The 110,745-nt window shown below is 43.2% G+C and overlaps 1 protein-coding gene and 1 long non-coding RNA gene across 4 annotated transcripts; one reads left to right on the top strand and one right to left on the bottom strand.

Moving 5' to 3' along the window:
- Positions 1-12,774: 12,774 nt before the first annotated feature.
- On the bottom strand, positions 12,775-89,009 carry LOC129711092 (zinc finger CCHC domain-containing protein 2-like). Of its 3 annotated transcripts, none has more exons than XM_055658483.1 (14): positions 88,042-89,008; positions 84,789-84,894; positions 73,530-73,606; positions 60,529-60,600; positions 58,513-58,625; positions 49,323-49,414; positions 47,004-47,087; positions 43,524-43,578; positions 42,944-43,076; positions 38,478-38,542; positions 38,050-38,138; positions 22,067-22,192; positions 16,743-18,152; positions 12,775-13,519 (listed from the first exon to the last, which is right to left on the bottom strand). In XM_055658483.1, exons 1-14 carry the CDS (start codon positions 88,729-88,731, stop codon positions 13,467-13,469), a joined length of 3,165 nt encoding a protein of 1,054 aa, XP_055514458.1. In that variant the 5' UTR covers positions 88,732-89,008; the 3' UTR covers positions 12,775-13,466. The 3 variants fall into 3 exon arrangements, with proteins under 3 accessions (XP_055514458.1, XP_055514467.1, XP_055514476.1); XM_055658492.1 differs by having other exon boundaries at positions 47,004-47,048; XM_055658501.1 differs by lacking the exon at positions 22,067-22,192 and having other exon boundaries at positions 88,042-89,009.
- Positions 88,684-101,798, top strand: LOC129711108 (uncharacterized). Its single transcript, XR_008725779.1, has 2 exons — positions 88,684-88,822; positions 100,980-101,798. It is a non-coding gene; the product is annotated as an uncharacterized LOC129711108 (long non-coding RNA).
- Positions 101,799-110,745: the final 8,947 nt, after the last annotated feature.

The raw sequence follows: 110,745 nt of genomic DNA, 5'->3' as shown, positions 1-110,745 counted from the left end.
TGGGTGCAATGGTGGGTCGGGGGGTTCGGTGGCGGCGGCCGCAATCAAAGATACTAGTGGAGCTCTGCTCTATAATCTTTGGTCGGAATGGGACGGCTGCGCGTTATAATGTGCTATCGTTCCACTCTCCCTCTCCCCCTTCTCCCTCTCCCCCTTGTCCCTGTCCCCCTTCTCCCTGTCCCCCTTCTCCCTGTCCCCCCCTTTCCCCTTCTCCCTCTCCCCCTTCTCCCTCTCCCCCCTTCTCCCTCTCTTTCGATCTCTCTCTCCCCTCCTCTCGATCTCTCGCTCCCCTCTCTCTCTCTCTCTCTCTCTCTCTCTCTCTCTCTCTCCCCCTCTCTTCGCGATCTCCTTCCCTTCCCTCTCTCCCACCCTTCCATCTCTCCCTCCCTTACCTCTTTGTGAGAGTTGGCAGCTCTGCTATGCCTTGGGTCCAAAAGAGGATAGATAGAAAATACTTAATTGTCTTTGTAAGAAGATTTTAATAAGCTCTTCTACATTTAAGGTAAATTGACATATTAGAGGCAAAATGCATTTTCAATATACAGGTCTCTCCACACAACTGAAAACAATTGCATTTAAGTGATATATCATCCATTGTTCAGGCAAGTAGCACTAGGTTACAATAAACTTCCTGCATATTCCAGGAATTCATCTCATAAAAATGGGAGAGGCTTAAATGCATTGTAAAATCATAAATCCATGTTGACTTGGACTAATGCTTTTACTGCTATCCAAATGCCCCATTATTACATCTTTAATAATTGACTCCAGCATCTTTCACACCACCAAAGTCAGGCTAACTGGTCTGTAATTCCCCATTTTCTCTCTCGCTCCTTTCTTGAAAAGTGGGATAGCATTAGCTATCCTCCAATCCACAGGAACTGATCGTAAATCTATTGATCGTTGGAAAATAATAGAAACATAGAAATTAGGTGCAGGAGTAGGCCATTCGTCCCTTCGAGCCTGCACCGCCATTCAATATGATCATGGCTGACCATCCAACTCAGTATCCCGTACCTGCCTTCTCTCCATACCCTCTGATCCCCTTAGCCACAAGGGCCACATCTAACTCCCTCTTAAATATAGCCAATGAACTGGCCTCGACTACCCTCTGCGGCAGAGAGTTCCAGAGATTCACCACTCTCTGTGTGAAAAAGGTTCTTCTCATCTCGGTTTTAAAGGATTTCCCCCTTATCCTTAAGCTGTGACCCCTTGTCCTGGACTTCCCCAACATCGGGAGCAATCTTCCTGCATCTAGTCTGTCCAACCCCTTAAGAATTTTGTAAGTTTCTATAAGATCCCCTCTCAATCTCCTAAATTCTAGAGAGTATAAACCAAGTGTATCCAGTCTTTCTTCATAAGACAGTCCTGACATCCCAGGAATCAGTCTGGTGAACCTTCTCTGCACTCCCTCTATGGCAATAATGTCCTTCCTCAGATTTGGAGACCAAAACTGTACGCAATACTCCAGGTGTGGTCTCACCAAGACCCTGTACAACTGCAGTAGAAACTCCCTGCTCCTATACTCAAATCCTTTCGCTATGAAAGCTAACATACCATTCGCTTTCTTCACTGCCTGCTGCACCTGCATGCCTACTTTCAATGACTGGTGTACCATGACACCCAGGTCTCGCTGCATCTCCCCTTTTCCTAGTCGGCCGCCATTTAGATAATAGTCTGCTTTCCTGTTTTTGCCACCAAAATGGATAACCTCACATTTATCCACATTATACTGCATCTGCCAAACATTTGCCCACTCACCCAGCCTATCCAAGTCACCTTGCAGTCTCCTAGCATCCTCCTCACAGCTAACACTGTCCCCCAGCTTAGTGTCATCCGCAAACTTGGAGATATTGCCTTCAATTCCCTCATCCAGATCATTAATATATATTGTAAATAGGTGGGGTCCCAGCACTGAGCCTTGCGGTACCCCACTAGTCACTGCCTGCCTAATGAAGAACTCAACCATATTATGGTCACTCTTGCCCAAGGGGGCAGTACAACAAGATTGCTAACTAACCCTTCCTCATTACTCAATACCCAGTCTAAAATAGCCTGCTCTCTCGTTGGTTCCTCTACATGTTAATCATATGTATAAATATATATGTATGTGTATATATATGCATGTATATGTATATGTGTGTATATATGTATGTATATATATGTTTATATGTGTGTATGTATGCATATAAATGTATCCATATGTATGTGTGTATTTGTATGTGTGGATATGTATGTGTATATGTATGTATGTATGTGTATATATGTGTGTGTATATATGTATGTGTATATATATGTGTGTGTAAATATATATATGCATATATATATTATTACTATATAATTATATATATAATTGCCTTTATGGTTTATGTATATCATCTTACAAGACAAATAAATTAATAGCGATTATTTAAATCAAAGTAGCTTCTGATACATGAGAATAAACTATTATCTCTAACTTGCCTCTCACACACAGACACACATTCATATAAATATATTAAATATATATACGTTAAATTTAATTTTTTGCAGTGTGTGTTAAAGCAATACAATGCAAGGGAAACTACACAAAGGAGGGGTCTGTTCCCGCTACAAGATACTTGAGGATCTTTGCTTTGGATCAAAGATTATAGCGGAGCTCTATAATCTTTGCTTTGGATCACAGCGGGTGGAATACCGGAAGTCGAGTGTCGCTGTAACAAATGGCGGCCGTGACGTTCCGTTGCGTACTACACGTCAGCCCATTGAATTTCGAAGGAGTGGTCTATCTTGTCCCTCTACGATCTTTGCTGCAAACGGCGTCGGCAGCTAAGGAAGAAAAGAACCGCAAATACCGCCGTGCGGCTTTGTCCTGATTCACGCCCTCGCTACTTCTCGTCAACGTAAATGTAACCCACTGCAAACAGTGAACAGTTAAAAGAACAAATGTTGCATCTCCACGATTTAAGTTTCACTCTCAGAACTGGAGTTGGAGCCATTTTGAAGGAATCCCGACTTCATTCCCATGTGGGGCACTCCCACCATCTCATCTGCAGCTCGGGCACAGGCTTCATGACTGTTATCTTTATCCCTCTATTCACCCTTTCTAATCGAACCATCCTAAAGAACGGGGGTAATTATCCTTGGGGTTAATATTAATACTTAACTAAGAAAGAATGGTTGGTCTTTTAAAGTTGCAGTTTGTGGAAGTTTGTTGTGCGAATTGGCTGTCGTGTTTCCTTCATTGTAACAGGGATGATCGCCTTAAAGTATTTTGTTCGTTGTAACGCACTTTTGGGGATTCCTACGGTCGTTCGGAACGGTTCCATAAATTGGGTAGTTCTGTCCCTTATTTTATCTCTTTACATAGACCTTGTCTCTCACGTTCAAACCTAACATTAACTGCTACCAATTTCATGGCGACTTCTCATCAATCCGTCTTAAGGCTGAATGACACCCGTCTGCTCGGACCTGACCACAGATGCCACACCCCAGTTTTTTTAACCCTAATATTGGGTGCTGGCTCTTATAAGTGCAGGTACGTGGTAAAATATAAAAGGGGAGCTGGTAGGAATGTGTGAAGGCTATAGGGAAGTAAGGATTTGCTGGATAAATTTAGCAGGTGAAGGAAACCCTGCACAATGTCAATAGGGTGATTTCACCAAAGGTCAAATGAGCGTAGATCCCCCCTCACGTGACCGAAAATTTTAACTGAAGGACATCTCTCAGTTTGGTACATGTAAGTGAATGGGGAAACACGCACTTTCCCACCCGTTAAAAACATGGAAAACGGCCGATGTTTGAGCTGAAATTTTCTGTGCTAGTCGGGGTGACCGTGAAGCACAGCGACCTAAATTTTCAGGCAAAAAAAAAGATAGAAAGTGAGGTAATTACAAGAGGGAACTGAAGGTAGAAAGCGGTGGAAGTGAATTGCCGTGGTGATTTTAAGATCCAAAATATCGGGAATTATCGCGTTTGCTCGCTGAATTTCATCAAAAGTAAGGCATTATTAACTTACTTTTGATGAAATTCAGCGAGCAAACGCGATAATTCCCGATATTTTGGATCTTAAAATCACCACGGCAATTGTCAGCTGTTCACTTCCGCCGCTTTCTACCTTCAGTTCCCTCTTGTAATTACCTCACTTTCTATCTTTTTTTTTGCCTGAAAATTTAGGTCGCTGTGCTTCACGGTCACCCCGACTAGCACAGAAAATTTCAGCTCAAAAATCGGCCGTTTTCCATGTTTTTAACGGGTGGGAAAGTGCGTGTTTCCCCATTCACTTACATGTACCAAACTGAGAGATGTCCTCCAGTTAAAATTTTCGGTCACGTGAGGGGGGATCTACGCTCATTTGACCTTTGGTGAAATCACCCTATATCCCTCTGCCCTTACAGTAGCAATGTTACAAAATTTTGAGATTTAAAAAATCAAGTGTGCAATTTATCCCATCAGATAAAGCATAAAAAGAAGTTTAATTTGACACCTAATTCACTTCCATAACTTCAGTATTAAAAAAGTTATGGCCATTTTCATACTCGGAAATTAGCATCTTGTTCCCTATTGCTTTTGCATTGACTTAACATAAAAACTGTGATCGAGGACAGTCAAAAGCCCATAACATCCTTATAAATTAGGAGAACTGAATGAAATTTTCAGTTATTATAGATTGAAGCATTCTGAAACGAATATAAAACATCTTACTTGGATGAAATTAAAGCATATAATTAGTTAATTATAATAGTAATAAACACCCAGACTGCCTTGAAATTTCAAAAATGTGATATTCTCAAGATCAGAACTTTAATATTATTGTGTTATGTGCTGTAAGTTCGTAACAGATAGGTAAACAAATTACAATTTCTAGCAATAGACCAAGTGTTTATGGAGAAGATCAGTTGCTAGTTGGTACATTGGCATACCATAACCAGTAGCATCATCATACTTTGTACACCTTGTTTTTCCTTAACTTTTCAATTTTGGTATTGTAAACTACAAGTTTTTGCTCTTCAAACCACGCATGACATGCCTTTCTGCCCACTACTTTCCCATTAAGAATGTCCTGTAGATTCAATTTCTTAAGAAAATTATTTTTTTTTAGCCTAAGTATCCAAATAACAAACTAATCACATGCACACAAGAATTCACAATATAACATGATTTTTAAATCTCACTGTCATCAATTCATATGCCAGATGGAAGGAATTTGATGTTTAATTCCCATAAATTAATCTAGAAACATCCACTCAATATAATCAACATTTTTATTTTTTTGCACAATACATGGGACTAAATATGATATTTAATATAAAAATATTGACTGGGTAGACAATAACACAAAATATAGACGATTCAGATGCTCTTATGACATGATTGCCTCAAAAAAAGAGCATTTAAATCATCTTCTCTGCCACAGAAGGTAGCTGAGGCCAGTTCATTGGCTATATTTAAGAGGGAGTTAGATGTGGCCCTTGTGGCTAAAGGGATCAGGGGGTATGGAGAGAAGGCAGGTACAGGATACTGAGTTGGATGATCAGCCATGATCATATTGAATGGCGGTGCAGGCTCGAAGGGCCGAATGGCCTACTGCACCTATTTTCTATGTTTCTATCTTGCTTCTGGAACGCGATCGATTGGAACGTTCCATTTGCGGTGAATTTGAACCCCATATCGGCACGAAAAACACTGCCGGTTCGTATGGGGCCCAGTCACGTTTTCGCAACGTAAAATTAGATTAAAGCCATCCCAAGAAGCACGTTTATATGTAAAATAAACAACTTACTCTTTGTTTTGTCCCGTTCTTGCGATCCGTCATCGTTGGCGATCCGTCATCGTTGGCGTTGGCGTTGTTAGTCGCTTTTTATTTTAATTAAATTATCTCGCGATTTAAAAAAAAAATGGGGAAAGGAAACAAAACATACCAAGAGACAAGAAAACAAACATTCAAGACATACTTAAAATAATATAAACAGAAAAGGGACAAGACAGATGCTGGCAAGACAACCATTACGGGCGCCACCCGGTGGTAATCATATACGTTGAAGTGGAAGGAAGTACTTTGATAGCCTTGGGAACTATGTGTCAGTTGCATGATATACCCTTTGGTGTAGCACAAGGTATCTGCCTTGGCCCGTTACTCTTTTCCTTGTTTATGCTGCCGCTAGGAGTTATCAGACAGCATAATGTAAATTTTCTAAGTTATGCCGATGTCACTCAGTTATACATCTGTCGAACCAAATGATGCAAATGCCTTAAGTTCTTTGACCTCCTGCCTATTATCCATTAAAAAATGGATGAATGTTAACTTTCTTAAACTCAACGATGACACGACTGAAATTTTATTACTTGAATCAGAACCCAAGAGACGTGACTCGATAAACTGGGAAATTTGACTGCCGAACAAGAAGCCATAAGCCTGGGGGTAATAAATGATAATGATCTTAATTTAAAAACACATAAATAATGTAACAAAGTGTGCTTCCTATCACCTCAGAAATATTGCTAAAGTATGGCCCTTCTTAACTCAACATGACTCAAAAAACTCATACATGCTTTCATATCAAGAAGACTTGATTACTGTAATGCCTTCAAAATCCACCAACAAGTTACAGCTCATGCAAAATGCTGCAGCCCGGCTTTTAACAAATACCAAGAAAAGGGAACATATCACCCCTTTCATTGGCTCCCTGTGAGATCCAGGATAGACTATAAAGCCCTCCTTCTTGTCCAAAAAGCCCTAAATGGCTTAGGAGCAGCATATTTTACAGTCCCTCCTCCCCTACTCGAGCGTTCAGGTTTCTGCCGCAGCAAAATGAAAATTGGCAAGCTAGCCTTTTTCAATTACGCCCCCAAGCTGTGGAGTACCCTACCTAGGGCTATGAGAGACACCCACAGTTGACATTTTTAAATGGCAGCTAAAAACTTATCTTTTTAATCAAGCTTTTAACTGACTACTTTGATGACATTGCAAAAATTACTTTTCTTCTCTTGTATTTATCTCAGCATACCCTTCAGCAGCTTGTGTGCTCACATAGTATATGGGACTCTATTTGACCTCAGTGTTTTTGTTTTTTGAGCTTTTACACACTCAATTTATTATTTTATATTTTTATATAAATCTGTGCTTTTTGTATTATTAACTCTATGTTCTTACTGTTTTAAATTGTATTTATTGTTCGACCGGTGTTTTTGTGAAAATTACTTTGGGTCTTTTTTTCAATTGTATGAAAAGTGCTATACAAATAAAGTTATTATTATTATTATTATAAATACAGGCAGGTGGGACTAGAGTAGATGAGACATGTTGGCTGGTGTGGGCAAGTTTGGCCAAAGGGCTTGTAAGACTTTGACTCTAATCACTTTGCCATACCTATTCTACATAGTGTACGAGACCAAGTGGGCCCCGTTGTGTCCCAGCATTAGACAGGAGGACTGGTCCCCCAACGCAATATTCCACCTCCACCAATTCCAATGTTGGTGGCCAGTGGGGGGCTTTCTGGAGCGCTAGTATGGGTGTTGTGCACTGAAGGGACTGGTTTCCAGAGGGCTAGTATGGACATTGTGGGCCGAATGGATTCTTGGGCTGGCGGCTCAGTCACTCAAGCCTATTGTGCTGGCATGGGCTTGAGTGGGCTGGTAGTTGACTCACGGATATTCCTTGAAATTCCATCTCAAGCAGGGTGCAAGGCCACTAAAGACAGCGAGTCGTGACCTCTCCCTCTCCCATCTTGCAGAGACTGAGCCACGCCCACACTTCTGGGTTTTATGGTCCCCCCCCCCCCACCAGAAGGGACGTGGCCCTTCATGGCGTGATTGACAGGAGAGAGAATCTCAACATTTTTTAAACACTAATAACTTTATTTTTCATCGATGGGAAAAATCCTCGGCACCTGATGAGCGGAAGGGGACTCTGAGTAAGATGGCCAAATATCACCGTCGTACGTGGTAGCGTTTTTATTAAATCAATATAAAGCGCAAACAGGAAGTGGTCAAGATTAGACTTTTAATTATATAGAAGGCAAGGCAGCTCTAATTAGGCAAGCCAGCTCGAATTAGGCAAGGCAGCTCTAATTAGGCAAGGCAACTTACTTTAGCACTTTCAAAACCAAAGGCAACACAGCTTGCTTTAGCACTTTCAAACCAAAACACACTTTTGCATTTTCAAACTACATTTTCAAACCACATTAAGGGCACTGACAGGTCAGTAAAACCACTCAGTTTAGTAGACATGTGTTCAGTGTTATCACAGCTCAGACTGAGATTGCGACCTCACGCTCCCCTATCTTGCAGAGGTACCTCCACACCTCCGGGTTTTATAGTCCCTCCGGAAGGGGCGTGGCCTTCAGGAGAGAGAATCTCAATAAGATGACCAAAAATCACAGCCATAAGTGGCAGTGTTTTTTCTAAAAATCAATATACAGAACAACAGGAAGTGGTCAAGATCAGACTTTTAGTAATATAGATAGATATAGTAAATAAATAATTTGCACAGATAAAAGCCAATTGGTTCAAGTTATTCCAGGAACCACAGAAAATTGCAAGTCTGGGAGAAGGAAAATTAATTTTATAAAATAAATAGAATTAACAACCAAGTACTTTTTAAGCCAGCAGTAAGACATTAGTTTAATATTTCGGGAAGGATATAATGTAAAATGGCTGCAGTGTTCGACATATTTTATTTATACATTTAATATGTTCTATCAACACTAAATTTCTTGCACATTTCCCAGTTCATTACAATGCCACAGTCCTACTTAAGGTATTGCTAATCTGAATTTGTAGGACGAATGTAGAGGTGCAGCCACAGTCACATCCCCATCTTTATAAATTGACAAAGCTGGAAATGGGTGTATTTTCTGGCTGTTGAAGCCTTCACAAATTTTGGGTACACAGCTTCCACGATGCATTGTATTTGGCTAGGATAACAGGCCTGTGACCAGTAGGCCTGATGCATTCGGCCCGAAACGTCGCCTATTTTCTTCACTCCATAGATGCTGCTGCACCCGCTGAGTTTCTCCAGCAATGTTGTGTACCTTCTGATGCATTCGTTATTTGGCTGCCTGAAATAATCGAAATTTGCAAATAATTTTAAAACATTTGATTCTGATGAGTTGATTATTCCGCTTTGTACATAAAGGCCAATAGAGCCTCATTCAATATCTTTATTTCAAGGAAGCATAGGTATGATATCTGATATTTCTCGTACTTCAGATATAATTGTGGGCTGCATCAGTGAAGGGAGGGTAGCTGAATACAGAGGTATAGTCAATGACTGTTGAGTGGTGTGGGCAGAATCACCTGCAGCTCCACACCGACAACAGGTTTGCAAGACCCGGGGTCCCGGCGCGGGAAGCTGAGATCCCCACGATGTGGGAGCTTGTTCGCCCCAATGCGGAGGGCCCGACCGCCGGCTACGTGAGCCCAGACCGTCCCGTCAACAGAAGGCTCGAGGCCCCCCCCCCCCCGAGGACAAAGAAGGGAAGAGATTTAACTTGACTCGCCTTCCATCAGTGAGGAATGTGGAGGAGTCACTGTGGTGGATGTTTATGTTAAAATGTATTTTGTGTGTTTTGTTGCTTTTCATTAGTAGGACTATGCCAAATCAAATTCCTCGTATGTTCCAAAAATACTTGGCTAATAAAGTATGATTATTATTATCATTATCACCCCCTCCATGACACACTGGTCAACCTGAGGAGTACGTTCAGCAACAGACTGGTTCCACCAAGACGCAGGACATCATATTTATTCAAAATCTACTGCTACCCATTGTTAAATGTTAACAATAAATGTTTATCCCCAGGTCACATCACTGAAGATGTGTCCCAGTGCATCTAGAAGATGTGTCCCAGTGCATCTAGAAGATGTATATTTTTCACATTGAAGTCTGGCTCAGCCAGTGGCACCATTCAGCCAGGAATAGACTGGGTGAAAACCACGAATAGTTTGGTGACTACTGTTGACGGCACGGAAAGACGGCACCCAGGACAGGCTGGGTTAGCACCCCAGTCTGTCTTTCGTGAAAGACACCCAATAAAGCTACAGAAAGGCCTAATGTACCACCGTGGCCTAAAAATCCATCAGGCGAGAATGAAATGCTCGGAGGAGAAAGAGGTGCAGTGCACAGGCCTTGAACCTGGTGAGACGCAGGAGGAGCCCCCCAGAGCCCAGGCCCTCCACGCACTAGTCTCCCAACCGCTGCAGAGTAGTTATTAAGATGGCTGATTCGTGGGCGGTTGCTGCTGGGACGCAAATTGGGGCCAGATCAACCCCGGCTGGGTCGCCTGGGCGAGGGTGTCTGATGTGCGACCCAAAACACCCGATGACCCCAGATCATATCACTGAGGATGCGCCCAGCGCATCTAGAAGATGTATATTTTTCACACTTCAAACAGGTAGATTTCCAGAATCATAGCAAGGGATTATTTTACTAATCACTGCACTTCATTATTCTTCATCTGTTCCCACACTGTAATTGGTAGAAATAAATTGAATATCTAGTTGACGTTACTGTGCATCAATGTCAGCTTTACGCCAATCTATTTACTGTTGAACTAGGTGTCAACGGTTGCAATGCTCGACATCTCAGACATGGTATTTAGAGAAGGTGTAAGTAAATGGTGGCATAGCGGTAGAGTTGCTGCCTTACAGCGCCAGAGACCCGGGTTCGTTCCTGACTACGGGTGCTGTCTGTACGGAGTTTGTACGTTCTCGTGACCTGCATGGGTTTTCTCCGAGATCCTCGGTTTCCTCTTACACTCCAAAGACATACAGGCTTGTAGGTTAATTGGCTTGGTGTAAATGTAAAATTGTCCCTAGTGTGTGTATAGGATAGTGCCAGTGTGCGGGGTTTGCTGGTCGGCGTGGACTCAGTGGGACGAAGGGCCTGTTTCTGCTCTGTATCTCAAACTAAAAAAACGAACTCCCCAGTCATGTGGCAAATAGCTTCCATAAATGGGAGCCATATTCCTGCTACCAATTTTGCATTGAGAAGACATAAAATAAGTTAACCAGAAGACATCCACCTAATTCATTGATCAAAAATTAATGGTAAACAAAATAGAACATATCAATAAAGAGGAATCAGTATTGTTTGTATGTGAAGTTTCTTTTAAATATTTTACCATTAAGGTTTGTAGATATGATAGAACTTGCCACCAGCAAAACTATTTTTGAGGACAAGAAAATAAAATTGGATCCAGCAACATCTAATTAGGTAAGTCTGGGATTTAAGCATTGCTATCTCAGGTACACTTTGCTGACTGAGCTGCCTATTCAATAGATAATAGCAAAGCAATTTTGGTTATTAGACTTGACTGCTGGACAGGCAAGGACAGCACTTTAAAATAAGAAACTAATAAAAGATTTGTGTATTTTTTTTATTGCTATTAATTCAGGAGAAAATCAGCATAAAATCCAAAAATTGTTCTAGAAATATAAGTGACCTTTCCAGTACATAACATTTTGAATATCAAAGAATACCAGTAAACAAATGAACAAACTGAAGGTAACAATATACCTCCTATATACAGTACAATTTTTAAACCATAAAATTAGTTCTAATACAACCAAGTTATTCAGAACGCATTGTCTTACAGGCTCGTGTGATTTCCCAGTCTCAGTCTAATTTTAAGAACGATCAGCACAGTCATATCAAGATAGTTATCTTGTATTCAATTGGTCATCCAAAAGTCCAGGTAAAAGAAATGTGCTTCAAGGAAATTAATTGCCACACTTTGAAAATGAGTTCTCAATTGATTCTCTTTTTTTTTTAACATGCAAGAAATAATTTGGGTCACTACCCTGTACACAAGATCTAGCTACTCAAAGCAGCTGAACTAGAATAACCAGACGCAGGTTAACTCATTAACACGGCTCCTTTTATATATGTGTAAGCATTTTTGTTGACACTGGGCTTTTAAGACAAGACAAAGGCTTTTAAGATCCTACAAAACACATTCATATCCTATGACACCGTTGTTTGTTTAAGTCAATAAAATACATCAATCCACTCGAGGACAATTCATTTACAGAGAAAGCAGACTGCTGCACGCCAATATCATAGCTCTGTATATTCCCATTAAAGTTAATGTTAAAGGAATGCCAAGATTAGGCAGCGTTCTTTGCAACAAAATGCAGCAACCCTCTAAAGCCACCATCCTGTGAATAACATCAGTGCACTTTTAAGAAATAAACCCAGAAACAGAAATAGTGCATATTGGCTTTTTTTCTTTCTTTAAAAAAGAGCAGCAGCATAAATTAGGGAGTTTGCTGACATGATTAATACCATCTACAAATATCGAGCGTCAGTCTTCACATTATAGTAGTGGCAAATGCATGTGCAATGGTAAATTAAGTACCGTGCCAAATTTGCAGAGCTTATGCTAACTACGATGAATATGCAACAGTGGTATTTCTAATCATGGAAATGTATGTTTTTTTGTATCGTACATGTAAAACAAAATTTGTTATACATTCTAATATCCAAGTAAACACTGCCACAGAAAGTTTATAGCTTAAAGCGTTATTTGTTTTGAAAAAAATAAATTACTTTCCAATGTCAATTAATGGAGCAGTATAAAGAAGGGATTTGTTTAAAAAAAGTATGGCTATTCAATATTCTACACAAAGACTAAGGGGGAGAAAAAACATTTGCACATTGTCCAATTCAAACACTCACAATAAATATCTAAAGTTAAAGCAACAGGAGTATTTAGCTGTAATAATAAAATGTTTAAAAATGTTTGTTTATCTGAGCTCAAATGAAAATAAACACTAACCAGACAACTTTGAAAACTTTCCTGTTAATTTTTATAAACATTATTACAGGCACTCAATTTTCCAAAACATTTTCTTCAAAGATCAATATAAAAGGTATTACCCATGTCAACACCAAAATTTATTATTTTTCCATTAGGCCAAACAAAGTACTTTTAAATTCATGTGTTTATTTTTGAAAGTGGAGTTGCTTCCACACAACTGAAAGAGGATACAATAATATTAAACAAGAACAAAAGAGACTCAAAATTTGAAGACAATTTGTTGCAGACAAAAGATGTAGCATGATGTAAGATGTGACCTAACATTTCAACTGGCAACACGTCTGCTCATTCCAGCTCAAGTGTCTCCTGGACAGGTAGATTCCAAAACACTGCCATAAATTATTAGACAATGAACATTGCACGTGCCACTTGGTATAATACATTCATCAGTGCAAAATCAGAGGTCATTATTGTAAGCATTTTTTTAGGACGTTACATAAACTGCTCTGCTTCATGAACACTGCAGCCAAAACAGGTGAAGACGCGTTCAGAGGAAATAAATGCCACAATAAGTTCAAGGCGATCCAGACTTCAGTGACCACTTATTAATCCCAAACACATTTAGAAAACCCATTCAGTTTTTTGCTGGACGAGAGAGCATCAACTGTGTGGTTAGGGTCAGACCCACAAAATAAGGCTCATTGCTAAAATGATGAATGTTCTAGCTTAATCAGCTGGATCCAAATCATGAGGTGGAGCAAACTTTAATTTGAAGGCACCTGTAAAACAAAAAATGGCATTGGTAAAAGTTCACCACAGAATTTATTACAAGCAAAGAACATATAAACATGTCAATAACCTGTTGGGGGGGGGGGGGGATTTTCAGTCTCAAATTATGTAATATACACTACAGCCCAGTATTGCAAAAATACTGCTTTGTTCAAATTATTTAAGGCAAGGGACTGTTATAGTTTTGTGGAGGTGGGGACATTTGAAAGCAATCATTTTAAATAGTTCTCACTTTCTATTCCACCAAGACATGGCAACAGTTTTGGCACAGAACTAGTGACCTGTGCCAATCTTTGTTCGATCCATTGTTTTTGGTATTTTCTTAATTGTGTACGTTGTGCGAAAGACTGTTGCATTATTCTTTAAAAATGTTCTTAACACCCAAGAGAGAAAGGCTCACAAGTTTCCTAATCCTAGACTTTTGCATATTTAAAATATCTGACAACAATTACACCTTCCAATTACTATCTCAAACATTAAAATCACTACATTTCCCAACACATTTACAAACCAATCACATCTAATTGAATTTTGGTCTTGCACCAGGCATGATGCACTACAACCAGTTAGAATGCTATCAATGGATGTTCAAAAGAATATTGGTCGACACATGGAATCTCCTCAGGAAGTAGCATTGATAGGCTTTCTTTGTGATTGCATCAATGTGCTGGACCCAGGACAGATCTTTGGAGATATTCATGAACTTGAAATTGATGAGTCTTTGGAGATATTCATGAACTTGAAATTGATGCAAAACCATCCATGAAGACAGGTTCGGGGATGTCCACGCCTGGAAAGTCACAGAAAATACAGCACCAGGAGGGATAAAATTAAGTTGTTGAATTCATGGAATATGATGTTTAAAACTTTCAATAGTTTTGGTAGAGTTTTTTTTTTAAAGACCGTGTTCTGGACTTATATGGTAATTGGTAGTTGATTGAAGTTCAGAAATAGCATGTTCCAGTAAGGAGGAGATAAGGAAGGCAAAGTAAGGGACCCATGGATGACCAAAGAGGTTGTACGTTTGATCAAACAGAAACAAGATTGCACATGCAAGATTTAGAAGAATGGAATCTGCTGGAGCCTTTGAGAAATACAAAGAAAAAATAACTCAAGTGGGCAATTAGAAGGGCCAAAAGAGGCCAAATAATGGCGTTGGTGAGAAATGGCTTTGATTAAAGAAAATCCCAAGGTTTTTTATATCTACATTAAAAACAATAGGGTAACCGAGGAGAAGGTAGGACTGCTCAAGACGAAAGGAGGCAATTTGTGCTTGGAGTCTGGGCATGCAGGCAAGGTACTAAATGAATCTGTTTTTAGGGAGATGGACATGGAAGACAGTGAGATCAGTGTGGGGAATATTAATATCCAAGGGCAGTTTGAGACTAAGGAGGAGGTGGTGTGATGCTCTTGAAATGGTGTCGAAATAATTTATCAGAATGATGCCTGGATTAGGGAGTATTAGCTACAAGGTTAGGTTTAACTTTTTTCTCTGGAACACCCGAGGTTGTGGAGAGACTTGATAGAAGTGTATAAAATTATGACAGGCATAGATAGGACAGTCAGAATTTCTTTCCTACGATGGAAAACAAATCAAAAACCAGAAAGTATAGCTTTAAAGTGTGGGGGTCAAAGTTTAAAGGAAATGTGCAGGGAAGTTTTATTCCTATATAGAGAGAGTGCTGGGTGCTCGGAATGGACGGTGGTGGTTTGGACAGATACAATGGAGGCATTTAAGAGGCTTTTGCATAGGCAGATAGGAGTTGGACTTGACATCATGTTCGGCACAGACAATGTGGGCCAAAGGGCCTGTCCTTGTGCTGTAAAGCTCCATGTTAGATGAACAAGAATAAAAACTTGAGCCATTTCATAGCCATTCAAATTTTCATTATTAAAAAAGATATGGACGGTCCTACAAATATGACAGTCTATCAAAAGATTAGAAATTACTTCAGAACTATTATCTAATTTTCATGAATCAGAATTAAAATTCCACGTATTACTTGTGGATGACGAGCTTCTCCCTCTGCCAATCCTGAACTGATCCATTAATTTCTTCATATTACAAATGCACGAGAAATGATTTATCAGTAGCTTTCCATATGTGCAACTTAAATAACCGTGCTGGGGGTTGAGGAGCACAAGGTGTGGGATGCATTCCACAATCACACATCCTTGAATTTCAACACACAAACAATGGTGGGACACAGCATGCAATTACCCAAAGCATAATGCCCAAAATGCCTTTTAAGAGCCATAGTTGGAGTTCTCTCCCTTCACCACTGCTAGTTTTCCTATGTCAGTAATTAAAACTGGATGCAGCATTTATGATGTTGCCTGATAAAACACACGATTAATATTTGCTGCCACTGTACATTTAGTACCAGAAATATTAGTCTCTAGCCAGAGGTAGATTGTTGATGCGAGTGAGAATAATGACAAATTTCACAGCCTCTGAACAATTAATAAAAACCATCTTTACAAAAGAACTAGACTGCAATCTGCAGCAATGAAAAGCAGTCAGAATAAAGGGAAGGACACTTGAGGCAGTAATTAATACAGAAAACATTTGTTCCACGTGGAGCTTTTCAATCAGCCCATGCATCTTATTTGTTTTTAAAGAGAAAAAAACCTGGAAAATGTTCTTGATCTAGTGTCTCAAATTTCATTAAAATTCTTAAGAAATAAATCAACAAATATGTTTGGATTTGGTAAATTTAATTGAACTTGAATTAACAAAGTCTTTTCAGCAAGCTTCAAAAGTTCACTTTCAACTCAATGTGCTGATCATCACTAGTTCAGGAATTATCTTAGAAAGACACAAAATACTGGAGTACTTAGCGGGTCAAGCAGCATCTCTGGAGAAAATGTAGGTGACGTTTTGGGTCGGGACCCTTTTCAGTCTGACCCAAAATGTCATCTCTCCATTTTCTGTTGGTATAAAACCACTGTCTGCAGTTCCGTTTTGTTTTACAATCAGGAATTATTTTGTTGTCCATTATTCTCTGATAACTTTAATAAACATTTATGCTTCAACCACAATGATTATAAATGGTTAACATTCCAGTATTTCTTTGTGCTTTACAAACTTAGATACAAGACCACACCACAGTTTAAATATGTAAACGTCCACTTTAAAGACCCCAGTGTCATGAAAAGCTGAGAATTTTGTAGAACGTTACCAATTTTGTTATCAAATATCACACTGCTTACCTGGTTGACTTGCCTCCATGGATGGTTGTTTACAATCTTGTGCATGGTGTCCGCCTACACCACAATTATAGCAAGATGCAGTTCCATTCTTTTTAGGTCCTAACCCATTGACATTAGTGACCATGTTAGCTACTTGGTACATTAATGGAAATCCACGGACAAATCCCGGCATTTGTTGTATCCCATAGTTTGTCTGATTTGCCATAGGATCATGCATTAGTCCATTAGTGTAAGGATTCTGATAAAAGGGCATCTGGGTTCCATTGTTTTGATGTGCTTGGTTGAGGTAGCTACCATTACAAAGAGAAGCCATTCCACTTAAAGGGATTAACGGAACTCTGATAAACTGGCTCGGGATCGTACTAGGATAGTAGTAATTAAACAGTGGATTACCATTGTTCCCACAGCTACCTCGGCATCCACAAGAACTACAAGCCCCACAGGCAACCTGCTGAACTGGTTGAATGGTCCCATTAGTACTAGTATTTCCTATTGTATTTATGTAAGAGGTGCTATCACTCTGAGCTGTGCTATGAGTTAATGCAGTATTCAGGCTTGGTACAGGGCCCGGAGTGTGGGTGGGGACAGAAGATCCAGTGGATTGGATTTGGCCTACAGGGGATGGTGTGCTTGCTGTTCCCTGTAAAGGCAAAACACTAGCTGGAGTCCCACTTAACTTGTATGAGCCAGGTTGTGGTGGCAGAGCAGCAGCAGGAAGCATTACTTTTAAAATGGCAGATTCAGGTGCTGCTGCTATATTTCCATCAGTCTGAGGCAACAAGGTGTTCAGTCCTGCTAGATTCTGTGTTGGTTTAGCAGTAGGATCTAAAACAGATGATGCTGGAAGTTTCCCAGGTGGAGAATGGCTTTGAACTGGGATGAAGGCAGTGTTGGCTGATCCAATGTTCACAATGCCTGCTGGTGGCTGGGGTCCAGGAACATGGCGGTTCTCCAAATTAATTTGTGGTGCTGTCATTTTATGTCTATGCACCATTGGATGTAGAGCCGGACCAGCAGCCTGCAGAAGGAAAGGAGTTGCCACTGACATGGGCGAGGACATTAGGTCAAGTCTCTTCCCCGTTTCTGCAGCACCAACTGACGTTATGTGCGAAGAATCTCGAAGAGAGGCAACAGCAGGAGGGATGGTTACAATCATCCCCATAGTTTTACTATCTACAGGAGGAACATAGTCTGGTTTTGTTCCACCGTTTTGCATCATGTAGTGTGCAGGAGGCATCAGTGGAATGCGAGGAAGCAAAGGGGCTGGCGGATTCCCTGGAAGGGTACCATTCTCACTCCGCACTGGTGCAACCTGAGCAGTTGGCCTGCTGGTAGATCCACGAGCAGGGTTACAGGGAGGCATCTCTTTCTGCCTCTCCTTCACAGAATCCTCCGATGTGCTGTCAGAATCTAGCCAAAAGAAAATAAATATAAAGGTGGTGAAGACATAAAGGCATTGCTCCGGTAACATGAAATATTACTTTTGGATATATGAAGCAAAAATTACTGGAACATCATTATTGTTCACAAAATCGTCCATTACAAAATAGGAAAGCAGTAGCCTTCCTTCAATAACCAGATGAAATAAAATGGAAAAAGTTATTTGCCATTATTAGGTCTAATCACAAAGGGTGGTTAAAAACAAAGAGGCAGCCACACAGCTCAAGCCTATTTTGTCATTCATTTATATTGACCATAATCTGCATCTCAAATCCCACTGGCCAAACTCACGCCCAATGTTTAATAAAAATGTTTATCTACCTTAAAAACTACAGCTGAATATATGCAATACATACAGCATGCATGTTGTTCATTCTGTCGTTGTAAAAAAAATGGAACAATGTTTATTCGGGTACATTTTGAAACTACCATGATATTTGTTTTGAAGAAAACATTTTAGATTTGGTGTTTTTTAGTGTTGGCATCAGTGGTAGCAGCTTCTTTTGCTGCTTAGCATGGTGCCACTTACATTATAGCTGTACCTGGCTCACACCACATTTTCTTTTAGGCAAGTCTGATGCTGAACCTAGAATGCTCTTCTATACTCTACATTGAACCAGAGTGGATCTCCGTCGTGACATCAATACTAGAGTGAGAAATGTGCTAACCAAGTCACATATTACAATGGAATTCAATCTTGCTGAAAGTAACAGCTCAGAGATATCCCATCACGAGTTCTGAATCTATCCCATTTAACATGTTGGTATTACCACACATGACAAGATATTCAATGTGGAAGTCGCTCTCACCAACGTCATGTGAAGATACATTTGATAACTAGTAGATTAGTGAACACAAGGTTAAGAGGTCTGCATATTGCTTCCCTCATTACTCTTTTAGACCCAGTTTAATAGCCATGCCCCTCAGTAGTAGGTCAGTCTTATTCAGACAGATGCGAAGAGACACTCCAGGCAATGAACAATAAAGTTCACGATTTAGAGTACTTTCTCTCTCCTTATTCACAACAATTTTTGCTAAAATGGTATTCAATGGGGAAGTACCAGTTAATCAACTGAAGACAGAATAGTGTTTTCCTTTCCATGTTTTGTTAGATGACATAAAAAGCCATGTGTGAGTGATTCATTCCCTTCCTATAATGCACCACTGTGATGACTTCTTACAGATCTATCCCAATTTCTTTTAGTGTCATACTTTTCAGACATATTGCATATAGACAGGACAGTAACATTGAAAAGGAAGAGTTTGGGAATGTTGATGCAACATGTGCAAGAAAAATGATCTGAGAAAAAGGTCATGTTCAAACAATGGACACAAACCCAATTGTTGAAGATATTTCACAATATTTACAGAAGTTGCATCATGAGTACCAGCTCACATTTATTGTTGTGTCAAGATTGTGGATTGAAGACCCACTCCATTACTTGCAGTTAAAAACAGTAGAGAGTGAAGTTTGAGGAGAATGCCCTTTTCTAAATGGATGGAAGGAACTAAGGCCCTATTTATTTGGCAGAAGCAAAATATCCATGGAAGTAATTGTAGAGTACCAGGAACCTCACTTCTTGTCCTGCAAAACATTCAACTCTCATTGAAAGTTTAACTGATGATGTGCCTCTTTGGCTATGTGCAAATTAATTACAGGTTGAACACCAATGAAACGACAATGCATGCTTGGCCCACTGATGACGCCCCTACCATGTCTCTAAAACACCACGGAGTGCCAGAAATCTAAATAAAGCAAATATAAAACGTAAACTTAATGTGAATGGAATGATGTGCCGACCTATCCCCAGCTCGCACCATCTCCATGGTCTTTTAAGCACTGACTTCCGCCGCTGCACCCGACTCACAGGGTGCACTTCTTCACTCACCAAACGACACAAAGTGCCGAAGTAATTCAGTGGGTCAGGATCTCTGGAGAACACTGACAGGAGACGTCAGGACACTTCCTCAGATTGATTCAGTTGGGTGAGTTACTCCAGCAGTCAATGTTTCAGTGTACCCCCTCGGTCATTGTGGGGCTATCCTCTCACCTGCTATCACATCCATGGTGGAGTATGCCGGCAACTCGGGGGGGGGGGTGAGAAGAAGGAGGAGGCAGCGGTGGTGGTGGAGGGAGGAGGCGGGAGCCCTGACATCCAACCTTTGGGTCGCCGCCAACTCCTCCCCACCACCATGCCTGCTTCCCCCCCCACCACCGCCACCTCCTCTGGTACCGACATACAGCACCCTGTAACCGACAGCAGGTGAGAGGGAAGTGGAGCCCCATGGTGACTGAAGGGGGCACGCTGAAACACAAAGTGCTGAAGCAACTCAGCCAACTGAATTAGTCTGAGGAAGGGTCGCGGTGTCAACGATCTGTGTTCTCCAGAGATCCTGACCCGCTGGTGAATTACTCCAACACTTTATGTCCTTTTGGTGGGCAAAGAAGGGCTCACTGGTGGACCTTGGGGGTCAGGAGTGGTGTAGTAAAACAGGGCTCTAAATGGCCAGGGAGACGATGCGAGCTGGGATAGGGTTGGCAGGTCCGTCCACTATATCCAACATCTGGTATAAGTGGGCCGTTAAAACGAGGGCTTACTGCATTGTCTTTGCAAAACAATTAGGAGAAAAGATTGAGAGCATAGTAGGGCGACAGAGGGATATGACTGAAAAGAGCGCTCGCCACTCACAATGCCATCTGCTCTGGGAATTTCAACTGAGCTCTCGTAATTTTGTCCACAGTGGAGGACAGACCATCAGTTGCCGGAAAATCGGTGTTCAACCTGTACCAGATTTGTGAATGCAGCACTGGCTAATATACCAGAGTAATTGATTTGCTGCAACACATCAGTATATATTTAAAGCTTTAAAAACAAATTATTAAAATAAAACAATTCTCTTTCTTCCAACTCAGGGTATCCAATTCAAAATTAATGTCAGAACATTCTAATCTCAAGGGGATTAAGTTAAGAGAATCGCTGCTTTCAAATGCATGAATGTTTTGACAACTATTTTGACTACATTTTTTGCAGAAATGGAAGTGTAGGATGAGGTTGGCAGAATGCAAGGAATGAAGTTTCTAAAGAAAGAGCATAATATCCAAAAGCAATATTGCCAATGGAACAAGGGTACCAAAGAGAAAGTTAGTATTGGAAGAGTGCTGGTTGAGGGGAGGATTCACAGCTGGATTCACACAGAATGAATCGAAACCTCTGTTCAATTATTACGTCAGCAATAAAATAAGATTGTAAAAATGTAGGTCTGTATGAAGGACACAATATACTACATACAGTTACCATTCTAAAGCACATTCAGCAGAGGAATTTGAGAATGCGGAAGATGTACCTGTGAGGGAATTTTGGATGGGTAGGTTAATGGCCAACCTTTGCATTCGGGGATTTTTTTGGCTAGATTGTTTGAATCATTTTTAGTTACTTCAAAGAGACTCAATAATTGATTTATATTCTTGTGCATACTGCATGAGACAGTAACAAACTGAAGGGAAAATGACTGAAGGTAATTATAAATTGTGATTTATTTGTAATTGTGAGCCATTTGTAATATTTTATAGTACTTCTCGTCCTTTGTTTAGTGAGAATATTTTGCTTTTTGTATCTTATCTTCTGGAGCATGAAAATTGCAAAAACTTCTGCAGAAATCTCCAAGAGACTGTTTGCAATTATTTTAGTTGCATCAAATACCCAATTGTGATCCAGATTTCTATTAGTTTCACCCAGCGATTTCAACCCTCTGCTTTTAGATTGAAATAGCACCCACAAGTCAGCCCATTTTAGCAGCCTCAGTGTCATATAAATAATTGGTGATTTGACTGCAGGAGATTTAAAATCGATCGAGAAAGATTTTAAAAGTACATAATAACTCACCTTTGTCTTTCTCATCTTCACTTTCACAGCTCTCTCTCCCATCGTGTCTTGGGCTGGAAGGAGAACTGTAACTTTCTGAAGAGCTGTCTCCACATGCCTCTAGACCACAGCCAACATCCCTTAATTCTAAAACAATCAGGTAGGTGCCATTGAGTAATAAAGCACAGCCAATTACTTTTTCTTCAAAAAAGTCTGTGGCATAATCTATTGCATTATTTTGCAAAATACTCTGATCTCTTCCCATCCTCATCAATCAGGCAAGTGTGCTGGATAGTTTAAGATAAGCCCCCATTGCTTCTAATTTCATTCCAGCTGAGATGCAGGAATTAATTCCTGTGAATAGGAAATTTGGCTGTGTAATCCCCATTACCACCTTCCGTTCCAAATCAAAACAATTAGTAGCTTGGAAATTAATATCTTCTGAACGATTAATCAGCACACAACTCTGATTAACATGCCAAACATATACTCACAAGCGAGCACTTATGAAATGTTGATAAGGCTTCATTTGATGAAAGCAAAAACACTGATTATTTCACAGATGAAAAGGTAAAAACCCTCAATAAGTATTTGCATTATATGTGATAAGTAGATAAAGTATTAGATAAAATTATTTTTGCCAAAGAACAGTAAAAAGTTAGAGACAGTGCTGGCGTAACCGAGCGGGTCACCCATTTTTTCCCTCCAGAGATGCTTTCGGACCCACAGAGTTACTCTAGCCCTTTGCGTCTATATTTGATATAAACCAACATCTGCAGTTCTTGGTTTCTACAGCAGTAAAAAGTTACCGGTTTACTTAACCTTAACCACTAGATGGTGCAACAACTTCAATTAATTTTTTTCATACTGGAAAACTGGCTACAAACTCCAACATACAAAAGATAATAGTTTATTGCTGTTTTCATGCATTGAATTGACCTCAAAGTGGTTATTAAGATTCTGAATAGAAATCAAATATTTCATTTTCACAAAATCTTAATGTTTCTTGGAGGACTCTATGATTACAAAAATCTAAAGGAGGTAAAAGTACAAAAGGTGTGGGACAGTGCAAGCCAAGAAATGTTAACGATGCTTTGCAATAGGCAGGGGGACGGTGGCCTGGAAAATTGCGCAAGTTGAAGATGGACAGGGTTTTCATTACTAACAAGTTTAATCAATCAAACAGAAATGAGACACAGCAGGGTAGTAAAGGCAAGAATAAAAATCAAAACAAAAGTGATGGGGAAGAAAATATGGGAAAAGTGTTTAACAGAAATTGAATCTTAAGTCAATAAATAAAACTATAAAATGTTAAAGCATAAGACCTTATAGTGCCCTCCATTATGTTTGGGATAAAGACCCATCATTTATTTATTTGCCTCTGTACTCCACAATTTGACATTTGTAATAGAAAAAAAATTGCATGTGATAAAGGGCACATTGTCAGGTTTGAATAAAGGCCATTTTTAGACATTTTGGTTTCACCATATAGTAATCACAACAGCGTTTATACATAGTCCCCATTTCAGGGCACCATAATGTTTGGGACACAGCAATGTCATGTAAATGAAAGTAGTTGTTCAAGAAGGAACTGCAGATGTTGGAAAATTGAAGGTAGACAAAAGTGCTGGAGAAACTCAGCGGGTGCGGCAGCATCTATGGAGCGAAGGAAATAAGCAACGTTTCAGGCTGAAACCCTTCTTCAGACTGATCTGAAAGTAGTCATGTTTAGTATTTTGTTCCATATCCTTTGCATTCAATGACTGTTTGAAGTCTGCGATTCATGGACATCACCAGTTGCTGGGTGTCTTCTCTGTTGATGCTATGCCAGGCCTGTATTGCAGCCATCTTTAGCTTATGCTTGTTTTGGGGATGAGTCCCCTTCAGTTTTCTCTTCAGCATATAAAAGGCATGCTCAATTGGGTTCAGATCGGGTGATTGACTTGGCCCCTCAAGATTTGACAATTTTTTAGCTTTGAAAAACTCCTTTGTTGCTTTAGCATTATGTTAGGGATCATTGTCTTGCTGTAGAATGAACCGTTGGCCAATGAGTTTTGAGGCATTTGTTTGCACTTGAGCAGATAGGATGTGTCTATACACTTCAGAATTCATTCTGCTACTATCATCAGCAGTTGTATCATCAATGAAGATAAGTGAGCCAGTACCTTCAGCAGCCACACATGCCCAGGCCATAACATCCCGAACACCGTTTCACAGATGAGGTGGTATGCTTTGGATCTTGGGCAGTTCCTTCTCTCCTCCATACTTTGCTCTTGCCATCATTCTGATATAAGTTAATCTTCGTATCATCTGCTTACAAGACCTTTTTCCAGAATTGTGGTTGCTCTTTTAAGTACTTCTTGGCAAACTGTAACCTGGCCATCAATTTTTGCGGCTAACTAGTGGTTTGCATTTTGCATTGTAGCCTCTGTATTTCTATTCATGAAGTCTTCTACGGATAGTGGTCATTGACAAATCCACACCTGACTCCTGAAGAGTGTTCCCGATCTGTTGGACAGGTGTTTGGGGATTTCTCTTTATTATAGAGAGAATTCTTCTGTCATTGGCTGTGTAGGTCTTCCTTCGCCTGCCAGTCCCTTTGCGATTAGTCAGCTCACCAGTGCTCTTTCTTCTTAATGATGTTCCAGTTGATTTTGGTAAGCCTAAGGTTTGGCTGATGTCTCCAACAGTTTTATTCTTGTTTCTCAGTCTCATAATAGCTTCTTTAACTTTCATTGGCACAAATTTGGTCCTCATGTTGATAAACAGCAATAAAAGTTTCCAAAGGTGATGGAAAGAATGGAGGGAAGACTAGGTGCTGAGAGTTCTCTTATACCTGCATTAAGGAGGCAATTAAACACACTTGAGCAATTATAAAAAACCTGTGAAACCATGTGTCCCAAACATTATGGTACCCTGAAATGGGTGGGGGACTATGTATAAACACAACTGTGATTTCTACATGGTGAAACCAAAATGTATAAAAATGGCCTTTAATAAAATCTGACAATATGCACTTTAACCACATGTGATTTCTTCTATTACAAATCTCAAATTGTGGAGTACAGAGGCAAATAAATAAATGATGGGTCTTTATCCCAAACATTATGGAGTGTCCACACAAGATACTTGACCCAAGTATCTTGTGTGGAACTAGAAAACAGGTTAAAGGAAAAGTCAGCAGCTGAGCAGTGGCAGTGGTTCAAGTAACTATTTGACTCAATGACAGAGAAGGATGAAGTGAGAAAGATAATCATCTATGGTTAACAAAAGAAATCAATAAAAATATTAATTAAAAAACTAGTCCATATCAAAGGGCAGAAGACCTTTTTTCAGGAACCAACAGCAATGATCTAAAAAGCCAATAAGAAGAAAACTGATGGGATAAAACTGGCATTAAAAAAGCAACAAGACATTTTTTACATACATGAAAAAGAGAAGAGTAGCTAAGATAAACGTACAACTCCTGGACGGTGAGACTATTTAATTAATAACAGGAAAAAAGGAAATAATTGATACCAGAACCTTACCAATAGTCTTCAAGATGGGGGACACTATCAACATTTCAACAATAACAGATGGGCTAGTTTTGAATAACAAGAACAAACATGTAACAGTCTCCATTATGAGGGGGGAATAATGAGACTAATGGCAAGCAAGTCACCAGGACGAGGTGGACTGCATGATGCCATTGGTTGATCTCTTTCAAAACTCAGTGAGGAGAGTACCAACTGCCAGAAAACTACATAAATGTTCAAGAGAGATAGACAAAAAACATAAGTCTAAATGCCAGTGAGTTTAACATGTGCTGTTGGCAAGTAGGAGATCAAGGAAGAATAAATAGCCAGTCATTTAAAGAAGCTTAAGGCAATCAAACAAGTTAACATGGTTTTATGAAAGAAAACTCAAGTTGGACAAATACGCCACAGTTCGTCAAAGATATAATAAACAAGGTCTATAGAGGTAGTGTAATTGTGTTGCAGAGGGCATTTGATAGGATACTATCCATAAATAACTATAAAACTCTGATCTTGGGGGAGGGCGGGGTGTCTGCGTGTGCGTGTGCATCTGCGTATTTGTTTGTGTGCGATTACATCTACTCAAAGAAACGACATGCTAACGGTAAAATCTTTACATATTCCGGTAGAGATTTATCCCGTGAAATCAAAATTCGCCTTATCTGAAAATTTCATGCATTATTTCTCCAGTTATTTTAGGAAAATGTTCACAAATCTCAAATAACTTAGAAAATAAAGAAGATGGTCTCGCTGATGACGTCACAATGGATCTGATTCCCTGCCTTTGCTCGCGCTGCGATTGACATCACCCCTGTACTTCTTGGCTTCTTAACTTTTACCTCTTTAAATTTGTCACTTAGTGTTTATAAACTGCTGCTCAGGTCGTGCAGCTCGCTCCGCTGGGCTACTTGAAGTCCTAGAACATGGCGGCGGCCGTTATTCCCTCTGGGAGAGGCCGTCTATGGAGACCTGCGATTCCTAAGTCGATTGCATGGACTCTGGGAATTGTGACGCCTTTTCCTCGCTGGTGATCCCGATCGCAACTGGCGATCTCTGGCCGTCACAGGGGATGACCTGCTCTCCGTCTCCCCCGCCCGATCGTCTGACACACGGGTGGGTGCGCTTCCCCTCGCGGAAGCACCGATCGGCTGGCCCTCCGCTACTTTTGACCGTCCTCAGATCGCTCCGGGCCTCGCTCGTGTCCACGAGGCCGCAGACTCGCTCGGATCCGGCGCCTGGAGGGGAGACTGCTGCTCTACGACCTGGGTAGGTGCTGCCTCTACCCCCGCCCCGAGGCAGAGAAGGAGAGAGAGGGGGGGGGGGGGGGGGGGGGGGGGGGGGGAAGAAAGAGGGTACACGCTCACCCGCAGCCTCGTTCGGGCCCCGGCGCCTGATGTGGAGGCTGCTGCTCTACAAACTGGGTAGGTGCTGCCTCTACCCCCTCCATCTGTGTCCCCTCCATTTCTGCCCCCCCCCTCCCCCGCTGCCTCTCTGCCCCCCCCTCCCTCTTTGCTCCACCCTCCCTCTCTAGGCAGTGGTGAATATTGGTACCAACGGGTGAGTGGTGGTGTATTTTGTTTGGGAACCAGCCCTCCCCTGTGATGCAGCAACCCCCCCCCCCCACCCCCCCCCCCCCCTCAATCTCAACCCCCCCCCCCCCCCCCCATTTAGCCGCTCCTGCGCAGTTGGGGGTTATGCGTGTGGATAGGGTGGGGGAAGGGGTAAAAGGAGCAAATGAAGAATGTTAATATAATATCAATGGGGGGGGGGGGGGGGGGGGGTGTGTGTGTGTGTGTGTGTGTGTGTGTGTGTGTGTGTGTGTGTGTGTGTGTGTGTGTGTGTGTGTGTGTGTGTGTGTGTGTGTGTGTGTGTGTGTGTGTGTGTGTGTGTGTGTGTGTGGTTAGTGTGGTGTTTAGTGTGTGAGAGTGCGAGTGTGGCCGAAGACCGCCTCCCCCCTCCCCCCCGCTCGCAAGGGGCCAGGATCCAACGGGCCCCACTTGGTCTGGTACTACATAAAAGGCTGCTGCATAACATATGAGCTCACAGTATTAGTGGGAGTGCACCAACATGGATTGAAGAATAGTTAACAAATGGAAGTCGGAATAAATAATTCTCTTTCAGGCTGGCAGGATAATCACCCATGATGTGTCCATATTTGGCATTCAACTATTTATGATTTATATTCACAAATACACAATGCGTAATGCACAACATGCGAGCGTTGTGACGTGTAAACGATGTAGCGTAACTGACACGCAAATACTGCATATAGGCTGTCCATAAATCAAGTGTCCATAAACTGGGATGGATTGTAAATGGCACCTGGTCCTGAACATTTCCAGCTGGCTTGCTGGAGATTACAGACAATGGGAGCTTTCAAACATAGAACAGCACAGGAACGAGCTCTTTGGACCACAATATTGTGCTGAACATGATGCCAAATTAAACTGATCGCATCTGACTATACATGATTCGTATCCCTTTATCCTTGTACCTCCATGTGCCAATCTAAATACAGAAATACCACTATAATACCTGCCTCCACCATCAACTCTGGCAATACGTTCCAGGCCCCCACCACTTTCTGTGTAAAAAACATGCCCCAAACATCTCCATTAAACATTCCCCCTCTCACCTTATAGCTATGCACTGTTCCACCCTGGGAAAAAGATTCTGACTCTCTACCCTATCTATGCTTCTCATAATTTTATATACTTTTATCAAGTCTTTATAATGGGGCGACTAGAACTGCATGCAATACTCCAAATGTGGCTTAATGTCAAAGCCTTTGATAAGGTGCCGCACGTGAGGCTGCTAAAGAAGATGAGAGCCCATGGTATTAAAGGGCAGATACTAGCACATCTTTCAGGCTCAAGATGCGAGATTGTTCATAACTCGCACAGAAAAATAGTTTTCCTACAATACCTGATGAACATCAAACGTGTTCTCTCGGTGTTTGCCATTAAGCTTCACCACAACCATCAATAGTCTAATGAAATTTCAATGACCTTACAGATCAAAACAGATTCTCCAGAGGTTGGTGGACAGCCTGGTTCACCACAGCATCAAAAGCATCTGCATAGCACATTGTATCAAGAAGGTGACATCCGTCATCAAGCAACCTCACCATTAGGGCCATGCCTTCTCCTTGCTATCATTGGGCAGGGTGCAAACAAACCCGAAGCCGCACACCACCCGGGTCCGGAATAGCGACTTTCCTATAAAGACCATGTATTTGAACCAACCCTCACAACCCTAATCCTACCTTGGCAACAGAACACTATAGATCACCACTTGCTTCACTGTGGACTTCTTTCTTTTCAAAATGCCTTTCACACAAATGTCTTTTTTTGTAGTCTTTTTTCTATTTACTATCTTGCAGGATTTATGTATTGTATGTTTTTGAGTGAGTGTGTCTGTGATGCTGTTGCAAGTTTTCATTGCACCTATGCCTCACTGTACTTGTGAGCACAATACACTTGACTTGTCAGGCAGTTAAGTCAGAGCATTGCACGGAAAGTAGATAGGGGCAGCATACAAAATGGGAATGTGTCTGAGGAATCAAAAGGATAGGAAGAAGGCAAGAGAATAATGTCATCTTGATTCATGCTCAGATTCATCGTAAGAAATGGGGCTAGACTATTCTTCCCTCTGCCTGCTCCATCTTTCTGTAACATTGCCAATCTTTTACCTCAGCTCCTTTTGTGCCCAACCACTTATTCACCATTTTCACTTATATCTGATAATCAGTCCATCTTGAATATATTCAGCAACTGAGCCTCTAATGTAATAAATGGCAAACCTTCATTTAGTGAGATATTAAACAATACTTTACATGACTGCAAATAGCTACTCAATAGGAAGTAATTATAAACTGCCAACATTTCAAAAAGGTTAAAACAAAAATAGAATGTAAAGAACTAATACAAAAACCCTATAATCTCAAACAGACCAAAATAAATCCTTAATTAAAACTTTAGACTAGAGACACAGCAAATAAACTAGCCCTTCGGCCCACCGAGTAGACCAGCAATCACCCCTGTACACTAACACTTTCATACACACCAGGGACAATTTGCAATTTTTTAACCAAAGCCAAATAACCTACAAACCTGTACGTCGTTAGAGTGTGGGAGGAAACCGGAGCACCCACAAGGTGACAGGAAAAAGGTACAAGCACCGTACAGACAGTACCCGTAGTCAGGATTGAAACCAGGTCTCTGGCGCTGTTAGGTAGGAGCACTACTGCTGTGCCACTGTGCTGCCCTTTTAAACATTTAAACACAGCCCAGTAGAATTTTTTTTTTTTTTTTAAGAAATTATTAAGTGGAAATTATATAAAATTCATGAACAAAGAAAATAACTGTAAATGGTTATCAAGTTATGCTCTGAGGTGCCTTGGGCCGCATTGTTAATGGTATTAGATAAACAAATTCCTGTGGCTTTGACAAGAAACATAGAATGAAAACAAGATTCCACTTCTGAAAGTTATTTTACCAAAAAAAATGTTTAGACTGCTTATAGATACCCTATGCTGGAGGAAAAAAAGGAATGCGATGGAAACAATTTATGGAGGCAAGATTGATCAGTGTCAGTACCCAGATTGAAAAATCAGTGGAACTGCAAATATTACAGACAAAAGACAATAAACAATAGGTACAGTAGGCCATTCGGTTCTTCGAGCCAGCACCGCCATTCACTGTGATCATGGCTGATCACCCACAATCAGTACCACGTTCCTGCCTTCTCTCCATATCCCTTGACTCCGCTATCTTTAGGAGCTCTATCTAACTCCCTCTTGAAAGTATCCAGAGAATTGGCCTCCACTGCCTTGGAGGCAGTGAATTCCAGAGATTCATAATTCTCTGGGTGAAAATGTTTTTCCTCATCTCTGTTCTAAATGGCTTCCCTCTTATTCTTAAACTGTAGCCCCTGGCTCTGGACTCATTGGGAACACGTTTCCTGCTCTGAGCATGTCCAATCCCTTAATAATCTTACCAAAACTGCACACAATAGTCCAGGTGTGATCTCACTAGGGCCCTGTACAACTGCAGAAGGACCTCTTTGCTCCTGTATTCAACTCCTCTTGTTATAAAGGCCAACATGCCATTAGCTATCTTCACTGCCTGTTGTAACTGCATACTTACTTTCAGTGACTGACGAACAAATACCCCCAGATCTCGTTGTCCTTCCCCTTTTTCCAACTTGACACCATTCAGAAAATCTTTCCTGTTTTTGCCACCAAAGTGGATAACCTCACATTTATCCACATTAGACTGCACCTGCCATGCATCTGCCCACTGACCCAACCTACCCAAGTCACTCTGCATCCTCCTCACATTGCCACCCAGCTTTGTGTCATCTGCAAATTTGCTAATGTTACTTTTAATCCCTTCATCTAAATCATTAATGTATATTGTAAATAGCTGTGGTCCCAGCACCGAGCCTTGCGGTACCCCAGTAGTCACTGCCTGCCATTCTGAAAGGACCCGTTAATCCCTACTCTTTGTTTCCTATCTGCCAATCAATTCTCAGGTACACAACATCCACTGGCTCTCCCTTGTCCACTTTCCTTGTTACATCGTTCAAAAATTCCCCATTGTAAATCCATGCTGACTTGGACCAATCCTGTTACTGCTATCCAAATGTGCTGCTATTTCATCTTTTATAATTGACTCCAGCATCTTCCCCACCACCAATGTCAGGCTAACTGGTCTATAATTCCCCGTTTTCTCTCTCTCCCGCCTTTCTTAAAAAGCTGGATAACATTAGCTACCCTCCAATGCACAGGAACTGATCCTGAATCTATAGAACATCGGAAAATTATCACCAATGCGTCCACGATTTCTAGAGCCACTTCCTTAAGTACCCTGGGATTCAGTCCTTCAGGCCCTGGGAATTTATCAGCCTTCAGTCTACCCAACACCATTTCCTGCCTAATGTGAATTTCATTCAGTTCCTCCATTACACTAGGTCCTCTGGCCACTAGTACATCCTGGAGATTGTGTCTTCCTTAGTGAAGACAGATCCAAAGTACTTGTTCAACTCGTCTGCCATTTCCTTGTTCTCCATAATAAATTCACCTGTTTCTGTCTTCAAGGGTCCAACTTTGGTCTTGACTATTTTTTTCCTCTTTTCATACCTAAAGAAGCTTTTACTATCCTCCTCTATATTCTTGGTTAGCTTACCTTCGTACCTCATCTTTTCTCCCCGTATTGCCTTTTTAGTTATCTTCTGGTGCTCTTTAAAAGTTTCCCAATCCTCTGGCTTCCCGCTCATCTCTGCTGTTATACTTCTCATTTATTGTTATACCGTCCTTGACTTCCCTTGTCAGCCACGGCCGCCCATTTGCTCCCCTTAGAATGTTTGGAATGAACTGATCCTTGATTAATACCCAATCAATTGGTTAATACACAAAAGGACACAAACTGCTGGAGTAACCCAGCAATCAGCCTGAAGGGTCCCAATTGGAAAGATATATTTACCACAGTCTGTTTTCCACAACAGTTTAATTTGAGAAAAGGTTCAGTAATAGAACAATGAAAAATAAATGCTGAAAACAATCAGCAGGATAGTTTCATTGTTAGTTAAACTCTCCAGACTTTATCAAGTATTGATTTGTCATATGCCCTGGATATGAACCAGAACAATGAAATCCTTACGTGCTGCAGCTTTGCAGACACATTTTGTTGACCTTATATTTGGAAGCTGCACAAAACCTTGGTACCATGCTCAACAGTTGTGCAAGCAAAATTCTACAGAAAAACCAATAATCACGCTACTAATCCTATACCCTCGCCTTTCTGCCATAAATGCAAAAAGTAAAGAATACACAGTTCTTCAGCACATTCATAAGGATGTCCAAACTTTCATGTTGTCTTACACTAAACTGACTTATCTTGGAATCCACCTTGGTAACAGCCATAGATTTGGATTTTGCAATCAGATAGCTACATCAATTTTCTTTCCATCATATTTATAATCAGAAAATATGAATGTCCCTCAGAATGGAAGTCTAAGACATTTTATTTTAATGCCATTTTATTGCACTAATCCTTTACTTCATTGTTTTCTTAATACAGACACTCCCTAACTTGCATAAGGGTTACGTTCTATAAACTCTTAAGCAAGTCAAATTTTACACAAGCCAGAATCACCTTAAAACTAGGTAGAAACAAAAACTGCAGGTGCTGGTTAATACACAAAAGGACACAAAGTGCTGGAGTAACCCAGCAATAAGTCTGAAGGGTCCCAATCTGAAACATCACCTATCCATGTTCTCCAGAGATGCTACCTGACCCACTGAGTTACTCCAACACTTTGTGTCATTTCACTTTAAAACTAGCCAGCAAGCCTTTCTTCATCAGCTGCTACCCCATCTGGTTGATGTGGGTGTGTCGTGTTTCACGTTGTAGACCCTGGCTGACGGTCACAGTGAGGCTCCCACCCCTTCATCAGCTGCCACTTCTTCCTGTCAGCTGTCGCTTTGTCTGCTCCTCCTTTCACCATCATTGCCTCCTCCTACTACCTCGCATTCCAAAGTGGGAGATTTTGACGACTGCGGGGGAGGAGGAGCGGAAAACAGACAAAGCGACAGCAGACAGGAAGAAGCGGCTATTGGCGAGAGAGTGGTGGGAGTCCCATCGTTTCACTGTGGAGATAGCTTCCTGTTGGTGAAGGCAGCCTAAAGGCCTGTCAGCCAGGGGCTACAATGTGAGCTGCATCAACATGCCTTGTCAACTGCAGCTGGTGAAGAAGGACTCATTGGAGGACACTTATTGATGCATTCCACCGCCTCCCTCGATTTCCCAGTGTCTTGGGGGGTGAGTTGCGTGTGCATATTTTATAAATGTCATGGGCATAAATGTAGATAGGTCAGTTAATAAGTTTGCAGACAACACCAAGATTGCTGGATTTCAAGACTGTCAAAGTATTCAGTGGGATATAGATTAACTACAGAAATGGGTGGAGAAATGGCAGGTGGATTTTAACGCGAGCAACTGTGAGGTGTTGCCCTTTGGCAGGTTAAATGTAATGGGAAGGTATGCAGTTGATGGCAAGACTGTTAACAGTATTGATGAACAGCGGGATCCTTGGGTGCAGGTCCATAGCTCATTGAAAGTGGCAACAGAAGTAGATAGTCATGAAGAAGGTGTACGATATGCTTGGCTTCATTGGTCGGGGTATTGAATACAAGAGTCAGGAAGCATGATGCAGCCTTATTGGACTTTGATTAGGCACTTTGGAATGTTTGGAGAGTAAAAAAAAAGTGTGGTTGTGCAATGATAGCAAAACAAGATGTTCTCTCCAAGCAAGAGTTCAAAAGGCTGGGCTATCTGCCATTTCAGAATTGGAGGAAAGGATTAGGAGTAGACACAAACTAGTAACTCAGCAGGTGAGGCAGCATCTCTGGAGAAGGGATGGGCAACGTTTTAAGTCGAGACCCTTCTTCAGGGCCAGAAATGTTGCCATTTGGTAAGACAGCCAATAAATGATATGAGTGTTGTTGAACTGTACACTGGGACAGCTGATTATAATCATGTATGGTATTTCCGCTAACACCCAACAAAAAAGCTTTTCACTGCACCTGCACCTCGGTACATGTGACAATAATAAACTAAATGTTTTTCATTTTTGAGATGAGAAGCCAATCCTGCACATTATATTCCAGATGGGATGTCAGAGAAGATGTCTATTATGATAAATTATCTTTACACATGTATTTAAATCCCATTGCAATAAAGGCCAACATATTTTTAGTTTTCCCAATTCTTTACTCTACCTGCACACTAACTTTGAGAATTGTGAACATCAATACCTTTCCATCTTTAGGATAGAAAGTTCCGTTGTCATTTCCTTAGGATGACATTCCAGCATTTTCCTTTCGACCAAGGAAGTTGACTAATTTGTAATTCCTTAGTTTCCCACTGTAATTTTTTAAATAATGGGGTCGTATTTGTAACCTTCCAATCTATGAACTCTGTTCTTGAATCAGGAATTTTGGAATGCGACTACCGGTGTATTCTCCATCTTTCTAGCCACCTTTATCAGAAGCCTGAGTCAGAGCAATACAACGTGGAAAGAAGCCCTTTAGCCCAATTCATCCAAGCCAACTAAGATACCTAACCCAGCTAGTCCCAATTGTCTGTATATCTGGTCCATGTCCTTCATAACCTTTCCTATACATGTACCTAGCCAAGGTGTCTCTTATGCCCGCTCCACTTAGGAAAACTGAACGGAAACTTCTGGTGACCTTGCCCGCGACCCAAGGTTTCCATGAGGTCACCGGAGGTTTTGGTCAATCTCCCTAATGGTCGAAAGTGGTTTCCGCGTGGTCGAGGCTTCTTCTAGGTTGCTTCGATTATTTCAACATAATCAAAACCGGCCTCGACTAAAAATAGGTTGCCAGTGTAGTGGGGTCACTATTTACTTACAGGCAGTCGAAGGCCATCTCCTACGCTGAGCAGCTATTTTGATTGGCTCATTGGAGTTTCACGACCTAGAAGACCCACCGGAAGGTAAAATGCCTGCTAAACTTTATTAAACTTCTTAAAACTGTCTCCATTCCTTCTTCCCCCCTCCTCCCCCCTTCTCTCTCCCCCCCCCCTCCGTGCTCTCTAAAGGACTCATCGTTTACCTTCCTCTTCATCACGCAGACAGCGCTCCTCCGCTCTCCATGGCCCCCACTTTCGCGATGTGTGTGTGTGTGTGCGCGCATGCGCGCGGTCGGTAGCAAAGATCCTATAGGATCTTTGGTCGGTAGATGCAGCTCACGCTCGAGGCTTTCCAGGCGAGTGAGCAAAACCTCCAGCGACCTCATGGAAACCTTGGGTCACGGGCAAGGTCACCAGAGGTTTCTGTTCAGATTTCCTAACGGGGACAGGGGCATTAAGTGTACCCATCTCTACCACTTCCTCTGGCAGCTCGTTCTATGTAAACACCATCCTCTGGGCGAAAATGTTACCCCCAGGTAATTTTCAAATCTTTCCCATCTCACGTTAAAACTATGCCCTCTAGTTTTAGACGCCAGTCCCCTGGGGAAAAATAGTGACTGTTCACCTTATCTCTGTCCCACATTATGTTATATACCTCACCCTCATATGCTACAATGAAGAAAGCCCAGCCTATTCAACCTCTCTGTAGAAATCAAATCCTCCATATCCAGTAACATGCTTGAATTTTCTTTTGCACCGTTCCAATTTAGTGCAGGTACAGCAGGCAGTGAAGAAAGCTAATGGAATGTTGGCTTTCATAACAAGAGGATTTCAGTATAGGAGCAGAGAGGTTCTTCTGCAGTTGTATAGGGCTCTGGTAAGACCACATCTGGAGTATTGCATACAGTTTTGGTCTCCTAATTTGAGGAAGGACATCCTTGTGATTGAGGCAGTGCAGCGTAGGTTCACGAGATTAATCCCTGGGATGGCGGAACTGTCATATGAGGAAAGATTGAAAAGACTAGGCTTGTATTCACTGGAGTTTAGAAGGATGAGGGGTTATCTTATAGAAACATATAAAATTATAAAAGGACTGGACAAGCTAGATGCAGGAAAAATGTTCCGCCAGGGGCCGCAGTCTTAGAATAAAGGGGAGGCCATTTAAGACTGAGTTGAGAAGAAACTTTTTCACCCAGAGAGTTGTGAATTTGTGGAATTCTCTGCCACAGAGGGCAGAGGAGGCTAAATCACTGGATGGAGTTAAGAGAGAGAGTTAGATAGAGCTCTAGGGGCTAGTGGAATCAATGGATATGGGGAGAAGGCAGGCACGGGTTATTGATTGGGGACGAACAGCCATGATCGCAATGACCGGCGGTGCTGGCTCGAAGGGCCGAATGGCTTCCTCCTGCACCTATTTTCTATGTTTCTAATGACATCCTTCCCATAGCAGGCCAACCAGGACTGTAGATGGTACTCCATACGTAACCTTACCAATGTGGTGTACCACTTTAACATGATGTCCCAACTCCTGTACTCAATTTCCTGAGAAGGCAAGCATGGCAAACTCCTTTGTCACCCTGTCGCCACCTGAATGGATCCATGCACCCACATTCCTAAGTCTGTTCAACAACACTCAAAGTCATATCATTTATTGGCTGTCTTACCAAATGGCAACATATAACCATATAACAATTACAGCACGGAAACAGGCCATCTCGACCCTTCTAGTCCGTACCGAACACATAATCTCCCCTAGTCCCATATACCTGCGCTCAGACCATAACCCTCCATTCCCTTCCCATCCATATAACTATCAGGGCTATAACTTTCTAGCCCTGAAGAAGGGTTGCCCATTCCTTCTCTCCTAACCCTTTCCTCCAATTCTGAAATTCCAATTCCCCCCCCCTCCTCCTCCTCCCCCCCCCCCCCCTCTCCTCTCCACTTCCCCCCCTCTCTCTCTCCCCTCTCCTCCCCCCCCCTCCCCCACCGTCCCTCCCCTAAAACCCCCCTCCCCTCCACACACCCCTACCCCCCTTCCCTCCCCCTCCCTGCTCGCCACCTCTCCCCCTCCCCTACCCTCACCTCTCCCCCTCCCTCTCACTCTCCTCCCCTCCCCCCCACCTTTCCCCTCTCACCCCCCCTCCCCCCTCTCCTCCCCCCCCCCTCTCACTCTTGCCCCTCTCTCCTTCTTCCTGCCCCTTCTCTCTCTGCCCTCACTCTCTACCCCCGCCCCCTCCCCCCCTCTCTAGGTGTGACTGCAAGTTGGGGGCTATGCGTCAGTAGATAGGTTGGTTATGGGGTAAAGGAGCAAATTAATAATATTAATATAATATCAAGGGGGGTAATTAGCGTGAGTGCGGGGGGGGGGGGGGGGGGTTAGTTAGTGTGTGTGACGCTGCATGCCGCCTCCCCCCCCACAACCGCACGTTGGGGGAACAGACCCAACGGGTCGGCACTTGGTCTAGTATACTATATAATTGTGGAACATTTGTTCATCCACTCAGTCTCTGCACTCATCCACACGAACCTTATAGAAGGAAGAAATACCTCCAACTTTGCATTCAGGATTTCCAAACTGCCTTAGTTGTAACCGTGCTCTCCTGTCCTTTATGATTAAGCATTTCTACAGTATTTAATCTAAAGGTTTAACCACCTCTTGAAACAATGTATCCAGATAACATCCCACACTCAGCTGGTACATACAGTACTGAATCTTGCCTACCAACTCCAAGTGAAAACAGTTACTATTCATCAATGGATACCGTCAATTCCCTCACAAAACAGTTGTAATACATTACCTGGCCCACCCATCTTGACTAATTGTTTCCCCACCCTCCCCAATATACAACTATTCTCATCTTTACCACATCCAAGTACCTTGCAATATTTCCCACTAGATACTGCACTTGGCAGGCACTGCACAGTGCCTGGGCAGGATCCAGACTTTGTTTTCCCAGGTTTAACAAATTCTGAGTCAGCTGACTTAAATGAACCAGTTATCACAAGCAAATATGACCATAAATTAAAGGAATGACTTTGATCACTTCTTTACCTTTTCCTGATCCAGTCCACATAGGGGGAATTCTGAGAATGCCATTACCAACAGGTGCCCTTTGATTGCCACGGTCTGCCTTGTTTTTACTATGGTGGAACAAATAAAATTGGATCAGAAAGACAACTCATTTCTTCCACTGCAATCCCCTCCACTCCACCCACTTCAAAATGTATTCTAAACTACTGCCCTTGTATTTGCAAGAAAGTCAAGGCGACAATGCATTTAATGTTTATCAACCCTTACATGCTCTGCTCAAGCTAATGATATGAAGTCTTCAGTTGTACTGGAAATTACCACCAGCCTTGTTTCTCCAAATTAGTCTTACAACCCTTTCCTTTCTAGGGACATACAACTGGAATTACTTAACTTGCCTCAATGTACATTTTAAATAAACAAGTTCATTACATAGGTAGTTCAATACATACACATCAATGCGAGTGTTCAACTTTTTATTCCCAGATGAAGCATTTCTTTTGTCTTCCGTCAAACACTACAACAATGTGGAAAAATAAATGTATGATTAGATTTCATTGAATATTCTATAATAAGACCCAGTGAAGATGACGTATCAAAATGATCGATTTTTGTACATTCTGCTTTCTCATATTCCAACATATATTGATTTACACCATCAAAATTGTTTCATTACTATAAAAATATCATAATTCTTTCCCAAAAAATAGTATTTACATTGAACCAAATGTTATAATTTAACAGTGTGCAGGAATAGATGAACATGGGAATGTACATACATAACTCCTTTAAACCTAGTTTAATTTAGTGAGTAACCCAATTCCCCTGCATTCACCATTGCCACTTGCCTTAACAACCATCCATTCAATACAGAATCAGAGCACAGAAACAGGCCTTTCAATTGATGTTTTCAAGTGAGAGTTAGAATTAGCTCTTAAGGCTAGAGGAATCAAGAAATATGGGGAAAAGGCAGGAATGGGGTATTGATTTTAGATGAATGATCATATTGAATGACGGTGCAGGCTCAAAGGGCCGAATGGCCAACTCCTGCACCTATTTTTCTATGTTTCTATGTAACTGGTCCATGCCGACCATGATGCTATCTACACTAATCCCATTTGTCCCCACTTGGCCTGTATTAATCGCTTAAAATCCTGGCACATGAATGAAAAGCATTCTGTCCCTAACCCACCAAACCGATTAACTCATGTTACAAACACAGAACTCTGGATTACCAACTAAATTGCCATTAAATTTAAGGATTCTCAACTCACTGCTGAAATGAACATTACTTTTATTAATTTCTCAAAAAAAATCCTATTTACTTACTGCTAAACAGTAAAGGGGCTGTCCCACTGCGGCGACCTAATCCGCGAGTTAAGAAGAGTGCCTTCGACCTTAAAGCTCGAGGGCACTCACCTGGAAAACCTCGAGCTGGATCGACTGACCGCACACACACACACACACACACACAAACAAACACATCGCAAAGACGGGCGCCAAGGAAAGCGGGGGAGCGCTGTCTGAAATTCACACCCACGATGAAGAGGAAGTTAAACGGCTGCCACAGTGTACTGTAAGTCCTTTAGAGAGCGTGGAGGGGTGGGGAAGAGAATGGGAAGAGAAGGGGAGAGAGGGAGTGGAGACACTTTAATAAATATAATAAAGTTTAACGGTCATTTTACCTACCCTGATCCTGAAAACTCCAATGAGCCAATCAAAATGCCCGGTCAATGAAGGAGATTGCCTACGGCTGCCCTCGACTGCCTGTAACTAAATAGCGACCCCACTACACTGCACTACGAGTCAAAAAGAACCATGCCTACCAAATTTTACTCGCGGAAAGGTTTTCAACATGCTGAAAATGTTTTTGCGACCTAGCTGAGGCCGCAAGCATTCAGGAACTTCCCTCGAACATGAAGGAGAGTTCCAGTGACCTCATAGGACATTGTGTCGACCATGCTGCGAGTTTGAGTCGAGGGCAAACTCATCTAAACTCGCAGATTAGGTCGCCGCAGTGGGACAGCCCCTTAAGGGGAGAGGGGAGGAAAATTCAACTGTGACAAACTTCATGCTGAAACACCTCCAAATAAGGCATTCCTGACATAAGGCATTAATTACAAGCATCAAGATAGAATTCTTTCCAAATAGCTTTAACGGCATTTCTTTCAGGGGCTCAATAGAAATATAACCAAGACAGAGACAATTACACACTAATTAAACCAGACCAAACCAAAATATGGTAAAGCATGTTGGAACAAGTTTTAATTTCATCTCAGAGAACAGAGACTGAAGATTGACAATATACTATACATTATATAGTACCAGCTACTGCAAGTAGCTGGTACTATATACCCGACTCCGGTAGGTACTATATACCCGACTCCGGTAGGAGGGGGCCGACTGTGTCCACGCCACTGAGGACGTCCCGCAGCCCCGACGTCGGACTTGTATCACCCCGGCGAGCGGTCCTGCACATCGGGCCGCCCGTAGCTGCAACTGTGGAGGGCTTGGGGAGGCCCTGACCACAGGGAACAGTGGAGGAAGAGACTGACTTTGGTGCCTTCCCACACAGTGGGAAACTTTGATTCTGCTGTGTGGGGATGTTTTATGTTAAATTCTATAGTGTGTTGTGTTCTTTATTTTTATTGTATGGCTGTATGGGAATTTCATTTCACTGTGCCATCTGGCACATGTGACAATTAAATGTATCTTGAATCTTGAAAAGAGCAAAAGTTTTTGGCCAGTGTTGGGCAAATATTGGCAGAAAATCCTTACCCAATTCTTTGCAGAGACTTCCTAATATAATTACCATGGGAGGTCAGAATTGTCTGCTCAGATATGGAAGAGGAATCAATAATTGATATTATGCGTCATAACAACTGTTATTTTTGGTGACACTGTAGGGCTCTCGCTTAACCTTTTTTCCCTGTTGTCAGCCGGGCAACCTCGGCAGCTTTTTAGGTTGCCAAATCAGTTTAGGTGGACAGGATGCCTTGCATTACGCGTGCGATAATGTGCTCGGACATAGTCCGTAGTTACCAGTCGGAATTATGGTCAATGAAGCTTTCACATATTATTTCTGCTTCAAATAAAGTCACAAACTAAACATATTCACCAATCAAGACATGATATATACCACAATGACATGCAGCAAAATTACAATACAGTATCTCATCTCTTTTTACACGTTGCAATGAATGCAATTTCTATGATCTCTTTCCACTTCCAAACAAAAATATGGTTATTGAGCGTATGATCAATCTCGGTGAGGCCAAGTGCAGGCTTGGCGATCGCTTCGCACAGCACCTCCACTTAGTTCGCAATAACCAACCTGATCTCCCGGTGGCTCAGCACTTCAACTCCCCCTCCCTTTCCGAATCCGACCTTTCTGTCCTGGGCCTCCTCCATGGCCAGAGTGAGGCCCACCGCAAATTGAAGGAACAGCACCTCATATTTTGCTTGGGTAGTTTACACTTCTCCAATTTCAGGTAGTCCTTGCTTTCTCCCTCCTTTCCTTCCCATTCCCAGCTCTCCCACAGCCTACTGTCTCCGCATCTTCCTTTCTTTTCCCCGCCCCCCCACCCCTCTCGACATCAGTCTAAAGAAGGGTCTCGACCCGAAACGTTGCCTATTTCCTTCGCTCCATAAATGCTGCCTCACCTGCTGAGTTTCTCCAGCATTTTTGTCTACCCATTCACACAAGTTCTGTTATCCCAATTTCCTCACCCACTCCCTGCACATTAGGGGCAATTTTACAGAGACGAGTTAACCTACAAAGCCAATGCGTCTTTGGGATGTGGGAGGAAACCTACATGCTTGCAGGGAGAATGTGCAAATTCAACACAGACAGTGCCCGAGAACAGGATCGAACACAGATCTCTGCAATAGGCTGTTATTTTTCAGAGTTTGGTGTTTGGTGGTGGTGGGTCCACCAATTTAAATTCCATTTCTAATATTTTTGGAGGACCAGGAAACCAAGAAGCAAGAGTTACTCCAGGGAGTAACTGCAGCTCCAGGGAGTGATTCTGCGTTGTTTTTCAGCGGTCGCGGTGAGGCAGCGATCGGACAGCAATGGCGGCCAGAGCTCCCACAACGCAAAGGGTGGGAGAAAGTGGCCGACGCCGACCAGTTGCCGTGGCAGTGCGCATGTGCGGGGCCGCACATGCGCACAACCATGGCCAGCCGTGTCAAGCGGAGGCCAGAGACCCGAGCCGCGAGCGAGCGCCAAGCGGAGACCCGAGAGCGAGCGCCAAGCGGAGACCCGAGAGCGAGCGCCGAGCGGAGACCCGAGAGCGAGCGCCGAGCGGAGACCCGAGAGTATCCATCTCCTCTCAAAAGCCAAAAAGTGCAGGGTGGAAATCAGAAGTTTTCTTAAACAACTTACCACTTGTTTGTTTATTTCAGGTTTAACACATTTATCAAACAGTTGAATTCTGATTAAGAAAAGAAAACACCAAATCCCTAACTCTACTGGATAAGGGAAAGTTCATGAATGTTGGCCAGACAGAGAAAAATAACATTTTCAAGATGAGAGATGTCAGTATCAAATAGATGATATGGGAGCAAATTAGTGCTGGGATTCAGTTATTTTCAAGTGATTAACTCTGGCATCTGTAGGTGCCTGAAGCAATAGGGCATTGTACGAGAAAGAAACACATACATTGTATACACAAGATTTGTGTACATTGTGTATGCAAGCAAATAATTTCACAGTGCCTAGTCACATGTGACAATAAAGTATTCCTTCCTTCCTACACAATAATTCTTGAAGAAAAATGGTGTGGCAGGAGGAAAACATAAGAGAGTGAATAGATTGGATAGCAATTTAAAAAACAAGAAAAGTTCTGTGGTATCAACAGTTCAAAGTGCTCCTTAAGAACAGCAAGATTAGGTCAAATAAAATGTTCATACTCACATGTTCCATCACAGCTGTACAGTGTTCGGTGCTGTGTTTTGTGCTGTAGCTCCTTTTCCTCCAGTCCAAGGCACCATTTTGCTCAGAGTGCTGTAAGCCTACACCAATCCCTGGCGATTTTACACTCGGGACACTGTAAAAACAGATGGTTCGGGAGAAATTAACTAAAATATATTTTTAAAGCATGACCTGAAGCAGTGTCATTATGCGGGACTAACACCACAACTAATCCATGCACTAGACAATGAGAGTACAGACCATTATAACTAAATTTAGTTTCCTTTTCAAAAATAAGCATGTTACTCTCCATTCATTTTCAATTTATGAATTCCAAACTGGTAAAGCAACCGCACCCACCGAAAAGGTGTTGCAGGTTTTACCTATGTAAATCAGATTCACACAAGGCTTGGAAGCAGTTCTTTAATACAAAGACAAAGATCAGAATGTTTGTATGTTTAAAATAGTAGTGACTTTAGATTTCTCAACCATTTCTTGTGAATTGCAAAGCCACCAGTTGTTTTGCATTTTTATATCCAACCATTCCTACGTCTTCATAACCCAGAAATGGTACTAGTCTTACCTGCAGACTCTAGCTTTCCCCATATTTTTGTAATGAAGCGTTTGCTGCTTTCCATCTAGAAAAATATTAAAAATCCTACTTAAAATTGATGTCCAAAACCTTTCCATCTTAAAAAGAGCTATTCTTGGATAGATTAATTTTGATTTGCCATCACCCATACTCAGTCTGCAACATCCTGCAGAAATACAATTTTCTACATTTTTTTAAATTTGAATTCCTGATCGAGAAGAGACAGAAATCTTAAGTCCCATTTTTTAACAAATGTTTTCATCCATAGAATATGCAAAGAATAAGAAATTCAGGACAGAAAAATAGCCAGTAAAAATAGCCAGTAAGTACTGGCTACATAGATGGGAATAGAGATGCAATAACGACTGGAATGTTGACAACATGACAGGACTAATAGGATGAGACTTCACAATGTCAAATACATTTAAATTATACAGAAATATTGAATATTTTCACAATGAATTGGTTCACAACATATCCATTTGAATGTCGTATGTCAATGGTCTAGAGTTGTTTAATCAGCTCATGGTTCTACTAGATATTATGTTTAACAAACAAATTGTAAAACTTCATCCTTTTAAAACAATGCGAATCTGCAAATGTCTTCATGCAGTAGCACTATAAAATGATCAAATTAAACATCAAACTACCTTTAAAATGCATTGGTATGGCATTTACTTCAATGTTTACCTGCCTAAAAAATTCAGACACTTATTTCAATGTCAGATTAGGCATTTTGTTAATGCCTAAATTTGAAATTTTGTCACCTTTGTTTTTAAATCTGAATTTGATCAGATCACACCATTTATTGTATCTTCTCTGGCCTACATCACTCCAAGTTTTCCACATCTCTCTAGTTGCAGCTTCTTGACCATCCCGAATGTACACATTTTGTCATCATCAGCCTCATCTTTAGCAAATACCTTCTCCGTTCTTTCCTGATCTATCCAGGCTTTGGCCATCTATGCTAATATATCATTGTTTGGATTGACATTAAACTTCATTTGACATACTTTGGGACATATTACAACATTAAAGGCGCTGTATAAATAACAAGTGCAGAAGGATTGATAAGTTGCTTCCAGGTTTGTACGGTTCAGATTCCCTCTCACTCAATTCTCGCGAATACAAACCTGGTCAAATATCCAGTTTAACACCCAGGAGTTAATGTGGCAAACATTTGCGACTTTATTTTTGTCTTAGGTAGAGATAGCAAAACTGTACATAATACCCCAAATCTGGTCTCACCAAGGTCCTTTACAATTTTGGCAAGACTGTCTTGCTCCTGTACTAAAACAATCTTGCCATGCAGGCCAATATACTATTTGCCTTCCTAACTGCTTGCTACATCTGCATATTTGAAGACCAGCAGAGTTCAAAGAAAAAAAGGTCAAGCATTGAGGAGTCTAATTCATTGTCTCAAAAGAATGAGTGGCATGGAACGGGATTACGTTTAACATAGAAACATAGAAAATAGGTGGAGGAGGCCATTCGGCCCTTCGAGCCAACGTGGCTGATCGTCCCCCATCAATAAACCGTGCCTGCCTTCTCCCCATATCCCTTGACTTCACTGGCACCTAGAGCTCTATCTAACTCTCTCTTAAATCCATCCAGTGATTTGGCCTCCACTGCCCTCTGTGGCAGGGAATTCCATAAATTCACAACTCTCTGGGTGAAACATTTTTTTCTCACATCAGTCTTAAATTACCTCCCCTTTATTCTCAGACTGTGGCCCTTGGTTCTGGACTCGCCCAAATTTGGTAACATTTTTCCTGCATCTAGCTTGTCCAGTCCTTTCATAATTTATTTATTTCTATAAGATCCCCCTCATCCTTCTAAACTCTAGTGAATACAAGCCTAGTCTTTTCAATCTTTCCTCATATGACAGTCCCGCCATCCCAGGGATCAATCTCGTGAACCTACGCTGCACTGCCTCAATCACAAGGATGTCCTTCTCCAAATTAGGAGACCAAAACTGTACACAATACTCCAGATGTGGTCTCACCAGAGCCCTATACTACTGCAGAAGAATCTCTTTACTCCTATACTGAAATCCTCTTGTTATGAAGGCCAACATTCTATTAGCTTTCTTCACTGCCTGCTGTACCTGCACGCCAACTTTCAGTGACCGGTGTACAAGGAAACCCAGGTCTCACTGAACCTCCCCCTTACCCAACCCCATTGAGATAATAATCTGCCCCCCTTGTTTTTGCCGCCAAGTGGATAACCTCACATTTATCTATATTATACTGCATCTGCCACGCATCTGCCCACTCACTCAACCTGTCCAGGTCACCCTGCAACCTCCTAACATCCTCTTCAGAGTTCACACTGCCACCCAGCTTTGTGTCATCTGCAAACTTGCTAGTGTTGCTCCTAATTCCCTCTTCCAAATTTTTAATATATATGGTAAGCAGTTGCGGCCCCAACACCGAGCCTTGCGGCACTCCACTCGCCACTGCCTGCCATTCTGAAAAGGACCCGTTCACTCCTACTCTTTGCTCCGGTCTGCCAACCAATTTTCTATCCATGTCAACACCCTACCCCAAAATACCATGTGCTCTAATTTTTGTCACCAATCTCCCGTGCGGGACCGTAAAGCCTTCTAAAAATGTATTTCTAAAGAATTTTTAAAAACTATTGTTGTTTTGATAACAATGGTTAAACTAAAAATTAGCACTTCACATTCCAACAGTTATACTCTAATTGATGATCTTTCCAGGATAAGGACTCTACAATCAGATTAAATCAGAAGTCGGCAAGATGGAATGTAACAATTCTATCATTAATGTGATATATATGTCCACTACACATTTTACAGCACCCTTGCTTCCAAAGTCTTTCTGGATTATCTGTTCTGCCAGATCAACAGAGATCATGGCTTCTGAAAGGAGTCCAAAGGTACCAGAACAGTCCGCCTAGGAGTCCGAGATACCAGCCCGCAAAGTCGGCCTTGGAAGTCAGCTGTGGGAGCCGATCTGCCATCTCCTGTTCGGCCAGAGTTCCAGAGCACCAGCGGGAGGGGGATAATTCGACCCTGCCGATGAGCCTTGGAAGTTGGGTATGAGAACAGATCTGTTGGCTACAGCCGGGCCGGAGTTCCAGATCCCTGACGGCAGGCGGTAAATTTAACCCGCTGATTGGCCACGGAAGCTGGCTATGAGAATGGATCTGCCGTCCCGGACAGGTCGGAGTTCCAGAGTTGCCCCTAGCTACAGGAGCAACTTCGACCTGCCAATCAGCACAGAAGTCCCGATGAGGTTGAGATCGGCCCAAGAACCACGTTTGGGGAGAATTCCAGGACGAATTTCAAGTGTGCTCTCGTGATTTTGTCTAGATTAAAGGAGGAGCTGGGCCATTATTTGCTGGAAAATCTGTGGTGGACGTGTATATACATTCAACATTACAGATGTTGCACTTAATTAGCAGTGCCAATTAAAAAGTACACGCGCAAAATACAAAGCCATGTACCTTCTTCCTGACTGGAAGCTTCTGAACTGTCTTCTTTGAAGTGCTCTGTAGATTTAGACAATTTTAACACTGGCTGTAAATTTGCTGTAAAAGTAGTGAGGTGATTAAAAATAACTCAATCTTTATTATTCATGATACTGCATTGAAACAAAATGGAAAGACTATTATCAAGCTAACTGTAGATTCACACAAGAACTGCAAAAGGTCTCTGTAAAATGCCTGCAGTACCATACTTTCATGTAACATTCCCTCAAGAGCATTCACCTTCATAATTTCTTTTTTGAGAGCTCCAAAAGCTCCAACTATCCATCACTCCCTTAAAAAAAAAAAGACAGGACCATTTCTCTAACCCATCTCAACCCAATTGCTATAGGAACCACCATCTTTGTTAGCCATAATCAGATGTAACTATTCCAAAACACACACACACACAATCCCACTCATGCAAAACAAAGAATGATTTTAAGAGCAAAAAGTTTAATACTTTTCTTGGTATATAAATATGTGGCCCAGAGGGTTTCCCCACTTTTAGAAAACAAAAATAATCTTGGTATTTCCTACACCTAACTCATGAGAAACGGAATGACCCCTTAGCCCCTCAAATTGATTCAACAAATTTAACAAATTCATTGGGAATTTCTGAAGATGTACGTGTAAAAATGCTTCAATTTCCTGAAGGCTTTTGATAAAGTGCTGCATTAGAGGCTATTGGGGGTAAATGGTGTATTGTAGGAGATAACAATGGCATGGATAGAAAGAAACAATGGGTCTTCGTCTAAATCAGTGCTTCTTAAACAGGTGAATGATTCACCCAAGGGCGAATGAAATTATTTTGGGGTGAATGAAACTAGAGGGGTGAATGAAGGGTGAATTTAATTTTTTCAGATATTTATATATTTTTTTCTATACTTAAAAAAGGCAATGCCATTAAAGTGGTTAGTAAGATCTTATTGGTTTTAATGGCAGTGGAGCTGGAAATGTTATGTTTTTTTCTCTACCTATGGTTTTCTAATTTCAAAGCAGCAGGATATTTCCCAAATTTACTGTAATATAACCTTTTAGGGAAGACCAGACGAGCTAGTGGGATCATAAATGTATAAATGGCAACACTGGAGGATAGCTTTAGGCAACTGTTGAACTGTACCTTTACTTTGTGTTGCCAATTTACATACTCCATGTTTTTTTTTAGGGTAGGATGGGGCTGAAGCCCAGTGTTTAGACGTTGGAATGGTTTTTTATCATTCTAATAGAATGATTTTCCGACTCCAGTGGTAATCACTTTTTTTTTTCATTCCTAGTTTTCTTTACATATTTTTAGGATGTTCAAAAAGATGAATAAAATAAACACTTAAGAAATTAGTTAATTTATGTTTTTTGCTCAAGTGACAAATTAAATTATATATAAAATTATACTGAATTATAAGACGAAAATTATCAAAAAACATAAGAAAATTTAGGGTGAATGAAATTTTGTGATAAAGACTCAAGGGTGAATGGCACCAAAATAGTTTAAGAAGTACTGATCTAAATGACAGCATGCAAGGCTCTTTGGCAGGGAAATCATGAATTAAAATCTAAAAGAATCTGCAGGTACTGGATACTCAAAATAGAAATCAGAAAATTCCAGAATTACATCAGAGGTGGCAGACATGTTGTGATCCAGCACATTTTTAGATGCTACCTGGCCTACTGAGTGTTTAAAAATAAGTTGCGGCTCATTTAAAACAGAGTGACCCCAAAGGGTCAGCAGCCTTTGGAACTATGTCAAAATAGAATGCAGTCCAAATAGTTTTTGAATATTTTTCAGATTTTGGTAGAGTCTTAATAAGAATGGATGTGAAAGGTCATCTACAGTAGGCCGGAATGCAATATTGATCAGATCATACATGATCTTATCAAATTAAATAGCAGAGCAGGATTAATGAGTTTAGAAGCTGTTTTGTTTCCTGGAGAACTACAACCAGAATTTTATTCCTTTCACAATATTATTATTGCATTATATATGTTCATAATATACACACACACACATACATATATACACATACACACACATACATATATATATAATATACATTAACACACACTGAACTTTTTTTTCTCCCGTTATGTACAATGTTTACATATTCTGTTGCGTTGCAGCAAGTAAATATTTCACTGTCCTAGCTGGGACATATGACAATAAAACACTCTTGACTCAAATTCTGACCAGCTCAAGTATTTCCAGCACTTGTTCCTGCGAGGCAACGGTTGAATAATGCTCACAATCTATGTTCATTCATTAATGAATTCCATCAAGCCTGCACAACTTTGATTACTTACTATGAAACTGACTGTGGTCAGAAGGCTTCCCGAAGAATTCAAAAACATGGTCACTTCTTAAGAAAGAGCGAGAGGGCGAAAAGAACAGTTGCCTAAAAGGTAAAAATTAAGAAACAACTTTACTCTTTGCACTGGACAACTGGACCTGGGCAACATCCACAGCTCAAGCAAGACTCTGTAAAATTAGTGTTTCGCAGCAATAAGGAAGCTCATGCAATTCCTTCTGCTGCAGAATGACTAGCTAACATAAATAAAAGCAAGAGTCCAAACTGACCAATTCCCATTTGGTGGAATTTCCACAATATACAAACATAAACATATATATACATACATATATATTACAGTTTTGCAAAGTACAATGCCCATTTCAGCAAGAGGTCACAACTAACGTGCACAGTGTCTGTTATTTAAAGGTATGTTAATATTTTGCTTGGGTTATACAGAGAACAATGGCATTTTTTTAAAATGTTAAAATGTTCACTAAATAAAGATATGGCAAGACATGAAGGATACACAATTTCCAAGAGACACAGTGCAAAAGTGAAATGCTTCAATATTTCAGAGTGATAACACCGTGGGACAGCAAAAGATGCAGCATTTTAAAGTTTACAGTTACAGCATGGAAACAATCCCACCAAGATCATGCGAACCGTTGATCAACTGTTCACAGTTGTTTCATGTTATGCCATCTTCGCATCCTACATACTGGGGGCCTACATAGAGAAGCCTATTAACAGAGCTGCCAAGTTTTGTCAGAGCATATCAGTATTCTAGTACCTGAAAATCAGTATTTTGCTGAGGAAATCAGTATTTTTACGCGTTGCCATTTTGCCGAAAAAGTTTGTTTTTTAAAATGTGTAGTCATACCCATGTAAGAGTAAAATAATGTATAACTTTGCAACCAATTGACATGTCTTCTACGCACCTTACTTGAGAGTGCATTCATTTTCATCTCTTTGTATACTGCTGTTTGAACAGCTGCTTCCTGCTTTTAGCACCAGATGATGATGTAGAAGCCATTTTGGAAGCCTCTTTCTCCCTCCATCGTCCTCTCTCCCTCCTTCCTTTCCCTCCCTTTTTTCCCTCACCCTCCCTCTCCCCTTCCTTTTTTCTCCATCCCTTATTCCCTCTCCCTCTCTCCTTCTCCCTCCCCGAAGTCTGTGACCCATAGCGCTATGATTAAAGCCCATAGCGCTCCAGCCGGCAGTGCAATTTTAGCACCCATAGAGCTGTAGCCGACAGCTCTTCATTTAAATTCCCACGAGCTAAACTGACGGAGCTGTTTAAACCTGCAGGACAGGCAGATCAAAGCTTCCAAAAGTAATCATCCAGATCTTGAAATTTAAAATACTAATAGAATTAATCTGCTATGATTTTTAGAGGTACAGCATGACTTTTTATATCCTTGCATTTTTTAAGCAGCAAGATGAAACAGGAAGTCAGGCTGATTTTTAAAAAATCCGTATTTAACGAAGCAAAATTGTACATAGAATAGAATATAATGCAATTTATTGTCATTCAAACCTAGGTTTGAACAAAATATCATTTCTACAGTTTAACATTACAACACAATCCAAGACCCACACTTAACAGTTTTACATAAACATCCATCACAGTGAGTCTCCAACATCTCCTCACTGTGATGGAAGGCAAAGTCTTTATCTCTTCCCTTTGTTCCTTCTCCTGCGGTTCAGCAGTCCTACTGCAGTGTCGAGGCGAACTGGGGCTCCGATGTTAAAGCCCCAGGCGGGCAATGGTAAGTCCTGAGGCCGTTTAAGCCACGCCGGGCGATGTTAGGCCCCGGCTCCATGTCCTTAAACCCGCGATTCCAGCGGGAGAAGTCGCCGTTGCGGAGCTCAGAAAAGCGATCTCCCTCCAGGGACCTGCGAGCTCCCGATGTTCCCATCCATCGGGTCTGCGGCCGGTGCCTCCGAACTCCAAAAGTCGGGTCGCAGCCGCGCGCCACCACCGCTCCGAAGTTGGCCAGCTCCGCGATGTCAGTTCCGCAGGCTCTGCAACTGGAGCCCCAGGTTCGTCCCGGCCGGAGGTCGTCGCCGGCTCCACGATGTTAGGCCCAACGACATCAGAGACCCGACAAGGAATAGTTGGGTCCCCACACAGGCAAGAGATTCAAACGGTTTCCCCACAGCCCCCCCACATATACACAGCTAAAAAAAATAATAAAAACTAACTCAAGACATACATTTAACAAGACAAAAATAAAAAAAGACAGACGACTGTAGTCGAGACGCTGCCGTTAGGCGCCGCCACTAACATCCGTATTCTTATCGCATTTCCGTACAAAATACGGAAAATCCGTACTACTTGGCAGCTCTGTATTAATCTACTAACATGCATGTCTTTGGAATGTGGGATGAAACCATAGCACCACGAGAAAAACACACACGGTCACAGGGAGAATGTACAAACTTCGAACAGACAGCATCTGTGGTCAAGATCGAATCCAGATCTCTGGTGCTGTGAAGCAGCAGCTCTACAGCAGAGTTAGAGTGCTGCCTATAAACTGCTCTAAAACCGAATCTCTTAAGCATAATCTCATAAGCAGAATATAAAACTAAAATGGGGCAACATAGCTGATAACACTAGTCTCAGAGTGATAAACTTACAGGTTCAAAATACCACATAGTTGGTTTCTGCAAAAATAAATAAATTCCAGGCTCTTTTGGAGATGATGTCATTCAGATATGTTAGCCTCAACTTGCTTGGATGGCAATAGATAAGTCCATGGTACTATTCAGAAGAGCTGGGAAATTATCCCTGGTTCTAGAAATTTCTCTTATCGACATCACAAAAACAGATTATCCAATCATTCTCATGTTGCTCCTCTGCATAGATTATGCTATATTGCAGCAATGATGACACTTCAAGAAGTACTTCGACTTTTTTGTGTCTGAAGAAGGGTTTCGACCCGAAACATCGCCTATTTCCTTCGCTCCATCGATGCTGCCTCACCCACTGAGTTTCTCCAGCATTTTTGTCTACCTTCGATTTTCCAGCATCTGCAGTTCCTTCTAAAACTCATCGACTTATAAAGTGTATTGGATCATCTTGAAAGTAACATGAAATACACCACAGGAATACAATTTATTTTTTCAGATTTGGAAACTCAGTGTCTGTGAAGACAGAAACAACTTGAATATTTCAGACAAGTTCGGCAACTTTTCTGAATCACTAGCTTGGTTTCTTCTCTGCACAGTGGTACCCAACATGCTCAATACTTCCAGTAAGTTTTGCTTTTAAGGTAATTATAATTTTGGATAGAATCTCAACTGATAAAAGTGAGTTGAATCAGAGACAATGGCTGACTATTTTGCAGGGATATGGACATAGGGAAGGAGGAAATAAGATTAAATTGGAATAATCTTGAATAGAGCCTATACAGACTCAGTGGGCTGAATGGTCTCCTGTGCTATGATCATGCTGTGATTATATGCAGTCGCAAATCTATGGAAGTGATGTCCTTAACAGGAATACTATCACAAGAAACCATAAATTTATCAATATTACCTACGAGAAAAATAGATAGAGCAAGAAGCAAAAGTTATATTTCCAGGGCAGGGAAACCAGATGTCTTTTGATTCACGTTCAGGAACATAGCTTGGAATTGCCTACTTTGGATCAGATCTAATTTAATAAGGCACTGATGAGTGAATGTTAAAGCCAGGATCAGATAAGAAAGAACCTATTTTGGTGGAAGACATGCCATGGAAAGAGTCAAATATTTTTTTAAAGAACAGAGGTGAAATAAATCAATTAAGGAAACCAGTCTGAAATAAATTATCACAAAATGTAGAGAAGTTGCGGTAAATTAATTGTCCAAGTTGTAATAACAATATTATGCAATGTTTGGTGGCAGTTCTGCACATAACTACAAGCATTTATGAAACCAAATGGTTTCTTGGCCATGCTCAATGATTAACAAATAACACAGAACTCAGAAACCCTTTGGTATGATTATAGCTCTATGGAGGAAGACAGAAAATAATTTCATTTATTGAAAATCCCACTTTATTTCCCCCAGACTTGAAAGATGGGTGGTTTTGACAACTGACAAGCATTTGCAGAGTTTTGTGGCCAAACACTTATTCCAGCACACAGATGCGTGAATTATCGCAAATTCTGATCCATTTGCATTGAAATAAGTCTTGCCATCCCAAATATTCTTCCTGCACTTATGGGGTAGGTAGCATTTGATCTAACTGAGGAAAGGACAACTAGTAAGCAATTTGTTAATTCATAATGAGGGACTTCAAGGCTGCTCTATCATTCATCAACATTATGCTGACCTTCTACCTTGGCCCCATTTTTACTACGTAATCATATCCCCTGAATCTCTAAATTTTCAGAAAATTCACGAGTATTCAATGTTCAATGGATGAATGTCCACAGGTCTCCAAAATAAAGGATCCTAAAAAATGCATCACTCTTCTAATGAATACATTTGTTTCATTTCAACTAATGACTTACCCCATATTGAGACTATGACCTTAATTCTAGATTATTCTATTTACTCAGCTACAGCCTACTCCAAGTATCCAGCCAGTGGAGCCCTGCTAGAATTTTAAGAGTTCCAGTGAGAGCTCAAATCATTCCTTGAACACTACAGAATACTCAATCTATCTCTTCTTGTATCTAAAACAATTTATTCCAGAGAGCTGCACAGCAAGTCCCTCTTGCACTCCAACAAAGGAAAGTACATCCTCTTTTAACAATTAAACCAAAATTACATAATAGGCTGGATGCCCTCTCACCACCTGCTTTTAACTATTTATACTGTTTCATCAGGGACTGGATTGTTTTTACTGTTATTATGTGTGAAATGTTTTAAGTTTCATGTGCGATGCTCTGGTATTCCCTGGGAAACGTCTTCTCATTTTGCACTGTACAACTGTTGCTTTGCAAGATGACAATAATGGTTGGTTGATTGATTGATTGATTGATTGATTGATATTATTCTGTTACTCCATCCCTCATTGTAGATTACAAAACTGAACTACTACTAGCACTGAACACAATAAAAATATGAACATGCACTTCAAGCCACCATCAATATTATAGCTGACTTTTCTGTCTTCAACTCCTCTTCTATGCCATTTCCATGATCTTTCAAATATTTATCAACCCTTACACATTTCTATTGATCATCCATTATTCCCTGAAGCACATAATTGCATAGATTCATTATCACCAGAAGAAACTCCACCCACCTTTGCTTTAAATGAATGGTTCCTTATCCTGTAGCCATACCCCCTTATTCATGATTATGGCACATCTCATCAACTATTGTGAAAAGTTTCTTTAGGACCTTGTATGACATAAGGTAAAGTTCGGTAGTTCCCAATTTTCCCTCTTTCACTCCTTTCTTGTCTAAATAGTTGCATATACAAATCTCAAAAAAGCAGGAATCAATCTATCGAATTTTCAAAGATGATAACCAATGCATTTACTATCTCTGTAGCCATCACTATCAAACCATCATTGTACATGTACATCATTCACTTTCACTCTCACCAACATTTTAGGATTAATACTAAATTACTTCAGCTCCTCATTATTGTTATATTCTGGATTACCTCATATTTCCTACGTTTGTATCTTCCCTGAAGGCAGAAAGTATTGTTTGATCACTGCCATTTCTTTTACGCCATTATAAATTCTCTCATCTCTGCTAGGGCTCTGCCTTTTTGTAGCAACTCTGTCTATTTTTAAGATCATTACCATTCACTGCAATATTTTACTTCCCACCCCATAGCAATTTCTTGCTCCTCATTTACATAATTCAATTTAGAATTTGTAAATGGAATACACTAACACAATACACAGCCAAAATCAAATTGTGAAAATGGCGGCTTTGTTCATTTTTAATGGTGCGCATTAAAATTATCCACAAACAAATCAAAGCAAAATGCCATGAAGGATTAGTGATAAGGTCCATGTGAATAAAACAAAATAAGGAATAATCTGCTTAAGACCAGAGGAAAAAGCTAAAGATAAAAATGAGAGATAAGGGCGGGCAAGAAGGAAATGCAAAATTTAATTAAAGGAAAAAAGGTGATAAGCAGAAATGGGATTCTAAAAAAAAATAAGCTCTTATTGTAGAAGCCCTGTAAATGTAAATGTGGCAACAAAACAGAATCTTCAATGATTTGGGTCTATGGACATTTAAATGAAAACTAACTTTAGATAGACTTGCACAATGCAAAACAGACAATAGACAATAGATGCAGGAGAAGGCCATTCAGCCCTTCGAGCCAGCACCGCCATTCAATGTGATCATGGCTGATCATCCTCAATCAGTACCCAGGTCCTGCCTTCTCCCCATATCGCCTGACCCCCATATTTGTAAGAGCCCTATCTAGCTCTCTCTTGAAAGCATCCAGAGAACCTGCCTCCACAGCCCTCTGAGGCTGAGAATTCCACACTCACCACTTCTCAACATCGGGAACATGTTTCCTGCCTCTAGCGTGTCCAAACCCTTAACAATCTTATATGTTTCAATGAGATACCCTCTCATCCTTCTAAACTGCAGTGTGTACAAGCCCAGCCGCTCCATTCTCTCAGCATATGACAGTCCCGCCATCCCGGGAATTAACCTTGTAAACGTACGCTGCACTCCCTCAATAGCAAGAATGTCCTTCCTCAAATTAGGGGACCAAAACTGTACACAATATTCCAGGTGTGGTCTCACTAGGGCTCTGTACAACTGCAGAAGGACCTCTTTGCTCCTATATTCAATTCCTCGTGTTATAAAGGCCAACATGCCATTCACTTTCTTCACTGCCTGCTGTACCTGCATGCTTACTTTCATAGACTGATGTACAAGGACCCCCAGATCCCGTTGTACTTCCCCTTTTCCCAACTTGACGCCATTTAGATAGTAATTTGCCTTCCTGTTTTTGCTACCAAAGTGGATAACCTCGCATTTATCCGCATTAAACTTCATCTGCCATGCATCTGCCCACTCCACCAACCTGTCCAAGTCACCCTGCATTCTCATAGCATCCTCCTCACAGTTCACACTGCCACCCAGCTTTTTGTCATCTGCAAATTTGCTAATGTTACTTTGAATCCCTTCGTCCAAATCATTGATATATATTGTAAATAGCTGCGGTCCCAGCAACGAGCCTTGCGGTACCCCACTAGTCACTGCCTGCCATTCTGAAATCCCTACTCTTTGTTTCCTGTCTGCCAACCACTTCTCTATCCATGTCAGCACTCTACCCCCAATACCATGTGCCCTAATTTTGCCCACTAATCTCCTAAGTGGGAACATATCAAATGCTTTCTGAAAGTCCAGGTACACCACATCCACTGGCTCTCCCTTGTCCATTTTCCTAGTTACATCTTGAAAAAATTCCAGAAGATTAGTCAAGCATGATTTCCCCTTCGTAAATCCATGCTGACTCGGAACGATCCTGTTATTGCTATCTAAATGTGCCGCTATCTCATCTTTATTAATTGACTCCAGCATCTTCCCCACCACTGATGTCAGGCTAACTGGTCTATATCAATATCAATATCAGTTTTATTCGTCACTTGCGGTACAATGAAAAAAGAACACACAAACACACGATAAAAATTTAACACAAACATCCACCACAGCATCATCACTGTGGTGGAAGGCACAAAACAATTTGGCCAGTCCTCCTCCATTTTCCCCCGTGATCGGGACCTCAACCCTCTGCGGGCGTCCAGGTGTGTAGACAAGGCAAAGTCCAGGTAAGTCCTGAAACGGTGCTTCCCCACCGGAGACCGCGGCTTCAGGTTGGTGTAGGCCGCAGGCCGGCGGTCGAAGATTTAAAGACTCCGCTGCGCTGCAGCCGGATGCACCGCAGACCGCAGGGCCGGAGCTCCTCTCCAGGGGTCCCCGGCGAGGGACCGCGCTCCTGATGGTAAGTCCCTGCCGCGCCCGCGGTAGAAGTAGGCCGGCTGTCGGAGCACTTCTCCTCCCGGGTCCCCAACGAGGGATCCCAGGCAGTGGACGCTGCGCTAGCTGGAACTCCGCAGACCGCGGCTTCAGGCTGCCCGGGGCCAGCGAACGGAGCGCTCCCCTCCGGCGAGGGCTCGCCCGCTCCGTGACAAGAGTCCACAGACCAAAACGTTTTCCCCCTAACCCCGCCCCCCCCACACAATACACACAGAGAGACACCAAAAACACACATTCGGCCACACTAAAAAACTAACACGCTTTCCTTCAGTTCCTCGATCACCCCAGATCCTCTGGCCATTACTACATCAGGAAGATTGTTTGTGTCCTCCTTAGTGAAGACAGATCCAAAGTACCTGTTCAATTCATCTGCCATTTCCTTGTTCCCCATAATAAACTCACCTTTTTCGGTCTTCAAGTGTCCAACTTTGGTCTTAACTAATTTTTTCCTCTTCACATACCTAAAGAAGCTTTTACTGTCCTGGTTTATATTCTTGGCTAGCTTACCTTCGTACATCATCTTTTCTCCCCGTATTGTCTTTTTGGCTATCTTCGGTTGTTCTTTAAACATTACCCAATCCTCTTGCTTCCCACTCATCTTTGCTACGTTGTACTTCTTCGCTTTAATTTTTATACTGTCCCTGACGTCCCTTGTCAGCCATGGTCGTCCCTTTCCCCCCCTGGAATCTTTCTTCCTCCTAGGAATGAACTGATCCTGCACCTTCTGTATTATTCCTAGAAATACCTGCCATTTTTGTTCCACTGCCATCCCTGCTAGTGTATCTTTCCAGACAACTTTGGCCAGCTCCTCCCTCATGGCACCATAGTCCCCTTTATTCAACTGTAACACTGACACATCCAATCTACCCTTCTCCCTCTCCAATTGTAGATTAAACCTGACCATGTTATGGTCACTATCTCCTAATGGCTCATTAACCTCGAGGTCCTTTATCAAATCCGGTTCATTACATAACACTAAATCCAGAATTGCCTTCTCCCCGGTAGGCTCCAATACAAGCTGTTCTAAGAATCCATCACAAAGGCACTGTACAAAGTCCCTTTCTTGGGGTCCAGTACCAACCTGATTTTCCCAGTCTACCTGCATGTTGAAATCTCCCATAACAACCACAGCATTACACATCTCCCATAACACCACATAGTTATACTTTATAAACAAAGGGGACATCAATACAAGGTAAAGTAAAATTCGCACTTTAGTTTCAGATTGTCACCAACAATTACCTTATAATTGACTCTATATCAGAGTGCTTCCTGTCTTCTCTTGTCTGAGAACTGTGATTGAATGCCCGCAATACAGTCTTGCCAAAAGCATCAAGAGAAATATCCTTGGGAAGCTTAATTTAAAGAAAAAGAATTTCAATTACAGAAAGTAAAAAAGTGAAGACGATGGTATTCACGACCAATTTAACTTGCAACAGATAGCATGACATAAAACACGGCAACTAAGAAATGCTGATATTTATGGTAATAGTAAGTTTTACTATAAAACCTCCAACGACATGGCTATTAACATCCACATACAGCAAAATGTTAGAAACATTGAATACTCGTTTAAAATCCTAACATATGATCAGAAACCAAGCATCTTTAAAAATTATTTTAAGAGGGTGTCAATATTTCTGACAATGGTGCAAATTTATTCCCACCAAATCCTTCCAAATTCTACCACACTTACAGCCCAGGGATAATTTATAAGAATCAATTAACTTACCAACCCACATTCTTTTGGGCCGTGGAAGGAGGACCAGTTGGAAACCAATGCTGTCAGAGGAAAGAATGTGCAAACTTCACACAGACAGCATCAGAGCCAAGGTCTAGCATGGAGTGGCAACAGCTTCGCTAGCTGTTTGACCCAATTTTGCAAGGGTTTTAGAGATTGAAGCTTGGACTGAATTTCCATTGCCTGTTGCAAAATCACCAACTAAGGTATTTGCCATTCCTGAGAAGTGAGGAGTTTCTTCAAAGGGTTGCAAGTCTTTGAATTTGCTACTCCAAAGGACTGTGGATGTTCACTTGTATTCAAAGCCAAGGTAAAGTTTTTGGGCAATAAGTGAAGCAAGAGATACGAGATTGGTAAATGTGATAGCCCTCATTTTAATGACAAGCAGATTTAGTAGAAAAAGTCAAAAGTTAGTGATTCATAAATAATTGAAAATAGTAAATTCAAAATGATGCGCTTGTCTAAAGAAATGATTTGGAATTGTTTCATAGCCAAAGAGCTCAAGTGAGTTTCCATTTTACAATTTAGTGATCATTCAGAAGTAAAATAAAAATTGTTTAGCAATATTAGCATACAACAAAAACTGTTTCCACCATCAAATAGCTGCTGTATTTCCCGGCGATGAAGACACACCTGCGTCGAAGACACACCCCCATTTTGAGTTGCTAAATTTGGGAGAAAAAAAAAACATTCGCCCTGGTGGCAGCCATTTGCATTGCATATTGTTTATATCGCCGCCCACGGCCTCCGCGACCCAGATCACCTCCGGTTCTAAAACATGGTGGGGGGGGGAGACGAGACACAATGAGGCCTAACATCTCGGACAGGGGTCGGCAACCCATGGCCCACAGGCCGGATCCGGCCCATAACCCAAAATCATCCGGCCCGCAGGAGTATTGTTTTTCAATTAGTTTTCGCAACCTGGGAACTGTAGCCAGTCCTGAAGTAGGCGAGCCCACGTGGGCATTACAGCAATTTCCCGGGCAGTTTTGCTGCAACGTTTCACAAAACATGGGGCGGTGTGCCCCAGCCTCTCAAAACTTGGAACTCCCAGAGTGCATCCAAGCCACCAGCCCACTCACCGCCACTCCCATCCGTCCACCGCCAAAGAATTAATTTTGAAAGAAAGATTTAATTTACAACTACCTCACTGTCTCTCCCACCTTCTCCCCACCATCAATTTCCTTTCTCACAAGAGTCAAGTTTTTTTTTTAATTGTCATACTATACTGGCAATGGAACAATGAAATTCTTACTTGCTGCAGCTAGAGGCCTATGAACAACCTAACCTTTGGCCTCCAAGACGCAGGTAATTTTTCGGGCCTTATTTTAGGGTAAAAAATAGCGTCTTCGACTCCGGGAAATACAGTAAAACAAGTTCAAAGATGCAGTCATGCATTCATTCTAATTTTATGCAAGATGAAATTGATGCAAAAAATATAAAGTAAGATTAGATTACTATCTACGCAACAATTTCATTCAACACCTTGAAAATTAGCAATTTTAGACAAAACTTACTTTAGTTAAAAACTCCTGAAGATCATGGTGTGTTTTTCTCACAGTACACGTTGAATGGTCAGTCCTAATGACCTTAAAAACAAAAGTAAAACAATATTAAAGATGCTGATTGGAGAATAGCAGTCCATGAGTCCAAACTTGTACTTTGTTTTTTGTATTAAAAAAAAAAAATCAAACTTTTCCCTCTCCTTCAGGTTCAGAGCAAACAAAATTTGCTCCAATGTCAGAACTTCAGCCGATTTATAATCAAGAGGCCAATGTCATATAACACAGTGTACCTCTAAACCAAAAAGAAAAATATTTTCCTTCAATGCGATCCCACCATTGGTCACATCTTCCTATCCCCATCTCTCTGTGCAACTCCTTGGTTTGCTCATCCCATCCCAATCAACCCACCTTTCCCCAGGCACTTTCCCCTGCAACTATAGACTTTTCCCTACAACTCCCCTCTCACTTCCATCCAGCGACCCAATCAACCCTTCCAGATGGGACAGAGGTCACCTCTTCCAACCTATTTTAGTGCATTTCAAGCTCTGTGTGGCCTCCTGAACATCATTTCACCAAACACATATGCTCTGGCCGCCAAGACCAGTTGAGCTCCCGACCTCTAATTACTTTAACTCCCCTTGGCCTTTTCCATTGCCACAGTGAGGCCAGGCCACATGCAAACTGGAAGTACAGTGCCTCATATTCCACGTAGGGTAGGCGGCAACCGAACATTAAGAACACTGAATTCTCCAATTTCGAGTTACCTCCTCCCCCTTTCCCATCGTCATCCTGCTCCATTCCCCTCTTCTGTACACTCATCTCCCATGCCCAACTCCCATATTTCATTTTTACCACCACCGTTTCCCCTCCTCTCTGTTCTCTTCCACTCATATCCCTCCATCTGGATTTACATTTCACTCCTCTTATTCCTTCCTTATCTGACACCCTTTTAACAACGAGGTATGTTATTGTAGTAGCGATTTTTGGGTGAGTTGACGATTTTTTCTCATTTTCCAATTTCATATATCAAAAACATTGTGGTGTCAAAAACACAACGGCTGTTTACAATATATTTTCTGACTTTTTAAATCAATAAAAACATTTTTTGGACATAAATTGGTCATCAAAACTAAGAAACTGAGCCAATCGTCAATTTGGCAACACACGGTCTCTTGTTTACCTTTTGTACGGACCAAGTTGCTAACCTCATTCCTTCATGTTAACTTTCCGGAAGTTCCACAACGACAGTTACAGGGACATTTTACTTACTAAAAAATCATCCCTAATCAAAACTTCTGAGGAATCATCGGCCATCGATATAGCTCAAATCCATAAGGTAATGTACCGTTTAGATCACATTGGTGAAAATGTTTGGTTTTCGCTAATAACGTAACGTTCGTTTTCTGGGACACCAAACGTTTGAGTGTCCACCGCAACGTACGTTTGAATGTATGATGTGTAACGCGCATTGCAGTGTCCACTCAGATGGATGCAGTATTCTGCTACATGATCAGGTGCATTAAGTAGAAACGGTGTTTGCAATTTTATTGTTCCATGTGGTATTTCGTAAACATAGAAAGGAATAAGAAATACGAGCACTAATTGTGCCAACCAGGTCAGTGGTGGACACAACGCGACAACCGTTACACAAAATGTATTTGTGTATTCTGATGACAATTTCGGAATCTTGCCGACAATACGCTTGTGTTTTCTTATATTTTTTGTTGATACTATGTTAGTCATGAACTCAATAAAGTGCTGGTCAACTTTTTTGAAGGAATTTGAAATTTGACCTTTATCACATTATTGTGTGCAGAATTGTATAAAGACACATTTTCAACACACACATATACATACACACAGACAAAATAGTGCAAAAAGACAAAACCATGCCCCCCCCCCAAGTATATATAGTTTAGAGCTTATTTGGAGGTTGTAGTATTTAATAGCCTGTAGGAAAGAAGCTGTTCCTAAACCTGCACGTGACAGTTTTCCGGCTGCTATATCTTCTTCCCGATGGCAGGAGTGAAATTAGTATATAGAAACATAGAAACAAGTTGCAGGAGTATGCCATTCGGCCCTTCGAGCCTGCACCGCCAAAATCATTCAATATACAATACAATACAATTTATTTGTTACTTGAACCTCATAGAGGCTCAAGTGAAATGTTGTTTCTGCAGTCATACATACAAGAAAAAAAAGACCCAAGACACAACACAATTTACACAGACATGCATCACAGCGCATCTCCACCTCTCTGTGATGGAAGGCAAAAAAAAAGTATCTCTCCCCTGCACTTCCCTCTCCCCCCGATGTCAGAGTCAAAGTCAGAGCCAGAGCCCCCGGCGGGCGATAACAATTGTCCCGCGGCCATTAACGCCGCGCCGGGTGATGCAAGGCCTTGCTCCGGGTCTTGTTGTTGGAGCCCCGGGCGGGCGCTGGCAAAGTCCCGCAGCCGTTGAAGCCACGCAGGGCGATGATGTAAGGCCCCGCTCCAGGTCATCCTCGACCCCGCAACTCGGGCGGGAGAAGTCGCCGTTGCGGAAGCCCCGAAAAGCGGTCTCCCAGCAGGGACCCGCGGGCTCCCGGTGTCACTGTCCATCAGACCTGCGGTAAGCCTCCGAATCTCTGAGGGTCGGGTCGCAGCAGCGCGCCACCACCGCTCCTCCCGCTCCAGACTCGGCCAGCTCCATGATGGCAAGTAGCTCCGCAGATCTGTGACTGGAGCCCCAGGACGTTCCTGCTGGAGGCCGCTCCACGGTGCAGCCCCAACGACAACGGAGACCCGACAGGGAAAGGTCGGGTTCTCCGTGCAGGGGAAAAAATTTTAAAGTTTCCCCCCCACCCCCCGCACACACACACACACACACACACACACACCTACCCCATCAAAAAATAAAAACTACATTAAAACGGGACAAAAAATACCAAAAAGACAGACGGACTGCAGAGGCCGCTGCGACGTGAGTCGCGCCGCCCACCGGAACATATAATCATGGCTGATCATCCAACTCAGTATCCTGTACCTGCCTTCTCTCCATACCACCTGATCCCTTTAGCCACAAGGGCCACATCTAACTCCCTCTTAAATATAGCCAATGAATTGGCCTCAACTACCTTCTGTGGCAGAGAATTCCACAGATTTACCACTCTCTGTGTGAAAAATGTTTTCCTCATCTCGGTCCTAAAATATTTCCCCCTTATCCTTAAACTGTGACCCCCTTGTTCTGGACTTCCCCAACATCGGGAACAATCTTCCTTCATCTAGCCTGTCCAACCCACCAGCCCCCAACCAGCTCCGCTATAAGATCTTTGCTCTCTCCCTCCCCCGGCCCTACCCAACCCTCCTGCGCCACCACTACCCCACTTGCACTACTCCCCTCCTCTCTCCCCGCTGCCCCGGGCCGCGCACTCCCTCTCCCCGCTGCCCCCGGGCCGCACGCCTCCTTTCCCCGCTGGGCCCCGGGCCGCACGCCCCCTCCTCCCGCTGCCCCGGGCCGCGCACCCCCTCTCCCCGCCTAGGCCCCAGGCCTCCCTGCTGCCCCGGGCCGCACACCCCCTCTCCCCGCCCAAGTCAAAGACCAAAGCAAAGATACGGGAGCGGAGGCAGAAGCAAAGATCCAATCTTTGGCCGGAAGCAAGATGGCGGAGGCTGGTTGCAAAAATGGGTCCAATAATCACCCATGAATCTGCCCATGACCGTACGTGTTTTGCGTAGGAGTAGGCCATCTTGCCCTCCACCATTGTCCCATCAATATAGACAGGTTTGTGGGTCCTCATCCTTCCGTCCACAATCAGTTCCTTGGTCTTACTGACATTGAGAGCCAGATTGTTGTGCTGGCACCATTTAGTCAATCGATTGATCTCACTTCTATATTTTTTGTTATTTGTCCAACAACGATGGTGCCATCGGCAAACCTGAAGATGGAGTTTGCACTGTGTCCGGCTACACATTCACGAGTATAGAGTGAGTAGAGCAGGGGACACTCAGCTTTGAGGTGCTCGTGAAGAGATGGTTATTGTGGAAGAAGTGTTGCTGCCAATTCAAACAAATTGTGGTCAGTTGATGAGGAAGTCGAGGATCCAGTTGCAGAGGCGTTCTCAGAGACCCAGTTCTGTGAGCTTGATAACTAGCATTTTTTTTAAGTCAAAAAGATATTAAAATAATATATGCAGTTCAGTAAAAAACAAAATCGAACCCACCACCATAATACGCGACAAACGATTATACAACAATCTTACACTCCTTGTCAAGGATGCATTCAACCCCTCGCGGTGCCCAGCAGTCCCAGAAATCCTGTAGGACGCTAATGGACAGCTCGTAGTTCCTCTCTAACACCACCCGGGCATGGGCGTAACTCCGGAAAACTCCGAGCCCTCTTCCGCCTGGTGCGTGACTCGCGGATAGGCCAGCTTTGCCAGGCTCAGGAGCAACCCAACCAGGACATCCGCGGCTCTATCCTCTCCCCTACGCACAGGGTGTCCAAAGATGATGGTGGGTGAGAAATGCAGCCGGAAGGCAAGAAGCACCCCCTCACACACTCCATATGCATCCCGTCAAAGTTTGTCTCTTAAAAAGCAGACAGCAACAAAATTGTTAAAGGTAAAACAAAGCAATCTTTAATCCATTCGTCAGACGTGAATGGCGAGATCTGCAAAGAGCACACACGTTGCTCAGTGCTTCTCGGGCTTCTCTCACAGAACTAAGGAAAGTTAGCGCAATTATACATTTTTCTTATCAGTAAAACATTCCTACCAAGTCTGAATATGGCATGACTGAATGATTCTACAGCCTTTCAGAATATAGAAAAAGCTGGGTCCAAATCAAGCTCATTCAACAACGAGTTACTACTTATATCTGGAGCGTCAGTTATGTTTTCAATCTTGGCTTCTTTATGGCCTTGTAAGAAGGACATGTTATTGCGCTGGTTTCCATCTTAATGTCTTTATTAAAAAGACAACCTGCCCTCCATATTGTGTTCCATATAATTTGCAAAGTCATTCAGACTTGGCACCGAGACATTCTTTTGTTCTACTAGACCATGCTTTGGTAGAAGAACGACTACATCTTATAAACTATACTAGACCAAGTGCAGACCCGTTGGGTGTGTTCCCCCAACGTGCGGTTGGGGAGGGGGGGGGAGCGGCATCACACACATTAACCACCCCCCCCCCCCCCCCCGCACACACGCTGACTACCCTTCTTGTTAATATATTAATATTATTAATTTCTTCCTTTTACCCCATAAACGGCCTATCTACTGACGCATAGCCCCCAACTCCCAGGCGCGTCTAGAGAGGGGAGGGGGGGGTAGAGAGTGAGGGCAGAGAGAGAGAAGGGGGGGAGGGGGGAGGAGGAGGGGAGGGAGAGGGAGAGGGAGGGGGAGGAGAGGGAGGGAGAGGAGAGGGGGGACACAGGAAAGGGGGGTACAGGAAATGGGGGGGCACAGGAAGGAGGGGGAGGCAGGAAGGGGGGGTGGAGACAGGAAGGGGGGTGGACAGGAAGGGGGGGGGGGGAAGGGGGGGGACAGGAAGGGAGGGAGACAGGAAGGGGAGGGAGGAGACAGGAAGGGAGGGAGACAGGAAGGGAGGGAGACAGGAAGGGAGGGAGAGGAAGGGGGGGGCAGGAAGGGGGGAAGGGAAGGGGGGGGGGGGGGGGGGGGAGGCAGGAAGGGGTGGGGGGGAGGCAGGTAGAGGGGGGGGGCAGGGAGGGGGGGGGAGGCAGGAAGGGGGGGACAGGAAGGGGGGGGACGGGAAGGGGGGGAGGCAGGAAGGGGGGGGGAGGCAGGAAGGGGGGGGGGACAGGAAGGGGGGGGGGTAGACAGGAAGGGGGGGGAGAAGACAGGAAGGGGGGGGGAGACAGGAAGGGGGGGGGGGAGACAGGAAGGGGGGGAGGAAGGGGGGGAGAGGGAAGGGGGGGGGAGACAGGAAGGGGGGGGGGAGACAGGAAGGGGGGGGAGGAGACAGGAAGGGGGGGGAGACAGGAAGGGGGGGGGAGACAGGAAGGGGGGGGGGGGAGAGACAGGGAGGGGGGGAAGGGGGGGGGGAGACAGGAAGGGGGGGACAGGACAGGGGGGAGACAGGAAGGGGGGGGACAGGAAGGGGGGGGGACAGGAAGGAAGGGGGGGGGGACAGGAAGGGGGGGGGAGACAGGAAGGGGGGGGGAGAGACAGGAAGGGGGGGGGAGACAGGAAGGAAGGGGGGGGGAGACAGGAAGGGGGGGGGGGGGGAGACAGGAAGGGGGGGGGGAGACAGGAAGGGGGGGGGAGACAGGAAGGGGGGGGGGGAGACAGGAAGGGGGGGGAGAGACAGGGAGGGGGGGGGAGACAGGAAGGGGGGGGGGGAGACAGGAAGGGGGGGGGAGACAGGAAGGGGGGGGGAGGAAGGGGGGGGGGGGGGGGGACAGGAAGGAAGGGGGGGAGACAGGAAGGGGGGGGGAGAGAGACAGGAAGGGGGGGGGAGACAGGAAGGGGGGGGGAGACAGGAAGGGGGGGGGAGACAGGAAGGGGGGGGGGAGACAGGAAGGGGGGGGGGGACAGGACAGGGGGGGGGGGGGGACAGGAAGGGGGGGGGGGAGACAGGAAGGGGGGGGGGGACAGGAGGGGGGGGAGACAGGAAGGGGGGGGGACAGGAAGGGGGGGGGGGAGACAGGAAGGGGGGGGAGACAGGAAGGGGGGGGAGACAGGAAGGGGGGGGAGACAGGAAGGGGGGGGAGAGGAGGGGGGGGGGGGGGGGGACAGGAAGGGGGGGGGGGAGGGGAGACAGGAAGGGGGGGGGAGACAGGAAGGGGGGGGAGACAGGAAGGGGGGGGGGGAGACAGGAAGGAAGGGGGGGAGACAGGAAGGGGGGGGGGGACAGGAAGAAGGAAGGGGGGGGGAGAAGGGGGGGAGACAGGAGGGGGGGGAGACAGGAAGGGGGGGGGAGACAGGAAGGGGGGGGGGGGGGAAGGGGGGGAGACAGGAAGGGGGGGGGGAAGACAGGAAGGGGGGGGGAGACAGGAAGGGGGGGGGGACAGGAAGGGGGGGGGGACAGGACAGGAAGGGGGGGGGAACAGGAAGGAAGGGGGGGACAGGGGGGGGGGGGGACAGGAAGGGAGGAAGGGAGGAGGGGGGGAGACAGGAAGGGAGGGGGGAAGACAGGAAGGGGGGGGGGGACAGGAAGGGGGGGGGACAGGAAGGGGGGGGGAAGACAGGAAGGGGGGGGGAGACAGGAAGGGGGGGGGCAGAAAGGAAGGGGGGGGGGACAGGAGGGGGGGGGCAGACAGGAAGGGGGGGGGGCAGGAAGGGGGGGGGAAGGGGGGGGGACAGGAAGGGGGGGGGGGGGGGGACAGGAAGGGGGGGGGGGGAGGAGGGGGGGGGCAGGAAGGGGACAGGAAAGGGGGGGGCAGACAGGAAGGGGGGGGGGGGCCGGAAGGGGGGGGGGGGACCGGAAGGGGGGGGGACAGGAAGGGGGGGGGACAGGAAGGGGGGGGGAAGGGGGGGGAAAGGAAGGGGGGGGGGGGGGAAGGGGGGGGGAAGGGGGGGGACAGGAGGGGGGGGGGGGAAGGGGGGGACAGGAAGGGGGGGGGAGACAGGAAGGGGGGGAGAGACAGACAAGAGGGGGGGGACAGAAGAAGGGGGGGGAGACAGGAAAGGGGGGGGGAGACAGGAAGAGGGGGGGAGAGGAAGGGAAGAGGGGGGAGACAGGAAGGAGGGGGGAGACAGGAAGGAGGGGGGGAGACAGGAAGAGGGGGGAGACAGGAAGAGGGGGGGGAGACAGGAAGAGGGGGGAGACAGGAAGAGGGGGGAGACAGGAAGAGGGGGGGAGACAGGAAGAGGGGGGGAGACAGGAAGAGGGGGGGGAAGGAAAGAAGAGGGGACAGGAAGGGGGGGGGGGAGGAAGGAGGGGGGGGACAGGGAAGGAGGGGGGGGGGCAGGAAGGAGGGGGGGGGGGGAAGGAGGGGGGGCAGGAAGGAGGGGGGGGGCAGGAAGGAGGGGGGGGGCAGGAAGGAGGGGGGGGGCAGGAAGGAGGGGGGGGGGCAGGAAGGAGGGGGGGGGGCAGGAAGGAGGGGGGGCAGGAAGGAAGGAGGGGGGGGGGGAGGGAAGGAGGGGGGGGAGGAAGGAGGGGGGGGGACAGGAAGGAGGGGGGGGGCAGGAAGGGGAGGCAGGAAGGAGGGACAGGGAAGGGGGGACAGGAAGGGGGAGGGGACAGGAAGGGGGAGGGGACAGGAAGGGGGACACAGGAAGGGGAGGGGGAGGGGGGGAAGGGGAGGGGGGGAGGCAGGAAGGGGGGGGGGGGAGGGGGGGAGGCAGGAAGGGTGGGACACAGGAAGGGGGGGGGGGGGAGGCAGGAAGGGGGGGGGGGGGGGGGAGACAGGAAGGGGGGGAGGCAGGAAGGGGGGGGAGGCAGGAAGGGGGGGGACAGGAAGGGGGGGACAGGAAGGGGGGGACAGGAAGGGGGGGTACAGGAATGGAGGGGAGACGGGAAGAGGGGGAGGCATTGCTGAGGGCCTGTAGGTCATAACTTTCACACTCTTTAGTGTCCTATTCTTTCCTTCCACTAATCCAGAATTCTACGTGTGGTGGGGGATGTGAGATCACTCTTTAACTACCTACAAGGCAGACTCTTTAAAAATGGATCATTATTTTTTTTTTAATTAAAAATTTTCAATTGATCCAATCTATCTCCCCAAATTTACAATTTCAAATTAACAGATTTTGTTCTGAGATAAATGCATTTCCAATCTCATCTAACACATCTACCTAGATGCCACGTGGCCATCGTTGAATTCAGGTCTCTATTTGAATTCAATTCAAAAGGTAAGAAATAGGAAGAAACTTACAGTTAAGAGAAAACAAAGAATAAACAATTAATTTTCATAGATTGCAAACTCGTTCAATGACATCCTATTTCATCTGACGGGGATTATTTCATCAAAAGGGAAATATATAGGAATATATAAATATATAGCCCGGGACTGGATGTCCGATAGGCTTTGGGAGAAATGAAACAGACAGAGCGAAATCCTGAACAAAGGAGAATAGAGCTGCAGGTATCTAGGCAGCATAGCATTGAAAAGAACAGTGAGCTCTCTAGTCAGATAAGGGACAGGACTTGGATGAGTGACAACTCGAAAGAACAGGAAGATCTATCTAGTCTGATAAGGACAGAACTTGGATGAGTGACAACTTGAAAGAACATCCTAGAATACTATGAGAGCACTTTGGGAGACTACGTACTGATAAGGTAGTGGGATTGGACAAAATTGGGACTGTTGGAGGGGACTGTACCAGGTGCTACTACGACACCAACCGCCGTGAAGATTGAAGATCACCCCCATTGGAGACATCTGATATGATTGACTGTAAATGGAGGAGAACCAATACTTCCCTTCAAACATTGAAAGAAAACTAGTACAAAAGAACGGGCAAAACATACATCAGGTACACAAATTTGTCCGAGAGGAATGAACCAGAATGCCTCAGCCCCCTCGTTCATAAGAAATCGCCTTGCACATTAGAGGCGCCCCTTTCTATCAGTTTTAAATTCCCCTCCCTTGTCTGACAGAGCCGCTGTTGAAAATAATCTTTGTTTCTGTGGGGACCAATGCGCAGAATTCGCAAGCTAGGGCATTCCCCAGGGAGACTTTGTGAACTGGGACTGGGAGGTCTAAGGCTTGCAGTGCCTTTAAATTGCAAAAGTAGTCTTCTTGTGGGAATGAGAAGTTAAAATGAACAAAGGGAGTAGTTTAGTGTAATGGTGGGCGGGCTAATGTTCAAAATGGGAGTGGTCCAAGCTGTGATTGGACAGTGATCCAGATTGCGATGTGACCCTCTTCTATAGACAGGGTCACAATGCCAGACATAGGGTCTTCAAAGGACTGACCAGTACCAGGTTTGTTCTTAACTACTAATTGCTGTTCTCCGAACTCTTATCAGCATTTTCTTTCTCTGCCTTAGTCCTTATCTCTTATTCCTCTGCCCACTGGCATTCCATCTGAAGTACTTTCCATCCTTGTTCCTCAATTCAATCCCTCTTTTACAAGCATTGTCCATCCAACTTCTATCTTGCATTTCCGCTTGCTTCTTTTCTGCCTCTCTCTCTCACTCTCTGCCTTCAATGGTTTCCACATTCCATATTCCTCCTACTGGCCAAGACTCATCACTCAAATGTTCGGTCAATCTAAAATTCAATATTCTATAATCCTTGTTGTTCTTATGAAACAAATAACACACGTGTTGTACATCACTCTCATCCAAATTATTTCCATGTCTATCCAAACTCCAAATCACTACTTACTTAGTACACAAATTGTAACAAACCTTTTCAGCCTGTTATGCCCAATCCTTTATATAACAATCATTTGCAGTCTGTAATGCCCAATCCTGGCTACTCTCTCTGGTAGCAAATTCACAAGTCTTTTCAAAACACTGTTTCTTCAAGACACATTGTCTTTTCAATACACTTCTTTTCAAGACACCTTGTCTTTCCAATACACATTAGTGACAAAAAACATTTTAGTCTGCAGTGCCCAATCCTTTACTTTACCCAATTCAATACACAAGCCAATCCTTTACACATGTGGTCTTAGCTTCACTGTCTGCTTCTCAGGATCTTGTCTGGGAACCAGATCAACCTCAGACTGAGGGACCATAATTTTTTTTCCAGGAGCTTCTTCGGGAGGTCGGACTCAAAGGGTCCGACTAGAGCTCCGTTTTCTCCCCTTCAGATCCCGGTCTACTCAGTCATCTGTTGCTGGTCCCAGCAAGATCCCTGCCAACTAACACCAAATGTCAAAGTTCGTCTCTTAAAAAGCTGACAGCAACAAAATTGTTAAAGGTAAACCAAAGCAATCTTTAATCCATTCGTCAGACGGGAGTGGCGAGATCTACAACGAGCACACACGTTGCTCAGTATTAGCACAATTATACATTTTCTTATCAGTAAAACACTCCGACCATCTGAATATAGCATGACTGAAAGATTCTATAGCCTTTCAGAATATAGGAAAAGCTGGGTCCAAATCAAGCTCATCCATTAACAAGTTATTACTTATCTCTGGAACGTCAGCTATTTGTTTCAATCTTGGCTTCTTTATGGCCTTGAAAGAAACACATGTTATTACGCTGGTTTCCATCTTAATGTCTTTATTAAAAAGACAACCTGTCCTCCATATTGTGTTCCATATAATTTGCAGTCATTCAGACTTGGCACCGAAACATTCTTTTGTTCTACTAGACCATGCTTTTGTAGAAGAACGACTGCATTTTGTAAACTATATTAGATTTAACTATTAGCTCTTTCACCCCTACCCCCGCGACCGGAAGGCAACACCGACCGCCACTTAAAGTGTCCGGACAGTGAACCAGGGCAAAGAAATACAGGTGTGGAGGAGGAGCCCATACAGGAGACTCATCCCTGCGTCTCGGAGGGAGATGAAGGATGTCGATGAAAGGCGGCATAAATGTGTGGGACCGGCTCCCAGGAAGGATTACGGCACCTGGGTCCGACGAGTACTTCTGGCTGAACTGGTGTTTGCTCAGCCGCAAGGACTCCACACGTTTGAGCCTCCCTAACACCCAGTGGGGCGGGACAAGGGCCGGCTGCTCTTACAGCCTGACGTGTGCGTTTTTAATGTCCAAGTGGCCCAGTGCAGAATGGAGAGCAAGTGAGATCGCATCCTTCGTTGACTTGTTGTGGCAGCAGGCAAATTGTAATGGGTCGAGGTTCTTCTTATAGTAGTTGATACGCGCCATAACCTACCTCTCAAAGCACTTCATCATCATGGACCTTAGTGCCACTTGTCGAGTCATTGAGGCATGTCTTCTTACTTGGCTCGAAGGGCCGAATGGCCTACTCCTGCACCTAATTTCTATGTTTCTATGTTTCTACTCTTCATACTGATCAGACTTTTATCTGGTCATATTTGATGGAAAGTTTGTTACGATTATTCCAGAAGTGGCTGCTATTTTAGATCAAGTGAAGAAAATTCTTCAGAGTCTAAAAAACATGTTTTTATTGCACACAGACATAGAGTGCCCTCCATAATGTTAAGGACACAGACCCATAAATTATTTTTTGCGTGTGCTCCACAATTTTAAGATTTGTAATTGAAAAAAAATCACATGTGGTTAAAGTGCACATTGTCAGATTTTATTAAAGGTCATTTTTATACATTTTGGTTTCACCATTACAGCTGTCTTTATACATAGTCCCCCCCATTTACGGGCACTCTGTCAGCAACTATTTACCAACAAATTCTGAACCATTGTTTTCCTTGAAAGCTTTAATTATACCCCAAGAAGCAAGATTTAGTTATGGAAGCAAAGGTGGAAAAAAATGAATGCTCTCAGTTTCGAGGTCACAATTGATAGTGTGGCACAAAGAGAAACAGTAAAACTGGTTAATGGGAATTATGATGCAAATACTAATCCAGCCAGCAGAGCAACTAATATAAAATATAGTTGTTGTTGTTGTTGTTTGGGGGCCAATTAACAAAGTTCCTCCCACTCCTATGTTCCTCAGGCAAGTGTCTCAAGCGCAATAACCTTCAACTGCTTCAAAGTTCTTCCCTCAATCATTAAGCAGTCTGGAAGTGCTTGCTAATGGTCACAACATACACTTCCATGTATGACCCTGTGACTGCACATAGCCAGATAACAGTTAATTAAACCTGAATGTTGCTAAATAAGTGCTAATGACATTTTCCAACAAGGTAATATCAAACCACTCTCTCCAACAGTCATGACATTCAGTGTCAATACCATCAACCGAACCTAGCATAATCAATACGTAAACGTTGTAGCTGTAAAGCAGGTCAAAGATTTGACATTCTCAAGCACTGCCTGCCTTATCAAATAGCTACATATGCAAGTCAGATATATGATGGAATATCATTCAATTACCTTAATAAACCCATTTCCAAAAACATTAGAAAAATAGGTCAATTAGGACAAAGTGAAAGGCAATCAACCGTTTTCTCCCCTCCACTCATTGTAAACAAAGACCATATTAAAAAATAACATTCTACTTACATCAAATGTATACTCCCAGTAGTTTTCAGATCTCTTTTTTGATACATTCTTAAAGATAATATTTTCAATCTGCACACCTGAAAAGGAAGCATTCGGAAATTCTAAGTTACAAAATACTCAAAGATCAGTTGGAAATATCTTTGGCCTACAAGGATACAACTGACAGTTGTTCTTAGTGGTCATGCAGTTAACATACGTCATTCCTAACTACTTAGATAAACATGTAGGAAAGAACTGCAGACACTGGTTTACATCAAAGATAGATACAAAATATTGTAGTAACTCAGCGGGACAAGTATCTCTGGAGAGAAGGAACGGATGACATCTCGGGTCAACACCCTTCTTCAATCTGATAGGGCTGACTGTGTTATAACTCTGATTTACAATTTACACTGCAAGCTGCATCAAAGTAACCCCCTGCAGAAAATCTCATGTTGGCTTGAAATTAGGCCAAGGATAGTAATTTACACTTTAGACGTGTCACAGAAATGGAAATTAGTTGTTCCAATATTAAATATAAAGGATAAACGGAATTCTGCAAAAACATATCCAATCCTAATACGAAAGAATTCTGTCACCTTACACAGTCTTTTATTTTTTTGCTATTGCAGTTAATTAATTTGGCAATCCCCAAGCCTTAGGACACAGGATCAGGCCATGGAAAGATCATATTTCAGAAAGAAAGTTAGCTTCAAGTGAGAATAATATTTTTTAAAGCGTGCGCCACCACATTCCACTGGGTTAGGCAATTCATCTCTTTAGTCACAACACCACTGTAATCCATTGAAGGTATGTATGGGAGCAAATTTATACACAATTTCCTAAATTCCAAACAGCTTTGCTAAGAGTCTAGTCACATAAAAAGTACACACTACCTCCAAAAAAACTAATAGCTCAATCATAGTCATTTACATGCAAACTAAAGGTAACTTCATAGAACATTTATGACAAAGTTATTCAAACTTCCCCATTACCACTGATTGTAAAGAAACTAACACAATCCCATCTTCCAGCACTAGTGCTTAGAACTGCAGATCACAACTTTAACTGCATGCACACTTTTTTAAAAGGAAGATTTGCATCTCAACCAGCTTTTTCAGGAGTGCTAAATTCCTTCCAATCTCACAGGCAAAAGCTTTTCCTAATTTTCCTTCGATTTACAAACAACATTTATTTTCAGTGCCGATTTGTTTTTTGATCTCGAAAGGAAATAAGATCAATAAGACCTGTTAAATCTCCTCTTTTTTGTTCTTGTTGGGCAAATTATTAATACAGAACATAGAACTGCACAGCACAGCACAGGAAAATGTCCATTGTCCCACCATGACTACAATGACCATGATGCCTATCGAACTAATCCCATCCGCCTGCACTTGTTCTATATCCCTCTATCCCAGTCTGTTCATGTGTCTAAATGTTTCTCAAACATTTATTTCGTAGCTACTTCTGATGAAGCCGAATAAAGTTACAAAAATAAGAAAATATTAAAATAGGTTTCTGGGCTAGCTTACAGCTTATATTTAGTGTCAAATTAGGCTTGCCTCAGGTTGCGGTGTGTGAGATAATAAATACCATAACATTGTCTCCCAAGTGAGGGGGTGACAGAGAGGAAGAGAGAAACAGCTGGTCATATCTTTGAAGTAAGATGCCGTAAACCAAATGGCCAATGTTTATGGGGGAGGAGGCGAGAAAGGAAGAGAGAAACCGCTAGTCATCTCTTTGAAGTAAGATGCCGTAAACCAAATGGCCAATGTTTATAATAATAATAATAATAATAATACATTTTATTTATGGGCGCCTTTCAAGAGTCTGAAAGACACCGTACAAAAATTTTGCAGGTAGAGAAAAAACATGTAAGGGGAATGAAATAACTGTAGAGACATGACTAGTACACAAAGTAAAGACAGAATTCAATACAAAACACAATAATAAGGCAATTAATGCACAGATGAAAAGGGAAGGGGACGTGGGGCTAAGGATAGGCAGAGGTGAAGAGATGGGTCTTGAGGCGGGACTGGAAGATGGTGAGGGACACGGAACTGCGGATCAGTTGGGGGAGGGAGTTCCAGAGCCTGGGAGCTGCCCTGGAGAAGGCTCTGTCCCCTAAACTGCGGAGGTTAGACTTGTGGATGGAGAGGAGACCGGCTGATGTGGATCTGAGGGGACCGTGAGGGTTGGTAGGGGGAGAGGAGGTCAGTGAGATATGTGGGGGGCCAGATGGTGGAGGGCTTTGTAGGTGAGGATCAGGATTTTGTAAGTGATCCGGTGGGAGATGGGAAGCCAGTGAAGTTGTTTGAAGACTGGAGTGATGTGATGCCAGGATTTGGTGTGGGTGATGAGTCGGGCGGCTGCGTTCTGGACCAGTTGGAGTCGGTTGATGTAGGTGGAGCTGATGCCAAGGAGAAGTGAGTTGCAATAGTCCAGTTGGGAGGAGATGAAGGCATGGATGAGTCTTTCAGCAGCGGGCGGTGTGAGGAGGGTCTGAATTTGGCGATGTCGCGGAGATGAAAGAAGGAGGTTTTAATGACATGGCGGATGTGAGGTGAGGGTGAGGGTGGAATCAAAGATCACGCCAAGGTTTATGAGGGACGAAGTGACGAGAGAGGAACCAGGGAAGTAGAAAGATAAGATGCCGTAAACCAAATGGCCAATGTTTATGAGGGACCAAGTGACAGAGAGGAAGCAGCGAAAGAGCTAGGGTGATCTCTTTGAAGATAAAATGACCTAAGCCAAATGGCCAATGTTTTTAGTATATCTTGTACCATGTAAACAAAATGCCTTTGATGTGATGCATTCTGTGGAAACCTTCCTGTACCTCTGACCATGACTAATGTCTGTGGAATATGCTAAGGCGACAAAAAAACCCTATTTAATGCAACGTAATTCTGTTGTTCAGAGAAGTGGACCGAGGACAGTCGAGTGTCTACATTGGTCACTTAGCCGGAATTATCGCTCCCTTCCATCGGCCGATAATAAGTAAAGTTTTGAACTGGTCTAGCAAACAGTTTGTGTGGTGTCTGAAGCGAACCTGTTTAGTTGTTATAAAAGTTACTTTTTCATTGGCGTTTTTTTTGGCAGGCCTCGCTGGGACCACATCAACAGCTGACTGTGCAAGAAGTTGCAGAGGTTGCCGGGATTGGACGGTAGATAACTGAGCTCTATCGGCCCCCTTGTAAGATCAACTCCCTATAAACTCCCGGGAACATCTGTGATCCTTCATCAGACATTGAATTGGTTCCCTGCCGAGGTTCTTAGAAACAGACGAAGGTAAGACCAGTTGGGCTTTATATGGTTTTTTTTTTAAGGGATTGTGTATGTATTTTTAAGACAGAATTGTGTACGTATTTTTAAGAAGGAATTGTGTATATTTTTAAGAAGGACTTGAGCGTTTTCTCTTTTTCTCTCTGTCTATCTCTTTTTCTCTCTCTCTCTACTAAGGGCTCCTCGGCCTCGTTGAGACATCCGTGATTTGTCGGGTTGAGATACGGGGGTTGAGGTGTGCGTCTGGCTTATTGAGACATCCAGAGTTGTCGGATTGAGAAATAAGTGGCGTTGTATATTAAAGAATTAAGAAGTCTGCCAGGTTGAGAAACGGGGGTCCCGGTTAGCGGGTCTGCTTCGTTGAGACACCTGGGGCTTATTTTAAGGGATAAGAAGTCTGCCAGGTTGTGAAACGGGGGTCCCGGTTAGCGGGTCTGCTTCGTTGAGACACCTGGGGCTTATTTTAAGGGATAAGAAGTCTGCCAGGTTGAGAAACGGGGGTCTCAGTTAGCGAGTCGACCTCGTTGAGACACTTGGGTCGTATATTAAAGAGTTAAAAAGTCAGCCAAATTGAGAAACTGAGGTCTCGAGTAGCGAGTCGGCCTGGTTGATATATTTGGAACAATTCGGAATTAAAAAGTCAGCCAAATTGAGAAACTGGGGTCTCATTTAGCGTGTCGGCCTGGTTGATATATTTGGAATGATTCGGAATTAAGAAGTCTGCTTTCTCGTTCTCTCTATCTATCTATGGGGAATGCTCTGGATAACAGCGAGGGGGGAACCCCCGTCCAACATATGTGTTATTTGAATCCTAAGTATAATAATACATTTAGAATGTTAAGTTACAAGTTGACCAAACGGTTGGGAGATGAAGCCTGGCCAGTAGGGGGCACATGGAATGTCAAGACAATTAAAAAAGCAGAGATGTTGATATGGGAAAGGAAGGCAGGAAATAAATGGAAGAAGGGAATTAAAACGTGGAAAGCAGAAGCAGAGAAGAAGCATGTGGAGAGTAGAGATCGAAGTTGGATGGATACTGCATGTAAACAAGGGATAGGAGTTACGAAATAAGGATAGCACTATGAAAGGATGGAAAGTATTGCAACTAGAATGCCAGTGGGCGGAGGAACAAGAGAAAATAATTAAGAGACAGGCAGGAGGTGAAAAACAGGTGATGGTTAGTAAAAATAAACCCAGTACTGGTAAATCCTCTGGAGGAGACTTCATGTCTGGCACGACGACCGTTTGGTAGTGAAGACGAGGAGATAATCCTGGGAGACGTCCACCTCCCTACGTCCTACCAGTAACAATGGCATCCTTACCTTTGGCAGCTCCGTCAGTAATATCCATATATCCCGAAGTTCCGACCTTACAAAGCTACGGTGCAATACTAAAGGAAGTGAGTGAGCTGACGGAAAGTGTCCAAGATGAAGCGATTAATACGGTGGGATCAATTGGGGAGCGAGTAAAAACAAACCCTAGAAGGACTGCACAGAACCTCCCTATGATAGCGGTGCCAAACCCTAGGGCAGGAGACGCCAATCAGGCCGATATCATGCAAATATACGCACCGTGGAGACCACACGAGCAATGTAGGATACGGGATAAAGCCCCAGACCACCATAAGACCCCGCAGGAATTTGTAGAATACCTCCGCAGTACGGTAGAATATTATCAGGCTACGGACCGTGATATTTGGTCCATGACCTTGTCACTTTTGTCAGCGGCCAAACAACAGAAGTGGAAGGATGTTATGAAACATCAGACGTGGCAGACACTAAAAGCCGTGCAGGCGCATGCAGACGAGACAGTTTGTGTAGATTTTATGATGACCAGTCTGTTTGAATGTTTGAAGAAGCCAATTAACATGTCGGTGGTCCTCGATTGTAAGCCCGGTCCAAAGGAAGACCCCCCAGTCGTATCTGGATCGTTTCACTAGTATCTATGGGACCTATGCAGGAGACTCTGTATACAATGCGGGCACTAGGTCCCTAGCTTTTAATGCTATGTTAATGAGTTGTCTCCCTCTTAAAGTACAGTCAATGATTAAAACAGATTTAAACTGGTCAGACAACGACATAACCCAGATGAGACGTGCAGTAGCTGCTTTTTGGGCTGACGGTGCTGGAAACACGGCTGCCACCAGTGCACCCAGAATAAAAACAGAATATTATATGTTGGATCCAGCAGCTGAGGAATCCTACCAGGCTGTGGCTATGAGATCTGGGAACGGGATGCGCCCTGGTAGAGGAAGGGGTTTTCCACCCAGAGCACAATGGGATAGACCACGATGGGAAGAATTCCAGGGAAGACAAAATCAAAACCACCCAGGGCAGGGAAGATCACCTGGTGAGAGGGGAACTGGAGGAAGCTGTTTTCAGTGTGGGGGAAGAGGGCATTGGAAAGAGGAATGTCCCTCTGGTGACTCCGGGGAAGTACGGGGAAGACAGACTCCGTACTCTACCAACAACCCGTTTTCCCAATGACCCACCCACTTCCCTGAACAGCATCTATTCCCATTAATCGCCAACCCCGATGAAGAACCCATAGTAAACATGATGCTGGGGGACACCAGAGTTCCGTTTTTGATTGATACAGGAGCAACCTCATCTACCGTGAATCAGGAGCTTGCAGAGCTTGGAGTTCCCATGTCAGACCATGTAACACGATTATCAGGATTGGACGGGAAAGTACGGTGTTACCCACTAACTCAGCCTCTGACTGTAACCTATGGACAGGAACAATGTACCCTCCCTTTTTCCGTTACACCATTTCTTGGCTGCAACCTCGCAGGCAGACCTATTGATAGGATTAAAAGCGGGAATTATCTGCACTGACGAGGGAATTCACCTCCAGACCCAGAAGATGATGCACACTTTACACTTCCCAACACCTCAATGGTGGGCTATTGATCTTTTGTCAGCACCAGTCTTTGGAAATACACCCGATCCACATGTGACCTTATGTTATGATCCTACGGGTTGCAATCCCGAAATGGAAGATTACTTTAGTTCACTGATAGGGGAAGCGACTAGGGTCCGCTTGATAGGAACAGTGTCAGGCGAACCTGGCACTGCCTTGATCGTGCAAGTGGAGGAAAAGTTGTGGAAACAGAATGCTTCTCTAGTGGCACCTCATGTAACCACCTCAGTGAGGGCAGACCACTCAGCAAAAGAGCTGGGGTACCTCACCTGCGAATTATGCAACCAAGCAAGTAACATACTGGGTGAGCAATATTTTTCTCAGGGAACGTTGGAATATTAGCAAGAGAAACAGATCGTTGAAGGAGTTATCAGACGCCATCAGCCAACTGCAAACGACATGGACAAACATCAGATTTGGGCGACATCACCGCATCAGGTAGGACTGACTTATTGTGTACCCGTAATGATCACGCTTAAGCCGGATGTCTGCCTCCCTGCAGTTCCCCTATATCCTTTAAAACCAGAAGCAGTGGCAGGAATACAACAGCTGGTGCAGTCTCTTTTACACCAGGGTATATTGGTGCAGTGTCACTCACCATGTAACACCCCAATCTTCCCGGTACCCAAGCCTGGACGCTCAGAGTGGAGGCTAGTACAAGACCTCCGTGCAATTAATATGATCGTTATGCCTATGCACGCCATCGTACCGAACCCCGCAACTATCCTGAGCCAGGTTCCCGCCTCTGCGACAATCTTCACAGTTATTGACCCACAACATGCATTCTTTTCAGTCCCACTGCATCCCGATTGCCAATACCTTTTTGCCTTTACATACGAAGGACAACAATATACATGGACACGCCTGCCACAAGGTTTTGTACATTCGCCCACTATGTTTTCCCAAGTACTAGCAGACCAGTTAGACATTAACCCTCCCACAAGGCTCCATTGTAATTCAGTATGTTGATGATTTACTTCTGGCCAGCTCTGATGAGGCCAGCAACATTATTGACACTGCAAAGTTGTTAGAAGCCTTACATGCTTGGGGGTATGTGATCCCTGAGACTCCCTTGGAGTTATGATCAGTGCCACTGAAAGAGCACTTACTCCAGCAAGAGTGGACCCTATTGTTCGATACCTAAAACTAGAAACCCCCAAACAAATGAGAGCCTTCTTGGGGTTAGTGAACTTTTGCCGTCTGTGGATTCCCAATGTTGTACTTTATACGAAGCATCTATCACCACTGGCGTCTGCAAATGCCGCACGACATTTTTCCCTCGATGAAAACCAGACTGAGGCCTTTATAGCCTTAAAAGATGCATTAGCCTCCGCCCCAGCCATCGGAAGACCACTGTATGACAGATCGTTTCAGCTATATGCAACAATAATTCAAGACTGTGTATCTGTTGTTCAGAGAAGTGGACCGAGGGCAGTCGAGTGTCTACATTGGTCACTTAGCTGGAATTCTCGCTCCCTTCCATTGGCCGATAATAAGTAACGTTTTGAACTGGTCTACCAAACAGTTTGTGTGGTGTCTGTTTATTAAGAAGCGAACCTGTTTAGTTGTTATACAAGTAACTTTTTTCACTTCTACCAACCTGGCAATGTGTTCCAGACACACACCCCTGCGTGAAAAAAACCTTGCCTTACAAATCTCTCTTAAACATTCCCCTCTCACTTAAATCTATGCTTTCTAGTGTTTGACATTTCAACCATGGGAGCAAGATAACTACCTACCCTTTGTATTTGTCCAAACACTCCTTATAATTAATATTCTCCAATCCAGACAATATCCTGGTTAACCTTTTCTGCACCATCTCCAAAGCCTTCCTGTTGTGTGGTGACCTGAACTGTAAATAGTAGGCCAAACATATTGTAGCTAACGTTTAATTTAGCCGCAACATGACCTCACAACTTTGATACTTCAAGACTTCCCATCATAACCCCTTTTTGGTCTTCCAGAGACCACTCCCTCTGCAACTCTTGCTGAGCTCTTCTACCTTCGGCTCCGAGTCTAACTCATCCATGGTCGGCAGGCACTCGATGGCATCGAGGGCTGAGGGGAGGACATTGTTCTTTCTCGAGTAGAGGTCAGTGTTCCACTCCTCTTTTCATCTGTTGGCATTCATCTGTGATTACATCCCCAGTGGTGGTATTGAGGGGGGCCGTCTTGCTCTGGACTGCTCCTTGTGCCTTATAAATGCCATTGTACATTTCCCTGATGTTCCCTGTTATGGCGGCCGTCTGGATGTCCTCACTGAGCAGTGTCCAGTAGTCATTGGTGCAATGCCTGGCAGTCTGCTGAATCTTTTTCCTGGCAGTCCTGAGGATCTGCAGGTTCTTCTCGTTAGCCGACCACTTGTACTCGGCTAGGGCGGCGCGCTTGGCTTCGATGACGGGAGTCATCTCGGTCAACTTGTCCTCAAATCAGTCGTGTGTCTTCGAGGTCTTCTTCCCAAAGCTAACTAAGGCTGCATGGTGTCCCGCAGAAGTGGAAAATTCTGCGGGACAACATGAGGTGCCAAGTTCTCTCTCAAAAGCGTCTGCAAACTGTTGCACGAGGTCTGGACGGGGCATCTTGCCGACATCGATGCGGGGGTTACCCTGCTTCTTGGTACAGTAAAACCTCTTTAGTTGCAGCATGATCTTGCATCACACCAAGGAGTGGTCTGTGTCGCAGTCCGCACTGTGGTAGGTGTGTGTGTGGAGAATGTTTTTGATGGCAGAACGCCATAATTGAATATATACACAATTAAAAAAATAGAAATGGCTGGAAATATTCAGCAGGTCAGGCAAGTCTAACCTGCTGAATATACCATTCTTTATTTTTGTTTCATCTCTGATGAAAAGTCTTTCACCTGAAGTGCTACCCCATAGATGCTGCCCAACTTGTTAAATATTTCTAGCATTTTCTAGTTTCAAGTTCAAGCTTAAAGCACACGGTACTGGGGGGTTCAGTATTGATGTGGATAGGGAACTGGCTGGCAGACAGGAAGCAAAGAGTAGGAGTAAACGGGTCCTTTTCAGAATGGCAGGCAGTGACTAGTGGGGTACCGCAAGGCTCGGTGCTGGGACCCCAGCTATTTACAATATATATTAATGATTTGGACGAGGGAATTGAATGCAACATCTCCAAGTTTGCGGATGACACAAAGCTGGGGGGGCAGTGTTAGCTGTGAGGAGGATGCTAGGAGGCTGCAAGGTGACTTAGATAGGCTGGGTGAGTGGGCAAATGCATGGCAGATGCAGTATAATGTGGATAAATGTGAGGTTATCCACTTTGGTGGCAAAACCAGGAAAAGTAGACTATTATCTGAATGGTGGCCGATTAGGAAAAGGGGAGATGCAACAAGACCTGGGTGTCATGGTACACCAGTCATTGAAAGTAGGCATGCAGGTGCAGCAGGCAGTGAAGAAAGCGAATGGTATGTTAGCATTCATAGCAAAAGGATTTGAGTATAGGAGCAGGGAGGTTCTACTGCAGTTGTACAGGGTCTTGGTGAGACCACACCTGGAGTATTGCATACAGTTTTGGTCTCCTAATCTGAGGAAAGACATTCTTGTCACAGAGGGAGTACAGAGAAGGTTCACCAAATTGATTCCTGGGATGTCAGGACTTTCATATGAAGAAAGACCTGATAGACTCAGCTTGTACTCGCTAGAATTTAGAAGATTTAGGGGGATCTTATAGATGATGGAGTTCGCACTGCGACCGGCTACACAATCATGAGTATAGAGTGAGTACAGCAGGGGGCTGTGCACGCAGCCTTGAGGTCCTCCCGTGCTGATTGTTATCGAGGCCGACACTTTTCCACCAATATGAGCAGACTGTGTCTGTGAATGAGGAATGTGAGGATCCAATTGCAGAGGGACGCGCAGAGACCCAGTTCTGCGAGTTTGGTAACCAGCTTGGAGGGGATGATTGTGTTAAATGCCGAGCTGTAATCAATGAATAACAGTCTGATATACGAGTTTTTGTTGTCCAAGTGGTCCAGAGCTGAATGGTGGCCGATTAGGAAGGCCAGCGAGATCGCATCCACCATTGATCTGTTGTGGCGGTGAGTGAACTGCAGTGGGTCCAGGTTTTTGTCGAGGTAGGAGTTGATTTGCTCCATGATCAACCTCTCAAAGCAATTCATCTCCACAGGCGTTAGTGCCACTGGTCGATAGTCATTGAGGCGCGTCACCTTACTCTTCTTGGGCACTAGTATAATTGATGCCCTTTTAAAGCAGGTGGGGACCTCAGACCTCAGAAATGAGAGGTTGAAAATGTCCGTAAAAACTCCAGCCAGTTGGTCCGCACAGGTGTTCAAAACACGCCCGGATATACCATCAGGTCCAGGCACTTTTCGAGGGTTCACCCCTCTGAAGGATTTCCTGACATCGGCCTCTGTGACTGAGACTGAAATACCATCACAGCGAATGGGGGCTCAAGAAGGCACATCAGTATTCTCCCTATCAAAGCGTGCATAAAACGCATTGAGCTCGTCAGAGAGTGATGTTTCGCCGACATTCGAGCTGCCTCCTGGTTTCGCCTTGTAGGAGGTGATTGCATTCAGGCCCCGCCACAGTTGGCAAACATCTGTATCATCCTCCAGTTTAGAGCAGAAGTCCCTTTTGGCCTTTTTGATGGTCTTACCAAGGTCGTATCTGGACTTCTTGTAGGCCACTGTATCATCAGACGTGAATGCCCGGTGTCTGGACTTCAGAAGAGCGCGGATTGTAGATTTTCAGCATCTGCACTATTTTCTTTTACGATGGAGGACGTTTTCCACATCGGTGGGTTCACCAAACACTAAAGGCCTCCTGGAGAAACAAGGACAGATACCAAGTGCTAGAACAATTCAGCATGTCAGGTAGCTCTGAAGAAAAAGGAACCTTCTTCACACTAATCCCTTTTCTCCAGAAATGCTGCCTGACCCACAAAGTTACCCTAGCACTATGACTACCAAAGACCTCCTGATCAATTGCAAATCCAAAACCCTTCAATGATTCAGAAGTCTCAAAATAAGTGTCAAATTACTGAATTGCTGGAAAAAAAAACAAATGCAATTTAAGTGTGATTAAAGATTACCTGGTCGCTGAGTGATTGCTTCTGCCCCTTCTTCAGAAGATAGAGGTGGCCTCTCATAATAATTACTTTCTGTCCCCAAAGAATAGGTTTTCCTGGAGAAACGCTCCTTTTAAAGCAAAAGTACAAAGCAAGAAAATGAATAAACCAAAGGCTTTTTTAAAGAGACAACTAAAACAGTTTTGAGTACAACATTCGGGAAATCCTATTGCAGGTGTATAAAATTTTGGTTCAGCCCCCTTGTATGCAATTCTATTGGCCGCATTATAGCAAAGATGTGGAGACTTAGGAGAGGGCCCCTGAAATGCACCCTACCTCTACAATCAGAACCATCCTTTAATACCACTGTTACCGGGATTTTGGCTGGGTTGGAGAATATTAGTACTGCATATGAATATTAGTTTGAATTGCATATTATGCAGAGCTGGAGGCCAAGGGGCATCCTGAAAGAAGCATATACAATTACCAGAGACATTGATAGGGTAGATAGATTCCCCAGGGTGGAAATGACAAATATCAAAGGGCAAAGATTTAAGGTGAATGGATAAGGTGGGAATGTTTGAAGGGGATTTGCCACACAAATTTGTTTTGCTTTATACACAGAAGGGGAAGTACTGAAACATGCTGCCAGGAGGGGGATGATGGAAGCAGATAAGAAAGCAACATTGAAGAGGCATTTCAGCATACAAATGAACAGGCAGGATATGGAAGAATATGATGGCATGCTTTCAGATGCCATTCATTTAAATTGACATCATTGTTGGGACATACAGTGGCCAAAAACCCTGTACCTACGCTGTTCTATGTTATTTCATGATTTATTTTCTCAAAAGTATGCTAATTAATGTTAAATTGTACATTTGAACGCTGCGATTTTAAAGGGACACATTCGAGGAATTAAATCTTATTTTTCCCAGACATATTTAACCTGGAATTTTCATTTATGATGGGCAATTTCCAAACAGTTCAAAAAGCCCAAATATTTATTAATTGTTAGTAAAAACATATTGTATTCAGTACATCCTTAATATTCGACTCGAGCATCTTCACCACTACCGATGTAAGGCTAACTGGTCTATAATTTCCCATTTTCTCTTTCCCTCTGTTCTTAAAAAGTGGGGTTACATTAGCTATCCTCCAGTCCACAGGGACTGATCCAATCTATAGAACATTGGAAAATGATCACGAACAATTTCTAGATCCACCTCCTTGAGTACTCTGGCTCCATCAGGTCCCAGGGATTTATCTGCCTTCAGTCCCAACAGTTTACCAAACACCATTTCCTGACTAATGTGTATTACCTTGAGTTCCTCCAGCACACTAGATCCTTGGTCCTGTGAGATTGTTTGTATCTTCCTTAGTGAAGACAGAATCAAAGTACTTGCTTAACTGGTCAACCAGTCACCAAACTGAACCTTACATTTAACAATTGACTATTGTGTCAATTTACATTTGTTGATTCTTGAGATTAGTCTCGATAACACCAATAACACTCACAAGAAGGAATGTGCAGTTCAAGCCTTCAATCTGGTCTGAAAAGTCCCGATCCACAACTTCACCTATCCACATTTTCCAGAGTTGCTGCCTGACATACTGTGTTACTCCAGCACTTTGTCTCTTATTTTTTTTGTAAACCAGCATCCGCAGTTCCTCGTTTCAACAACCCTTCAATTATGTTTTCAGAACAAATCTGGAGACTTTTTCAAAAAAAAACCTCCACAAGTAATGCTCATATTTAACTCTGGGGTTGAGTTGAAGTATGTAATCCCTTAAATCTATCCAAATGAGGAGTATTAATGACCGAAAGACATTTAAACAATTTTTAAACAATTAGTGTTGCAAATTACAATAAAGCAGGTTTCACTACTGAATATCAAACTGCCAAGTCTGGGGCAAGGAGAATTCAGCCGAATCCACGCCATTAAATTGTTGCAACAGAGAAAATAAATGTGTCGAATTTTCTCCAAACACTCAAGTGTGCAATTTCACTTTCACACCGCCACGACGTGAATCAGTAGTTTGAAGGTTCAGAATTATTTCGACAAAAAAAAACTTTTAATCAAAAACTTGCTTTGCATAAATGCGTGCATCTTCGTTTCTAAACTACAAACAAGTTAAAGGATTTCAAAAGGGCACGGGTAGATCTCTTCCTCCGCCATGCCCATGGGATTAAGCAGTAAAACATTTAAAATATCCTTACATCAAAATAAACTGTGGCAATGCTCAGCCATGTGAACCAATCCTTTGCCGATTCTATTCTTTAGTAAAAAAATGTGATCTCATGAAGGCGGAATTTCTCTTCGCGGCGACTTGACATACGGGTGGGAATCAGGGTAGACTGTAGTGTCGTGCCAGAATAGCTGACAACTAGCCCACTTTGGATACAATCTCTTCCACACCCACCAACCGACACCGACCCAATACCGCCATACCATTGGTCAACATAAAGCGCCAAAGACCCATTTAAAAATACACAAGAACCCCACCTCCTACTCCTCCCACTCCCACTTGGTCCCCGCCCCAACCCGTTGCCAATTGTTCGCCTGCGCCCACCCAGCCGAGCGACGCACCCAGGCGGCGACCGGGGGGGGGGCGATTGTGAATGCGAGATAGAGGCAACAGCGACAAATGATAATTCATTCACTCAGATATAAAATACATCTCTCACCCCGTCGCTCCTCCCGCCACAACAAGCGCAGAGAGAACGTGTCGGAAGGAACTGCAGATGCTGGTTTACGCAGAAGATAGACACAAAATGTGGAGTATCGCAGTGGGCCAGGGAGCATCTCTGGAGAGAAGGAATGGGTTATGTTTCGGGTCGACACACCCTTCTTATTAAAGAAGAATGTCTTGATCCGAAACGTCATCCATGCCTTCGAGAGAGAGGGAGAGATGCTGCCTGTCCCGTTGAATTCATAAGCAACAGCAGCAAAATCAGGCCATTTGGCCCCTCAAATCTACTCCGCCATTCATTCGTGGCTGATCTATATTTCCCTCCCAACCCCATTCTCCTGCCTTCTCCCCAATAACCCCTGACACCCGTACTAATCAAGAACCTATCTATCTATCTACCTCTGATTTAAAAATATCCATTGACTTGGATTAGTGCACCGTTCCTCCAGCATGTAGTGTCCGGCATATCAAGCGCAGAGAGAACGCGGCCCGGTCAGTGACGGCGGGCAACGCGGTCGGGCTCGGGCTCGCCGGTTACCTGGCGCGCGCGCACCCCTCGCGCCGCGCCGCGGGTTCCATTTACCTTGGCGACGGTGTTCTGGAACTTGCGGCCGTTGGCGGCGGCCCCCCCGCGCCGTCTCTGCTGCAGGCCGGCCAGCTGCTCGCGCAGCGTCTCCTTCTGGTGGAAGGAGAAGGCCGGGTGGTTGGACGCCATGGTGAGCAGCAGCAGGAACTCCTGAACGCCGCGCTCCGTCAGCTGTAGCCCGTAGTTGCGGATGACCGAGTCGATGCGGCCGAGGGCTCGGGCCAGCACGGCGGCCGCCTCCCGGTTCTCCGAGCCCAGGAGAGCCAGCGAGACCACCAGCTTGCTACGCACCACCTCGTCCGTAACGTCGCCGATGGTGGCCAGGTCGGCGGCGTTGTTGGCGCGGATCTCCGAGTCCCGCAGTGAGTGGTAGTCCTTGCGAGCCAGATCCTCCAGGCAGCTGCCGAGGAAGCGCAGTTCCAGCGGGTGGCACAAGTCCAGGAGGCCGCAGCAGAACTCTAGTCTCTGGGCCGATGTGAGGGCCGAGCCGAACCACTCGTACACCGCCTCCTTCTGCGGCGGCGGCGGCATAGCGGGGTCCGCTCTCACCCCCTCGTCGTCGTCGTCGTTATCCTCGTCCTTCTCTTCTTCGTCGTCCTCCTCCTCCTCCTCCTCCTCCTCGTCGTCCTCCTCCTCCTCCTCCTCCTCCTCGGGATCGGGCAGCTTCATCAGCACCTTCATCTTCATCAAGTTAAAGCGATGTCCACCACCCAAGAGAAAAATATACAAGACACAAACAGTTCGTTAATTAACTGGAAGCATCCACTCCACACACTCAGTACGTCTCAGTCACGGTTTGATTTTTTTTTTTTTCTCAACCCCTCTCTCCGATCAGCAACGGAGCGCCGATTGAAGTGAAAGTCTCTGCCTCGGCCCCAGCTGTCAATCACCCGCGCCCCACCACGCCTGTCAATCACTGGCGGCGGCCACGCCCGGTGCCGCCATGCCCCGCCCCTTCCTCACCCGGTCCATGGGGCAAGTTGCTCCGAGCCGATCCTCTCAGGTCCCACTTGCCAATTACCCACACCCACCACCAAAGATTATAGAGGACCACAGCCTCCTTCAGGCAGTTCCATCCCGCTGCTAAAAGGAATGTTCCTCACTCCCTGGCCGTACTCCGGTCAGAGGTCTCTCGCTTCTAACCGGACATCAGTCGGGAGAGAGGATTCAATCACGAAAGTTGGCACCACATATCCCCAGGACTATTTTTTGAATTGTCTTATTTTTTTAGTATATAGTTATATTTTTATAATAATTTAAAAAAAAAATGTTTTAACCTATATTGAAACATAGATAAAAGGAACAGGAATGGCCATTTGTCTCCTTGAGCCTACATTGTCATTTAGTACAATCATGTTAATCATAGCCTGAGTCCATGTTTCTGCACACTGCCCATATTCCTTGATGCTTTTGTACCTAGAAAATGTGTCTGCCTCTTGTATGTACAGTGAATTGGCCACCACAACCCTCTGAATAAATTGCACACGCAAAGTGAATATATTACTCCTCACCTCAGTCGTAAATTCCCCAGAAATTGTGACCCCTAATTCAATGCACACCAGGCAGTGGAGACATTTTTCTGCAGCATAATACTGTCAGAATTTTGTAACTTTCAATTAGATTTATTTTTATTCATGATTCATAAATACAATCTAGTAGGCTGCTCCTGCAGTCAACCCCCTTTCAATGAAAGCCAACGTACCATCTGCCTTGATTGTTTGCTGTAACTGCACGTTTGCTTTCTCTCTATTGGCCTACTTCAATAACAAATTTATCTGCAACTTTTTCCAAAGGGAAAAACCTCAACCAGTCTATCGAGATAAGCAAAGCTCCTCTTCCCCAAAATAATTTTAATATTTCTCTTATGCATATGCTCTAAAGAGTTCAAATCTATCCTGAAAGCAGTGGCTGAACCAGTGTTTTGTAAAGGTTCATTACAATTTACTGGTTCATGTACCTGTCTATTTAAAAATAATGCAATCGAATGCAGTGTCAATGAACTAGGTTTAGGTTTATTATTATCATGTGTATCAAGGTACAATGAAACGTTTTGATTTGCATGCTATTCAATTAAATCAGAATACTGCACTTAATTACAATCAAACCAAACATTTACATAGGTGAAATTGTGAAAGGTGAAAGATACAGAGTACAGAATATAGTTCTCAGCATTGTAACAACTCCAGAGTCAAATATCCACAAAAGGTGTTCAAACACTACCCTAGCTTATCCACAAATACCCCCAAATCTCTGCTTTCTTGGACCTTTCAGAGCCATGAGCCACTTTCTCGGTCAGAGGAAAAGAGTAGGGTCGACTTCCTCATGGAATGGCTCTTGCCCATGCAACAATGGCTACCTGTCAGAACAAGAAATGCGGTGTTCAGGATTCTTTCAGTCTGACTACCTTCCTCTCTTCCTTGGGGAGAAAGCATATGATGAGGTGTCTGGATAGCATTAATACCCTAGAATATAATTTTGCTTTAAGTTTCCTTCAAATAAACATAATCATTGTGGAAAAAGATGAAACTGAATCTCCATGGATGGCACAGGGATAAAGCCTGCTTTCAATAAAACAAAAGGACAAAAGAAGGGGTAGAAAATATAATTAAATAATAGTTTTTTCTTGATTTAGTGATTGCTTTTGGCTACAGCACAAGTTATTATTTTGGAAGGTTAGTCATGTTATTGTTTCAGTTTCAATTCCAATGAAATGGAAACCAGGAGTGGAGCAAAATATCTGAAACCAATGTATGAACACAGTTGAACTGCTGTTTGTCATTTTTTGTTGTTTTATTGTTTTTATTGTTAGTGAGCTTGCAGACTTGTATCTAAAATGCAAGTGTGCAGGCTCACTAACACTTGGCATCCTGTCTTTGCTGATTCAGGAAAAGTTATCTAACTAACCTCATCCTGGCATAAAGTCACAACACTTCAAATACATATCCATGTTCTTTTTAAATGTGAAGAGCACTTCAGCCTCAACTATCCTAGAACGTAGTGAGCTCTAGTTCCCAAAGTGAAAAATATTTTCCTCATCTTTCTCATGTTGTTCTTGGGTAGACCTTTGGGTTGAGGATAACTGGAAATACTGTGGTATGAAAGTTGCTTGAATTATTCTAGTCATAGTCATACAGCGCAGAAACAGTCCTTTTGGACCAACTCGCCATGCTGAACAAGATGACCCATCTAACCTAGTCCCATTTACATAGAAAATAGAACAATACAGCACAGGAACCCTATGGCAGCCTGCAATGTTAGTGCTGAACATGATGTCACGTTCAACTGATCTAATTTGCCTGTACATGATCCCACTATTCCCTGCACTTCCATGTGCCTATCTAAAAGCCTCATAAACTCCACTATAATATCTGACTCCACCACTACCCTTAGCAATTCTAAGTCCCCATTACTCTCTGTGTAAAAAAACTTGCCCCGCACATCCTCTTTAAACTTGCCCCTCTCACCTTATAGCTATGCTAGTGTTGGATGTTTCCACCCTGGGGAAAATGATTCTGACTGCCTATCCTATCTATGCTTCTCATAATTTTATATGCTTCTATCAAGTCTCCCCTCAACGCTGACATTCCAGAGAAAACAATCCGTCGATCCAACCTCTCCCTGTAGCTGAAACCCTCTAATCTAGGCATCATTCTGGTAAATCTTCTCTGCACCCTCTCCTGTGATGAGGTGTCCGGAAATGCAGTCAATTCTACAAATGTGGCCTAACCAAAGTCCTGTAGAGCTGCATCATGACTTCCTGACTCTTATATTCAATGTCCCTAGCAATGAAGGCAAGCATACCATACGCCGTCTTTACCACCCTACTACTTGTGCTGCCACCTTCAGTGAGCAATGAATTTGGACTCCAAGATCCCTCTGCATATTACTGCATTTTAGGGTCTTGCCCTTAACTGTATACTTTCCCCTTACATTCAACCTCCCAGTGAAACACCTCATACTTGCTCAGGTTAAATTCCATCTGCAATTTCTCTGCTCATTTCTGCAGCTGACCTGTATCCCGCTGTATCTTCTGATAGGTTTCCTCACTGTCTGCAACTCCTCTAATTTTGGTGTCATCAGCAAATGTACTCACCAACCCATCTACATTTATGTCCAGGTCATCTATGTATATCACAAATAGCAAAGATCCCACCATAGATCCCTGTGCATCTCCATGGGTCACCACATAACTCCAGCCAGGATATCTACCTTCTCCCACAATGCCCTGCCTGCTATGAATAAGCCAGTTCTGAATCCATTCAACCAACTCCTCATGAATCCCACACTAAAATTCATGTACACAACATCCACTGCCCTACCTTCATCAATCTCCATCACCTCAAAAAAAACAATCAAGTTAGTAAGGCATGACCTGCCACATACATTCTTAATTAGCCCATTCTCTTCCAAATTAGAGTAAATCCTACCTCGAAGAATTCTCTCCAATAGTTTCCCTACCAGTGTAATTAGGCACACTGACCTATAGTTCTTGATTCACTCTACTTCCCTTCTTAAACAAAGAAACAACATTGGCCACTCTGCAGACACAAAATGTTGGAGTAACTCAGTGGGCCAAGCAATATCTTTGGAGAAAATGGATAGGTCATGAGTGATAGGAGCAGAATTGGGCCATTCAGCCCATCAATTCAATGATGGCTGATCTATCTCTCACTCCTAACCCCATTCTGCCTTCTCCCCATAACCCCTGACACCCATACTAATCAAGAATGTATGCCTTAAAAATATCCATGAACTTGGTCTCCACAGCCTTCTGTGGCAAAGAATTCCACAGGTTCACTACCCTCTGACTAAATAAATCCTTCCTCATCTCCTTCCTAAAGGAACGTCCGTTAATTCTAGGCTATGACCGCTAGTCCTTGACTCTCGCACTTGTGGAAATATCCTCTCCACATCCATTCTATCCAAGGATAGGTAACGTTTCAGATCGGAACCCTTTTTCAGACTGATTGTAGAAGAGAGAGTGGGGAAAAAAAACTAGAAGTGAAAGAAGCAGGATAAATCGGACTGATAGACAAATGATTGCATAGAGACAGGTGTGAGCCCAAGAGGGATACATAGTTGTGAACTGTGAAGCTAGTTAACAGACTTTTATGGGGGTGGAGGGGAGAACTGGTGCAACGTCAGCCAAGGATCAGCGGAAGGGAGTGGCTGGAAAACATAAGGAGGGGGAAGTGAGGTGTTTGTAGAGGTACTTGATATTGGAGAATTCAATATTCATACAATTGGATTGTAAACTACCCAAGTGAAATATAAGGTGCTGTTCCTCATTGCATGTGGTCTCACTCTGGCAATGGAGGAGGCCCAGGACAGAAAGGTCAGTAGGGAAATGGGAAGGGGAGTTAAAATGGCAAGCAACAGGGAGATCCGTTCGAGTGCGAGTGTTTGGTAAAATGGTTGCCGAGTCTGCGCTTGATCTCGCCAATATATAGGAGACTACATCATGTACAGCAGATTCAGTAGATGAGGTTAGGGAAGGTGCATGTGAACCTTTAATACCACCCTATCAACTTGTGACACCACTTTCAGTGAACTATGTATCTGTACTCCTAGATTCCTCTGCTCTACACACTCCCCAGGGCCCTACCATTCACTGTGAAGGTCCTGCCCTGGTTAGACTTCTCAAAATGCAACACCTTGCACTTATCTGCATTAAACTCCATTAACTGTTCTTCAGCCCACTTTCCCTGCTGATCAAGATTCTAGCGTGATTTTTGATAACCATCTTCTTTGTCTACGATACCATTGCATTTGCAAAGTTACTAATTATGTCTTGTACTTTCTCAGCCAAATCATTGATATAAATCACAAACAGCAATGGGCCTGTACCAATCTCTGAGGCACATCATTAGTCACAGGCTTCCAGTCCAAAAACAACCTTTCACCGCCACTCTCTGCTTCCTTCCTGAAGATAATTATGTATCCTGTTATTTAGCTCTCCCTGGATCTCATGCGATCTAACCTTCCAGAGAAGCTTATCATGAGGAACCTCTTCAAAGGCCTTGCTGGTCCATATAGACAGTCTACGTATTTAGCCTCATCAACGAAATCCTCAGACTCACCACTCTCTGTGAGAAAAAGTGTTTCCTCGTCTCCGTTCTAAATGGCTTACTCCTTATTCTTAATCTGCCTGTCTAACCAAATTTATATAAAGGTTATCCCACAGAATCCTCTCCAGTAACTTGCCCGCCACAGATGTTAGGCTCACTAGTTTGCAGTTCCTGGACTTTTCATTGCAGCCTTAAATAGAGGCAAAACACTTGGCACTCTCCAGTCATCTGGCACATGCCCGTGTCTAACGATGATTCATATATCTCAGCCAAGAGTCCTGAAATTGCTTCTTTAGCTTCCATTGTGTCCTCTGATATAACTGATCAGGATTGGGTGATTTATCTACCCTCATCTATCCTTAGGATGTCCAGCACCTCCTCGACTGTTGTACAGACTGTCCACAAATTCCATAGTATTCATGTCTTTTTCCCCAGTAAAAGCAAAGGAAAAATGCTCATTGAGAACCTTGACAATCTCGTGCAGCTCTGCTCATAAATGACCACTTTGGGTTCTGAATGATTCTATTTCCAATAAAGTTATCCTTGTTCCCTTGATGTCTTAATCTCTTTGAATTTTCCTTATTTTTACCTGACAAGGCTATTACTTGTCTCTGTTTTGCCCTCCTGATTTCCCTTCACCAGAATGCTCCTCAGTCCCCTGAACTACTCCAGTGTCACACTTGATCACAGCTGCCTATACCTGGCCTATGCCTCTTCTTTCTTGACTAAAGTCTCAATTTCTCTTGTCATCCTTGCATTATTACTCCCACCTACCTTGCCCTTCACTTTAATAAGAACACTTTTAAAAGCATCCTACTTTCCAGACATCACTTTGTCATGTTTTATATGGGATTCATACATTCTGCCCTAAGTGGAGCAGAAGATGCTTCATGGGGTGGTTGGTTGGGTAGCAAATAACCATTTCAAAAAAAATTTCCACTGACATGTAATTATTTAGCTTATCCCTGCTGATCGTCTTGAATAACAATACGGCAATTGCTATCCTTGTTTCTTTGATTGTTTCTTTAACCAATATTACCAACCACTGATTACATTCCCCTCTCCATTTCATCAGAAACCCCCCAAATCAGGAAGGTTAAACTGCCAATCCCGCTTGGCATTAGGCTACATTTCCATAAGAGTTAAATTACATTTCCACATGTTCACATACATTATATTTCAGTATGTTCGGAAGATGCCATGCTCACTGAACTTGCGTTTAGGTGCAGACAATTAAGCACAGCCAGACTCAGTTTTAATCTATTTTCTCACATTTGTTTGTTGTACCTTCCAAACACTTTTACTAACATGAAAATCAAAAGACAAGTAAAATATTAAATAAAAACAAAATGATGGAAAAACTCAGCAAGTCAGGCAGCAGCTATGAAAAAAAGAAATAAAGTACTGGAGTAACTCAGTGGGTCAGGCAGCATCCCTGGAGAACATGGATATGCGATGTTTTGGATCAGGACCCTTCTTCAGCTATGGAAAGAGAGTTTTTACATATCATTAAATGTTCCAGTTCTTTACTGCCTTTTTAGTTTAGTTAGGTTTTGAGATACAGTGTGGAAACAAGCCCTTCTGCCCACCGAGCCCGTTCCGACTAATGATCACCCGTACGCTAGCTCTCTCCTACACCCTAGGGACAATTAACCTCCAATCTTGCACATCTTTGGCATGTGGGAGGAAACTAGAGCACCTGAAAGAAACCCACGCAGTTACAGGGAGAATGTAGCAATGTTACAAAATTTTGAGGATTTTAAAAATCAAGTCTGTAATTTATCTCATCGGATAAAGCATAAAAATAAGTTTCATTTGACACCTAATTCGCTTTCACATCTTCAGTATTAAAAAAGGTATGGCCATTTTCATACTAGGAAATTAGCATCTTGTTCCCTATTGCTTTTATATTGACTTAACACAAACGCTGTGATCGAGGACAGCCAAAGGCCCATAACATTCTTAAAAATTAACAGAACTGAATGAAATGTCAGTTATTATAGATTGAAGCATTCTGAAAAATATAAAACATCTTACTTGGATGACCTGAAATTAAAGCATATAATTAGTTAGTTACCTAATTGTAGCTAATTACAAAATTGACCGTTGTGACGGAAATAGTAATAAACACCCAGACTGCCTTGAAATTCAAAAATGTGATATTCTCAAGATCAGAACTTTAATATTATTGTATTATATGCTGTAAGTCCGCAACTGATAGGTAAATATATTACAATTTCTAGCAATAGACCAAGTCTTTATGGAGAAGATCAGTTGCTAGCTGGTACATTGGCATATCATAATCAGTAGCATCATCATACTCCTCAGATTGTAACCAATAAGCAACTCTGTACACCTTGTTTTTCCTCAACTTTTCAATTTTGGCATTGTAAACTACAAGTTTTTGCTCTTCAAACCACGCATGACATGCCTTTCTGCCCACTACTTTCCCATTAAGAATGTCTTGTAGATTCCATTTCTTAAGAAAAGGATAATTTTTTTAAATAGCCTAAGTATCCAAATAACAAACTAATCCCATTCACACAAGAATTTACAATATAACATGATTTTTAAATCTCACTGTCACGAACATATGCCAGATGGAGGGAATTTAATGTTTAATTCCCATAAATTAATCTAGAAACATCCACTTTCAATATAATCAAAATTATTATTTTTTGCACAATAAATGTGGCTAAAGCTGTTGTGTCTATCTATCTATCTATCTATCTATCTATCTATCTATCTATCTATCTATCTATCTATCTATCTATCTATCTATCTATCTATCTATCTATCTATTAAAAGTCTGTGGCTGCCGCCTGCCGTCCGGCTGCCAGCTGCCTTTCTTCCTTTTGATTCGCTGCTCCTTCCTGTCAGCTTCCAACACACTTCGAAACAAAGTTGCAAGACAGAAACACTGAACTTTTCACTGCTGCAGCAGGCAGGGGAGGTGCCATTGGATTTTTTTTTAAAGAGGCAGGACAGTGCTGGAATCTTACTTTTGAGAACGGCTTCAGTTCCATTGGAGGAGACGGGTGCATGGTGCAATATTGGGTTGGGGGATCACACCATTGGGGGAGCAGACCCAACGGGTCTGCACTTGGTCTAGTATATATTTAAAACTCTGGCCCCATCCGACCGACTGCCGACCGGCGCCTTCCTGCCTTTCGATTCGTGCCCGATACTCGCAGATGTCCAATCGGAATGGCCGATGCTCGCAGATGTCCAATCGGAATGGATTCATTTGCATGTACGGCTGCCGGCTGGATTTCTTCCTTTGATTCATTGCCACGCCCAATCCAGACGCTCAATCTCCGAGATATTTTCCATTTCGGTAGAGATTTCGCTTATCTTTCTAAGTATCCGCTCCTCATTTCATTTCGTCGTGTTGAAGTACACGTTTTTAATCAAATCCTTCTCCCCCCCCCCCTCCACACCCAAGTATTTCAAAAATAAACAGGCTTCTCCATTTACATGTCAGCTTCCAACACACTTCGAAACAAAGTTGCAAGACAGGAACATTCTGAACTTTTCACTGCTGCAGCAGGCAGGGGAGGTGCCATGATTTTTTTTTAAAGAGGCAGGGCAGTGCTGGAATCTTACTTTTGAGAACGGCTTCAGTTCCATTGGAGGAGACGGGTGCATGGTGGAATACTGGGTTGGGGGATCACACCATTGGGGGAGCAGACCCAGGTCTGCACTTGGTCTAGTTTAGTATAAAAATATTGATTATGGATGGACAATAACACAAAATATAGACGTTTTAGATGCTCTTATGACATGATTGTCCAAAAAAAAAGACAATTTTAATCATCTTGTGAGTGGGTGATTCTGGAATGCGATCGATTTGAACGTTGCATTTACAGTGAATTTGAACCCCATATCAGCAGGAAAGACACAGGCGAATCTTATGGGGCCCAAATAACATTTTTGCAACGTAAAATTAGATTAAAGTCACCCCAAGAAGCAAGATTATATGTAAAATACATGATTTACCCCTTGTTTTGTCCTGTTAATACGATCCGTCACGCTGTAGGCGTTGAGGCCGTTCAAAGTCGCTGTTTATTTTGACCAAACTATTCAATTGTCCAGCGATTAAAAAAAAAAAAACGGGAACGGAAGTCCGATTGATTTTACTTCATCGACTCACAGCCCGAGGAAATCCCTCTCCAACAAGCAGTACAAACCTGCATTTTAATCCACCCCCAAAGGCGCCAAAGTCGCACACACGGCCAGTGGCAGAACTGCAGCGCCGCTGAAGGTAGGTTTTGTAACATCACTAGAGAATGTACAAACTCCATACAGACAGCACCATAGTCAGGATCGAATGCAGATCTCTGTAAGGCAGCTACTCTACTGCTGCGCCACTGTGCAACCCATTAATCTATGTTGAATCTATGTTGAGCTTCCATCATGCTACCAAGCCAATTTAAACCCTCCGTGGCAGTGTCAACAAATCTGCCTATCAGATGTTTGTTCCTGGCCGTGTTGAAACACAACCCATTGGGCTATACATGTCCCAACATCCAATAAACACAATTCTGATGTCTCATGTAATGTATGTTCATTGCATTCTGCTTCCAAAATTTGGTTCCAATGAAGACAATGCCAAAAAATAGAGAGAGAAGAGTGTTTTCTTCTGAACAGAGTAAAGAGAAGAAAGACTAAAAAGTAATGAATACAATTATGTGGGCCTTACCTAGGAAGGAGTTATTTGCCTAATGAGAGGGATATAACATCAATAGAGATGGATTGAGAGCACATGGTAAAAGCATCAGTGAGGTCATGTTAAAAAACCTTTTCACAGAGCAGTAGGAATGCCTGAAATGGTAGAGGCAGCATCTCACTTTAAGAGTACTTGGGATGTGCACTTAAAAGCATTCATGCTTGTGGACATTGTGCTGGAAGATTAGATTTGGTTGGGTAATTCTTATTGATAACCACAGACACAAAAGCGAAAAGTGGCTTCCTTCTGAATCAAATGAATTATCTATGATTTCATAACTCCAGGTTGTAAACCACAGGTTCAGGTCAAATGCCAACTTTAGAGAAATAAATCTATTGGAGAGGATTCATTGGGATAGGATTTACTACCATTTGAAAAATAATGGGTTAATTAGGGACAGTCAGCATGGGTTTGTATCTGGCAGGTCATGTCTTGCTAAATTGAATTTTTTGAGGAGAGGACATAGAGTCATTAAGTAATACAGTGTGGAAACAGGCCCTTCGGCCCAACTCACCCACACCAGCCAACACTGTCCCAGCTACACTAGTCCCATTTGATTGCACTTGGTCCATAACCCTCCAAAATTGTCCTGTCCATGTAAATGTCCAACTGTTACTCAAACAGATAGTCCCAGCCTCAACTACCTCCCCTGGCAGCTTGTTCCATACACCCACCACACTCTGTGTGAAAAAGTTACTCCTCGGATTTCTATTAAATCGTTTCCCCTTCACCTTGATTCTATGTCATCTGGTCTTCGATTCCGCTACTCTGGGCAAGAGACTATGCATTTCCCCAATCTATCCCTCTCATGATTTTGTACACCTCTACAAGATCACCCCTCATCCTCCTGCACTCCAAGTAATAAAGACCCAGCCTACTCAACCTCTCCTTATAGTAAATCGTAGAGAGCTCGGAGAAAAGACGGGGAAGAGCCATGGGGGAGAGTACGGTATTATGGGGAGGGCAGGAGCCAGCGATGGGGACCAGAGGGGAAAGGGTTGGGGGTGCGATGGGGACTCACAGCGGGCACTGGTCGATTTGCTGGTCATTCTCCGCCAGGAGTCTCCGCTTTCCGGTTGGCGACATCGGCGCCATCTCCAACTCCGCACTGACTGTTCTGGGTTGGGCCATCCAGAGCATCCCGCAGCTGCAGTAAAGACGCAGGGGTGGGAGAGAGAGCTTGGGGTGTGCATGGGCAGGGGGAGGTTTGTGAGGGGTGTGTGGAAGGGAGGGGTGTGTGGGATGGAGGGATGTGTGGGGGGGAGGTTGGGGTGTGGGTGGGAGGGGTGTGTGGGCAGGGGCAAGAGAGCTCGGAGAAAAGACGGGGAAAGAGCCATGGGGGGTGTGTGAGGTATTATGGGGGAGGGGGGCAGGAGCCAGCGAGGGGGACCAGATGGGAAGGGGTTGGTGGTGGTGCGATGGGGACTCACAGCGGGTGCTAGTCGCTTCGCTGGCCGCTTTGCTGATTGTTCTCCTTTGAACGGCTCGCGGACTCAATCAGCACGGCTCGCGGACCCAATCAGCACGGCTTGCGGACTCAATCAGCATGGCTTGGGGGCTCAGCCCCGCCTCCAGGGTTTTATTCTCCTTGCCCCGCATGGTGCGGAAGGGGCGTTACCTTCATGGTGACTGACAGGCGAGAAGACCAATCTGCTGATCTCACGATTTTCTAAACCTTCATATTTTTGTAATCTTCCACCGATCGGAAAAAAACTTGAGGCGCTTGGAGCAGAGAAGAACGGTCAGTAAGGTGGCGAAAAAATCCTAGCGATATAGGTACCATTTTTGCGCAAATTTAAAAACCACACAAACCGGAAGAGGACAAGATGAGAGTTTTAGTAATAGGATAGAGATAGATAGATAGATAGATAGATAGATAGATAGATAGATAGATAGATAGATAGATAGATAGATAGATAGATAGATAGATAGATAGATAGATAGATATAGAAGAAGATAGATAGTGAAGAAGATAGATAGTGTAGATTGGTTTATGCATGAAAGCCTCCTGTATGATTCATACTAACACCCACTTCCTACACTAGTCAGCCATGGAAGCGGTCACGATGTACTAACAACCAACGACCTGCTGTACCGTTATAATATGGGTACTGATTAAAGATGATCGTTAACTACAGATTGTGGACTTTGACTATTTACATGGTGTCAGAAGTGGAATTCGAACCCACGCCTCCAATCGAAGCTGACCAGCGCTCCCACCTTGACATTTTTCAACCTGAAGCATATCCCGGAGAAACATAACATACAGAAACGATTTCAAACCACTTAAACCATTACTACTGGGCCAAGTCATTCGTTTGCAAACTTCCATGGGACATTCCCATTTGGGTTGCGTTGTTGGCCTGGCTGAAGAACCACGATCTTACCTTGTTGACTTTGATGGCACCCTGTACCATCAGAGCCGCCAACACTTGCTAGCTTTGAAGGAGCCACGTCCACCACCAGCCGATCCTTATGCTCCACCTCTATTATTTCAGCCATCTGCTGCCGCCACCAGTTCCAGCATGTCCCTGACCCCACCACGACTGGCGGCTATGACTAACCACAATACTACCTCTCCTGCATGCTCCCCCTGTCGGTCACCACGGATGTCCCCTGCTGCTTTCTCACTTCCGGGTTCACCACCTCCTTTTAATCTTTCTGGCGAAGGGGGAGAGGGCTTGGTAGACCGCCTGACAGATACGACGAGTATGTTTGAATTCTTGCTATATGTGTGTTTACGATATTCACTCTTTACGGGGAAGGATGTAGATTGGTTTATGCATGAAAGCCAATCATAGTAGAATAGCATCACTAACCCCACCCTATTGTATGATTCATACTAACACCCACTTCCTACACTAGTCAGTCTTGGAAGCGGTCACGATGTACTAACAACCAACGACCTGCTGTACCGTTATAATATCGGTACTGATTAAAGATGATCTTGAACTACAGATTGTGGACTTTGACTATTTACAGATAGATATGGAAAAACCTGGACGGAAATGTAGATCGGTTGGTTATTAGGTTAGCAGATGACATCTGAATTGCAGGGATGGTGGACTGTGAGGATGACTTTCAAAGAACACAACAGGATATAGATCAGCTATGGAAATGGAAGAAGAAATGGCAGATGAAGTTTAATCCGATCAAGAGTGAGGTGTTGCATTTTGGGGGATGATAGGATATTGAGGGTTATGAATTCTGTGCACGCAGACAAGGAATGGTCTAGACATTATGTTCGGCATAGACATTGTAGGCCAAAGGGTCTGTTCCTGTGCTGGGCTGTTATATGTTCCAAATTCACGGCCAGATCAATCTTTACCAATATAACTAATTTGTTTAAAAGTCTTTCCTACTCCATCACCAATGCACCAAAATCCTTCTAAATATTAGTACTGTAATACCTATGTTATACTCCCAAAATTAGTTTCCATTGAATTGTATTGGTCACAGAAAAACATTTTTATACCAGTTTATCCTTCTCCTGTTATTATTCCTGCTACCACCTGAATAATCTAAATTGATAATTTTTACCATTCTCTGAATATTTCTATGTATGATCCCCCTTTAATATACAATAAAGATTATCTAGCACAATTAATTTGTACTTTAGTTGCAATTGAGAGTGATCAATGGGTTGAGTCAATTTTACAAGAACACATGATATTCACGGATAATGAGGATTTGGCTCACATTCATCAGGAAAATCCTATTGTCTCCCATATAGCATGCAAATGGTTCACAATTTGTTTTTGTTTTAAGTACTGTACTGTACTGTGAAATGTATTTCATATAAATAACATGTAAGGGGTAAGGTGACATGCCTCAGCGTTAAACATCATCCTCTACAAACTTGTTACTAAAATCAGGGAACTGGGTCTCCCTTTCAACAGAATCCTCAATTTTCACATCAACAGAACACATCCGCCACAAATTGGCAACAACCATCGGCACAAGGGCACCTTAAGGATGTGTGCTCAGTTCCGTGCTCTACTCTATATCCATGACTGTGCAGATGTACATAATTCCAACTCCATCTTTAAATTTGCCAAAGACACCAGGTTGTTGGAAGAATCACAGATAATGATGCATCACAGTTTAGGAGAGGGATTGATCATCTGATTGAGTGGTGCCATAACCACAACCTTGTTCTCAACATCAGTAAGACCAATCACAGATAATGATGATTGCCTTTAGAAGAGGAAAGTCGAGCATCCACAAACCTGTCTTTAAGACGGGTTGGTGGAGGAGAGAATCAACAACTTCAAGTTCCTGGCCGTGCATATCTGAAAATCTGCCCTAGACCCAGGACATTAATGCAATCATAAAGAAAGCTCATCAATGCCTCTACTTCCTTGAAAGATTGAGGAGATTTGGTATGTTGCTGAATACTCTTGAACTTCTACAGGTGTACGGTAGAGAGTATATTGACTGGTTGAATTACGGCCTCGTTTGCCAACTCGTACACCCAAGAATGAAGGAGATTATGAAAAAATGGTGAACACGGTCCACCATGGGTACTGAACTCCCTACCATCGAAGTGATTTATATGAAGCATTGCTCAAAAAGGCAGCCAGCATCATCAAGGACACACACCACCCTGGCCATGGTCTCATTTCACTCCTGCCTTGTGGGAAAAGAAAAGCAGTGAAAATCACCACGTAAAGAAGCCAATCCCAACCAAGGAACAGCTATCACCTGGTCACGGGTGTGACTGGACGACCTGGAAGTCCCTCAATAGGCTTCGTACAAAGATGGGCTTATGCAAGACCAATATGAGCAAATGGGGCATCCATGCCACTCCTACTAAGATGCCCACTTCTTGGTGAACAATGCATCCTGGAAGATCTAGCGGTGGCAAACGAGAAGGCTGCCCACTGTGCAAGAGCCTGGCCGAACATTTAAAAATAGATGATGGACACAAAAGAATAAGACTCCTCTCTTTGGGAGGATAGTATAGAAGTCTGAAAACCGTGACCTCCAGGTTCAGGAACAGCTTCTTCCCAACAACCATCAGTTTATCAAACATTAGGAGTGCACGTGCATGGTTCCTTGAAGGTCGGGTCGCAGGTAGGTAAGGTCAAAAAGGCTTTTGGCACATTGGTCTTCATTAGTCAGTGTATTGAGTGTAGAAGATCGGAGGTCATGTTGCAGTTGTTTAAGACGTTGGTGGGACCGCATTTAGAGTATTGTGTTCAGTTCTGGGCACCATGTTATAGGGAAGATATTGTCAAGCTTGAAAGGGTTCAGAGAAGATTTACGAGGATGTTGCCAGATCGGGTCTGAGCTAAAGGGAGAGGTTGAGTAGGCTGGGTCTCTATTCCTTGGAGCGCAGGAGGATGAGGGGTGATCTTATAGTGGTGTGTAAAATCAGGAGAGGAATAGATCGGGTAGATGCATAGTTATTTTTCCAGAGTGGGGAAATCGAGGACCAGAGTACATAGGTTTAAGGTGAAAGGGAAAAGATTTAACAGGAATCTGAGGGGTAACTTTTTCACACAAAGGGTGGTATGTGTATGGAACAAGCTGCCAGAGGAGGTAGTTGAAGCTGGGACTATCCCAACATTTAAGAAACTGTTAGACAGGTACATGGATAGGACAAGTGTGGAGGGAAATGGACCAAATGCAGGCAGGTGGGACTAGTGTAGCTGGGATATGTTGGCCGGTGTGAGCAAGTTAGGCTGAAGGGCCTGTTTCCGCACTGCATCACTCTATGACTTTATGAATCTATGACTTCAAACACCAACTAAACTTCCAACTTTGAACTGTCTTGGTTGAACCAGGGATTTTGGTATTTTTATTTTGCACTAATATGTGGTTTCTATATTTATTAAACTTTTTTGTTTGTTTATTACATTTTCTATTGAGTACTGTCTTTACAGATCATTTTATGCTGCTGCACATAAATATCTCATTATTCTGCTTCGGTACATATGACAATTAAATACTCTTAACTCTCTCATGACAATATTATTAACTATTTTACACACCCTATAGAAACTCCTTTCAAGACTTTAATATCATACTTTTACCTTAACTCTGACTGCCATCTTGGTCTTTAATGAGCCTTACTAATTCCTTTGTTATACTCTTTCATCCTTTCTATGAAGAAAATAAATTATTCAATTTTACCTACCAATGTTATTTCACACTCTCCCTTTGTCTCCTTAGTGACCCTTTCTAATTTGACATCTATTATTCCGTATCTTCTTTAGCCCTCAGACTGAGGATGAATTTCTATGCAATACAACTTTTCGCTTGCATGTCTCTCTTATTTCTTGGCATTTTAATCTAGATGTTGAAGTCAAAAGCTGGCTAGGGCTGCATAAAGTTATAAGCAGCTGTACAGCCTATTGGCTTATGAAATATCATAATTAATACTTCATATTCATTTATGAGCAGTTTGCATGCTTTTTGAATGCAGTTTGTTTGAATTAAAATCTGTAAAATATTGCGTGACTGAAGCCTGACACAATTTACTCATTGGTTTAAACATTAGTTCTTTTTGTTTCTTGGAATTTCCAAGGTTTCCAAGGGACATTTCCCTGTGCATCTTTATTGTTTGTTCTTCTTATTTTTCTTCTTTGTCTTCTCAGGCAGTCCCTTAGGAAGGGTGTCTTATTTCCATTCTGGTTTTGTGAGTTTTAAGGTAACTATTGGGATAGATATGAGAACTGCATATGTCCTAGGCATCGTCCATTGAACTGCATACTTTCTGTCCTAGGCGTCCTCCATTGACAGAGTGAGGCTAAACGCAAATCGAAGGAACAGCATCTCATATTTCACTTGAACACCTTACAACCCAGGGGTATAAATATTGATTTCTCTAACGGTTTCTCTTTTGTTTAAACCAACATCTACTGTGACTTCCTGCACATTGTGTTTCTTTCAGGCTGCTTTGAGCACATCTTTGAATTATTTCACCTGTCCACTTGATAATCTCTTCCCATAGCACAGCTTGGAATAAAGTTTAGTTCAGTTTAATTTATTGTCACATGTACCAAGATTGCGTGCTATCTAGGTACAGTTTAATTTATTGTCACATGTACCAAGATTGCGTGCTATCTAGTCAGTTGAAAGACTATACGTGATTACAATTGAGCTGTGCATAGTACAGATACAAGATAAAGGAAATAATGTTGAGTGCAATATGAAGTCCAGTGAAGTCCACTAAAAACCAGTCCAAGGCTCTCCAATGAGGTAAATATCAGCTCAGGACTGCTCTCTACTTGGTGATAGGATGGTTCAGTTGCCTGATAACAGCCGGGAAGAAACTGGAGGGATGTGTTTTCAAACACTGAGTCTGGAGGTATGTGTTTTCAAACCTCTGTACCTCTTGCCTGATGGAAGAGGGGAGAAGTGTGAGTGTCCAGGGTGGGACTGGATGGAATCAATGGAAGAGAGGTTGGTTTTTGTGACGGTCTGGGCTGCGTCCACAATACGCTGCAATTTCTTGCGGTCTTGGATGGAGCTGTTCCCAAAACATGCTGTGATGCATCCCCGATAAAATGGTTTCCACGGTGCATCTGTAGGTTGGTGAATTGTTGGGGACATTAAATCTACTCTTCCATTCAATATTGGCTGATCTATCTTTCCCTTTCAACCCCATTTTCATGCCTTCTCCCCATAACCTCTGACATGCTGAACTTCCTAAGCCTTCTAAGAAAGTAGAGGTGTTAGTGTGCTTTCTTGGGCATTGCTTCAATAAAGCTAGTCCAGGACAAGTTGCTGGTGATATTTATTCATTAGAACTTCAGCTTTCAACCATCTGTACTTTAGTGCCATCAATGTATACCGGGGTATGTAGGTATGTTACAATACCTATCTTCAGCGGCGCAGCAATTCTGCCACTGGCCGCGTGCGCGATTTTGGCACCTTTGGGGGGGGGGGGGGTTAAAACACGTTTTTTTCCCTACCTTGGCCTGGGATACATTTGATTGGAGTGTAAGCTTTTGCTGAAGAATCATTCCAACGGGCGTTCTGTGTATTTTTTTTTTTAATCGGCTGACAAGTTCAGCGCTGGAGTAATTTTAAAATCAGCTTCTAAAGCCGTCAACGCCGACAACGGGGACGGATTTCAGATACGGGACAGGTAAAAGTGCTCCTTAAGATGCCTTTAATTCACATTTTAAGTTGCGAAACGGTGATTTTTTTCCCATACGAACCGGCAGTATTTTTCCTGCCGATATGGGGTATAAATTCACTGCAAACCGCAACGTTCCAAATAATCGCGTTCCAGAAAAACCCACTCGCAAGATGATTTAAATGGCCATTAATTTACAGGTATTAAACATTAAATTCCTTCCATTTTGCCTATAAATCCATGACAATGAGATTTAAAAAATATGTTATATTGTGAATTCTTGTGTGAATGTTATTTGGACACTTAGGCTATTTAAAAATGTTAATCTATTCTTAAGAAATTGATAGATGTTTAGATCTAGTAATTGAATTTTCTAATTAGCTACAATTAGGTAACTAACTAATTATATGCTTTAATTTCAAGTCATCTAAGTAAGATTGTTTCAAATTTGTTTCCGAATGCTTCAATCTATAATTTTTAAGAAAGTTATGGGCTTTTGACTGTCCTCGATCATAGCTTTTGTGTTAAGTCAATGTAAAAGCAATAGGGAACAAGATGCTAATTTCCGAGTATGAAAATGGCAATAACTTTTTTAATACTGAAGATATGAAAGTGAATTAGGTGTCAAATTAAACTTATTTTTATGCTTTATCCGATGGGATAAATTACAGACTTGATTTTTAAAATCTCAAAATTTTGTAACATTGCCAGGGTATGTGTACCGCTTTGCTTCCTGAAGTCTATCGTCTCTGTCTTGCTGACAGTGAGGGACAGGTTGTTGTCTTGACATGAGGTTATGAAGTTTTCAATCTCCTTCCTATAGTCCATCTTGTCATTATTTGATATCTAGCCCACTCCAGTGGTGTTGTCCACGAATTTGTAAATTTAGTTGGATTTGTACTTGCCTGCTCAGTCGTGGGTGTATGTAGTAGAAAAGGAGGCTGAGAACTCATCCTTGTAGAGCAACAGTATTGAGGATTATCGTAAATGATGATTTGTCCTCTATCCTCACTGATTGTTGTCTGTTGGTCAGGAAGTTGAGGATCCAGTTGCAGACTGAGCCAGTTACTTTCCATGGGTTAATCCTCAGGAAGGCTGATCTAACAACTGCAACAGTGACCCTGGGAAGAAACACACTTGAATCTGATGGGATGGATGGCATCGCCCCATTGGCCTTCTGCTCAAAGCAATCACAGATTGCAGTGTTCATCATGTAGGGCCACACTCTCACCAGTTATGTTGCCTGACTTCGCTTTGCAGCCAGTTATAGTATTCAGACCTTGCTACATTCTGCGGGTGTCCAAATTATTATGCTGGGACTCAAGTTTGTCCCGGTATTGTCTCTTGGCATTCTTCATGGCTTTATGAAGATTATAGCAAGCTTTCTTGTACTGCTTGAGGTTGTTTGACTTGTATGCAGCCAACCTGGATTTCTCCTATGAATGTACCTCATGGTTTATACATGGTTTCCGGTTGGGGAACACTCGGATTGTCTTCTTCGGCACGCACTCTTTTATGCACTTGCTGAAGAAGTGAGTCAATGCAGTGGCGTACCCATTCAGGTTGTCTGCAGAATGCCTGAATATGGACCAGTGCACTGAAACCAATCATGTAGGATGTTATCCATGTTCGCCAAAGAGCATTGAACAATTCTCTGTACCGGATCCTCCTGCTTCAGATTTTAGAAGCACAACTAGGTAATCAGATTTCCCAAAATGTGGCCGAGGAACAAAGCAGTAGGCATTTTTATTGATGTGTAGCAGTGGTGAAAGGTGTTCTGGCCCCTGGTGAGACAAGAGTCACGCTGATAGCATGCCCTGAGGTTGGCTTGATTGATGTCTCTGGCTACAATGAATAGGACTTTGAGATGTTATGTCCCAAGGCTATTGATAGCAGAATACAGTTCATTCAGAGCCACCTTGACGTCTGCATGGGCTGAGGTGAATTCCCTCGGCAGTTAGTAGGGACGGCATTTCACAGTCAGAAATTCTAGGTCCGTGGAGTATGAGCAGAACTGCCAGGTCTGTTTGATATTGACTGTTTCAAGGATTGGGTGCTGAGTAAGTAAACAACATAGCCTGACCAACAGAGCCAACTATGTATAACTAGGTCCTCAATACTGTGAATTATGAACTGGCAGAGGCAGGAAGTCCAGATTTTGGGGCAGGTATCACAGCTGTCTGATAAATAATGTTTTGTGCCAGGTCTAAGATCTTGATTTTCAAAACCCCTTTTTTTCCAAGGCTGATCTGGCACATTGTATGCCGATACATGGGGAGGTGGTTCACATTTCTGTTTGTGATATATTATTGCTAGAGGGCAGTGTGGTACAGTACGGATAGGTGGAAGAGTACCTTTTACTTGAATATGTTCAATGTAAGCTCCATCTCCTTGTATGCTTCAGTGAAATTGTTGAAGATGACTTGGACCTCAGCAAACACAAGCATTCATCTACATATTTCAGCTTGATTTCTAACACTTGCGTAATGTTGGTTCTGGGTGTAGTCATTATAGGTTGAATGGATTCCCATTAGTCCTGAAGAGCAATGTCACTCCCATGTGAAGTTTGTTGAGTGTGTTCATTAAGAAAGATTGAGAAAACTACTGGGGCAATGGAAGAGTCTTGTTTGATGCCATTCTTCACTGATTATAGATGGTTATGGTGTAAACCAATTAGTCAAAATAACAGTTTGCATGCCATTGTGTAGTAAATGTAAGATGGAATTGAATTTCTGTGGGCATCCAAATCTGAGGAACAGCCAATGGTCCCTCTGGTCTGAAGAAAGATCTCAACCTGAAACATCAGCTATTCCATTTCTCCAGAGATGGTACCTAACCCACTGAATTGATCTAGATTTATTTATCATCCTGGGCAAAGGGCAAGATATCCATCAGATCTCACTCATACTTCTAAATCTTGTTTACAGATTTGAAAACATAACCAATTTTGGTATATTCAATATCAAAAAAAGCTCTATATACTTAAAGTTGTTTACAGTATGTTCAGATTCATTGTTTAAAATCATAAATATGTTTCAGTCCAAATGTTTACAAAGATTACCAGTTGTAGAAATATAAAAAAAAAATTTTGTTTAAAATGTTAACATTTTAATATCTGTTACTGTTAAAACTCGCCTTTAATTTAAGGGTTTTAATTCATACTCGTTGATTTTCATTGACATGAACTAATGTTTTTTCTGTAGTAGTCGCTCTGTTTCTCCTCTTCCACAACATCCATGATCAGAATTTAAATGAGCTTTTCACACTGAAGAGCTGTACTAATAATACTCACATAAAGTATTGTTGGACCAATCAATTGAAAGCATAGTCCCAATGCTCAGACTTGCTCGTGTTGAATATGGATTAGCAAAAGGGTTATGTAGCATTATAGTTCCATTTTCCCTAACTGATCAAATCATGAGTGAAACAAAATATAATAACAATAATAACTGTGGAATTTGGAAATGTGAAATAAAAGCAGGTAATGCTGGAAATACTCAGCAGATCAGAGTGCAGATCTGTGGAAGAAAAGACACTTCATATTTTAGGACAATTATCATTTATCAAGGCTTGAAATTATTTTATGTAAATTTTATGTAAGTTTTGTTTCTTCTTAGGAATTTCCTCAGGATTGAGAATGAGCTACTACCGCTTAGTCCGGGATGACTAAGGAAACAAACGTAGGACCCACAGACTTTGCCACAGGCATGTTTGACAGGACAGGCAAGTGAATAATCGGGGAGGTGGTGTGTGTGCTTTCCGTCATTTATTTACTGGGCTCTTGACAAATAGACTCAAAGTTCTCAACACTATCC

The sequence above is a fragment of the Leucoraja erinacea genome, chromosome 2 (assembly GCF_028641065.1).
Source record: "Leucoraja erinacea ecotype New England chromosome 2, Leri_hhj_1, whole genome shotgun sequence".
NCBI lineage: Eukaryota > Metazoa > Chordata > Chondrichthyes > Rajiformes > Rajidae > Leucoraja > Leucoraja erinaceus.
Note: the sequence above shows the minus strand (reverse complement) of the source record. Positions and strands in the feature narration are given on the sequence as shown.

What these genes read in the sequence shown, in the direction of transcription:
- LOC129711092 (XM_055658483.1), bottom strand. Translation starts at nt 88,731, where the DNA reads ATGAAGATGAAGGTGCTGATGAAGCTGCCCGATCCCGAGGAGGAGGAG. An exon ending in GTACAGCTGTGATGGAACAT is followed by an intron (nt 38,543 to 42,943) that starts GTGAGTATGAAC and finishes ACATTGTTGTAG; the next exon opens with TGTTTGACGGAAGACAAAAG. An exon ending in GTGGACTGGATCAGGAAAAG is followed by an intron (nt 22,193 to 38,049) that starts GTAAAGAAGTGA and finishes TGATTGTTTTAG; the next exon opens with AATTAAGGGATGTTGGCTGT.